General features: G+C 32.7%; 17 protein-coding genes and 1 pseudogene across 19 annotated transcripts in view; 10 read left to right on the forward strand and 8 right to left on the reverse strand.

The window, feature by feature from the left end:
* Positions 1 to 1649: 1649 nt before the first annotated feature.
* On the reverse strand, positions 1650 to 4062 carry LOC125846308 (subtilisin-like protease SBT1.7). Its single transcript, XM_049525692.1, has one exon. The coding sequence runs from the start codon at positions 3949 to 3951 to the stop codon at positions 1654 to 1656; it is 2298 nt and encodes a 765-aa protein (XP_049381649.1). The 5' UTR covers positions 3952 to 4062; the 3' UTR covers positions 1650 to 1653.
* A 4794-nt stretch (positions 4063 to 8856) lies between these two features.
* LOC125848389 (protein CONSERVED IN THE GREEN LINEAGE AND DIATOMS 27, chloroplastic) lies at positions 8857 to 12696 on the reverse strand. The gene is made up of 7 exons (XM_049528246.1): positions 11863 to 12696; positions 11235 to 11387; positions 10957 to 11034; positions 10694 to 10789; positions 9500 to 9535; positions 9203 to 9384; positions 8857 to 9126 (listed from the first exon to the last, which is right to left on the reverse strand). The coding sequence occupies exons 1-7, from the start codon at positions 12088 to 12090 to the stop codon at positions 8964 to 8966; spliced, it is 936 nt and encodes a 311-aa protein (XP_049384203.1). The 5' UTR covers positions 12091 to 12696; the 3' UTR covers positions 8857 to 8963.
* A 5728-nt stretch (positions 12697 to 18424) lies between these two features.
* Positions 18425 to 23370, forward strand: LOC125849109 (probable prolyl 4-hydroxylase 9). 2 transcript variants are annotated; one of them, XR_007444586.1, is made up of 9 exons: positions 18445 to 18721; positions 18793 to 18909; positions 19575 to 19732; positions 20121 to 20223; positions 21380 to 21475; positions 21728 to 21791; positions 22064 to 22163; positions 22252 to 22371; positions 23172 to 23370. XR_007444586.1 is itself a non-coding variant. In XM_049529126.1 (8 exons), the coding sequence occupies exons 1-8, from the start codon at positions 18596 to 18598 to the stop codon at positions 23256 to 23258; spliced, it is 873 nt and encodes a 290-aa protein (XP_049385083.1). In that variant the 5' UTR covers positions 18425 to 18595; the 3' UTR covers positions 23259 to 23370. The 2 variants fall into 2 exon arrangements, 1 of the variants encoding a protein (XP_049385083.1); XM_049529126.1 differs by lacking the exon at positions 21728 to 21791 and having other exon boundaries at positions 18425 to 18721; positions 22098 to 22163.
* A 545-nt stretch (positions 23371 to 23915) lies between these two features.
* Positions 23916 to 24214, forward strand: LOC125848369 (uncharacterized). Its single transcript, XM_049528222.1, has one exon. The coding sequence runs from the start codon at positions 23946 to 23948 to the stop codon at positions 24210 to 24212; it is 267 nt and encodes an 88-aa protein (XP_049384179.1). The 5' UTR covers positions 23916 to 23945; the 3' UTR covers positions 24213 to 24214.
* A 2278-nt stretch (positions 24215 to 26492) lies between these two features.
* Positions 26493 to 28135, forward strand: LOC125849199 (probable membrane-associated kinase regulator 1). The gene has a single exon (XM_049529234.1). The coding sequence runs from the start codon at positions 26832 to 26834 to the stop codon at positions 27750 to 27752; it is 921 nt and encodes a 306-aa protein (XP_049385191.1). The 5' UTR covers positions 26493 to 26831; the 3' UTR covers positions 27753 to 28135.
* A 1641-nt stretch (positions 28136 to 29776) lies between these two features.
* LOC125847937 (succinate dehydrogenase [ubiquinone] iron-sulfur subunit 1, mitochondrial-like) lies at positions 29777 to 32320 on the reverse strand (annotated as a pseudogene).
* A 723-nt stretch (positions 32321 to 33043) lies between these two features.
* Positions 33044 to 36575, forward strand: LOC125848092 (probable protein phosphatase 2C 78). The gene is made up of 4 exons (XM_049527894.1): positions 33044 to 33439; positions 33827 to 34209; positions 35558 to 35794; positions 35998 to 36575. The coding sequence occupies exons 1-4, from the start codon at positions 33193 to 33195 to the stop codon at positions 36247 to 36249; spliced, it is 1119 nt and encodes a 372-aa protein (XP_049383851.1). The 5' UTR covers positions 33044 to 33192; the 3' UTR covers positions 36250 to 36575.
* An 894-nt stretch (positions 36576 to 37469) lies between these two features.
* LOC125848093 (probable esterase KAI2) lies at positions 37470 to 39065 on the forward strand. The gene is made up of 2 exons (XM_049527895.1): positions 37470 to 38028; positions 38534 to 39065. The coding sequence occupies exons 1-2, from the start codon at positions 37634 to 37636 to the stop codon at positions 38997 to 38999; spliced, it is 861 nt and encodes a 286-aa protein (XP_049383852.1). The 5' UTR covers positions 37470 to 37633; the 3' UTR covers positions 39000 to 39065.
* A 2146-nt stretch (positions 39066 to 41211) lies between these two features.
* Positions 41212 to 43217, forward strand: LOC125849305 (probable esterase KAI2). Its single transcript, XM_049529368.1, has 2 exons — positions 41212 to 41677; positions 42575 to 43217. Exons 1-2 carry the CDS (start codon positions 41310 to 41312, stop codon positions 43023 to 43025), a joined length of 819 nt encoding a protein of 272 aa, XP_049385325.1. The 5' UTR covers positions 41212 to 41309; the 3' UTR covers positions 43026 to 43217.
* A 3545-nt stretch (positions 43218 to 46762) lies between these two features.
* LOC125846568 (suppressor of RPS4-RLD 1) lies at positions 46763 to 65703 on the forward strand. The gene is made up of 24 exons (XM_049526091.1): positions 46763 to 47084; positions 47216 to 47325; positions 49270 to 49958; positions 53871 to 53915; positions 54084 to 54185; positions 54268 to 54348; positions 54972 to 55038; positions 55368 to 55468; positions 55602 to 55709; positions 56318 to 56388; positions 56533 to 56589; positions 56723 to 56831; positions 56932 to 57012; positions 57793 to 57879; positions 58990 to 59196; positions 60743 to 61077; positions 62095 to 62181; positions 62447 to 62546; positions 62864 to 62955; positions 63070 to 63108; positions 63237 to 63327; positions 64346 to 64443; positions 64523 to 64831; positions 65455 to 65703. Exons 1-23 carry the CDS (start codon positions 46963 to 46965, stop codon positions 64809 to 64811), a joined length of 3168 nt encoding a protein of 1055 aa, XP_049382048.1. The 5' UTR covers positions 46763 to 46962; the 3' UTR covers positions 64812 to 64831; positions 65455 to 65703.
* Positions 65704 to 66232: 529 nt separating this feature from the next.
* LOC125848461 (uncharacterized) lies at positions 66233 to 68714 on the reverse strand. Its single transcript, XM_049528324.1, has 2 exons — positions 66917 to 68714; positions 66233 to 66633 (listed from the first exon to the last, which is right to left on the reverse strand). The coding sequence occupies exons 1-2, from the start codon at positions 68667 to 68669 to the stop codon at positions 66515 to 66517; spliced, it is 1872 nt and encodes a 623-aa protein (XP_049384281.1). The 5' UTR covers positions 68670 to 68714; the 3' UTR covers positions 66233 to 66514.
* A 7747-nt stretch (positions 68715 to 76461) lies between these two features.
* On the forward strand, positions 76462 to 78537 carry LOC125848584 (lysine-rich arabinogalactan protein 18). Its single transcript, XM_049528465.1, has 2 exons — positions 76462 to 77162; positions 78220 to 78537. Exons 1-2 carry the CDS (start codon positions 76536 to 76538, stop codon positions 78292 to 78294), a joined length of 702 nt encoding a protein of 233 aa, XP_049384422.1. The 5' UTR covers positions 76462 to 76535; the 3' UTR covers positions 78295 to 78537.
* A 2238-nt stretch (positions 78538 to 80775) lies between these two features.
* Positions 80776 to 84526, reverse strand: LOC125847709 (metal transporter Nramp3-like). Its single transcript, XM_049527376.1, has 4 exons — positions 83838 to 84526; positions 83002 to 83138; positions 82230 to 82882; positions 80776 to 81291 (listed from the first exon to the last, which is right to left on the reverse strand). Exons 1-4 carry the CDS (start codon positions 84377 to 84379, stop codon positions 81076 to 81078), a joined length of 1548 nt encoding a protein of 515 aa, XP_049383333.1. The 5' UTR covers positions 84380 to 84526; the 3' UTR covers positions 80776 to 81075.
* A 10071-nt stretch (positions 84527 to 94597) lies between these two features.
* Positions 94598 to 96538, reverse strand: LOC125847981 (E3 ubiquitin-protein ligase APD1-like). Of its 2 annotated transcripts, XM_049527752.1 has the most exons (5): positions 96356 to 96538; positions 95381 to 95511; positions 95223 to 95292; positions 94826 to 95123; positions 94598 to 94746 (listed from the first exon to the last, which is right to left on the reverse strand). In XM_049527752.1, the coding sequence occupies exons 2-5, from the start codon at positions 95459 to 95461 to the stop codon at positions 94668 to 94670; spliced, it is 528 nt and encodes a 175-aa protein (XP_049383709.1). In that variant the 5' UTR covers positions 95462 to 95511; positions 96356 to 96538; the 3' UTR covers positions 94598 to 94667. The 2 variants fall into 2 exon arrangements, with proteins under 2 accessions (XP_049383709.1, XP_049383708.1); XM_049527751.1 differs by lacking the exon at positions 96356 to 96538 and having other exon boundaries at positions 95381 to 95664.
* An 11144-nt stretch (positions 96539 to 107682) lies between these two features.
* On the reverse strand, positions 107683 to 109946 carry LOC125849222 (probable indole-3-acetic acid-amido synthetase GH3.1). Its single transcript, XM_049529260.1, has 3 exons — positions 109607 to 109946; positions 109322 to 109423; positions 107683 to 109070 (listed from the first exon to the last, which is right to left on the reverse strand). Exons 1-3 carry the CDS (start codon positions 109924 to 109926, stop codon positions 107693 to 107695), a joined length of 1800 nt encoding a protein of 599 aa, XP_049385217.1. The 5' UTR covers positions 109927 to 109946; the 3' UTR covers positions 107683 to 107692.
* Positions 109947 to 118823: 8877 nt separating this feature from the next.
* On the reverse strand, positions 118824 to 124503 carry LOC125849442 (protein NONRESPONDING TO OXYLIPINS 2, mitochondrial-like). The gene is made up of 3 exons (XM_049529526.1): positions 124276 to 124503; positions 124063 to 124185; positions 118824 to 119306 (listed from the first exon to the last, which is right to left on the reverse strand). Exons 1-3 carry the CDS (start codon positions 124413 to 124415, stop codon positions 119303 to 119305), a joined length of 267 nt encoding a protein of 88 aa, XP_049385483.1. The 5' UTR covers positions 124416 to 124503; the 3' UTR covers positions 118824 to 119302.
* A 5226-nt stretch (positions 124504 to 129729) lies between these two features.
* LOC125846304 (xyloglucan galactosyltransferase XLT2-like) lies at positions 129730 to 131790 on the forward strand. The gene has a single exon (XM_049525689.1). It carries the CDS (start codon positions 129869 to 129871, stop codon positions 131411 to 131413), a length of 1545 nt encoding a protein of 514 aa, XP_049381646.1. The 5' UTR covers positions 129730 to 129868; the 3' UTR covers positions 131414 to 131790.
* Positions 131791 to 132856: 1066 nt separating this feature from the next.
* The window catches only part of LOC125846307 (cytochrome P450 81Q32-like), a 12208-nt gene continuing 2183 nt past the window's right edge, over positions 132857 to 142881 (forward strand). Inside the window, exons 1-3 of the mRNA XM_049525691.1 lie at positions 132857 to 133481; positions 134274 to 134649; positions 140472 to 141122. Of these exons, the coding sequence (XP_049381648.1) occupies positions 132970 to 133481; positions 134274 to 134649; positions 140472 to 141089 (1506 nt within the window). The 5' untranslated portion in view covers positions 132857 to 132969 and the 3' untranslated portion in view covers positions 141090 to 141122. The remainder of the gene's footprint in view (positions 133482 to 134273; positions 134650 to 140471; positions 141123 to 142881) is intronic.

Raw genomic sequence — 142881 nt, forward strand, 5'->3', positions numbered from 1 at the left:
CATTTGATCTCTCATACATGATTTCTCACATTGGGGCAAAAGCTTCTACAGGTATAGAGTACAAAATTTCTAGTCACTACAAAAAAAAGACATTTAGTGCCAATAACTTTTCTTTATTGCCGCAAAAATATTTAGCGATAATTGAGTTAATGTCGTTGCATTTATTGTCGGTAAAACCTTTAACAACATTTATATAAATTGTTGGTTATAATTAACACCCACCCATATTTACTGTTACCGTTAAATATAGTGATAATTTTTTTTTTAAATTTTAATTAAACATTGGATCATGTCCATTTATTCCTAAAATAAAAAAGGTGTTCAACTAAGGTCCAAGAGTGACCCAAGTCAAAGGCAAATAATAAAAAACAAAAAAAAAAACAAATAAACTATATTTATATTATTACCGTAAAATTCTTTTTTTTGTTGCAGGATGCTTCTATCATCTATGAAACTTAAAACTTTCATTGAATAACTCCTATAATATTTATCAGCAACACGGTATACAGTGTAGAACATTATAAACCATATAGTAGAATATTCGTAGCATTTTAGTTGTAATTTTACAACGTAAAAAACACAGTCATGTGGAATTTCATTTACTATGGTGTTGCCAGATTGGCAACGATCGAGTTAATGACTAGCATATACTTATATATGAATTTATTTTTTGCTGGTCCAACTGTTGATTTTTTTAAGTGGGGATATTTTGAGTTTTTAAATTCAATAATAAATTGCTCATTTATTTGTGTTAAAAATGAGCTCAAATATAGGTAACATGTTTAATCCGTCCAGAATTTTAAAGGTTAGACTCAAGATAATTTGAGTTGAGTTCAATCTCAACTCATTCGGGCCTTAACCTATTTTAAAAGAATTTTCAATTGAACCCAATTTAATCTTCAATTTCAACTCGTTTTATAACTCTTTATTCGCATTGATATAATGTTTGTTCCTATGAATGTATGAATTACTATCTATTTTATATCTTTTATGATTTACCTATCCATTTTAACTTTTTTAAAAAAATAATAATAAATTCTTGAGTTGAAAATCAAATTATGGCTATAAAAGTTAAATAATCTGTTAAAATTATTGAGATTAAACGGGCCAAATTGGAGTTATGACCCAACTCGATTTTTAGACCAAAGTAAACTTTGGCGGGTCAAGACCCATCTCAACTTTTATTTAAACTCATTTAATATCTCCAATTTCAATCAATCCCCCATTTGACACACCTAATTTCTTTTATTTTGGCAATAAAATAGAACATACTTTCCGTTGAATGATAAATTCCTTAACTTGGAACCCATAAGGGATTGTTAGGCTACCGTACCCTTAAAATCTATACGCGCTAGATAGACTCCTAAAATTATGACATATTTGTTTTCTTGAACATAATTTATTATGACGTAAAGAAAGGAAATTGTTTATTCAACAAAATAAAAAGCTTTTTTTACGAGATATCAATAGAGATTTGTAGATATTTGAGTGATCTTTGGTTGAAAATCATGTCAAAAGTATATGAGTTCACAATTAGAATTGCTTGCAATACTTGGTACGAAACATCACTGTACTGTGAGCAAGAAATTGTAGAAGGAATAAATTTCTTTGATTAACTTTAGATTAAATAAATAGCTATTTTGTTCATATAATTCATGTCCAAGAAATTGCAACTGGACTACTGATCACATGCTTCCCATCTGACCACTCAATTCTACCGAATACATTCGTAGATGGGGACTTTGATGGAGCAGTAAAACTCACAGTATACGATTTCTTCTCATTAATCTGAGTGAAACTAACTGCTTCAGGTTCAACTATAATTTCCACGGAACTATCTGGCAAAGAAACAGTAACGTTGTATGTTCCAGACGGTCCAACATTAGTCAGTGTCCGGCTGTATTTGATTGTGTTTGAACCGGTATCGGCAGGGAATGGAACAGCAAATGAAGGGTAATTCAAATCTGTGACGCTGTATTTTTTGCTTGAATCACATGTGAAGTTTCTTCTTGCTATGCTATTGATTTGTGATGGCGTGTATTTCAATGCACACAGGTAATTGAGGTAATCATTGGCGTTTATGTCGTAAACCAGACCTGGGTTCACCGCCGAAATGGGATCCACGTGTCCAGCGCCGTGACCAAAAGGTGTAGATGGTTTTCCGGTGGCGACATCTAGTAGTGCTCCGCCGTTCATGTAGGTGGTGTAAGCGGTGGTCATGAGCGCCGAACGAATGGCGGCGGGGCTCCATTCTGGGTGGACTCCTTTGAGCAAAGCCGCTATGCCACTCACGTGTGGACACGACATGGATGTGCCTGAGATAATGTTGAACTCAACCCGTCTATCGTCCTCAGGCAACCCCGTAGGACCGACTGCACCGGTCCAACCGGCCAGAATATTGATACCGGGCGCGATGATATCCGGCTTAAGTATCTCCGGCGTGATGGAATTTGGGCCTCTGGAACTGAACGCTCCAAGAACCGGTGATGGTTGGATTCCTACCTTTGTTCCTCCAAAAAGAATCGTGGCTGTTGGATTAGGATCTGACGTTAAATACTTCTTGATTGCATCGCCGGCTATTTGACCCACCGTAGCCGCTGGAAGAAAATGGGCGTCAGCCACTAGCTCCTCCCCATTTGCTGCGGTGTTAGCCAAAATCATGCCGGCACCACCGGCTGATTTGACCACATAACCCTTTTCAGCTCTAGCGTTAACCCCTCTATCACACAGCACAATTTTGCCTTTAACTTTCTCCGGAATTAAGGTTCCCATTATACAGAGATTTCCATTGGTTGCGTTGCTGGCATTACCTGCATACACCAAGGGAAGCATCCCACTGGGTAATGGATCACCTGCGTAAAGTGAAACGCCGGAGAAATTTTTACCATTGCCAAGGCTTACATATGCTGGAAAATCACGGTCAATTGTTCCGGCACCCACGGTGGTGATCCAAGGTGCTTGGTTGGCCAAACTGAATTGATTAGGTCCAGCATTTCCAGCAGAGCAAGAAACCAAAATACCCTTCTCCATTGCAGCAAATGCTCCAATTGCAATGTCATCGCTGTAGAAATTAAAATGCCTTCCACCAAGTGATAACGAAAGCACATCAACGTTATCAGCAATGGCTTTGTCCATACCTGCCAATACGTCGGGGCTAAAACATCCCCCAAGCCAGCAAACTTTGTAGACGGCAACTCTGGCACGATAGGCCATTCCACGAGCAGTTCCTGAAGCATAACCTAAAAGGCTAGCACCCTGAACAAGTGAACCAGCTGCTGTAGAAGCAGTGTGTGTTCCATGTCCATCATCATCCCTAGGAGATTTAGACTCCTTGGACTCATCAATTGGTCCAAGAGTAGCTTCATAACCACTAGAAAAATACCTCGCTCCAATAAGCTTTCTGTTACACATGGCAGAACTGAAATTGGTGCCAGACTCGCACTGACCTTTCCATGAATCAGGAACAGGTCCTAATTCAGTATCGTCAAAGCTCCTTCTCTCTGGCCAAACCCCTGAATCGAGTACTCCAATGATGACATTACTCGTAGCATCTGACTCATTAAAGATATCAGGTCTGTTATCAAGACCCAAAAAAAGAGGTGTTCGAGTAGTGTGGAGTTGGTATATCACCTCAGGCAAAACAGAGAGAATCCCAGGTTGGGTCTCCAAGGATTCAGCTTCTTGTGCTGTAAGCCTTGCTGCAAAACCATGGATAACATTGTTATAAACATAGATCATCTCCGCTGATTCAGAGACCGATTTGAGGGACGCGTCATACCAGTGAGTATGATCATCAAAAGTTGCTGGCATTTGTGATTTAGCCATGTGAATGATGTATGTTTTCTTCTCCTCCATTGCCACAGACATATGACATAGGCACACAAGTATAACAACTACAACTATCAACGGGTATGTAGACATTTTGATTATTTTTTGTGTTTTTCCACTCATTAGTTCCCTTGGACTGCTGCATTAATAAAGGGAATTGAATGAACAAGCAATGAGAAACTTTAAGTAATATATATAGAAAATTAAAAGAGTGTTGAGTGTAGTGAAGTGAAGCTACTGTGTGAGGAGATGGGGATGTTGTTTTCTTTTTATGAATTATCGGAAAGATCCAGCCTAGCAGAATAACTGATAAATAGAGATTAAAGAAGGAAAAACGAGTATAAAAAGAAGGATCACATTTCTTAACGCAAGTAATCAAAGAATTTAGAGTTCAAAATGGTAATGCGTATTCTCCTTTCATCATTTTATCTTCCGTCTTTTATTTTTTGTAGTCAGTGCTAACCTCTTTTCACCTTCCACTTAATAGTTTGCTCATTTGCACAAGAAAAGACAGAAAAGAAACAGAAATCCAAAATTCTTCCATCCTACTATTTCATTCCTTTCATTTTTTGCTACTTAGGTTAGTTAATAGCCACTCACTTTTGGTTCAAGTGCGAGAGTGGTAATTAAGTACTCTTTTATTCTTAATCATTGGGAATCACTTTTTCTTAGCTGATATCTGGATAGCTGTTTTGGGACTCGACTAATTCGGAGTCGCGCCAAAAAGTCTCAAGTAAAGCATGGCAATTTCATTCTTAAAGCTTGAACCCAAAACTTTTAATAAAGAATAAAAAGGTTACTTATGATTCTACCACAATTTTGAGTGGCATCTCTAATCCCATTTCTTTACTATTATATCTTTTTACAGATTCACTTGGCAGTGAATTCATTACTCAAGTGACGGTCCACTTTAAATATTCAGATTGATAAATGCTGTAGATTTCACGAAGAGAACTTGAAGATTTCCAACTTCCAGTACTACAACTATAATATAGATAATGGGAGAAAAAAAATCTTTACCATTAGTGAACAATAGTGATTAGTGGTTCACGGGTCCATACAGAAACGGGTAGTGTTAAGTTTTAGGAGTAAACTTTATTTGTCTTGCAAAAAAAGAAGAGAAGGTAGATGGTTGGTGAAACGTCGAAATTCCATCTTTCGAGAATTAATTCAAATGTCCCAATTTCGAATTATGATGATTGTCTACTTTTCGAGTTTAAACTATATATTGCTTAGTATGATTATGTTATTTATTTTGTTATCCCAATTACTAATCATATTTGTTATATATAATAATATGTTATAACAAATTAATTATTGAACTCTGTTTTTTCCAGTTGCTCTATTCAAACAAAAACAAACAAGGCTACGTAGGGGCTAGACAAGGTCTAGTAACTAAACAAATCAACGTTATTTAATGTTAGATACCCCTAACTATCGATGAAAAACGAAAATATTTTACTGTAATTTTGTGTAGGGGGTAAAATAAAATACAATAGAAACACGTGAACCCCCAGTCCCAAAATTAGTATTCTATTAAACATTAGGAGCATGAAATAACAAAACAAATAAAGACGTCAGTTATTGTGTTAATTCTAAAATGTGATTCTTTATCTATTTTTGGATTTTAGCATCGATCGATTTTACTTGTAGTCTTGCAGCATGATAAAATAATTTTGAAAAGAAATATATACCTTTCCCATATGAAATAAGGATATCAGAAGTTTTTAAGTTTTTGTTTTTGGTTAGAAGAAACTTAATCCAAATGATGGCAAGAATTATGCACATTTATAATGATATTAGTTAGTAAACGAACTACAAAATGTACGAGTAATCTTGTTTTTATATTTTCTTCCTTCTTTCTAATTAGGAAAAAAAAAATACGTGCAAGGGATAATATGTATCGACAGTTTTTTCTCTTTGCGGCCTATTGATTGTAGTTACCTTGAAGATTTTGTATAAGGCCCCATTTAGGAATATATTTGCAAATTATCTTATCAGGTTTGTTATACAATTGTGACATTCTCGGGTATAAGTTACATTCGTAGATGATTCCACATTGGAGTGGGACAAGATCTCAGGATTCCTTATATGATTTGGATAATTCTTCTCATTTGATCTTTATTTTGAAGTTAAATATTTAGGATCAAAATTCATTTAACATGATATCAGAGCTAAGCCCATTAGATTCTCTTTTTGAGGTTGAGTTAAGCCAGAGATTGAGGGATGGGGTGATGGAAATGATCTCACGTTGTATCAGGATGAGATCTTAGAGTCCTTGTATCGCTTAATCAATACTATATAGAGAGTAGAGAATTTCTAGCTTCTCAAACTTATAATATTTATCAGCAACAAGGTATATAAAACATTATAAACAATAGTATATTATTATTTTAGTTGTAACTAACACTGTCATTTGTAATTTCATTTACTTATGATGGCTCCAGATTGGCAACGAGTTAATGAACTAGCATATAACTTTATGTGAATTTAATTTTTGCTGGTCCAACTGTTAATTTTTTAAGTGGAGATATTTTGAAATGGCAAATATTTCCTGATATGTTTACACACACCCCCACCCCCCCTAAAATAAGTGTTAGGACCAATATAATTGAGCTGTAACGCATAAGCATACTCTCCTTTAACCAGTATCGTTAAACATATGGATATGCATGTCGGTGGTACCATGAGATAAATAATAAGTATATATTATCTGGTAATTACGTCGTGAGCATTCAATAATCATAACTAATTGATTTTCTTGTTCAGCTAGTTAGTAGAGTACACATTAATAAGATTCTAAATTGCAATTTAGATTTATCAAAATTCAAATAACTTGAAATGAAGAGTTATATAAATCAATATTACCTAATTATTGATATAAAAAAAACCATATGCTAATATCTAAATTCTGATTTATAAAATGCGACACAAAAGCGAGAAAAAAGATGTTTTGACTAAAAATTTGCATGTTCATAAGTTGGACAAGAAAGGTGAGTGAGCCTTTTGTTTCAACTCCCCACATGTTATGCTCTTATACGCCTCTCTTTCCTGCCAACTCACGACCTGTTCCATAACCAACTGACTAAGTAATAAAGTCCGTTTGAATTGACTTAAATAGAAGTATTTTTAAAATTATATATTAAAAAGTTAAATTTAAATAATTTTTAAGTTAAAAATAAAAAGTAAGGAAAGGTCTATTTTTGGTTTTTAAATTTATTTTAAGTTATTTTTAACTTTATCAAACACTCTCAAAAACTAAAAATAGATTTGATCTAACTCTCTACGCTGCCAAAGTATTTATGTCTAATCAAAACAACCCTAAAAAAATAAATAATATTTCCTCGGTTTTAATTTATATAACTTACTTTTCTTTTTAGTTCGTCCCAAAAAGAATGATACATTTTTATATTAAATAATAATTTAACTTTAAAGTACTATTTACCTCTAATAAAATATTTTATAGCAACATAAATATCTATTAATTTATTTTAGATCATAAATTCAAATGGGACAGAAGGAGTAATAATTAACCATGAGTTTAAATTGGACAGAGGGAGTAATAATTAGTGTAACTAATACCACATATCATAACCTTTTCGATAACATTGCAAATTATGATAAAACTAGACTAATAGGGGAATTCTTTCACACTATCAGTGTGTGTAATTTTAAATGTGATTATTATGCAATTATGAAATCGGTTTAAATGTCTTATGATTACACTACTAAAGTGACAATATAAAGACTCTTTATTTTACAATATTCCTATTATTTTAATAATTGATTATAGCATATTATCTCTATCTTTATTGATATGAAGAACAATTTTATCTAGTAGCTTAAAAATATATCCACTATGCAGAAAATTTAAAAGGAAAAGTTATGTAAATATACAAATTTAAGATATCATAATGCCTAAAAATTTCTCAAAACTTTCCTCTCAAAAATATTCTTATCCTCTCTCGGTTACATTTCTATCCCCTTTACATTTCTATCCCCTCACAAATGCATCTCTCCCCTCTTGGATACATTCTTATCCCCTCTCAAATACATCTCTATGACTCTATCCCCTCTCGAATACATCTCTCTCATTAAGTAATGTATCAAACAAAAAAAGAAATGTACGGGAAAAAAATTAAAAAATTATAATTTGAGAAACTTCCAAATGAATGTAATTAGCCTCAAATATATGTGCTCTCTATAAAATCCCCAAATTTAATTTCTCTGATTACGTTTATGCATAAAACCTTTTTTATAAGTATAGGCCCGTTATCATACATGAATAGCAAGACCAGTAGTAGTGTTATAACAAAATTGATTTAAAATTTTGGATCTCTATGAAAGAAAGAGCTTTTGCCAAGTTAATTCTTGTGCCTTTCTCATAATCCCACTCTGTAGTAAGATGTATAAACAAAAACTGGCAATACCTCTGCGAATTGGCAAAGAACAGTAGTAATTAAAAGTTGAAAATAACAACTCTTGGCTTGAATCATGCTAGAATGGTAGTGATTAGATTTTAGGGTTAAAGAAAATGATATCAAGACCCATTTAACTGGTAAATCGTCAAGTTTTTAATCGCTTACAATACTGTCTGTATTATGTAATCTTTTGCTGCTGATCCTAACACTCAAAGAGTGCTGCCGCAATTATAAACTTATAGTAATAGTAATTTTTTATGATCTAGGGTTCCTCAAATAGGGGAAGATTTGAGCACAACTGAATTAAGGTTCATCCCTAAGAAGAAAATTTGCATCTATCCTGTTTGTTTTACTGTGTTTACTTTAATAAATTTTAAAGGTTTGTACTAAGTAGTCTGTTTTCATAGTGAAGGGAGGAATTATTATCGGTTTCTCGAATTGGTTTTGATGATAACAAATATTCACACAGGTGGGCAACTATTATTTTTCCCCAAATTATGGCTTTCAGTTGCAGCACACAGAGGCTTTTTGATCAAATGATGGATGTCAACATTTTGGGTTATGATTCTCTTTCTTTTTCTTCTTTGCATACGCATTATCTAATGCGTAAAACATCAAAATTTCTTCTTTAAAATTATAAGAAGAGGCTCAATTGTACAGATCTTTTGAGCAATTATAGAATTTAACTGTAGCTTTCTTCACTTATATATCCTCTTATTTAACCAAGTCTTCCCATTTGCAGTACTGACCACCGGCCAATGCACGATAATACCTATCTCTGCAGTAAACTGGTCTTCCATCAGCTGCTTCAGCAGCAGCTTTAGCCAGATCATCGTCCTCCTTGACTTCCAGTGGCAAGCGTAACAGTTCTTCTTTCCTTTAATTACATAGCGAAACAACGTAAGCTCATGAAATTTTATAATATTGTACTTCTTAAGTTTTGAATAGAATACCTGATGCCTAGTTTATTTGTGCTGTTTGTTGAGGTGGAACTCAATGAGTTTTCTTTTGTTGTGAAAGTATCGCGGAAAAAATCTTCTACTGGTGTTGCAAATATGAATAATGAGACTGCTGCAACTAGTAAAGCCCCTGTTCCAACTAGCGTTTGCTTCAGCATTTTAATGACTGGTTTCACCTAGATAAATAAATTCCTTCAGCTTTGTCAAGCTCGTAATATTGGAAAGATCTACTCGATTGACAGTTAGAATATGATGTAACAAGCTGATGAATTTTATAGATCAATCTGGTACCTTATAAGAGCCCAACAGCCTATCCCGAGCTAGGATCTGCAAGGAATAACCACATTAAATGTCATATGTGCAAAATGGTTTCTGATAAGTTTTTTAAGAACTGCAGGTATTTATAAACTTTTGGAGCATGAATTACCATAGGAGCGAAACTAATATTAGCTTCATGGTATAGATGTTATTCCATCGTGTGCTGTTGTTGTGGGATCATCCAAAGTAAAAGATAATGCTATTACTTTCTTGAAGATCTGTTGCTCAAAGTTTCAAGGAAAGCTAACTACATTTCTATACCAGGAAGAACCTATTTTTATTGAAATCTTTAGCATAGCTGGTCGTGCTAATAATAAAAAAAATATTGTGCAAGGACTTATGATTCGACCAAGACAAGGAAGTATAGCTTATTGCTTTCACATGTAGCTTCATTTCCCACTTCTTATTTGTGATACCAAATTTTAAGTCCATTTCATGATATATCAGACAAGGAAGTATAGTGTTAGTCATTATGGTTCTGGGCACTTGCTCTAATCTATTATGTGAATCAATTCATGTCAAGCAATATTACAACGTTTCATTGAGAATATCGTCTTGAATTTTCTCTTTTTGATCTTTTGGTTCATTGAAGAAATCATTTTTGTGGGTTAAAATTCAAGGTAGACCTCTCTCCTTATGTGTCAAATGAAGTAAAACTTAGATGTGCAAAATATATGAAGATAGACCTTCAAGAGAATGGGATTGGAGTAAGAATAATGAAAGGCTAAGAAGTTTTATATAATGATGGACACAGCTGAACATTAAGTTGTCTAAAAGTATTGTTACTCTAATTTCCCCTTTTCTGCTAGCTATGTATTCTTCATACACACGAGCATTTTCTAGATTCAGTTTATAAACCTCCTTTTTTTTTTTTTTATAAAGTGTTCAGCTTGACTTAATTTTTTACTTAAATGTGCTTGATGTAAATAGTAGTATAAATGATCTATTTTAGGGAACTGGATTGATGCCTACAACTAGGAGATGATACTGAAGTCAGCCATGTGACAAGTGAAGCAGTGAATAGGGGATGACAATGGCGTCAATCCATGTCACCTAATTTATCCATTTTGAAGCTGGCAATATTTTCTTGCTGTGGGAATGAGGAGGAGCAGAGGAAGCAAAGAGAAAGGACCTGTAAAATATGTATGCAAAGGAAAGACCACTAACCTCAGGGGGCTTCACCCACATCTGTCCATCATACCATCCGGTCTCTTCATAAGGTATAACTGCTGATAAAAGCCTATCTCCAACATAGCTCCATCCCTATTATGGTTATTGTCAGGAATTAGAAAGTTACATAGAATATTAGAAAAGTTAAGTTCTCAAATTATCTTTCTCCAATGTAGCTCTATCCCTGTTATGGTCATTGATTGAATGTGATCCGAATGATTTGACCAAAAAATTGAAGTTCTGCAATTGAAGAACTTTACCAGATAAATTCTTAGGACAATCAGTGCAACAAGAAAAAGAGTCCCTGTACTTGCAGCCAGGAGAAATCTTAAAGGATCCTGCAGGAGGATTGTGAAAATTTGAATGTCAATGATTGTGAAGAGCTGCTATTAGATATTTTAATGACTGAGTGGATTCATTGATTGTGTTTGTGACTTAGAAATAAATAAAGAAAGAAAATTGAAAGCTCCTTGTTTGCTATTGGCACATGAGTACTCACTTTGCGGGAGAATGAACTTGCACAAAGTTAACAATTTACCTTTGAAGGATTGAAGCTTGCAGCAGCAATAGGTACTCCCAAAACTGCAAAAGTAACTAACCAAAGTCCTCCGAGACGTAGGAAGAAGGCCCCTGGACCCAATTCCGCCCAAGAGTATAAAGTTTCATCTTTCAGAGATGAGTACTCATTCACCTGGTAAAAAGCACTAGCTTAGTTAATACTTTAAATTGCTCACCCACCTCCATATCAAGTCCCCCGTCCTTACGGAACTTCAGAAATTTAGTACATGTTAAAGGTAATTTACTGAGTCAGTTTGATCATTTCAATAATCCTATAACCTGCAGTAGAAGCTTATCGTATAATGGCATGTCTCACCTGTGCAGGTCTTGTGGCCCTCTCAAGACTAGTTAAAGTTTTATACACTAAAAATGTAAGAATATTTACAGAACCAGGTCACTAATAGGGTGATTGCAAACTAATCTCTATGATTAAGCTAAAGAAAAGTTACATCACAAGTTGAACAATAAGGATAGCATTAAAAAATCTTTACACTATCAGAGTATTAGTGTATAAATATAAACTAGTATGTGAACTAAGATGAGTCTTTTCTATCGTTTTCTGCAGATTGGATCAAATGAATGAGGCCAGGGATGAATTGAGAACATACCGGCCTTTGTTCAAATGGCACCTCAATTTCCAAGCCAGGGTCCCAACTACGACCACCTAATCCACTGCCGTTGGTGCCACCATTCATCCCATCTTTCAGGGCTTTAACTCTAATGTTCCTCCGACATACAATCGTTGCTTTGTTCGACAAAATGATCCACGAGCGGCTGCTTCTATTGACTTCTATCGGACTAGAAACTATGGAGCCATAAAAATTTAGCCTTAGCATTTGTGAATTTTCTTGCAACCATAGAATTCAGAAGAAAAAGTAGCTAGTTAGAAGTTCTTATTATTTTTATTGAGAAAAAGACCATGCATTATACGTGATGGAAAATTGTCAGTGGTTGAATAATCTCTGTTATCTCCCCCAAAAAATGACGATCTTTATAATTTCTTATTTTTGTCCAATTAGAATCAGCCAACTGAGGGCTGCTCTTTTGGATTGTGTGTGTTCGACCACCAGTTGTAAACGTTGTGGTCCACTTATGTGGCTCCTACATAGGATTATCTTGAATTATAGATTCTAATTAAATGTGAAGCATTTTTTGTGGTATACAAAGCAAATTCGTGGTTAACTTGTGTTGCAACGTGGAAAGATTATCCTTGCACACCACTGTTACGTTCATTTCTCATTGTTCCACGAGTTCTTTTGTGCTCTCTCTGATTCCTATTTGAAAAACAATACACTTTTCTTAATTTTGTTTTGAATTTTTAAATAACAAAAGATTTGAGATAAATATATTTATGATAAAGACGAAAATTATTTTGGGATGAAGGAGAGTATAAAAAGTCTTAAAATTAGGAGGTTAGGTCGGATCAAGCCAAAGCCATACCACAACTCCTTTATGACTCGAAGATTGAAGGTTCTAAGAGGGCCAATACATGATTTATTCAAAAATAGACTTGAACTACTCATAAATATATGAAATCATTAATAATCTATGAAATCACGTGAGAATGAATGTTTAAGTAAACATTTATCAAATTTATTCCATATTTGTTTACTTCATAAAAACATGCAAAGTTATTGACATTTTACTTTAGCGGTAGAGAAAAGGAGATTACTATGAGATAAGAAATTTGAAAAAATATTACGTTAACTTTTGGATGTTTTTAAGACATTTATTAACTTTTTGTGAATAGTAAAATTGTTTGAAGGATGGCTCAATCAGAACTTTATAAAACATATATTTAAATAAAAGCACGTAGATTTTTTTATTATATATATTCAACCTCGTATTAATGATTGGTTTGAAGTTAATAGGTTTTTCGATTTATCCCTAAAAGGAGAACTAGACTATTTAATACTTAACTTTCTATAATATGAATATTAATTGTATAATAAGTTTATGTCTGAAAATAGATCGAAACGAAACTAACGCCACAATTAAAGGTTAAAGATGATTTGTCTTTCTATTTTTTTTTATAAAGTGAATTCTTTTGTTAAAAAGATAATTGTTTTTCTCAGTTATACGATTAAAAAAATAGATATTGAAAAAAAATTATATGCTCTTTGGAATAAAAATTATATCCTAAATGATTGTAAAATTCACGTATAATAATTGTTTTAAACAGGATGAATTCTCAAGCGAAACATATTAAATATATCTGAATGACCCATAAGCTCGAAGCAAGAATGTAAGCCTGATTGATCTTTAGATTACACTCAATTTTATTTATTACATTTTATATATTTAAAAGTTAAATAAAGTACTCGAATAAATAATAGGTATTCTTTTTAACAAATAATACAAAAATATATAAATTAAAATATCATAATATATCTCTAGCTATGATATACATTTGTTGATCATTGTCATGACTCATGAGCCAATATACAAATTCTCCAGCCACGTGATTATGATTTCGCAGAAAGAATTTCATTCCACTTACACAAAATAGTAGATCCCCTATCCTATGCTTGATTTTGCCTATATGAACTATATTATTTGGGACTAATTAATTTAAGGAAACTTTTACTTGTTATTTTTTTACTCATATCTTATTTGTAGTTTGTAGAAGGAACAAGATTATTACACATTAGGATAACAAGGTTTCTTTTCTCTTTAATTATTATAAAACACATTTCATTTATTTCTAATATTGCAAGAAAAGTAGACACTTGTCGATCGACATTATTGTTCCTTTAAGTTTTAACGGTCCTAAATTGAGTAATTCTTGTAGCCATACCAAAAGAGAGATTCCATTTCCTTCAACTTTTTGTCTTTGAAATGAACATATGCCATATGTCCCAATCCCTGGTAAAATGTTTGATAAAGAACATACAACACATCTAGGTGATTTCTTTTCTTACTTTGCAAAATCTAAATAGCAGCAGATCAGATACTATTGAATGAACATTCCCAATAAATGATCTAGGAAAGATTTAGAATGTAAAACAGGGATCCTAGAAGATTTTTTTAGCAACAAAATTGAAGTAAAATTGCCTTGGAAGAAATTAGGAAATTTTGCAAAACTACAGTTTTCTGAAATTAAATGTTACTCCTCTGCTTCTTATTTATGAGGGACGGGTGGTGAATTTATCAAAGTTGAATAGTGGTATATCGGCTTCATTGAACAAATAGACGCATTCGTCCTACGTAGCATCTTACGTGACAATTTTGTGCATATGTGGTGTAAGAATTTATGTTAAGTTTACAATTCAATCCTTATTTAATGTTTTTTTTAAGTCAACTTTTCAATAATTGATAAATAAATAAATTCATCTTTTATTTTTAATTTGTTTGTAGAGATTTCTTTTTCAAAATAAGATTTTATAGAGTATTGCAATGGTGAGAGTAATTAATTAATGTATGAAGTAATTACAATGAACATTAATTACTTATTAGTTATTATAATTTATGCATTAATTTTATGAAATAACAAGTATTATGGATCAACTATTTATAATAAATATGACATATAAAAAGAAACGGAAGAAGTATTTTTCAAAAGGATATATTTTTTTAATCTAAATATAACATTTTTTTTTATAGATTGCCAACCCTTGTTCGATATTGTTCAAAATACATTTACATCGTCGATACAAAAAATCTAAACTTTATAAGAAGACCATAGTAGGCATAACAAAATTGAACTACAGAGTGAAAATACATATTATATTATTTTTGCTTAACACATAATAAATTTTCTTAAATTTGTCATATTTCATTTGAATATTTGAACTAAATCAGATTTAATTGAACACCTCAATTCATAATAAAGTATTTAAATTAGACTCTTTCGATTTAAAATTTGATTTTTTTTTCTAGTCATTCTCATTAGTCTATTACCTATGCTAATTTTTTTAACTATATGCATTCACCTTAATAGGCTATAATATTTCAAATATTTTTTACTTGAGGTTGGTGCCTATAATCAAAGGAAATAACATAGTTTATATGATTAACTTAATTAACTAATATACGAATAAAAATACATATAATTTTTTTTCTTTTCAAAATTTAAATTGAAAGTGTCAAATTAAAAGATCCAATTAAAAATTGCAATGTTCAATTAAAACATAATTAAATTGAGTATCTAAATGAAAACACTCTGGCAAGGAATCGACTATACATTTACCTTATTATTTTTAGACTGGGAGTAATCAATACACATACATTTATTGACTATGTATTTTTTCCCCACATCTATTTAAAAAATTTGGTGAATAAAATTGCTTGTGAAAAGAATTTTTTTCCAAAATAATACTTAATTTGATTCCAATAAATTATCTATTTTTGTAATCTCACAAATACAAATAACTAAATTGGATTGACTTAAAAGTTGGTCAAACCACTTTTAAGTCGATTCAACTTATGTTTGACAAATATAAAATTAACTTAAAATAAGTCAAAAATAACTTAAAATAAGTTAGGAAGTGTTTGACAAATTTAAAAATAACTTTAAATAATTTAAACACCAAAAGTAAATCTCACTCTACTTTTTATTTTTTGACTTCATTTAAATTTGAATTTTTATTTTTGACTTAAAAATTATTTTTTTAAACAAAATCTAAACAGGCTCTTAGTGCTCCACTAAATTAAAAAAAAAACAAGTAAGCTGATATAAATAATTTGTTTACACTGCCCTTTGTTGTTTATATATAGAGGGATTTCCTCTCATTATTTTGATAGTCAAATTTATTTATGTTTCACTAATATTCTTGTAAAATTTATTATAGATGACCAAATTTGTTTCTTCAAATAAAAAAATAAATTACAATATAGACAAAAAAAAAAAGTTTTAAATTATAATATAGCCACAAAAAAATAGTTAAATTTTTTTTTTCTTTACACTAAGGAATGAAAGAAAAAAATAAAATAAGAATAAGAAACTCAAATAATTATAATCAAAGAAGTCAAAAAATAATTTATGTATGAAAAAGATTAAAACATACCTTGAACTTTGCCAGAAGAATCATATATACCCCTAAATAATTTTTAAGAAAATTAAAATCAAAAATATAAATTTAAAACTAATTTTTCACTTCCGTTAAATGAAAGGTATATGTGAGCCGTTTGTATAATGGTAAGGATATATATAAGTCACTTTCATAACATGGGGCATATCAACTTCAAAGAGGAAAGGCTCAAAATAGTCCATCATCTTTGGGTTAAGGCTCAAAGTCATCCTTGAGTTTTCTAATGGAGCACTAATAGTCCCTCATGTTTGCAATATTGGTGCACTTTTGATCCTCCCCTAAATTTTTGCCTATTTTTTAACATTAATTTTGTTCACAATTTGATGTAAGGAATGTCCAATCGTCTTTTTATATATTTAGTAGAAATAATAACTTTATGTGAGAGAACGTGGTAAGAAAAACACCTTGTTCTGTTCAGTAGAAATATTACTGCAGTTAAACTAAGAACATCTTAACATATGACGTTGGAAGAAAAGAAAAAATTTGTACTATTGCACGTGAAATTATCGTGATGAACTTCTCGACTTTACCTGCAATACGATTTCTACTAAACAAAATAAGGTGTTTTTCTTCTCATATTCTCTTACATAGAGGTATTATTTCTACTAAATATATAAAAAGACGATTGGACATTTTTTACATAAAATNAACTTAAAATAAGTCAAAAATAACTTAAAATAAGTTAGGAAGTGTTTGACAAATTTAAAAATAACTTTAAATAATTTAAACACCAAAAGTAAATCTCACTCTACTTTTTATTTTTTGACTTCATTTAAATTTGAATTTTTATTTTTGACTTAAAAATTATTTTTTTAAACAAAATCTAAACAGGCTCTTAGTGCTCCACTAAATTAAAAAAAAAACAAGTAAGCTGATATAAATAATTTGTTTACACTGCCCTTTGTTGTTTATATATAGAGGGATTTCCTCTCATTATTTTGATAGTCAAATTTATTTATGTTTCACTAATATTCTTGTAAAATTTATTATAGATGACCAAATTTGTTTCTTCAAATAAAAAAATAAATTACAATATAGACAAAAAAAAAAAGTTTTAAATTATAATATAGTAAAAAAAATAGTTTTGATTTTTTTTCTTTACACTAAGGAATGAAAGAAAAAAATAAAATAAGAATAAGAAACTCAAATAATTATAATCAAAGAAGTCAAAAAATAATTTATGTATGAAAAAGATTAAAACATACCTTAAACTTTGCTAGAAGAATCATATATACTCCTAAATAATTTTTAAGAAAATTAAAAATCAAAAACATAAATTTAAAACTAATTTTTTCACTTCCGTTAAATGAAGAGTATATGTGAGCTCATTTTGTAACGGTAGGGGTATATGTGAGTCATTTGTATAATGGTAATGATATATATAAGTCACTTCATAACATGAGGCATATCAACTTCAAAGAGGAAAGGCTCAAAATAGTCCATCATCTTTGGGTTAAGGCTCAAAGTCATCGTTGAGTTTTCTAATGAAGCATTAATAGTCCATTATGTTTGCAATATTGGTGCACTTTTGATCCTCCCTTAAATTTTTGCCTATTTTTTAATATTAATTTTGTTCACAATTTTATGTAAGGAATGTCCAATCGTCTTTTTATATATTTAGTAGGAATAATAACTTTATGTGAGAGAATGTGATAAGAAGAACACCTTGTTCTGTTCAGTAGAAATATTACTGCTGTTAAACTAAGAACATCTTAACATATGACGTTGGAAGAAAAGAAAAAATTTGTACTATTGCACGTGAAATTATCATGATGAACTTTTCGACTTTACTTGCAATATGATTTCTACTAAATAAAACAAGGTGTTTTTCTTTTCATATTCTCTCACATAAAGTTATTATTTCTACTAAATATATAAAAAGACGATTGAACATTCTTTACATAAAATTGTGAACAAAATTAATGTTAAAAAATAGGCAAAAATTTAGGGGAGGATCAAAAATGCACTAATATTGCAAATATGAGGGACTATTAATGCTTCATGTGAAAACTCAAGAATGACTTTTAACTTTAACCCAAAGATGAGGGACTATTTTGAGCCTTTCCTCCGGCTTCAAATGACAAAGTTGAAGGATTATACTTTTTAAAAAAAAAATAAAAAAAATCAACTAAACCACTACCCAAAAGAAGAAGATGAAATGACAAATTTCAGCGAAAAGGGGGAAAAAAATTCCCGCCGCGTGCAGAAGTCAAAGAATCGTACACATGCAAACCATCACTCTGTCATTAAATAGTGCACTGAAATTATTTCTCCCAAACTTGAACCAATCGATTTCTCCATCAGGAAGAAGATGAAGAGCAAAGGTAGATTCGTTGGACAAAGATGGTGGAGCATAAGGGGCTTACCTTCAGTATTTCTGCTATGTCTTTTCTTCTTCCTCGCCGGTTTCTTCGGTTCTACTCTCATTTCTCATCAGGTATTTCCCCTATTAACCGATATATGTCTCTGCTATATGCGTTTTCTGATCAAAGTGTTTGGGTGTGATAGGATGTACAACTACTTACTGTACGGCCTAGGTCGAGGGTGCTTGAATCTGTGGAAGAATTTGATGTTTTGCCTAATGGCGACACTGGAGAACATTCCCTCACTTCCATCCCCTTTCAGGTGTGTTTCATTGCATAATTCTCTTTCCTGAATTAGCGCTGGTATGATTTCAGTTCTAACCGTTTTTGTTTGAAAAATTGTTCACTTGAATCAACTTACTGTAGTTGAGCTTACATTAGTCTGCCAAACATTTTAATTATTGTTTGGATGTGTTCTCCTGGATTTGCAACTTTTGGTTGGTTGATATGTGGATTTTCTTCTCATAGCTATTGTATTTTGATTATCAACAGTTGATAATGTTGCCTCTGATGCAATGATTACCACTTTTTGTTACTGTGAAGTAACATAAATTGTTTTTTTTTTGGTAAGTAACACAGATGGATAATTAAGTAAGCTTAAGAACAAATATACATCCTTCAATTTCTGTTATTCTACAACTTCATCTACTCTTTTTGTTTATTTTTCTATGATTCCTGTTTTGCTATGGTCGACTGGGGGAAGGTCTGTGTGTGGAGGAAGCAGTGTAGTAGGCATGTCATTAAGTCTATTGGCAAAATAGCTGGTAGCTGTAAATGGTCATGTTAGCTTCCTAAACTTAAACCTAAGCTGGTAAATTTTTTGTTCATGGAACTCATTGACTATATAGGTCTTGTATCTCTGATTTGCATTAGTATTCATTTGTTTTGGTGTATCTTATTTGACATTGACTTCAATCTTTTGGGTAGGTCTTAAGCTGGTTCCCACGTGCATTATACTTTCCCAATTTCGCAACTATAGAACAATGCCAAGGCATTATTAAGATGGCAAAGGCAGATCTGAAACCATCATCTTTGGCTCTCCGCAAAGGAGAAACAGCAGAGAATACCAAAGGAATTAGAACAAGGTAAACAATACTCTGGTGTTCTATGTGTCTTGACTGAAATTGATGTTTTTGTCATAAATGCCATCTTTTCACTCTTTCCAAGCATTAGTTGAAAATTTCTTAAACTAACTCTTAATCCACTCATACTTTCATAATATCTATTTCTGGTAGACAAGATCAATAGGTCACCATAATTGAGTGTGTTCACATACATTTTCTACTTTTTTGGAAGATAAAGGTGTTCAGGGTGTTTGAACTGGCCATGCGTCTCTGTCCTTTTTCAGGTCTTTTTTTTTTTATGTTTCTTTGATCTGTTGTGAAGACTATTTGATAGAAGTTTGCTACCTCTTTTGGTTTTGACAAGAAGTTACAATTTCAATGACCTTTGCCTTTTCCCCCTTTCCCACAGTTCTGGTATGTTTATCAGTGCATCTGAAGACAAAACTGGAATTCTGGACCTCATTGAGGAGAAAATCGCAAAGGCGACTATGATCCCCAGGACACACGGAGAGGTAAATTTCATTTAAAACACACACCTTAAATATAACGCATGAAGCAGTTCTTACTGTGTGTTAGTTTTATCATTCCATCCACACCTCAGAAATTGGATCTTAATAGAGGACATAATAGTTGTATTATTGGTGGAGAATCATTTTCCAAAGCTTCTTCATTTCCTTCCTCTTCTTCATCTTCTATTTTCTTGAAAACTACGTTGATTCAAGCTCTGGTAGTACTTTTATAAAATGCTGGAGAACTATATTAGTGATTTTAGGTCTCCACTAGCAAATGCATTCTTCCAATTGCTATCAATACTGAAGAAAACAAGTCTTTTGGTGTTGGAGGTAAATATTAACTGGTTGTACAATCACATTTTATACCAGATTCAAGGCAATATATGTCAAACACTAAACATATTTTGGTCTGTGTTCTTTTCACCTCATATCCGAAAATTTAAATGGCTATCTGCTGTGGAAAGATGGAATTTGTCTGCTTTGTTTTTGGACAGATCAGTATGTGTTAGCAATGGCAAGAATAAATGGACACTTCAATGATCATAGACTGGAAATGATATGATTATTTTTTGTCCAAATCATTCACACCATACCAATATAGATTTTTGTCAAAGGTTTCACACGGCAATTTAGCTTGAAATATGTGAAAATCCTATGTATATTTCTATTGGAAATTTTTTTGTTCCAAGTTTACTTATGCGAAAGAGCTCATTTGTTGTAATTGACGGTTTGTTTCCTCTTCTATATGAACTATCCAGCTGTCACATGGTGTAGTCTGTATGTATTCTAACAAGAGACCATGACAAAACCATGAGGCAACAGATCAAGGTGTGCATTTTAACAGGAAAGTTAGAGAAACTGAGCATCTCTTGCTGGTGTTTACTTTAATTTATAGTTGGAGAAATCTGGGTTTTGAGTATTATCTGAAACTGGAGTTCTTTTGAGTCAAATGCGATGATGCAAATAATGCATGCTATGTACCTTATGCATCCGATAATTGATAGCTAGTCAGGCTGTAACCCCTTTGTGTCTGAACTCTCTCTTAATTTCATTTAGTGATTCTGAATGATTTTTCTGTAAATGAAAGCTCCAAGTATGGTGTACAGTGATCATAATTGCTGTTTAACTTGAATCAGTTGAGCTGTGCGTTTTTCAGGCATTTAATGTTTTGCGGTACGAAACCGGCCAGAGTTATCATTCACATTATGATGCGTTTGATCCTTCTCAATATGGTCCTCAGAGGAGCCAAAGGGTATGCACTATCTACTTTGGGTAAATTGTTGCTGTTAACTTTTCCAATTGACTTGTTAATTTTTTTACCAGCTCAATTCTTACACAAACTAGCATAATGAATGGTGCATGGATTTCAGTGTTTGGTTATTGGGATAAGATGGTGTTGTTTTCATATGCATGTTTCTTCCAATCCTTCTTTCCCAAAAATATTTAAAAAGATGGGGAAAAACAGTTTGTTTGAAGCTATGGTTCATACGACACTAGTTTGCAGATTCATTGCAATGACTTCATTTTTACATGGAATCACCATGGTGTGTTATTTGGATCACCACAAGGTGTGTAGAGCATTCCTTCCATTTAGGACTTTGTGGAACTCACATTAGTTTTGTCCTTAATAAGCATATAGTTTTATCCGGTATATCCAATCTCTGTTTCTTTTCTTTTCCCCCTTTTGATGAAAAAAATTCTGATTTTTGTCGTGGATCCTTTCAGAACCGTCAATTGCGGAGTGTTTAGAGCAAGTGTACCGTAGACTCTATAAATATGAACTTTGACATGTAAAATTTAGCTCAAATTGCCGTTAATTTTGAGTAATGATTATTTTCAGGTGTCCAGACTAAAAATAATGTATTTTCATTTAGGTTGCATCCTTTTTGTTGTATTTATCTGATGTGGAAGAAGGTGGAGAAACCATGTTCCCTTTCGAGGTGAGTTTAAAGTTGTTTCTTCTTTCGTGGACTATTGTTATGTTTCTGCCTCTCATGTCGTGTAATAAGTCCTTTGGTTAATTTACAGAGTGCACAGAATATGGATGCTAATTATGACTTCCGCAAGTGTATTGGTCTGAAAGTGAAGCCACGTAGAGGGGATGGACTACTATTTTACTCGCTGTTTCCAAATGGTACAATTGACCCGGTGAGTTTTTCTTGTAGATTTCAGTGTGATCGCCGTGTTTATTTTCATACAAAAAAAGTTTGATCTATGGGGGGCAGGCCCATCATCTACCTGAGCCATGCGGCTAGTCTTGAGGATCTCTGTTATTTTAAAAAGGGTTGGGCATAACAGCTATGCAGCAAGCCAACCATATTGTGAACCATTTTTCACCTTATACTTTATAGCAGATGAATAGTATAAAGTGGATATGATGCAGTTATGAAAATTTGTTACAAATGAGATTATCAGCAATAGGTTTGTTGGAACATTAGACAAACTTTCTGCACTCTGTAGCAGCGCGGTATAACATCCATTGGGAGAGCTGTGATTCTTTTAGCATTTTAAAGTATTAGGAGTCGCCCACAAAATTAAAGATGAAAAAAAGTTAAAGAAATGCCTACATCTTCCCAGTATGTCTTATATGCTTTGGCTTTTGTTCTTTTCGTTTGTTTTGCTGTGTGTTTTTCTATTTCCTTTCTGTGGGAACCGTTCTTGATCAATCTGTCTACCATGATGCTATGAAGATGTTTGTTGAAGAGTGTTGCTGTGGTGCTGCTAAAATGATTTATGTTAAATTGTGATTAATCAATGTGAATGGTTGCCCATATTAGGTACTACCCCATTGCACAGATACTGATGGGAAAGGTTATAATATTGGTTCCCGTATGCCTGTATCACTGTTCCATTTTCTGTTGCTGCTCCATCTTCTCTGGATTACTAACATTATATCATACTGCGCATGTTGGCTTGCAGTTACTGACATTTGTAAATTTCTAATGCAGACATCTATTCACGGGAGCTGTGCAGTAATCCGAGGTGAAAAATGGGTTGCCACAAAGTGGATCAGGGATCAAGAAATGGATGAATAAACGAGTACATGTCTCGAAGTGGTGTTGATATAATTCTTTTGTAATTTAATGTAGTGACTCACTAGGATTTTGAAACGAGTTTTGCAGTAAATATATCTAGTGTTCGTTCATATAGATCTGTGTCAGTTAACCCTTAATATGTTACTTGAGTCTTCGTTGCTCCCATTACCCACAAAGTTCATTCCATCTTGCAGTAAAAAAGAAGTCTAATTGTAATGACTAATGACCGTATCAATGTTTTGTAATAGGATCAGATCAGGTGTTTCAAAAGTCTCATATTAACACAAATATTATGATAAAGTATTTAATAATAATAAAATGTGTCTAGACCAATAGCTTCTCATAAATTGGAAGTACTGTAGAATTTAACTTAAATTTCCATTTTAAAAAGAATATTTTACTAACTAAATTTTTATATTGATAATCATGAAAGTATAAAAATATGAAGTTTAATTCTTGATCAATAAATTTGTGTCGGAAGTATGAGGAGCAGATTTACCAAAGTTTAATTGGTGGAACATGGACGTAGCTTTGCATTCAGGAAATGCTAACACCTCATTCAACTTCCTGACACGAAAACAAACACGCGTCAACACCATATCACTAACAGAAAAACTTATATATATGGGAAAAAGGTCAGTAGATAGAGATAACAACAACAAGTGCAAATTATATAGAGAGAAAGAAATGGAGAAACAAACAGATAGTAATAAGGGATCTATAGATAAGAGTAAATTAGAAGGATTGCCAGTGGATACAAGTCCATATACACAGTATAAGGATTTGGAGGATTACAAGCAACAGGGTTATGGAACACAAGGCCATCAACAGCCCAATCCTGGGCGTGGTGCTGCCAGTTCCACCGACGCCCCAACCCTAGCAGGTGGTGGATCTGCCTCTGCTCAAGCTCAGCTTTCTGCTACTGATAACATCAATCGCCACGGTGTCCCTTAATTTTTAGTCACATCTACAACACTTATTCCTTGTTTTTAGTTTAAACTAGGTAAAATATGTATACGTAGAATAATAATAATAATAACAAGAACGTTTTAGTGATTCTAGATCTTAGATTCGTCCTGTTTGGTGTTGTTTGTATTGTTCCTTTCATCGGCTTGTAACTTAATAAATCTATTTTAAAAAAATATAAGTAGTAACTATAGCAAACAATGCTGTAATTAGATGATTGAATAAACTTCAAGCTATTTCCCTCTTTTCTTTTTTACCAATATGTTCTAGCCATTAATTTCAGCTACGTTTCTTTTTCTTTTTTTTTTTACCTTCGGTAGCTATTCCGAATATAAGTGCAATCCTTTGTAGATTGTGGCTAAACGAAAATACATTTCTTACTAAAATTAGTCTAAACATCATATATTAAGAAACGATCAAAAATGTATTGACATAAAAGAAGTTATCATGGAAAATGACATTCACTAAATAAGATAGTTGTCAATATTAAGCGTTTGTTACCCCAATAACCATGATTCAACGTTGTGTTTGCCATGAATGTTTATAAAATTAAAGAGTGTTACAAACTTACAATTACCCATTTTTTCATTTAAAATGTTTTAAATCTACTCCATCTATGGTCCCATCTTTTTGGCCCCGTGATAGTCATTCTTCACCTAATCTTCAATACGCTGTCTTGTCCGTCGTTTTCCAGAAGGTAGAGAATTAACAAGTTTACTATGTTCTTAATCCTTCTTAAGTTACAAGTGAAAAAATGAGTAGTATTCATCCTAAAATCAACTAAATTCATTTATGAAGACCTTCGGTAGGAAATTTCTTGTAACTCAGTTAGTTGATTATATGAATTTTCATCTCGTCGGTATGACTAAAAGAATTATGTTACATTATTCAATTTGGTTCGATTTCCTACTTTGTTGGTCCTTCCTATTTCACTTTCTTCTACCTCAATTTTTAATTTTTTTAAAAAAGAATACCTTCCCATAATTGCGAGCTACATTCCAAAATTAGAAATTTCCTTTGTTAATCTTGCAATTGGATCAACTGGAATGAAAGCTTTGATGAGCTGACCTTTTGTCAAGTAACAAAAAGCTTCAGCAATACTTAATTAGATTGATGCGACTTAAAAGTAGCTATCTTTAGTAATTTCAAAATTGTTAATTTCCTGTCCACATGAAAATAAGTATTTCAATTTTATAAAAAAAATTAAGTGATAAACTCACGCAATTTCCATTAGAGTAATTTAATCTTTCTGCGCATTAGTCTACGTGATATTGTGCTTTATCCGTAGTAAAAGTAAGAAGAACTATTTTTACATTATTAACAGCTATTTAACCTTAGTTAAAAACACATTGGAGCCTCATCTTTTTCAACCGACACAATATATATGTTAATTGATAAATTTTAATTAGTGGGAAAATAAATATATATAAAATAGTAGTTAAAAGAAAAAAAAGCAAGGGAACCACAATCTCTTTTGTGGTAGGAAGAAGCTTGTGACATTTGGCCATACCTTTCCTTAAGAGTAGGCAAAAAAGACAAGTGAATATTAAGAGACCAAGCAAGATTCACAATTTTGGATCACAAGCTTTCCATGAAAGAACATTCATGTCAATTCACCAAATTAAATACTTTGCCTTAGTTTTATTCACGAAATAGCTACGCCTAAAATCATATTATATTCAATCATTTTTCGTAGAGAATAATCATGTAAGAATTGTTAATGACATTATGATTTTTTTTTTTCATTAGTCACTATGATGCACTACCATACGGAGTTTAGGTAAACCGACAATGATTATTTTCTTATATGATAAACTTAATTTAATCATTATAATTATTCATGCATAATTTTATTAGTAGTAGTACGGCAAAATTAACAATCCTTTATATATAGTAAAACAAAACATTACGAAATATCTTTAAAAAGCTATCCACAACCACCGAACCATATGCCTCTTTACCACTCACAAAGTAACGTTAACACAATTAAAAAACTCACCGAACTTGTTAAAATTCGTCTCAAATATTTTAATTGTCTCCATCAAACATTACAATTTGCCTATATTAATATAGAGGTGGTTGCGTGCCATTGTACCTATATATATCAATTGCTATTTGTGGTGTCACCTTCTTATTAATAACGACAATATCTAATACCAAATATTATGTCTAGAGTAGTTCAATTCTGAATTCATCATTCAAAGTCCAAACAAAAAGGATCTCTTTCAAAATTTCAAAAAATATCGCAGCCAAATCCATAAACATATTTTTTATATATATTAATACCATTCAAATGCATGCATTGTTAAATTAAAGTAGTCCCCACCACCTTCTTCACTCTTCCCAAGTAGTAACTGAGAAGCTCAACTTTATTTTTCTCCGCAATAATCATTTGAAAGGCTTAAAAAAGCTCCACGCTGCTAAAAAAATGCTGGCTTTATTTGCGCCCCAATAGTATTATTGACTTGCAAACAAGAAACGAACAATTTTCTATTGTCGCCTGCAAGCTTATTCCTCTACATCCCATTTGTCTCCCTCTTTATTTAACTGTTCCTCTTTTTAACTATATTTTTCTAGCTATATCGACCACAACAAGAAGAAGAAAAAATGATGAAAATTACGAGGGAAAGCGAAGAAATTGTTCTTCTCAGAGAACAAGACGAGGAAGAAGAAGAAGAAGAAGCATTATCATTGTGTGATCTTCCGAACAATGAAGAGAACGAAAAGAAGGAAGAAGCTTCTAGAAGTACTAGTGAAGAAGCCGCCGGCCAATTAGAAGATTTTGATTTTAGCTCTTCCGGTGGTAATTTGTTGAAAGAGTCAGAGATGTGTACGGCAGATGAAATTTTCTACAAAGGCCAAATATTACCGTTGCGTCATTCAATAAGTTTGCCAAGTGATCGGCGCAATTGTCACGACACAAATTCAAGCAGTAGAAGTAGCAGTATTCGAAGCCAACGTTCATCTAGCAGTGGCAGTTCGTCTAATTTCAACACAAAATACCAGCCTAAGATTCGAAATCAATTTCATTCCCATCCTAGTCCAACACCTCAGGTTCGATTTTCTAAAGTTAATTCTCAATCAAATGCCAACAATTCAACAAGAAAATCAGCATTGTGGAGTCTATTTCGTGTTGGCCTAGTTACACCGCCAGAAATTGCATTACAAGATCTGAAAAACAGAGGAAACAGGGATATTACAGGAAGTCGAAATAGCACCAGCAGTAGCAGCAGCGGCAGCTTCAGCAATAACGATAATAAGATGAGAATTATAGTAAGCAAGAAAACGAAACAGAGGTTTTCTCTAGGCAGCTGTAAATGTTCAGCAAATGTGGCAGAAACAGTTCCAATCGTGAACAGTAGAAGTACAATTAAGAAAATAAGAAAAGCCACCGGGGACCATGAACATGTAGATAAGAAGGATTCATCAGAGAATATCAAAGCGACAAAAAAGCAAGCAATGTCACGTCATCGAACGTTTGAGTGGTTAAAGCAACTTTCACTAGAAGGTCCATCAGATGAAACATAAAAATTTCAATGTATCACGCATGCTTAGCTTCTTGGTTTTTTCTTCTTTTATGTAATGTAACCTTCTTCTTTTTTTGCTTTTTTGAGTAGTGGAATCATGAAGTTGATTAATTGAAGTAATTGAGGACGCAATTATAATGTAACCAAAAAAAAAAAAAAAGAGTTGAGGACGTAATTAAAGCTAAGGTGTACGTTTCATGTGAATTGTGATTAAATAATGACCATTAATTTTTGTCTTTGAGTAAAATTAATAATTGAAGATGGGGAGGCCGTGATGAGTGGAAAGCTGTGAGTGTAGTGAATTTTGTGGCGTGGTTGATGATACTATTGCTCGTCATGATTAAAGTTGTGAACTTTCATGAAATTGTTTTACTACTTTTTCTATGGGGGATTTTAATTTCCAGTCCCATTGGGGGTTGATATTTAAGTAACCATAAATGTGAAGTTTGGTATCCAATGAAAATTGAGATATTTTACTTGCATGTACTCTAATATATCACTGAGGCACCTCAAAGTTTGTGAGTGTCATTTATAGATTTCTATTAAATGTACAACTACCTTAGAGTGGCATTAGAAGGCTTAAAGAGACAACAGAAGAGCAATGGACCATTAGAAATTATTTAGGACCTGGGGATATTTTATACATTCTCCAGAATAAAGACTGATTAAGATTGAACATATATATTCTTGGTTGTCATTGAGTTTAAAATTTCTTTTTTTTTTTGTTATTCAGTATTCTCCGAATCGCTCGTCCTAATCAGTGATGGATACAACGAAAACACAAATTCCCATTTCACTAATTGCTAAAGAGTTGCAGAAAAAATGATACCAACTTCTTGAAATTTAGTTTACGATGTATATAAGAGATTGTTATATAAATTATGATTAATCTTTAGATATTATCTATATCTTCATTGAAGTCTATATCACATATCCTAATACTAATTTTATAAAAAAGTTTTGCAATTTTTAGTGTTTGATTATATTTGTTAGAAAAATTATGACCAAATTCCAAGCAGAATGTTATTTCAAAATTAAATTCCAGTGGAACTTACTGTTCAGCCAGAAGACCAGCTAAATAAATTTGAATTTGAAAAATATAAAGTTGGTATATTTCTCTACCGGTTTCTGTGGACCTTTTCCTTTCGTTCATATTGTCCCTTTCATATTTTGGGAAGTTAGAATAAAAATCGAAAGTAAGGGTAAATTGTTTTTTTTTTTAGTGCTTTGACTTTGGAGGAAAAGAAACAAACTAAAGCATTCAATAAAGTTTAACTTCTACCATCGTTAATAAGAGAGAATGATCCGAAACCCCTCCAATCTATACTCAAAATCTCAACTACACACTCCAATTTTACGAGTGTCCTATCACCCTCCTAGACTATTTAAAAATGAAATAAATAACTCCTTAAAATGCTATAACCACTCATGTGTCNAATAATGAAAAAAAGAAAGAGAAAAAGCCAATGAAAAAGAAAATAAAAAAGAAAAATAGTCAGCTCACTCTCTCAAAGAGAGTGAATACACTCTCTTGTGCCAACTCAACATTTAAAGGTTTTTTTATTTCATTTTTAAATAGTCAAGGGGGTGATAGGACACCCATAAAGTTGGAGTGTATAGTTGAAATTTCGAGTATAGATTGAAGGGATTTCAGACCATTTTCTCATCGATAATATACAAAGTTTTTATGAGGTAATTTCAAGCGAATTTTTATAGAAAGCATTAATTGACAATTCAGGGAAAAAATGATTTGCTATGATAAATTAATTTATAAATATGTATATACTCTTATTATTACATGTTTCCTTCAGCTATCATACTACTAATTGTTAGTGCCACCGATTTTTCCTTTCTTGTTATAATAGGGTCCACTGAATCTACCCTCATAAGGTAAGGGTAAGGGTACATACCGCCCTCCCTAGACCCCACTTATGAAGTTTTACGGGGAGTGTTGTTGTCATATATACAAACCTTAACTGGCCTATTCAAAATGTTCACTTATCAATGCGACCAACACAGAAGCAATTGAAGTATGGAGATGATCATTTAATACTGTATAATATTCAGGAGAGATACACCTTTCATCTCGAATTAAGGCAGCGCGGTGCACAAAGAATCCCACATTCACACAGGGAAGGACAACACCCTAGTATAAAAGAAGATCTCGGAAAGCAAATTACAATCTGTGCATAAATTATTTTGAGAACTATACCTCCTACTGGTCCTCCAAAATCAATATTAGCAGAAGAGACTGGAACACTACACTGCAGAGTGCAGGCTCAAGGCGCCATCTCCAGGCCCTTGATGTTCTGAATATGCTTCCCAGGATTTAATCCCTTTGGGCAAGCACGAGAACATTTCAAAATAGTATGGCAGCGATATAACTTGAATTCATCATTAACTGCGTCCAGGCGCTCCTGAGTATATTCATCACGGCTATCCATGATCCATCTACATTTAAAAGATGAGAGATAACCCCTTTCAGTACAGATAATAATGAGCAAAAAAGATGAGAGATAACCCCTTTCGGTACAGATAATAATGAGCAACATCTGACATAGCAATGGATAGAAGGGTTGCAATGGATAGAAGGGTTAATGGGTAGAGTAACTTATATACAATCCAAACCTCTTAAGAGAATCAAGGCAAGTACAGAAATTTCAGAAATTTAAAACTCTTATCCCCTCATCATGCAAATGACCTAGGTAATCATACAACTCTAAAGACAATTTGGGAAAGATGCCAACCTAAACCATCCCTTGAGTAGTTGAGTTTACCCCCACAGGTATGAACATCTCTCTAATATTCCCTTTGACATAATATATTTCCAAGTTTGTAGAACTGAATAGAAAAGGTCCCTTCATCTGCATTTGGTGTCATTATTTTTGAATGATGACAAACGCAGAACGTGATATGAACATTTTCCATCCACACTGAGAAAGAATAACAGACAATGGGTGCTCAAGCACCCACCAAACATAATGTAGGTAAACCCTGCAGCTAATCTAAGAGTTGAAAAAAGCTGATTGTTCTAGAGAGAAGGGATCAGAACAATAGGTGCAGAGTGCACCAAGAAAAACTGTTAGTTGTGGTGGTGTAGACAGCAGAGGGAATAGAGAGCAGCGCATGATGTTTATGCAAAGGAGGGTAAAACCTAACTTCCCTCTGCAGATTAGTTAGGTTTGGAGAGCACAGAAAAAAAAATTAATCACATGACAGTCAAAAATCTGAAAGATGTATAGATAAAACGAGATGTTGGATGGATATTCTTAAATTTTGAGTCAAATAACAAAGATGCCATAGGTTAGAAACTAGCAACAAAGAAATGAACCAATAAGGGATTAGTAAGTTGAGAAAAGTAATATGTTTCAAAGTTGTCTAGTGATAACTCAGAATAATATCCAAGACCAAGACTTCAATGGAAGTTGCACGGTTTTGCCAAACAATAAGATCCTTCTGCATATGATTCATCAAACTTCTACGAGAAGTTGCACCTCATATAAATGAGATTCATTTCGTATCTAAAAGGAACACAACTTTCTTAATCTGATACAATCAATTCACACAAAATTTATGGGCATCATGTTACATTTAAGCATAAGTACCATACATGTTGTACTTACTAAAATCTTTACTGACCATGGTTACTCGACTAATTTCACGAGATACATACTACCTACCACCAATAAGGAAGGCAACGATAACCCTGCCGACAAATTATAGGTATTTTTAACTTAATATTTTATCCAAACGCAACCAGAATATAACAATCTAAAAAATACAGCACATAGTAAAGTCAAAACAGGAAGAGCTTAACATGAAAAAGAATAAAGTAAATACTACCTATTGGCATGGAGGAGTGCAACAGGACCACGATAAGACTCAGGATTCCATCAGTAACTAGGACATGATGTACTACAACAAGCACAGAGGATACACTCGTACATCCTATCCAACTTACCCCTATCGCTCTTGCTCTGAGGTATCTCCTTCGCAGGCGTTGGTGCAGGTGTTTTCCTCTTCAGCTAAGGCTCAATAGACTTATACTGATTATAAAAATTAGTCATATCAACCACCAAATCCTTAATCACAAACATATGTGGCAGCGGCGTAATCGTCGATTCAGAATCCGATGAGATCTTGGTCAAACATACGAGTCCATTACAGCCGTCGATGTTCATGGCACAGGACCCACAGATCCCTTCTCTGCAAGATCTTCGGAAGGTTAGTGAAGGGTCAGTTTCATTCTTGATTTTGATTAGGGCGTCTAAGACCATAGGGACGTATTCCTTCAGATAAATTTTGTATTATTGGAGCTCGGGTTTCCCTGGGTTATCTGGATTCCATCGGTAAATTTGAAATGACTTGAGGTTGGGCACATGCTGGGGTTTGGCGTCCGAAGCGTGAGCTCGGGCGACGAGTAGCCTCGCCGCCGATGAAGATGACTGAACCCTAGAAATAGCTCGTCGGATTAAACCAGTCGCCATTGATATTACAGCTCTTCATCTTCGAATCACATAAAAGTCACTCTTTTGTCTTTCAGAGAAAATGACAAAAATAGTCCCTTATGTTTAAGGATAATTTAAAATGGTCCTTATGTTCTGGTGTACGTTAAAATAATCTCTTAAATATACGCTTAACAATTTTGATCTTTAAAAATTGTCACAAGTTAACAAAAATGGTCCCTTATGTTTGAGAGTAAGTTTAAAATAATTCCTTAAACGTGCACTTATTAGTTTTGTTCCTTAAAGATTGCCAAAAACGTAACATTTTGAGTCTTCAACAAAATATGTACGAACTTCATATACTCCCTCCGTCCCTTTTTATGAAAAATAGTACTAGAAGAATTTAGTTACAAATATCAAAAAAGTCCCATCCAATTCCAAAATAGGTAACACAAGAAATTACACTGATCACTAAAAAGACAGAAATAGTAAAAATTACATAGTATACAAATGTTAAATTTTAATTTAATAAATATATAAAATGTTGACACTTTTTGATATAAATTAAAAATTTAGTATAGTAATTAAGTAGATAACACAATCACAATATCTTAGAAGTCTCAATCTCAAATAAATCAGAATGAACTAAAATTCTCTTTGGTCAATATTGCTTCACTTAGGTATGTCTTAAATTCAACCATATGTTTCAACTTTCACACAATGGTGTAAATAATGCGGCTGATAATTTCCTTAATTTGTTCATTTTTTCCACACGCGTTAATTTTTGTGGGCCATGTCATTTTCTACTATTTCAGTCTCAAGTCTGGTTTCTCATTTTTCTTCCTTGTGGAAAAAAAGTCGCTAGTCTTGTTCCAACGTAGAGACAATCAGCAAAAAAATAAATTTCCGCTTACCTTATAATATACGTGGTCTTCTTTCTTTTCTTCAAAACCCTCTTTCACTCTACACCCAGCAGTTGCAAAGTAGCAGTCTAAGATGTTAAGCTCCTGGTTTGGGAGCTGCTTTAGTGGGGGCGATGGTGATGATCTTTTATGGCATATGGACTTGAAGCCACATGCCACCGGTGACTATTCTGTTGCTGTAGTTCAGGCCAATTCTTTGCTTGAAGATCAAGGTCAAGTTTTTACAACCCCGGGCGCTACTTATGTGGGTGTTTATGATGGTCATGGTGGCCCTCAAGCTTCTCGCTTCATCAACAACAATCTCTTCCCTCAACTCCAAAGTACTATTTCTTCCTACTATTTTACTACTATGAAAGATTGGGTCTTTTTTGTTGACTCTGTTTCTTGTAAGTGGTCTAATAGCAAAAGTATGCTAGTGCAATTTTTCTAATTTGTCAGGTGAAGAATTCTAATTCTAACCTATAATTTTTTTGACTTCTTGATTGTTGGTTTCTGTGGTGTGTTTAGTTATTATGTTGAAATTATCATGAGATTGATCTCAGGGGAGGTTGGGAGAAAACTAACTTGATCATGTGTGGAGTGGAAGAGGAAAAGGAATTGAGCTTGTTCAAATTGTAGAGATGCTTAATTTTTGAATGTTTGAATTAGAGATATTGGAAATTGCTTGCACTGTGTGTTTGATTTCCTTGTTATTTCGGTTATTATAGAGCTTGCATTGGAAGAAGGAGGATTATCTGAGGACGTGATCAGGAAAGCATTTGATGCCATTGAGGAGGGATTCTTGCGTTTGGTGAAACAGTCTTGGCTGGATAAACCTCAGATTGCATCTGCGGGGTCTTGTTGTCTATTTGGAGCAATTTCAAAAGATGAATTATATGTGGCAAATCTTGGGGACTCCAGGGCAGTGCTTGGCAGGAGAGCAGAGACTGGTCAGACGGGTGATTCAGCAGTAGTAGTGGCAGAACGTTTGTCGATAGATCATAATGTTGGGGTTGAGGAGGTTAGGAAGGAGGTAGAGGCACTGCATCCAGATGATTCTCATGTTGTGGTCTACACTCGAGGGGTTTGGAGAATTAAGGGTATAATTCAGGTATCTGTTCTCAATCCTCTTTTCTTCTGTCCTATTAATGCAGTCGACAGTTTTGATTAGTCATTTAACCATTCAAGGTTATTAAATTTGTTTACTAGCCTTCATGTTATTCTATTTAAGTTATCTAGAATTAATACATCTTTTTAGACCTGCAGCCGTAATGATTCAGACCTCCACTTGATGAAAGCTAATTAGTCCTTTCAGAAATGCGGTTTTGTTACGACTAGGTGGTGTCTCAATATGTTAATAGTTTCTATTCAATCTAAAGTACGTATGGTGGAAGGAGAAAATAGTCAGAGCTCTTTCATTCTCAATTCTGACTTCCGTTAAGTTTACAATGGTCCATCTGCTATTACCTATTAGCGGTCTAGATACGCTAATGTTCTGAAAGTAAGAAAGTTATTGAAGCTAGACAACAAAGAAGACCAAAGTCTTTTTTTTTCTGATCTCTGGTTTGTCGTCATACACAAATACAAAGATTTATATTTATGTAGTTAGAAAACAATTCACCTTTCTGTTACTCGAGCATGTTATGAAGGTGGTCCAAAATCTCCGGGAACTCATAGTTGATGCTTCTAAATAAGTCACTTTATATATGCCAATTATGTGTGTGCACTTATAGCAAGTTGATCATACCTTTTAGACGTGTTGTATGTCAAGCCTTTCTGGGGTGCCTCTTTTGTGTCTTGGCATCAAGTATGCTTTCATCTACTTTTTCTGAGGTTATAGACCGTACGTTAAATTTTCTCCTTTTAGCTTCTAAGCCAATCACATTATAATATATACCCTTATCAAAAAAACATGTCACCTCATATGTTGATTATGTTGATCACTTGTAGCAAGTTGATCATATCCATTAAATGTGTTGTATGTGTAGTTCTTTTGGAGAATAAATATTCTTTTATCTTCTACTTTTTAAGATTTTAGACCTTGTGTATAAGTAATTTCTCCTTTTCAGTCTAGTACAAGACACATCAGTGTCAAGATTGACAAGTTTGCACCTATGGGATTCACATGAAGGCAAAAACATTTTGTTGCATCTGTAGTAATTTTGTTTTATGTATGGACACAAAGGATTCTCCTTTCCCGTTTATCCCTTCACTCTTAACCACTTACTAGCAATCTTTTATCTTTTGGTAACTACAACTTGTAGCAGGGGCTGCATGATACTTATCTTTCCATCTGTATCCTTCATTTTAACTTCAGCAAGGTTCCCTTGTTATTTGAAAAATGCCAAATAAAATCTGAAGCTGACTATTTTCGTTAAAATCTTGCAAACAGCCAATATCAGGGAGTAATCCTATGTTTTGAGAAAATCCATCTCATATTGCCTATTTGTCTGTACCAGGTTTCTAGATCAATTGGTGATGTCTATCTGAAGAAACCTGAGTTTAATAGAGATCCTATGTTCATACAATATGGATATCCTATTCCCTTAAAAAGAGCTGTAATGTCAGCAGAGCCCTCCATATTGATCCGAAAGATAAGACCAGAAGACTTATTTTTGATATTTGCATCGGATGGCCTATGGGATCAACTAAGCGATGACGAAGCTGTGGATATTGTTTTGAAGAATCCTAGAAGTGTGAGTATCGACCCCCTCCTGTTCTATCAGGTTCTTTAATTTCTGGAAACAGTACCCTCATCCACTTTGTTATCTTTAAAGTGGATGCAGGCTCTTATGATAACTAGACTCTCCTTGAAGCAATTTTGTGATCAAACTTCTCTATGTTGGGCATAATTAACTAATGAATAAGATAACTGATAATTTCTTCCCCATTTCTCCAGGGAATAGCAAAACGATTAGTGAGAGCTGCCCTTGAGGGGGCTGCAGAGAAGAAAGAAATGAGATACGAGGACATCAAACGACTAGAGAAGGGGGAAAGGCGGCATGTTCACGATGATATCACAGTTATTGTGATATATTTGGATCGCCCTGGAAGGTCCACAAATTCTGGAATGAATATTGTTAAGGGCACGAACGTCCCTCTTGACATATACTCCTTGAACTCTGGTCATCAGTTAGAGAACACATCTTAAGTTTCTCCATGAAAAGTGTCTAGTACATGTATACATTATATATATCATTTTGTAAATACGTCGTCTTAAACTTGGAGAGTTTCTTTATATACTTCTAGATAACAATCAGAAGGACCAACCATGTACATATACCTTGATGTACATGTACCTTCTGTATTGGTTTTGATAGACTAAGCTGATGACAAAACTAGCTTGTGCTTTTACTTCTGTTTTTGACACTTCTGCTTAAAGCCCCGTTGTTTGTACCTTGTTATACTTTCCTGGCAATTATACTACAACTTCACGGTGAAAGTTTATAGATGAAATGAAATTACAGTTTCTTCTTAGTCAATAAACCATGAGCATTTTACCTATTATGATCCTGGGATGTAATTATCCTTGACCTATTTGAACAATATTCGGTGCTTTATTTGAGAATCCTTTCCGCTAATAGATGAACTTGTTAGAGTTTCACCCTGATTTTCTCAGGGTATATGATTTTGCTTTCTCTCGAAGGAAAAAAGTATTACCATAATTGATTTTACTTCTCCTAAAAATAAAAATAAAAATAAAAAATCTTCCATATTTGGCTAAACTTCTTTCTTGGGGAAAAGTGTTGGACCTCGTAGTCATTTAAAGAGTCTTGTTTAGGGGAGATTATTCTTTCAATAATTTTTTACATTTTCTTTTATATTAATTTTCTCATATAGGTCAATTGGTCAAACCAGATCAAAATATTATGTCTCTTTTAGTAAGATTTCTTCATTGTCTGATTTATCATTGTTCAAGGTTTGCAATTGTTAGCTTCTGCGACACCTTATTATTTTTATCCCAACAAGTAGGATAACTCTTTTAAGATTTCAGAAATTTAACGGATCGTATGGGTAAATAAATTGAACAAGTATTCATAAAAAGGGAAAACAGAATTGGGGATGCTCAAATTTAGAAGTCCCAAAGCTCCTAGCAAGCAGTTTCCAAGATAAAAACAAGAGTTCCCTTAATATTGAGATCATTTGCATGTTTGGTTATATATTATTATGATTGCTCACTTAATTTAACTAGGGACTAAGTTTATTATGGGACGACTTTAGATTTTACTCAACTTTAAAAGGATCATTTATGTTATTTTCTAGTGTTTTTCATGTAGAAGTTATTATGTTTTATAATATTAGGTAAAATATGAGTGACTTTATTTTAGCATAAAACAAATAAAGTAACTTTACTAAAGTATTTCTATAATTTGTAACCATAAAAAACCCTTCCATTAATTAGCACTCTTGCAATACTAATGTTATGATTTGCGAACCTAAAATTAACAGCCACCGGCCAATCCATCTTTCTTCCACCAAAAAGTCGGCTGGTCGTCTCCTCCAATTTCCACACCACGCCTTAATAAAGTCAAAAAATGAAAAACAAAAAATCAGACCAAAAAATGGGAATCGTTGAAGAAGCTCACAACGTAAAAGTTCTGGGTTCAGGCGAGAAGACCATCGTACTCGGTCATGGCTTCGGCACCGATCAATCTGTTTGGAAACAGCTTGTTCCTTACCTCGTTGATGAATATCGTGTTGTACTTTACGATAACATGGGTGCTGGACCGACAAATCCTGATTACTTCAATTTTGATCGATACTCTTCCCTTGAAGGTTATGCCTATGATTTAATTGCCATTTTGGAGGAACTTCAAATCAATCGTTGCATGTACTTAGGTCATTCCTTATCGGCCATGACCGGTGTTGTTGCTTCTATTTTTCGTCCTGATCTCTTCTCCAAACTCATCCTTGTTTCAGCTTCTCCAAGGTAAGATAAATTGATATCTTTTGATTTTAGCTTGGTACAGAGCTTAAAATAAACTTTTGAATCTTTTTTTATTAAACTAAAGATAAGTAAAATGCATTGAAATGCTTGCTAATTTTGTGATAGTATGAAAAATTAGAATTAAAAAGTTATCAATCTTTTTAATAAAAAAGAAAAATATAACACAGATAGATTAAAAAGAAGATGTACGTAGTATTTCTCTCTTAAGCGTATTTACAATCAGATATTTCTAAATCAATCTTCTCCGTTTCTTTTGTTCTTATCTAAAAAAGACCACACAACTTGTTTTTGTGAAAATGCAACTATTTTTGTCAGACACGTGAATTTTCTTTTGATTTTATGAAATTTTAAAGAAGTTTAATTTGCCATACTTACCATTCACCCAGCAGTAACAAAAATTCCTTAAAAGACAGTATAACACACACTATCAAGTCCCTTTTTTCTTCTTTATTCGTGTGATTAGTTTCTCATAAGGTTTCTTTTTTAGGTTCATAAATACGGATGACTATTACGGAGGATTTGAGTTGGAAGACATAGAGCAATTATGTCAAGCGATGGAATCGAACTACAAGGCATGGGTATCTGGATTTGCGCCACTAGCGGTGGGAGGTGATATGAATTCCGTGGCAGTACAAGAATTCAGCAGGACATTATTCAACATGAGACCAGACATAGCACTCAGTGTTTTCCGCACTGTTTTCACGTTCGACCTAAGGCATTATCTGTCCCGTGTTACTGTCCCTTGCCATATCATACAGAGCTCAATGGATGTTGCAATGCCAGTCACTGTTTCCGAATATTTACACAGAAATCTTGGCGGAAAATCGATTGTAGAGATCATCTCAACCGAAGGTCATCTTCCGCATTTGAGCGCACCTGAGGCTACTATTCCCGTGTTGCTTCGACACATTTCTCATGACATTACTGCTCATGCTTCTTCTAGTTTAGGATAATGAGAAAACAACTTCTTCAAAAGTACTCATTATCATCAAAATAAATATACATGCCTACTTCTGTTCTCTTTTTTTTTTTTCATGTCACCATATTGCCTATCTAGATGTCTGGTTACGAATTCACGTGAATCCAATAATTTTTGGTAAAAACATTAAGAAATCTATTACTATATATATATTTAACTGTAAACTTAGCTATTAATTATACTATTAACTTAGAATTGTTATATGAATTCATAAACTTTAAATCTTGAATTTTGCTATAATTAGACTTTTCTTTTCTTTTTCATCCTATTGCCTAGACAAGTATATTTACACGTGATAGCAACAAGAATTACTTGTAAGTGTGGTAACTGAGCCCACACGTCGAACTCAGCTTTCTTCTTGCTACTCTTTCTTTATTCCATGGAAGGCCCTAAAAATTTAGGTCCGTTGATTTATTTTTTTCTTTTCTCCATTAATATTCTGGAGGCAATAGGAGAGTATGGATAAAAAGTGTCTGGAATACTATATTCCACATTTGGATTTGTTTTAGTTTGTGCTTTATTTTTCAGAAGGAAGAAAGAGAAAATAGAGTGTTAATCATTTCACAAACTTAGCCTTTCTGGAGTTTGTACGTTTGGGATGTCTTCCGTTGTAATTTGTAAATGGCATTCAAACTTCGGGTAAGATTCACAAATAGTCATTTTTTAGTTCGTGTAACTGAAATATAGTTATTGTCTTGAAATTTCAAATTTAATATGTGAAATTTCAGGCTGTCATCATGAAGTTTTACATATGAAATTTGGAACTTAATGACAATGAATATTTTTTTAAAGACAAGGTCGAAACTTGATTGATCTCCTCTTCGATCCAATCTCAAGCTAAGTGATCATGACTTAATTAATTACTATTATCTACTCTTTTTCTACTTCCAGATCGAGATACGTACGCCTGTCAATTTAAAGTGGTCCTTACAATCACATGTTGAATCTTTTCTCCAAGTGGAGTACTAAAAATTGGGAGACACAAACTATCCAGTTTGTTACACACAGAGAGGACGGTACTAATTGGGATTTTAATAAATACTATGAATATAGCCGCGACAAATCTGGTTAACAAGTATACCTTCGCGTAGAATATGTATGTTGTAATTTAGATATTTAAATGAAATTTATTGATAAATTTAAAAAGTTATTAGTCATCTAATTGTCACCTTAGTTTCATTACTCACGTCAATAGTCTAGTGGTCACAAAAGTCACGCAATACAAAAACAAATTGATACTCCTAGCGATTTGAATTAATGCTAGCATAAAGGATGATATCAACTAGAAACCGAAATTAGTGACAATATGTATCATTGTCTAATTTAATTTAGATGGGTGGTTGTGAGTTATGTTACAACAATATGCTCTTTTTTTTCATTTGATCGAAATTACTATAATTAAGTTGAAGTCGATATTTTCCTTCTTCCGTTCATCCCATAAGGAAGATTAATAATGACTCACTTATCTTTCAATATGACTCAAAACTGGTTGATGGGAGAGGTGTTCAAACACTTATACAAGTCTTACTTGTCATTTTAAGGGTTGTTTGTTGTGAAAATAACTGTGCACTTTCTATCAGTAAATAATAAATTGTTTGGGTAGAGTTTTATGAATATTATGCATATAAAATAACCGTAAATTAAAAAAAATGTAAAATATCTAATTGAGAAATTAGTTGAAAACTTGTCACTTTAACATTTTTTTTATATAGAAAATATCACTTCAGTACATTTTAAAACAAGTGATGTTTTACATGAATGCTGTTCTTTTAATTTTATTTTTAAAGAAAGATAATTTTACAAACCAAAAAATTACTAAAAAGCTATTACATTTTTTAAAAAGATATTTATGAAATAGAATATACTTTCTTTTCTAGAAATAAATAATTTAAAGGACGTGCTCAAACTAAAAATAAACACATATAATTTTGGAAATTGAGGAAATAGGTGATTAGTTTTGCGATTAACTAATAAATTATTGTCTATTTTGGTCATTTATTTTCTAAAAAAATAAATATAAGCAGCCATCAGATGCCCAAATGTGCAAAGAAATGGGAAATATTGTCCATTTGATTAAAATATTATATAGCCGTCAGATGCCAATGTGCAAAGAAATAAAATAGTATCTCATAAACAAAGAGCAACACGACACCAATGCATGTGGTTAATAGCCATTTTCCAGACGAAGACCCAAACAAAGCATAAAAGAGTTCATAAGTCCACACTTTTTTCTCACCAACGTAAGAGGCAACCACAATTCGATTCAATTTCCACAAATTAAAGGATGGGAATTGTTGAAGAAGCACACAACGTGAAGATTTTAGGAACAGGGGATCGAACCATAGTCCTTGCTCATGGGTTCGGAACAGATCAATCTGTGTGGAAACATTTGGTTCCTCATCTAGTTGACGATTATAAGGTTGTCTTATTTGACAATATGGGAGCTGGAACTACCAACCCAGATTACTTTGACTTTGAAAGGTACTCAACCTTAGAAGGATACGCCTATGATGTGATCGCTATTTTGGAAGAACTCCAAATTCCTTGTTGTATTTATGTCGGTCACTCTGTTTCTGCCATGATTGGTGCCATCGCTTCTGTTGCACGTCCCGATCTCTTCACCAAACTTGTCACAGTTTCTGCTTCTCCAAGGTTAATTTCCTCTTTTCCCTTTGCCTTTTGCTATAATTAACGTTTGACTATTTTTACTTGTTACAAAATTTTATGCCTTAAAAGGAGGACTGTTATTACAACTATTTTACCAACTAATATCACAATCATATTCATCATTTTTAATTAGTCTGTGCATTCCATCATATTACCTAATTTTCCAGGTGACGTTTAAAGGGAAAAAATACTCACTAGTAAACTTTAAATGTAGAGTAGTTATAGAAAGAGACTACTAGCTCTATTTCAATTTATTCTCATACTTCTCCCCGTTTCAAAAGAAGGTAACTCTTTAATTTCAATCTTTTTCGTAATATATTTAAGATCATCATGAGATTAAAAGTTATTTTGATAACATATATTTTTTAATACTATAATATTCAAAAGTCTTTTATACTTTCTCAAACTCCGTATCAAATCAAAATAGATAAACAACTTGAGACGGGAGGGAGTATTTTTTTAGGGCAAGGAAGGATAAAAAGGGAGGGGATGTAATCAAATACGGACTAATAAGTTGAAAAACTATTAAGATTCCTCGAAGATTGATATTAGTACAATAATTTTGAGTTCAATTTTTGGCTTACTATAATAATTTAAACAAATCATTTAGTTGGTAAGTATACGAATCATTAGCCAATATTCTTTTAATTTCTTATTGAACATGTTGGTTGTCACTTGTCTACATTGGCGCGACAGTTGTCTCTTATCTTTCTTTATTACTTACAATTACTATGGTGTGCTGGATCTTTTTTTTATTTGGCTTAGAAGGTAGTTCTATGAAATCATGTTATCTCATTTTTCAACTTGCTTAGAAGAATCTTTTTTACCTTCTGGCAACTTATCTTACTAACAAGAATTAAAAAATATGAAAATTTTAATTAGGTATTTGAATGACGTGGACTATTATGGAGGATTCGAACAAGAAGATCTGGATCAATTATTTGAAGCAATGAGATCAAATTACAAGGCATGGTGTTCAGGTTTTGCACCTTTAGCTATAGGAGGGGACATGGACTCTGTTGCGGTACAGGAATTCAGCAGGACATTGTTCAATATGAGACCAGACATAGCATTAAGTGTGTTACAAATTATATTCCAAAGTGATTTGAGGCATATGTTGCCTCATGTGACTGTTCCTTGTCATATAATTCAGAGCATGAAGGACCTGGCTGTGCCTGTCGTAGTCTCCGAATACCTACACCAGAACCTCGGAGGCGAATCGATTGTGGAGGTGATGTCCACGGATGGACATCTGCCGCAGCTGAGTTCACCTGATGTTGTTTTGCCGGTGTTGCTTAGGCATATTCGCTTTGATATTTCCGTTGATAAATAATTACTAGTATGTGGTGGAATTTATTTGGGATATGTACAAAGTTACTTTCTTGCTTTGCTAAGTGCAATTCATAGCAAAGCAATCCTATGCATGCAACTGCGCAAATCTCAATTGATGATGATGGATACGTGTCAATTAATAAATCAACTAAGTTTCAGTAGTTGTAAATTAATTGAGATCGGTTATATAAATTCTTGTTGGAGTGGTAATGTAGGTCCTGAGTCCATATGAGATTTATGCTGGTCCCATTGGATGTTTAATTTGTCTTGTTTGTTTGAGCTAGGCGAAAGCTCTGTTTTTGTTTGGGAATCTTTTGCTTGACGTGCATACAAACAATATTATGAGCTACTAATATTTGCTTATTCAGAGCACGCTGCTCAGCCCAACAAGAATTTGGCAAACTTCTGAGGCATACATATGTAATTAGGATAAAGATTTAAGTTATATGCATTTGATAATATGTATACAATTAGGTCACTAGATGAAACTCTATTTATTTGTTAGGAGTGGCTCAAATGATGCTTGTAAAACGTTTGCTTTAGTTCCAAAATTTTGAGGGCCTAAATTTTTTTTAATATTACGAATTTTATGATTTGATGTTACTTAAAATTGAAGATGATAAAATAAGTACAAAATTTATATAAAATATTGAATTAAACAACTCATATTTCATAATTGTTAATAAAGTTTTTACAACAATATCCAAGTGAATATTGCAAATAAATGGCTAACATCTTATTAACTAGAATTAATTTTAACTTTTATAAAAAGATATTATTATTATTACGTGAAGTTAAAAACTTTTGTGTATTCTAAATATACGGAACTAAAAATAAGTAATATGTAAGAATAAAAAGAGCAATTTTAAATTATTATTATTTTAGCTTTAAACTAGTAAGGTTATTGAGATGTACTTGTTGTTTATTTCAATGCGAAATAATGAAATAATGAATGATCATATGAGTGGATAATTATATCTAGGTTTGAACGGAATGTTCTTTGCTAAGAAATTCACCAAATTATTAGAATTATTTATCTTTTTTTGCTTTTCATTATCATAAATGTCAAATGTAATATGTAGGATAACTAAAATTTTAATTTATTGATCAGAGAATATTCAATCACTTAAATAGATTTTACTTATTTGTGCATTATTTATCAAAAAACTTTTTTTTTAACATTGCCTAGTAATCAAACATCCAAAAGGGTTAATCGGGGTTATGAATTAGGATTGAATCAAAATATATCATGTGAATTGACAAAATATAAATCCATCATGGACTATATAAAATATTACGTCATATTTGATTGATCATTTTTCAATATAGTAACTTTTAAAGTGATATACATAAAAATGAGTGGCCTTCTTTTTACATGAAAAAATATGACTTTAATACATACTTGTTGAGATTTTTTTTTTATAGTTCAAAATAAGTGAATTTTTTAAAATTCAAGATTATTTTTTTTATGAAGTGGCTAACTACTTTATTTTATATAAGAATAATTTAGAAATAATAAAAAGAGTAATAATAGAAAGTAACCTTTAATTCTTATCCTTAAAAGAAATATATGTCATATCTCAATAATTCACTTAATATGAACGGGATAAAGTAATTCTCAATAATTAGGTGGGTCAGTAATTAACTCTAAACCGTCATGGTAATTGAGTTAAGCTTTTGAATGATCCCCATGTCAGTAGAAAATGAAGACTCATCTTCAATTAAATAAAACTCTGCTAGCTTCTGCTTTAATGAGCGAAAAAATTAAATTACTGAGGTGATTTAATTTTTTTACCTAGCTGGGTAAAAGAAAGTGTTTTTAACTCTCTATGCGTGTGGCAGGGGAAAAGCATCTCAGTAACGTTGTTCAGTATTTCACACAACAAAATTGACATAATGGAATTATTCGTTACGTCTTCATTTCATTTTAATATAACAACTTTAAATTATATAAAAGGGGGGAAAAGTTTATTTATAGTGGAAAATAAAGAGTGAGAACTGAGAAGTATCAGTGGAACGGTCACGTGCTTTCAAGTCTCAAGGTTCTCTCTCTCTTTTTTTTCTTCTTCTTCTATACCCTGCAACGCACTTTCGGTTGCTAATTTTAAACCACATTTATGTAAAAAAAAAATTATGTATGTCTTTCGCAAATAAGCATTTTTCTTGATAGACGAGGTAGGTAGTTACCTAATACAAATAATTTAACATTGGTGCGTGATATAAGTTTTAATGCATGTATTTTTATAGTTAGAGATAAAATATCTCTCAAAATCTTTATTTTAGAAATTATGAAATGCATATTGTTTTTAATACACTAAATCAAACAATGCATAAGAAATGATATCTGCATAATTAATACCTACACTATTAATGTAGACGTTAAAAATACACTTTATTCTACGTTATTCTTACTTTTACTTTCTCCGATCCATTATTTTAGCTGACGTACTTATTAAAAATAGTTAATTTAGAATAATTGGTATTTTAGAAAAATTATGATATAAAAATTAATTAATTATTTCTACCTTTATCATTATTCAATTAATCGGGAGAAAGATTAATAACGATGAAAAGGAAAATGGTATTAAAGTAAGATTAACTGGTTTATCATTATTAGCATAGTATTTAAGAGGGAAAAAATGACAAAATAGATAGAAAATGGTGTATTATTATTAGCGTCAGACTTAGGAATTAGGATGTTAAAAAACTGAAAGTGGTCAAATAGTTTATATTTAAATGGAGATAACTCCCTCGAAGTTATCAAAAATCCCAAGTCACCCGCTGTAATATAATGGCATAAAATCATCGCAGCTTCCTTGAAACTGAAGCAAATATAAATAATAATAAGCTAAATTTATTTTATATATATAATTTTCTTGTTTGATTGCACAAAATAAGCAAATTCAAAAAGTAGGAAATTCTTTTCTACTGTGCTCACTCTATTCACTCCATTAAACGTGAAAAAATTAATGTTATTTCTCTCCTCTGCAAATGTAACACAACCTTGATTGACATGAACCAATGGAAAGATTTAATTTTCATTAATATGTAGGAATGCATTTATTGTTTTAATAATATGTATTTAATATTTCTGCTAATAGTATGTAGGAACGCATTTATTGTCTTATAATCTAGATTTATTTTTTCTAGTTCATTTAAGAAAATAATAAAATTTCATTATATTTTACTATTGTAATTGAATTGTTGAGACATTTTTTATTTTTTAAATTAACTTAATTGTTCAAGTTTCAAGACTACTTTTAGAATGTTTTTCTAATTAAGGAAAAATCTTTTTGGCCAGAAAATTTAAGTCAAAATGATATTTTATCTATGTTATTTTACCTTTTTAAATATTTTTACCCTTTGAACTTTAATACCTTTTAACTAAAAAATAGAAAAAAGATCAATTTATTTTATAATAAAATAAAAATTATAATTTTTTTATTTTTCTGACCAAATTTTCTGATCATTTAACACTTCTCTTCAATTAATATGAAATGGAGGGAGTACATGTTATTTGTCTCACACATTATGTTTTCAAAATTCACTAAATTTTTAAAAAATTCACTGAATCTCAAGGATCTTGAGTAGTGGTCAAATTTTGGGGAGAAACTGTGTGTGAGACAAAAGAGCATTGGAGCCAATAGCTAACGCGGTCAATTAAACACGTGTCATCCATAATTAATCTCTTTATTATCACTTCCCTCAAAGTCCTTAAGCCTCTCTCTTTCCTCTCAGTTTCCTCTTTCAGATTCTTTTTTTCTCCTTTCTACCCCTCCCTTCACTACCACCACATCGTAAAACACCCACAAAAAAAAAAAAAAACAGTTTTACAGCCGCAAGATCAGAAATTGAGAAGCTCACAACACAACTGAAAGGAAAAAATAAAAATCAATCGCATCAATTGAGCTGCTTCCGATCCATTTGAGCCGCCGGCGATGGCGTCAACAGTTACTGATAGGATTGAACTAGCGAAGCTTTGTAGCTCTAAGGAGTGGTCCAAAGCAATTCGAATTCTCGATTCACTTCTTGCTCAAACTTGCGTCATTCAAGATATTTGGTACGTTACGTTTTTCACTGTTTCATCTTCTTTTTTTCCTCTTTGTATATAGATTTTTGGAGATATATGAATGAACTGATTTATTTTTCTGAATTTATAATGTGGTCAATTCTTATTTTGTTTTGTTTCAGTAACCGAGCGTTTTGCTATAGCCAATTGGAGCTTCACAAGCATGTAATTAAGGATTGTGATAAGGCACTTGAGCTCGATCCTAAGCTTCTTCAAGCTTATATATTTAAAGGTTCGGTTCATTTTATCCTTGCATTTCCAATTAACTGTTTTTACCGTGTGTAAGAAATGCGAAAGAGAATTTAGACGTTTTCAATTGCATTTGGAATGTCAATTTTGAATATGGATGTGTTGTGGTCAGGCATCCTAATCCCTATAGGCCTGTGAAGTCAACTGTGCTACTCTGAATTTACAATCTTAGGGTTCTTGTTCCAATTTAGGTGATTGGCTATAATTGAGTAAATTTTTCTGGTTTTCAACAAACATGCACCATTGGCAATTTCAAGGAGTAGAATGAAGCTCTTGTAAAGCTAGTGAACGGTCACACCTCTCCATTGATGTGCTACAATTTACGACCATTGTCAAGTATGCGCCAAAATAAGGGTTAGCTTTAAATGAAGTGTGTATGTGAGAAGCCATTTTAAGCTTGATAAAGGTCATATTGGACTTGCTTTCTGTATCCTATAGTGGTCTTAGATTATATTTTTGAAATGACTTTAACTTTAAAATACACTATGTTTGGTTGGGGTATAAAGGGAAGGGATGGAAAATAAAGGAGGGAATAAGATGATTATTCCATCACCCTGGTAGGATTAGAGGAGATATTCACATAATCATTCAAGATTTGGTGGAAGGGGAGAAAATTTATTTAATTGTCGACCTTACTTTTTGTTCCATCAAATTTGCTTCCTTTGATAGTGTGATGTCGTGAGATGTCTAATAAACCTTATCAATTAGGAGAAGGAAAGTCATAATAAAGTTTGTGGTGTCATAATATGGTTTCCGTAGGTGATCTTACTGAGTTTCTGTTGAATAATTGACAAAATTTACAAAGCAAATGACAAATGAACTCGACTAATCTCAGGGAGAGGCGCATCCAGGATGCTTTGGCCCCTCGATGCCAATAACATACAAGCTAAAGACAACGATAAGTAGTTTCAGGTGAAGAGTAAATTGATGTGTTTCCCTTCCCCTCCTTTCCTTGGACCAAACATAGTTTTGAGACACCTATGTTCTTATAGGAAGTCACTTATATTAATGGAAAAGTGTTCTACGGTTATCCTTTCTAGGGATGTACTTCAGTTCAGTTCATACAATGATACAAAAATATGATGAATTTGGTACGCTAGTATCACTCGCTGAATGGTTAAGGTTGTTCTTTGTGTTCTGGAGGACTACCCTGCTTGGATTGACTACTGAAGAAGTTCAATGCATGAATAGGCTGTCCAAAACACTTCATAATAGTTTGTATAGTTTTCTAGTTTGAACTGTGGCATTGTCATCGCGTTGGTAGTTGATTCCCCAATTTTCTCAGTGAGTGGACCTATTAGACAGGATAAAATAAAGTAGATTTGTGGATGTGTTATCAGCGTTGGTCTTTATGAGTTAACACCGCTGTATGCATATGTAGAAAAACTTAGTTACACAAATGAATCATATGTTAAGCTGATAAAGTAAATAACTTCCAACAGGTCACCGAGAAATAGAATAATTGGGATGGAAGTGTCATTTGCTACTTCTATTACGGATCTTACTGCTTCAAGATTTACATTCAGAGGCAGATGGTTGAATTCTATGCTCGCGGGGTACAGGGAAGGGTTTGACCATATTGTGTCTATTGAACGCAGCCTTAGTGCCTTAAGTACCTTTTCTCTAAAAGGCTATTTCCACGGCAGGAACATGTGACATCCTTGTATCATGGCAACAACTTTGATCAGATAAAAAGATCAAATACATTTTTGTCTCTTGTGTGTAGCATAGCCCTTGAAATAATGATATAAGAATTTGTATTGACAATATTCTTGTGTGGATACTGTGGATTTTCCCTAGATGTGGTTCTAGAATATGCTGCAGAAATTTCAATATTCTTAAAGCTTTAAAAACTGGCAGTTTTGTGCTAAACCGATTTTGAGTTTGAAGCATTATGTAACAAAGTTACTTGATACTTGTTGTTTAGGACGTGCATTATCTGCTCTTGGTAAGAAAGAGGAAGCTCTTCTAATTTGGGAGCAAGGGTATGAACATGCAGTTCATCAGTCTGCAGACTTAAAGCAACTGTTAGAGCTTGAAGAGCTGCTCAAAATTGCAAAGCAGAACACCGCAGTTGCCAGCAACAATCATTCGGTGCAGTCATCTGGCCCTGAGTCCAACACTGGGCCTCTACTTTCTACCAAATCTGGTGAAACTTGTGATATTAGTAAGGCCTCAGATAGGAAACTTAAAACATGCAGCAGTGGGATGTTGGAAAGCTCTGAGAAATCAAATAATAGCTCTGTTCTACAAAATTCCTCAAGTAATAATGCCAAAAAGCATAAGAAGATTGAGTGTGAACCAAAGGAATTGCATGAGAGACAAGCAAATAGAACCAACAACAATTGCAAAAAATTGGGTTATCCATCTCTGGTTTGCAGTGAGTTAAGTGATATATCTGAAGACAGTGGGAAATCATCTGCAGTAACTAGTGAATCAAGTGAACAGTCAGAACCAAATGAGTTGCAGGAAATTCTCAGTCAGTTGAATAATAAATGTGATGTTCGCGTTGAATTGAGTGATGAAGGCAAGAGAAACAAAAAATTCTGTGTTACCAGGGTTAACAAAACCAAGTCCATTAATGTTGATTTCCGATTATCAAGGGGAATAGCACAGGTACACTGCCTATCTTGTGATATTACAATGAAGACAGGAAGAATTAGTCCATCTATTGATAATTCCTGTTAGTGCGGTTGATCATTAATATGCTATTCGTCTTTATTGAAATACAACTAACAATCATTTGTAACTTCAAATATATGTGAAAGATCAGCTTCATGACTCAATTTGTGAGATTATTTTCTCTCAAATTAAGTAGAGAGATGAATTTTTTCTTGATATGTCTGCTAGGTACTGGGATATCATGCTCATGCATAGCAGGAAAAGCTTTCTACTGCAGTCTTCATGTCTTTTGTGTTCACTTTGCTTATTTCAGTTGTGATTTGCTGATTACACTCCACTTTTAATTTTGTGAACTTAACTGGAAGATACTGCATCTGTTCAAAGCTTGGGTCAACTAAGCTCTATGATTAGAACTTGTTTTCTTCAGTTACTAGATTTTAATCTCTAACTCTTACGTGTTAAATTTATGGAGTTAAGTATCATATTTGCAGTGTGCTTGATTGCATGTTTTGCTTTGTTTAAACTTAAGATGCCAAAAAAGGTTTGTGATTACCAGTCATAGTCATTCTTTCTCTCTCTAGTCGCACAACTCCGCACTACAGTGACATTAAAAACAAAAAAGAAGAAGAGAATTGTGGGAATGTTTAGCTTGATTATTTCTTCAATCTAGTAGGGTGTATTTTCTTTCCTATGCCCCCTAAGCTGTGGTGGACAGAGTTATTCGGTATTTGCACCGATAGGAGGATGTAGATACCCACTAGACTACTTGAGATGCCTGTAGGTTGGTTCTGACACCATTGTTATTCAAAAGAATGATGTAAATTGACAATCTAGCTCTGTGTGCATGTTTTTTTGTCAAACGCAAGATTTGAAACAGTAAGTAGTGCGGCTTGATGTGGTTGAGATCATGGCTTGATATTCTGCTTTGCAATTGATCTGACTATCACGTCTCGTTGCTTACTTTTCCAAGAGATTAGATTATCACCTTAGTTGCGTGGACTCTTCACTTTGATGCCGCACCCGTGTCGGACTTTCCAAAAATGCACTACTTTTGGCGAATCCGACATGCACCCGTCGAAATTTTTGAAGAGTCCGAGCAACATAGATTATCATGATTTAAAATGTTGTGTTTCTAAATTGGATCATTTATCTGAGGAACTTCTTGCCCATTTTACATTAGAATATCCAGAACTTGTATGTGTATGCTGTCGTAATGCAATAGTAGTTGTCTCGAAAATCCCTTGATGTAGGTAGAATGCAGATTATGGCATTTCACAAGGAGCCTGGAGAGACTGGTTAATCACACTAGCAACCAATTAGATGTTGTGTCATGCAATTGTGAAATACTTGAGTTTGCCAGCATTTCTTCAATATTGATCCAGACCTTCTAGAGATATCCATCCAAAACAAGTCTTAACACTTGGATCCATAGAGGTATCAATAAGTTTGCAATCTAGTATACCTTGTTTCTTTCAATATATCAGGTGGATACTTCCCTTATGGTATTGGACGTGGAAACTTGATGGTTAGGATGCATTTTATGTTTCTACAAGTGCCTAGTCTTAAAATGGCTGGTGTGATATTGTTTAAGTAGTATAATACCTTGAAGCCTATAAGGTTGTAAGGAAATAGAGTAAAACAGATCAAACTATGCTTTATGAGACTGCTTAAGACCATAAATGATCGGCCTTGTCGAAACACTACTTTAGACTCTTCTTTGTTGATGTCTAACTGATGACTGATGAAGGAACTAGTGGAGCGCGGTCGCCATAGAAATGGAAAGACCAACACGTGCAATTTTAGTTGCTGAGTGAGAGTATCAACCATTGCCATATATCTGAATGTATTTGTTGACAATTATTTGAGCTTTAAGACAATCTATAACCATCTTGATTATAAATACTCAATGAAATCCAACTGTAGTTTTATTCCTGTGGTAAAGGGTCTATCTCTCAAGTGCCATTGTTTTTTTTGTAAGGCCTTTCCTTAGTTGTACGCATGCAATTGGTTTTACCAGTCTAAGATATTGAATTTGTGCATAATTTGTAATGCAAGTATGATATGAATGTGAAAAACAATGTGAAACACCTACTAGATTAGTTGGTAGATGATATGCTCAAAGTTGTCTTCAGTAGAACCGAAGAGGAGAAGAAAATTGTTGGAGAACTGTCATAGGGGAAGGAAGTTTGTATCACAAGAAAGCAAGGATGAGAATTGTAAAAAATGTTCAGTTTGCTATTCTCTCAAGCTAATGAAGTTTAAATAGTGTTTACTTATGATATAATATAGGAAGATTGAATTTCCCGGATTAATATTTGTTGGTAGTGGAAAGGGGGATGTGAGGCTGTGATGGTTCGGATACGTGAAGAGGAGATGCACATATGTTCCAGTGAGAGAGGTTGTCTAAGGTGGGTCTGAGGAGAGGTAGGTGTAGGTTTAAGAAGTATTGGGTAGAAATGATTAGTCGAGCATTGTCTCGCTGTCATGTAGGAGAGGCATGATGATAAGTTTGGAACAAATTACCTGTTGGCTGCCCTTTCTTTTCCATATTAGTATTATTGTTATTACTCTTCTATTATATTATTCTTCGATTTTTATTACTACATATCGTTTCCTTTGCTTCAATTATCGTTTTATTTTTTTGTTGTTGTTATTGTTCTTTTCTCCATTATTTCCGACATGAATTCTTCAAAACTGTATCTCCTTTTCAAACCTGCTTTGAAATTGAAATGCTTTACTTGAGCCAAGGGTCTATTGGAAACAACCACTCTACCTTCACAAGGCAGGGGTAAGGACTGCTTACACACCACCCTTCCCAAACCTACTTGTGGAATTACACTGGATATGTTGTTGTTATGTAATATTCCCTGATCTCCTATACATATTTCTTTATCTAAGTCCTTAATTACAGAATATTCTTAACAAGATCAATCATCTCTGTGATAATAAATACAATTCGAAATATTAAGGTTAATCCATATATTTTTATCTTGCAACAACAGTTTCCTTTTTTTTTTCTTTTTTCTTAAACAAGAAATATTTTAACTTTGTAAGTTGAGCAGCAACGCCATTTTTAGTGAAAATTGTGCCTAATTAGTATGTTGGATGGAAACTAGCAAAGCGAACACATGACTTACCTGAAAGCTAAGTTGCTCAGACTCTACACTTGGGTGTGGGATCCGTACCCGATATGGTCAACCAGTTTTGGATACTCTGAACAAATTCGAGGGAGAAATTCTGGACAGATTCAATGATTTCTGTAATCAAAACAAAAACTAATGTGAAATTGAAGAAAATGGAATACCTTGTATATATAAATTTCTATTGTCACCCCCTTTCCTTTTATCTCCTTCCAAGATTCTCCTCTTGGTCAGATATTTTCTCCTCAAGTTTTCTACATAATATCTCATAATTTTAGGTTTTATAACTCTATTTTAGATATTTTGAATTATCTTTAGCCAAATCCCCACATCCGTTTCAATACATGGATCCTTATCCCTAAATCTTAAAATTTAGATCATAGAGGATCCGACCTCTAAATCTGCACCCGAGTCCGAGCAACTTATCCCGAAAGAAGTTTCAAAAGAGATTGCACCCATTTGGAGATTCAGTGGATGTAATTAACCAGGAATTGAGTTAAACTGTTTCTTTCTATTCCCATGTCTTGACTAGCAATATTCACTTCCTCTTCGTAAGTATATATTTGTAGGTAATGATATTTTTTCCTCGATCTTCCTGTTAAGACACTATATTTACATGTATTCATCGTATTTAATTGAGAAATATGGTCAACGAGGATTCATCTAGTCGGCTCTGACTTGCTTGGTATTGAAGCGTAGTAATAGTTGTTATTACTCGTCATCCTGTACAAACATAGAAGTGAAACAATATTTTTGGTGATTTCAGGTTAACGAAGGAAAATATGGTAATGCTGTATCCATCTTTGACCAGGTTAGCATTAGCCTTACCACTCTTCGATATTTTACTAGTTTTGTTTGCTAGATGTACCTTGTGCTTTATTTTGCCCTTTTTCATGTTTGATTATGGATTCAACGGAAGACTTGTGTGTGGCATGCTGAACTTACTTACGGAGCTTCTTCTCTTCTATCTATAACACAGATACTAGAACAAGATCCAACGTACCCGGAGGCACTTATCGGCAGGGGAACAGCATTGGCATTTCAAAGAGAACTTGATGCAGCTATCTCTGATTTTACAAAGGTTTGCATTGATTTGGCCATTTAAGTACCAATTGAGGTAATACTTCAACCCCTGTTGTAAATATTTACCATCTGCCTTTCAGGCTATACAATCAAATCCATCTGCTGGTGAGGCCTGGAAACGCAGAGGGCAAGCCCGTGCTGCTTTAGGTGAATCTGTTGAGGTATGAAATTCGTATTTGTCTATTTATTGAGCTATCTTTTGGGTTTTGTCTTCAGGGTATTCTTTTCTGCAATATTTTTTTTTCAAAGTCAACTTTCAATGATCTCTTCCGTGGATGTGATGTGCACTGTAAATGATGTGGAATTACTGAATTTTATCACTTGTGCTATCAGATTCTGAAACTAAATTTTTCATTAATAGCAATCAGACTCCATTTAGACCACTAGGGATATTATCAAGATGCACTTGGTTATTTTCCTTCAGATTGTGGTAGCTTACAGAGTTGATGATGGAAGATGAAATGTCTTTGGATGGTCTAACTAAGGCTTGAGCTATATCACAACTTATGACCATCTTCCCATGAAAGTTAAATTCTAAAATGGAATCAGGACCATAAAATTATTCAGCTGCATGCTTTTGATCATGGGAGTTTCTTGGTAGTCTAGTCTAGAACATAATTTTAACACTCTGATGAGTTAGTTTTAGTTTTGTTTTGCTCCAATTATCCCATGGAGAGTGATAGTAGTTACGGTTAAACGTTTTTTACGCCCTAAAATGTTTGGTTTCACAGTAATAGTAGTATGATTGATATTGGTGTATCTAAACAAAATGATTTTACACCAGGCAATTACAGACTTGACCAAAGCGTTGGAGTTTGAGCCAGACTCTGCCGATATATTACATGAAAGAGGTGACGAGACTGAACTCTTCCATTTACTATGAACAATTGGATTTATGCTGTTAAAGTAGTTTGACATAAAATAGCAACATACATTTTATGACTGATAGATTTTTTGCATGTAATTTGAAACTTCCAATGTATTAAGGTTTACTTTCATCTTTACAAGACTGAGATTAGTTAGTGAGGCCCATAGGTGGTTTCATCTTGTAACTATTTTGCAATGAATGACCTCTAGCGGAATGTTCCATAATTTCTTGAGATTTCATAAAAGATCATTTGATTGGACAAAGTCTGTTCAATCTAACATGGGAGTCACTAACTCTCCTTAATTAGTGCAGGAATTGTCAATTTTAAGTTTAAAGATTTCAAAGGTGCTGTTGAAGACCTCTCTACATGTGTAAAGTTCGATAAGGATAACAAATCTGCGTATACGTATTTGGTGAGTCTATGACCTTGAGTCGACTAATTGTTGTAGAATGAGCTAACAATGTTTATCCGCATGAGTTTGAGAAATTTTTTGTTGGATAAATACTGATATAATGCTGGTCGAAAAAAAATTGTAAAATTATCAGGGCTTGGCCTTATCCTCTCTAGGAGAATATAGAAAGGCTGAGGAGGCACATAAGAAAGCAATCCAAATTGAAAGGAATTTCCTCGAGGCTTGGGCTCATCTAGCACAGGTATCTCTGAATATATGCTGAATACTATGCTATTTTTCCTGCCAAGTGGAATCCTAATACTTCTATTGGTAGTGCTGATGATATAGAGTCTCTTGATGATGAAGTTGCCTTTTGACTTCGAGAATTTTCTTTTACCAAGTTCTTGTTTTTGTTTGTCTCTTTTTTCACCGGTATCTGGAACTCAAGGTTGAGGTAAATATATACTTCTCCATGTAAGTTAAGAAATTCAAGAATCATGATTTAAATGGCAAGCAGACATTCTACTGCTTAACCAGTGATGGGAACCTAGCTCTCTGTTTTCAGATATTGTGTGAGCGTTCATCTTCTGGGTGCAATGCACATTTATTGTAATAGCTTTTGTTGCATTTTCAGATAGGGTCTCCTGATTAGCTGGTAGATATTATTAATTTACATAATCAAATTAGATGTTTACGGAATATCTATTGCCATAAGTTTAAAATTTCTAAGACTCAGGAGCTGCTCTAAACTAGTTCTTGATTGGTTGAGTTTCTTCACTTATCTTAAATGTGGGCAAAACAATGAGATCTCTTTGAAGATATTATTCTAACGATGTATTGATTATTGAAGAATCTTTATCTTTGGTGCAGTTTTATCAAGACCTAGCAAATTCAGAGAAGGCCTTGGAATGCCTTCATCAGATTTTGCAAATAGATGGGAGGTGATTACTGAGGATCTCAATAGTTACAACTTTTTCACCGATAAATATCTAGTCTTGAGTATTTGAATGGTGAAGTACAAAACCTATCCTCAAATAGGAATATAGCTGATAATCCATCCTCTATTTACCCTTTTTCGATGGAAGGTACGCGAAAGCATATCACCTGCGCGGGCTGCTACTTCATGGAATGGGAGAGCATAGGTACATACTTCTGAACTATTTTGCTGTCTTGAGTTCTCCCCTCCCCCCTCTCTTTTTTGTCAAATTTGCTATATATAATCCTCTTTTTACGAAAAATGTAGCGGGACTTAACTGCCTATATTTGCTGTTACAGGAATGCTATAAAAGATTTATCAATGGGGTTGGCTATTGATAGCGCAAACATTGAATGCTTGTATCTACGAGCTTCTTGCTATCATGCTATTGGATTATATAAAGAAGCAGTATGGGCTTTTTCAAACTTCCTGTGACTTTGAGTATTCTTAAATATTTTAAGGTGGTTGTCTTCAATTTCAGATTATTGATTCTGAATTTATGCTGTAGGTGAAGGACTATGATGCTGCTTTAGATCTTGAATTAGATTCTATGGAAAAGTTTGTGCTTCAATGCTTGGCGTTCTATCAGGTAAATAAGTATATGCCAGATTTCCGTCCATCAAGCTGGTTCGATGTTATGCCTGTACTAAATATTGTTTTCTTTTGTGTTGCACTATTTTCTTTTTGAAACTGTCTAGCTTTTTAGCTTTTACCTTGCTGGAATGTGTCTCGATTCTCAATTGGACAGCTCAGATTTCAAATTTTAGATTTGTCATTTTGGGGTAGTTAGCCATTTTAGTAGTTGCAATTTTCCATTTACTTAAGTTAGTAGTCAGAAATTTAGCAATTTTACATTTTCCCACAAATTGTCCAAACATTGGCTAAATTTCTGATCGTCTTTTTGTTCCGTTAAGCCACTGTTGGACAGTGTGGGTCGAAGTGGCAGATGATTAACAAAGCCAAGCTTGGCTTGGTTTAAGCTTGATTATGATTGGGTTTTAGGCGTCTAGCAAATTCAAACCTAGCACAAATGTCCCTACCAAAAGCTCGAGCTGACAGATGCTAGCTTGTGAGCCCAGTTGAGTTGGCTAGTGTTTTTTTCACTTTACCATTACACATCCGGTAAAGTAAGCTTTTCCTTCCCGTACCATTTAATAGTCATGTGGCAACTCTTTTCATCCTAGTTGTGTGCTCCTCCTCCTTCCTCATTCTTGTGAACAACCTTCTGCTTCCTGCCTGCGACAATATGGCTTTCAGGTGCAGCCATTATCATGAGACACCAATTGATCTCTCTATCTCTGTAATTTTTTGTGCAATTTCTATTTCAGTTTGAATAGCTTATGTTTTGCTTTTCAATTTTCTCTTGCAGAAAGAAATTGCATTATACACAGCGTCAAAGATCAACAGCGAATTTTCTTGGTTTGATATTGATGGAGATATCGATCCCCTTTTCAAGGTAATGTCTAAAAAGAGAATATATTGCTTGGTTATTTTTTGATAGCACCACTCATTAAAAACAAAACGGAATATTCTGGTAGCCTCTGTTCCACCTCTTTCTGAGAGAATTGGGAAAAGGAATGAAGTTTGAAGTTATAGCAAAAAGTACTATCTGGTGGGAATTACGCAGAACTTTGAAGGTTAGCAGAGAATTTGGAGAATGAAAGAAGTTTAAATTCGATTATAAGCTTACCTGAAGGATTTGACCCTGAAATCACTACAGCTCTGTCAAAGTAATTGGACATTTTACCATATCATTTAACATGCTCATACTCTATTATGTAGAGTTATCCCTTTTAGGCTTCAAACCCTTTTTTAGACCCCCCATCATTTCCTTAACCCCCGCTAAATGGTTGGAAAGTGATATTTAGTATCTTCTCAACCATTAGTCTCATAAGATTGCTACAACAGCTTCATTGCGCAATTACTTTATCATGAGTAGAGTGACAATGGGTACAAGGACAATCTAGAAACATAAAGGTTGCTTTCACTGAGTTGCTACTGCGGACATTGCTTGCACTTTAACTATGTGCTTTATTTGGTGCATAGTGTTCCTTCATAGTTAGTTGCCAATGTTCTTTTGCTGATCCATGTCGAATGGGTGTGGTTACCTTGTGCTGAGTCTGGAAAATACTAAAAGTTCTGCAAAAAGTCACGGGTACCCATATGGATAGAACAAAGTTATTGATTCCAGTCAGGAAAAATAATCAATGAAGGGACAACATGCAAATATCAGTGACAGTTTTCTTGAATGATGTGTAGTCTCCAGTTCATAAACCTAACAGTGCTTTAATCACTTTTATACACCTGGAGGGTCCAGGGTGATACCTTTACAAAGTGAACTGTCATGGGAAAACCTTTGATTTGAAATGATGGTTTCTTGACAGATATGTGGGATCATTTCATTAATCTTAGGGGCTAATAATCAGTTTTTGTAAATCTCGGATCTAAAGTGGTAGATACCTCTATGAAGTGAACTGTCATCTGAAAAGTGCTTTTGTTGGCAGTGAATTTCTTGTCTCAAATGCTTAGTTCTCAATTCTTATCTTTTCTTTCCTTCTGTTCTCAGGAGTATTGGTGCAAAAGGCTGCACCCAAAAAATGTTTGCGAAAAGGTCTACAGGCAACCTCCTTTAAAAGAATCTTTGAAAAAGGGAAAGCAAAGAAAGCAAGAATTTACTTTCACCAAGCAAAAAACTGCCCTTCTACAGGCTGCAGATTCTATCGGTAGGAATATCCAGTATCATTGCCCTGGTTTCTTGCATAATAGGCGCCAGGTAATTCTAAAAAGAGTTAAATATTAAGTTAACTGTGATCTTTTTAAAAAAAATCCAGAGCTCTACATTTTCCTTGAGAAACCTGATTGTGATTTCCTGTTGCTTTCTTAGATGCCTTTTTATGCTTTGCTTTCACATTTCCTCTGGAGTTATATTAATATAGATGATGAGATAATTGAAGGAAAAGAATATGAAAATGTTACCAGAACCTTTTGTTTGTATTGGTTGCCTTGTAATTGAGGGATTTGAACTGATATGCCAATAATAAGAGAAAGTTCTTGTACAAGAATGTTACCTTCATTTTCACACTCGACGTTTCCTCTCCAGCTTTCACTGTACACACTCTTTGTTTTCCATCAATAGTTAGTTACATTGCATGAAAGATAAAAATTAAGGAATTCATCTCAAATTAGGTTATCGGAAAAAAAAGAAAAAAAAAAAAAAGAAGAGAATTCATCACAAATGAGATAATGCTCTATGGTTATCTGTCAACAGAATATTTTCACTATTTGTGGACTAGTGTTCTATCTTCTCTTAGCACAGAAAGGGAGATTTGGATCTTAAAGACAACAACAACAATAACAACAACAAACCCAGTGAAATCCCACTACATGGGCTCTGGGGATCTTAAAGACTGTTTAGCATTTTATATTCCACAGTTATGAATGATAACTTTCTACACACTCTGTCAAATAAGATTGAGGTGACTGTCAAGTCTACATTTCTAGTGAAAATGTCTAAAATGAATAGCATGCAACTAATAATAATACTTATAGATGTGAATATTTTCCACTAAATGATGTTAGACTAAAAATGTCAAGTTTTGATGTTCATCTAGTGCAAAAAGGGATGAAGACAAGTTATTGAGTCAAAGTGGATATCTGTGACATCTCTTTGGCAATTCTCACTGTTGCTGTAAAGCGTCTACCTAGTCATCCCGAGGAAAAGAGAGAATTTGGCAACTTCTTTTCTTTGTCTTTTATACTTTAGGCTGTAAGTTTAATTGATAAATGATGCCGTGGGAAATGGTTAAACATTTAGAGGTTCATATTGTGCTGTAGTCCATATTTATGATTGGCTGTCTTTAGTTTTGGGGAGACACTTATAGGAAGCAGTTGGCTTTCGCCCTTCAGCCTCTAATTCTGTAATCTGTATGTTGTGGAGCAATTTCCGATGTTAACTGTGATGCTTTTTGTATTTATTTAGTTGAGGTAGTTTGTGCAATGGTTGTAAACTGTAGTATTAGATTTGTGCCTTTCTAACTTGTGTTGCTTTTTCATGATCAAAATTTCTCTTTACTTATCTAGTGAAGAGGATCTATTGTTCCTAGTGTATCTCTTAGACCTTATGATGATATTCTTTTCTTTTTGCAATTTAAAGATGATATAATATCTTTACTGCAGATGGCCAGTTCATAATTTTTTGTGAAGTCAACTCTCTTTTTTAATTTGATATGTATTTATACGCTGCTCTTTAGCTACAAACATGCTTGCCACAATGTTGTTATTCTTTCACCCAAATCTGAGAATATTTTTGCAATTATCAGCACCGCATGGCAGGATTAGCTGCTATTGAGATAGCACAAAAAGTCTCAAAAGCTTGGCGTGCCTTACAAGCTGAATGGAGAAACTCAACTAAAGGCACAGGAAAGTCTGGGAAGAGACTCAGGAGAAGGGAAAAACTAAATTCTGTTAGTTTAAACAGAGGTGGAGCTGGTTGTAGCACTAGCAGTTCCTCAGACACATCTACTACATACAGTTTGATTGATGATAGGTCAACTGGACGTTCCATGATGTCATGGAACCACTTGTATTCATTGGCTGTCAAATGGAGACAAATATCTGAACCATGTGATCCAGTGGTGTGGATTAACAAGCTAAGGTACTCCACCTGCTATTAATGTAGTGAAGTTTAGTTAGTTATTAAAGTTCATTGAAATCTATACTTGGTCTCAGCATTTTAACAAATATCTACTACATTTTCCTAAAGTCTTTCCGATTTGAATTGAGTACACAATGATATTCTCTTCTTTTATTTTTGATAAAGAGCTCTTATTTCTTAATATCAACAATGATATTCTCTTATACATAAAGATAATAAGAATCACTATCTTCACCTCAAGCATGAAAAAAAACCTCCCTCAATTTGCTTAACTTGCTTCATTTGATCCTTTAGTTCTATGGAGTTATTTCCCAGCTTCTGTGTTGGTGTACTTCACTCTCATTTGGAGCACTCACGAAAAGAAGGATTCTAGCATATATGACTTTTGAAGTTTGGGTGAAGATTTTGGAGGACTAAAGACCTATTTCACTTTGGCTCGTCTAAGAGACTAAGACTAAAATCATTAATTCGTATTTAAACCAGGATAACCAGAATATAGCATACTACTTACCACGTTGACGAGATGCTAGTGTATGAAGAGATCCCCCTCTAGAAGTCGTAGAGAAATTCAAGAAATGCTACAGGATCAATAAGTTTGATGGACATGTGTCACATCCCAAAATACACCCAGACATGACTGGCACCCGCTAACACCACCTGTCGGACGAACCAAATATCCATACACTTACCCAATTATCTAGCAGTTAGAGCATTACGCGCAAGTCTAAATACATTAGTTGATAAAAGGAGAATAATAAATCCAACGAAATCTATAATCATTCCATTGATTCAACGATCACCAAATCCCACAATACGACCGTGAAGCATCTAATAGAGTAAATGAGTTTAGCTGTCAGGCATGCAAATCCCAAGAAAGAAGATATATGCTATAAAATAGATAGAGCTGAAACAACGGCCTCCACGAAAGGTCTTTAGCTTTACTATAATGAAGATATTGATTCTAATGTGCCGCTTTAGCTTTACTTTTTGCTGAGAATTCTTGTTTTTTTTGCATAGTGAGGAATTCAATACTGGATTTGGGTCTCACACTCCTCTTGTTCTCGGTCAAGCCAAAGTTGTTCGCTACCATCCCAATTCTCAGAGGTAAGAGCTTTACCTTTCTGATTAAGTGCAAATGTATTTCTTTACTATTATTTTTTGTGTAACATGGATACTGCAAATGATACCGATGCTATGATTGACCTTTAGAGCTCGTTATAGGATGTGTAATTGATGCTACCCTTGTAAAAAACTTTACAACAGCTTGCTGCTGGCCATGAATAAAATTTCCTTTTAACAGTCAAAAGGCATAACCTTTCTTATTTGTATTAGCTCTTTCTCAAGGCTCTTATTGTCTGTCAATGTTCAGAACCTTGACTGTTGCCAAGGCTGTTATCAAGGAGAATAAATCAGTGTGCAACAAGGAAGACAGGATAATTGATCTTTCTGAACAACAGAAGTTGCAAGAAGTGAGTTTGTTTGCTTATGACCTTAGTTCATCTTTTGCACTGGTGTGCCTTTTTGACAGTGTATAGTTTTTGGTTGTTGATAATTGGCTTTCTGGTTCATGTCAAAATACCAACTTTATAGCATTTCCCATGGCAATAAAACCGTCAAATTGAGAAATCTTTATTAGGCTGATTTTATATTGGTCACATTTCTTCCTTAGATGTTATCTGATGGCTCTCTGAAATCGAACTAGGTGTCCACTTGCTAGGCTTACTACTTTTGTGCCATGCCTTTTTTCTCTTCTGGTGGTAATCAACACCTGAACTGTACTTTGCAGATAATGGCTGCAGAATCCAGCTCTGATCTTTACAGAGTTGTTGGTCAAGACTTTTGGTTGGCCACCTGGTGTAACAGTACGGCACTTGAAGGGTACTTTTTTATATATAGTCCTCTTTATACTGTATAACAGTATGTTACTCATGAATATTTTCTCTCATCAGGGTCTTTTTTCTAATTTTCCCTCCTTTCTTATTGCCTGATCAGGAAGCGTCTTGAAGGAACAAGGATCACTGTAGTGAAAATGTAGAACACCATCTAACCTATTTGGAATTCAACCTTTTGTGTGTGGAAAGGAGGGTGACTTGAGTAAACTATCACTTAAACTAGTTCTGATTTTTCTTATTCCTGTCAACTTTTGTTGTTCCTTCCAGGGGTGAGATTGGTTACGACTTTGCAATTAGAACACCTTGTACACCTGCTAGATGGGACGACTTTGATGTGGAGATGACATCAGCCTGGGAGGTATCCTCTTGATTTATTATCTAGAAAGTCATTTTCTACTTCCATGACATAGTTTTTGGATATTTGAAAGCAATATAACATCAATGTAAAACAGTAGACAAAAAAATTCTTTAGAGGTCGTTTGGTAGGGTGTATTAGGTAGAATAATGCTAGTACTAAATTTTAGTACAATGTTTGGTTTCAAATCTCACCTATGTACTACTAATACCAGTATTACTTATACACCCTATTTAATACTATTCTTATACATAGTAAACCATGGCATTAACTATATCAGTACCATTCCTATACTTATAAGTCATACACCCTATTCAGTACTATTCTTGATAATGCAATGCATGTTAGATTGCTAGTTTTAATACAACAAACCAAACAATCAATAAGAAATGATGTCAGCATAAAAAATCCCAGTACTACTTGTCTTCGAACCAAACAGCCCCTTATAGTACAGTTTTTCATGGTTTATTCATCTTGTGCCTGCTCGGAGATGATCAGTGAAGTCTTGCAATAGGCCTATATTAGTCAGATTGGGAGTCTGTTCATCAGACTATTCTCTCACTTTTATAAATAGATTTTGCTAAGCATTTGAACAAGCAGAAGTAATGAGCCTTTTCCTGTCTGGACATAGAAGTAAGCATTATACCTGAGATGATCTGGGTTTTTGTGCAGTATAATCTTTCTGAAATGATTTGGCATATATTTCTTACTTGAACTTGTTTGTAGACCTACTATTTAGTTCCTAACTGAAGCTTTATCTATGCCCATTAATTTCCTATTGTTGCTTACTTCTGTTTGTGTTGCTCCCTTTTTTCCCCTCCTTTCTTCTGTTTATTTGTTCTTGAGACACACATGTATTTTCTGTTTGGTATTTAAATAATAGTGTTCTAATTAAGTTAACTAACTAGTGCGCGAAAACTGGCCTGGACACCACGGTCATCAAAAAAAAAAATTAACTAAGTTGAGACTTAAATGATAGTGTTCTAGTTAAGACTAAGTTGAACACAAAACTGTTATGCAGGCTCTTTGCGATGCTTACTGTGGTGAGAATTATGGGTCAACAGATTTTGATGTGCTTGAAAATGTGAGAGATGCAATCTTAAGGATGACATATTACTGGTAAGATATATTAACTTCTATTTGGTTGATGTCAAGGGAAGCATATGGTTCTCTTTAATTTGGCAGATAATTTTTGCAGGTATAATTTCATGCCGCTTTCCAGAGGAACTGCTGTTGTTGGATTCATAGTTTTGCTTGGATTACTGCTCGCTGCTAATATGGAGTTCACAGGAAGCATTCCAAAAGGTCTGCAGGTGGATTGGGAAGCCATCCTGGAGTTTGACTCGAGTTCCTTTGTAGATTCCGTAAAGAAATGGTTGTACCCATCTCTCAAAGTCAGCACATCATGGAAAAGCTACCCAGATGTCACGTCAACATTTGAGACGACTGGATCAGTTGTTGCTGCTCTGAGCACCTATTCAGACTAAGGGAGATACGTCATTTATTGGTAAGTTGCTGTACATACGAAGGAAACAAATTTCTCTACTCTATTCTGCTGGATATTTTGGGCATGCTGTTTGTAGTTCAACAAAATTTGGAGCACGTCCTTGTGTCTATAGTTTCCCTCACCTCTCCAATTTTAATAGGAGTATTCAATTATACTAAGACCATGCACTTGACAAAGGGCAACTTCTTAATCTACTCAACAACGAGGTGCGGGCACAATAGTATTGAAATGAGATTCTTCTAATCTTTTAAACCACCAGCACGATAGGATTGAATTGTCGGTGGCTAAAAAGACTAGAACCATCATTTGGGCTGTGGTGCTACACACGAGGATTGTTCAGTCAACTGTAGCATCATTGGAATTAAAATCAAAGGAATTACATAAATTTTAAGTGGTGGAAGTATGGGATACAGTACTAGCACGTTAACTCACAAGGACACGAATGCAATTTTTCTTTGGTAGTTCCTGTTCATAAGCCCTAAAGCTTCTCTGAACTTGTTAATATATTTCAGCAGTTCTAAGTTTTGCAATGCTTTTTATTTGTGAGAACTATGTGAAATGTGAGGGTGCAGCTATATTTGAGTGGATTTCTCTTAACTTTCCCATATATTCGTTGCATATAGGTTTCATCTGGGATCATTTATCTGGAGAAATTTCGCTGGTGCATTATCTGACTTGATCCTGCTGCGGATGAATTGAGGCGAGATGTTTTACATTATTAACATTCTCCTAGTGTACCATTACTTGTGAATTATTGTATTTTAGTTGTATTGTGTATGATCTGCCCTCTCATTGTTTCCTTTCTTTTAGATTACCATGTTAGATTTCAGGATAGTTATTTGAAAAGAAATGAATAAATGGGTTTTCTAGTCTTTGTTGTCCTTGTATTTTGTGTTTCTTTATGCAGTTAGACGGACCCGTTTCTTCTATAGTTTGCAGGGTGGTGATGAATGAATTAAGAAGTGGGGGTGAAAAGTCTCACTTTTTAGCCCATGTAATGAAAAATGGTGGTTCTGAACCTCTGAGGGACTTTGCAAACTTTCCTCCATTTCATTCTGAACGGAGGCTAGTAATCATTTTCAAAGAGGCAAGGCAAATACAGAAACGAGTCGATATCAAACGCATAGTGAGAAGCAATAATTGCCAGTGGACTAAACTATATTCTCCCAACAAGTGAAAAGGAGAAAAATAATAATAATAAACATAGTCAAATGCTCACCAGTTTTCAGCATTTGGAACCAACAAAATCTACCGGGTTAGGTACGATACGATACGATACCTCAGCAGATCTATTCTAAAAAACTTGTCTGTTTGGTATCCACTTATGGTGTATTTGTTGAGTTGTCTTGTCCAGGAGGACCATATCAAACCAAAAAGTACATTGTCTGAAAAGGATTGATAAGATAAACAAAATCACATATTTCCTTCCCTCTTTAATAGGATTAACTTCCAAAAGTGTTTTTTGTTTCCACAGAGAAACAAAATCTTATCTAGAAAACGCAAGAGTATGTCGGTTGTAAGAATTGACAGGAAAGGGGAACGAACAGGTGGAATATCACTCACACGGTTAATTCTGCATTTGAACAAAAGATATGAATATCTTACTCCGCATGAAAGAAAGACCCGTTTATGAACCTTAATGTTCCTCAACTGGTAACGAGCTATCACATTTTTCTTGTACTTTTACATTTTCCCCTCCTGTGATACGCTTTCAATAACGCCTTTGCTTCTCCGACTTGTTCTCCAAAGCCGTCCTTTTTTCAAGAGCCGATGCTCCTTGTCTTTCCACTGGGTTGGCATGCCTGTTAGAGGACACCGAGATCACTAATTTTGCTCATTTTGAGTGAAATTGAACTTCATAATACAATCTGTGCTAAAGCACAACATAAAAGAAGGATTTAAAACTCATACATTGCTAGTAACGGGCATTTGCCTTAAGCTCTTATACGTTGTTAGCTGCAGTTATCTTTTACATGATCTAATAGTACAATTTAACATGTCAAAACTTGTGCTATCTTGTAAACTTTGGAGCACTAAAATAGGTAAAATACGAAATAAGAACAACAAAAATAATTCACTACTTACTTTTTAATAGTGCCTCTTCTATCTTCCCTTTCATTTTTCCACCTTCAAGGCGATGCTGGACCCTGGATTTATGAGTTCCATTGTCATCAATGTCATCTTCCATGGACTTTGCGGCATCTGCAAAAATCCACGTGGCTGTCATCTGCTTGTTCAACATGCGCAATGCATAGTATGGGATTTTCCTTGTGCTGCTTTTGTTTCCATTCAACTTGCTTCGTTCATTGATGAACATTAAACAATCCATTAAACTTAGTCTAGCCAATCCTTTCATGTGATAAGCCTGCGATCTTCGCCACAGGCTCTTTATATGTGGCCTCATTTCACCTGATAAGCATAAGGCTCGTGTTGTATCACTAATAGCTAACTCTGCTTCTCCTAAAATTAAATGACATTGAGCTCTATTGCTATAAAGAACAATCCTTTCTTTTCTTAAGTTTAGTGGACATAAATCTAAAGCCTTTGAGTACTTGTTTACAGCTGCTTCAATCTCACTTGACCAAAATTTCTTGTTTCCTTCACGTTTTAAAACGGAAACCAAAAGCTCTGTTTCCTTCACTTCTTGTTCCGACATGATTTTATCCCTTTTCTTTTTTTCAACTTTCAAGTCCCAAATCTCTTTAATTGCCTTTTGTGATCCTTTTTCATAGAACCCCACTTGACCATATTTGATTTTAGCATAATCTTGCAAGAGTAGTTGCGTTATCATGTCACCGATTTTTCGTCTTCCTTTGATAGTTCTAAGCTCTACTAAATCAGCAAGAAAAGGAGCTGCAATGTTGGTTACTCTGTTTCTTGTTTTTGGATCCTTGAGAAGTACCAAAAGACTTTCAATTGCCATGAATTGCCATTCGTCCGATGATCTAGAGAGGTTGCAGATGTTTTCTACAACTTGTTCTAATTGAGCAATGTTTTTTCTACCATCTTCGCTGTCACATAGACTTCTGATTAGGCCAATGCCAGAGAAAGAATTCTGGTTCTGTAATCCACCCCATATATCACATAAATTCTTGAGAAAATCTTCTTTGCATACTAAATTGATGCTTCTTTTCTTTGTAATGAAGCAGTTGAGAAGGTATAGAGACCAGCATTGCATTTGGCAAGCCCAAGACTCTGCTTTTTTATTCTCCATTTCAAATTCTCCGAGACCTTTTGTCATCAAATAGCGATGATATTCGACTCTGTTTTCACTTTTCTTGCCTACAAACTCGCTATAGATTGTAAAAATGCATTTGGAAGCTATGTCCATAGCTAGCTTTATAATCTCTACTTCATGGACCTTAATGTCTTCAAATGTTCTTCTATGTCGCGCAATGTGACCAAGTGCTCTAACAGCCACTCTTTGCTCAACCCAAGTTATCTTACCTCTTAAGAGGTCTATTAATGGCGAAATTACGCCTGATTTAACAGCCAAAACAGAGAATCTAGCTTTGTTCATGGTGTAGGAGCCAATGATATGAGCTGCATAATAAGGAACATACACGTTATGGCCTCTTGAAAGCCATTTTTGGTCACGGGTGCACCTGTTGAGAAGTCTAGCCATGCAATTAAAGACACCGAGGAACGGGAATTCAGTGTCATCAGGTCGAGCAAGAGCAATATTCCAGAGGCATCTTAAGGTGAGAACAAGCTCCATATCTTCAATTAGATGCAAATCTTTGAAGCATTGAACTATTAAAGTTTTTCGTATCGATGGATCTTTTTCTTCCATTGTACCACACAACAAACAACTACGACGTGTACTGTTGCATTTCATGTTCAAATGCAGGGCAAAGTCTGTTTTGTTTTTTGCTGTTTGAGTAGTCAGAGAATGTTTCTATGGCAGGTTGTTAGAGGTATTAGTTTTAGTGCACCGACTGGTGGGCAGGTAAGGGTTCATTTTCAGAACTAACTCTTAGTCAAAGTGTTTTGTCGTTATTCATATATGTCCATCTTACATAAATATAACAAGTTGCAAACTCCCCCACCCACCCACACCTAAAAACAGAAAATAAACAAAAAAAAAAAGAAGAGAGAGAAAGTGTTTTGACAAACATGTGGGCTGAATCATGAGACTACTTGGTCCGACTCTGACCAGAAATTTTGAGTTGTGAGAGTTGTAGATAGACAAAAAGAGGGGAGAAACGAATAAATAGGAATGATTTTGTACCATTAGAAAGAAGTACCTACTAAGATATCTCTACTGACGAACCATTTCAATAGTATCGGTGTTGCCTTGCCATGACGCACGCGGCACAACCATGAGCAACCTTTTTTTCTCTAGGTATAACACATTCCTTTTCTAACTGAACTTTCCCATCAGGATCTTTAATTCTTTGGTATGCTCTATTTATTATTCCTTTGGACTTTCTTCTTTCCAATGCGCGATATGGGTAGTGGAATTTATGATATCAAGGAGTTGTTTGATGTAAAGTATAAAGTATAATATTCTCATGATAAAATGTAGGATTATTTTATCCCAAGTTTGGTTGAAGATATTAGATAGTTTTTGAATTATTATCCCACTATTTTTGCCAAGTAATGAAAGAGATAGATTATTTTATACACAAAATAGAATAACTTACTCCGAATAACTTATTTCCAACGGAACGACCCCAAGGCCTAAAAGAGCCTCCAAGGCAGTCCCTTTTTTTGACCTCATTGTAGTATCCTCGTGGAGTCTAGATTTAACTTGAAAAGCAAACAAAGCAATTGTTTACATTATTTAATGAACCACAAGTACAAATGGGGTTGGTCTCAAGAAAATGCGGCTAACCTATGAAAGAGTTAATTAAAGTATCTTTTTGAGTTGAAGCAGAATTTGCAACTCACTTCAGCATTGCTTTTGATGCCAAAAATAATCATTACAAATCTGGGATATAATAATACAAACATGCTTAGTTCAGATTTTAACATGTGTCTTTACGTCGATATTAAGCACTCCCTTGTTTTCTTTATTTATTTTAATAATTACTATTTGAACACTTAAATGATTTAAAAAACATATTTAAGTGATAATTTTAAATCATAATTTTTTTTCTTTTTGTTTTTAATATTTTAAATTATTAAATATCAGAATTTAAGTATTTTTATATAGTTTCTAAATGTATATCATCATATATAAGAAATGGGAATAAACACACACGTTATTATAAAAAGTATAACCACACACAACTCTACCTTCATAAATTCAAATAAAATGAAAATATATGGGAGAAAAAGTAGGTCATTGAATTGAATAAATGAAAGCATAATTAATTATTTTTAAAATTAGTCTATTATTATTTATAGAGTATTACTACCCTTGATCGATTATACATACAACTTAAATAAATTATAAATATACAATTAATATTTCTTGGGCCCGTGCACCGCACAGGCTATCGATTAGTAGTATAAAAATAAAAGGAAAAACTACATAACACACATACATCACTACCAGATATACTATACTTACCTCTAGTTTAATATAATTACACATATTACCACTTTTAATATTTATACCATATGTTTTAAAAGATTTAATTAGATACACAAATTTCTTAAATATAGTATTGGATAATTATCTTAAATTTAAACTCCTTAATTAATGGTCATTTACAAGTCAATTTTTTTCTATTCCCATCTGCCGCCGTTTCCCCACCCCATGTCCCGCCGCCCACTTTCTTTCTTCATTTTCTCCCTCTTTATTCCTTCATTCTCTCAATGTATGTTTGCATGTTCAAATCAATATTTTGCATATAGGTTTGTTTTTATTGTTTTATTATTCTCATGTGGTTTTGTATCAGATTAAAATTCATAATGTTCTTAAGTTCAATTTTAAAAAGTTTTACAAATTAGGTTTTATATTTTTTGATTTTGTTGTTTCTCAAACACTTTAATGGCTGACCATTCTCAAAATCGGATGATTCTTGTTAAATGTACTACACATTAATAATATTATACTAAATCAGACAAGTTTTATTTGTTTATTTTTGCTCAAGAATTTCTCATTGTAGGGACTGACTCTTCATCCATCAACATTCAAGTCGAGAATAGATCTAAGTATAGGAACGACTCAATCAAGATGGAAGAATTACGTAAAGTTTTAATAAACAGAATAAATACACCATTAGATATGGAACAATGTTGGATACACATTATGTATCTAGTTAAGAGTTCATGTATCTGACTTAAGATTATATGTATCTATGAGGAAAAAATTCAGATGCTAAAAAGGGAAGAATTTTGAAATATTTTACTTTTTTTTTTGGATTAATGTTAACAAATAGTCTACCATTGTGATTTGTTCCTATATTTGTGTGTTTCAGATACACATAATTTTATGTATTGTGCTTATTATGTATCCGAGATATATGTTTTTGAATATAATGTATGAAACTAATACTTGATACATCAAATTAATAATAGATACATATAAAAAATACATGAAATTAAAATTAGATTATATAAATAGATACAATTACACTAAATAAATCTAGATACTTCTATGTTACATATGGATGTACATGTATGATGCTCATGTATCTAAGTGTTTAGTTGGTTGGATACATCATATATTGACAATAGATACATCAAATTAAGATATTTATTAATTTAAGAGAAATAAAATGAAATTAATCGAATTACATGACTAAGATATGCATTTTTTTTTTGTCTTTTATTATCAATATTAATGAATTTATTATTTCAAAAAATAATAAAATGAAATTAATTAAACATATATTCACTCCTTGATTTTGGCATTATATTAAGGGATTTGATTAATTTAAATTTTCAAAATTAATTTTCCATGTATTATGAAAATCCTCAATTACTTCTCTCAGTTACAACCAATTAATTTAAACAAATAACATATGTATCTCAGTTTTAAAATTCGACAGATACATGTATCTCACAGATTCCAACTCGCGTATCCTAAACATGAAATATGGTAGAGGAAGTAATATTTGAAACTATCAAAAATTTTAGTAATTGGACCTAAACTAGTGGAATTTATGTAGTTTGCCCTAAGAAGATTCACTCTTCCAATATAAATGGATTGAAAGCCCAACTTTAAATGATTTAACTTTGAAACTCTCTCTTTTATTATTGGTCTTTATCATTGGGCTCAAGCCCAAGTAGTCTATGGGCCTGAACAACCAAAGATGAGGAACAACCGAACAAGTATATCATTGAAATTTTTTGGAAATCCTTTCACAATCAACGAGAGTCGTGTGTATCATCTCTAACAACATATAAGGTAAGTTGTTAAATCTCTCTGTTAAAGAAATTCAATAATAACTCGTACGTAATATTTGAACATAAGATATTTAACAAACTTTTTATTTATTGGTATACGTCATTTTAAATCTAACATTGATATTATATTTTCTATTTCAATTTGTTACTTTCTTGATGGAATAGTATAAACATTTCATCCTTTGGTCTAATCTCAACATAAATAATTAAAAGAATCAAGTCCATATATAGAGAAAAAGAATTGTGAGATTATCAGAGTATCTAAGATTGCATCATATTGAATTCCAAATGAAGCAAAGTTTTTTTTTTTTCTAGTTTTACAACACCCAATCGCATTACACTTTTTTTATTTATTTAAAGAAAACAAAAGGAGAAACTTTTTTGCATAAATATACTTGGTATAGTTGATTTCAGGTGGAAGCAAAGGAAATTAAAGGCAAGTCTATGATTGGAAAAATTAGAATAATTGCTCTTGAGTGAGACATAAGGGATATGGTTATTCTATCCCTATTTACTTTCTTCTTCAACAAGTTCTAGCAACTTATACTATTAACGTGCCACGTCTCTTATAAAAAAATAATCCAAAGATTGCAGAAGCAGCTACTTTAGACAAAGAGGAATAATGGAATTAAGGCCCTTTATATTTTTTTAAATTTCATTCTGCGAGTTAAATGAAATAGGATTAGTATTAGTATAGACTATAGTGCTTTACCACCAAAGTTAGTATATATATATAAAATACCCTTAATTCGTTTCACATTCGAGTTTTATGTTTACAAAATAATATTCTAGGGGGCAATAAACTTTTCATTAACGGACTATAGTCAATACGAATTCAAATTTATTATATCAATAAACTACGAATATTGGATGAATATATAAGAAAAAATTTCTTATGATTTTTTTTTCCAACGTAACCTTTTACGTTAAGCCTCTTTAGTTGCGACATGCTCGGGCAAAAAAAAGCATGAGTTCGCCGGGAAGGAAAGAAACATAGTAGAATATTTTTTTTGTTTTAATTTATTTGTCCTATTCTTTTTAATATATTTTAAAAAGAATGTTTTTTTAGCAACTATTTAATTTCAACTTTCTACATATAATATCACAAGATTAAAGAATATTTTGATATATTTGACATATATTTAATTAAAGACCTCAAGATTTAAAAATCGGTGCCAAATCAAAATATGGAACAAATTTAAATAAAAGACACAGAGGCGGACCCACACTATAGAAAGGGGGTGCACGTGCAACCGCTAACTTTCGAAAGAATCATATGTATATATGTATATCTATTTTGAAAAGCTGGTAGAAATTAGGATATAGTTAACAGTACACTCATGGAAAACATAGAAGTGCCCTTGTGCTACTGGTACAAACTTTTAAAACTTGTGGTCCAAAATGAATGATAGAAATTTGTGTGACTGTAAATCATTTCATTATGGGTAAAATAGACATTTTATAGTTAAATTGTTAATTTATATAGAAATGTGTCATTTTTTTTTAGACTGACTAAAAAGAAAAGTAAGTCACATAAATTGGGACTTAAAGAATAATAGTCTAGGCTAGTTACTTTTCAGCAACAACAAATAATAATAACAACAATAACATACTAAAAATGCAATCTCGTAAGGGGACTTAAAAATAATAGAATGAACATAAACTTCATTTCTACCTTTATGAAGTAAGAAAAATATTTCTAATAGACCCTCGGCTCCAAAAAGTCTAGCCTAGTTATCAACCATGTAATCAAAACATAATTGTTATCGTAAAATTTGAAAATTCTAAAATTTCATGTGCAGTATTAATTATCTTCGTTATAACGGTTAGAAAATCGAGATCGGGTTCTGTCTTATTAAAACTTTAATTTAAAAAAAAAAAAACATAGTGCAGGTTTCTTTCATACAAGACGCCGTGTTTTATTCCTTTTTTCTCCCAATATAGTAAAAGATTAAACAGAGTTGGGGAATGGTCACTGTCCCTTCTCACTTCTGCCAAATCTTGTAAATGGATATAAACAAAGCAGCTGCTTCTTACAGCAACCATTGGGATTCACGCGTATACTATTTAGAGTTTCTTGAATCCCAAACAGATCAATCATCATTCATCATTCGCCATAAATATATGCCTCATATTTCTACTATAGTCCAATCTTTTTATAATAACGTGATTTGTCTAATTTTTTTTAATTGTATGAAACATTTCCATGTATAAACAACATGTAGAGAGTAATAAACAAACAAACAAAAGTCTAGTGAAATTTCATGACTTAAAATTGAAAATAGTAGAATATATACAAATTTTACTTCTATCTAATAAAAATTAAAAAACTATTTCGAAAGACCTTCAGTTCAATCAAGGTGAGGTGAAAGAAACGAAAACAAAAAGCTAATAGAGAATATATAGTATAAAATAATAGCGTTATAGCATATCAGATGGTTGTTGTACATAAATTTGATTGTACCTTTTTTTGCCCACTTGTATATCATCCAATTATTTTACTATTGGGTGAGTTGTCTATCTCTTTCCTTGTATCTGTCTTTAGCTACTTTTTTGCTCAATTACAATATATTAATTCAAAGGATTTAGCTAGGCCAACTGTAAAATTAATAATTCTGTGGTTCTCTAGTATAATATGCCAAGCAAAAAATGGGACATAAACAAATTGTCATGGACCCATGTCCGCCAATCATCAAATACTACCGTTACCCCCATCATATCATCCAGAACACGGGCACCTATGATTAAGTGAATATATAGATATAGGAAAAAAAATTGACTATTTATTTTTTAAATAAGATAATTTTGTCCTTTGTTTTATTTTTAGAACAAAGATGCATTTATTAGTAGCTCAAACATACTACAGTCACAGTTAGTCAAATAGTTCAAATTTCTGTTTTGATTAACAATTGCTTCAGCTCGAAAGAAATATGGTCAATTTTTCTTATGAATAAGTCATAATACAAACAATTTTGTCATCTATTGCCTGTAACTCAAAAGCAAAACTGGCCATTGGTTTATTCTAGATGGAGCAACAGTACAAAAAGATAACAGTACAAAAAATGTCTCCTATTTTAATTTTAATTATCTTTTGCAAAAAATATCAAATGACTAAATCTGCTGTTATTTTTCATTCCCAAAATTTGCCCTCCCTTTGATTGTTATCGATCTTAGCTTTGACATTTGTCATAGTAGATCGAGTCACATATGTAAATAAATGATCCAAATAATCGAGAAGGCTCAAATTAATATACTTATGAATAATGTTTAAACACTATGTAGCTTCCACCATATCAGCCAAATCTAACCCATGTTCTCCAAAGCCATTAATGGAAGGAGTATATTTGAAACAAAAGAAAATGACTTAATTTCATGCATCGATAGATGAACATAGGGAAAATATAAAATAAATCACTTATATTAGGTGTATATTTGGGTTTTTTTTTCTCTATCTATTTTGGGTATAAGTGATGAGTTCAATTTAATATTGTGTTTTCTCTCTTATAGGCGCGACCAATAAGGCAAGGTCAATGTTGCTGTCTTTCAGTACTTCCTTGGTCACTAACACTAATTAAGTGGGCAATATTAAGAAAGCATATACACCCACCCTAGCTCAGTCTCGCCAATAATGGTGGCCTTTAAAATTCAATGCTCAAACCTCAGTACATCTAAATTTTAATATTATGACATTTTTTAAATCTATATTATGGATTTACCTGTATAACTGAAAAATAGTAATTTTCAAGGAAAAAAGAAATATTACGATCTAAATAAATTGAAGAGCCTAAATACTTTGTGAGATGGTGACAAAAACTTTTCGATAAGTATTTTTGTTAGAAAATTTCGATAAAAAATGGTTAACTATAAGAAATTTTAATTTCGTTTTCAAAAAGATTTTGTAGAAGAATGTTACGTGACTCGAAAATAGTTGGAAAACACCGTTAGGGTCCTACCATTGTCGGTGCAAATTACTTGTTAATCTTCTCCACAATCATCGCTTACGCGTATGGACTTGATTTACTCGTGACCCTAACGGGTCCTACATCTAGCCATGTTCCAGCTGTAACCTTTGCATTCCATCGAAGACAACAAATCAAACCTCCAGCTGCAGAAATCACCTAGACTCTGCATAACCCAAAACACCTGACGTGGTTAGCCCATTACCTAATCACATGGCCTATTGGGCCCATTTTTTCCTTCTAAATCCAGCCTGTTAAGAGGTTCATTTTGTATGTTTTTGCATGGACCCACCCAGATGACGACCCTCCTCTAGCCGTTATGCCTTTTAACTTGCCTACTTATATGCACTTAACTTCACACTCTTTAGACACAATCAATCATCCTCTCTTTTTCTCTTCCTACTACTGTCTTTCTATATTTTCTTTGATTAATATTAGCCACCATGGATAGGAAATTTGTATTTTTAGTTTCAATTTTGTGCATTGTAGTAGCAAGTGTCACGGGTCAGACACCCGCTGCAGCACCAGCCAAAGCACCCGTAGGTGCTAAGGTTGGTACTACTCCACCCGCTGCTGCACCAACTAAGCCCAAATCACCTGCTCCCGCTACAGCACCAGCCTCGGCTCCACCTACAGCTGTTCCTGTTGCTCCAGTAACCGCTCCAGCCACTGCTCCCACTACCCCTGTTGTTACTGCACCCGTATCAGCACCAGCAAGTTCTCCACCAGTTAAAGCACCAGTACAATCTCCTCCAGTGGCTGCACCAGTACAATCTCCACCAGCAGCTGCACCTGTACAATCTCCACCAGCTCCAGCTCCAGAGGTAGCTACACCACCAGCTGTTTCTACTCCACCGGCTGCAGCTCCAGTTGCTGCACCTGTTGCTTCGGAGACAACTCCAGCTCCGGCTCCCAGCAAAGGAAAAGGAAAGGGAAAGAAAAAGGGAAAGAAACACAATGCATCACCAGCACCTTCTCCCGATATGATGAGCCCACCTGCACCTCCTTCCGAAGCTCCTGGACCTAACATGGACTCCGATTCAGCTCCCAGCCCATCTCTTAACGATGAGGTACGATCTCTTCCTAATTTTTCTTAAAAGTTTTAATCTTCTATTCCTGTCTGGATCATTAATTAGTGCCAATCCAGATCCAGTTAGTAATACATACAACCAGTAACTGCTCATAATATAGTACTACAAGTTTTAGCTTATCTGCATTCTCGTAATTCCAAATGAATATGATTTACGCTAATTGCATACAGAGGATCTAAAGTTCATTTGCCAGAACTCGATAGCTTTGATCAAATCCTAAATTTATTTTTAGAAATATATAACAATTCTAAGATCCATAAGTTCAAATTTCGGGCAATAATTGTATATGCATATATGCCTGCAATTGAGAACATTTACATTTTATTGATTCATACTAATTGGTATGAATATGGTGTCGTAGTGTATGTTAGCTTCGTCGGTGGGGAGTGACGTAAGTCAACCTAAAGACATTTACGTTTTACAGCTTTCATAATTTGGTTATTTTAAGGGCAGGTCTATCAGTTGTTCATGATGACTTATGAAGATGAGACTTTAATTTTTACTTTGACTTACCTTCAAATGGTATTTCTGTGTTGGGTAACCCGGATTACTCACTAAAAATCATTTTTTATTGTTTAATCATTATTTATATTTTTTTAGGCAATTAACATTTTTAGTAAATATTTCTAAAGCAGATAGCGATACTATAGTTAACTAACGCTGATTTTTTTTCAACAATTCTTTATCAATATAGAGCTATTTTTGTTATATTGAATGGCATATGGTGTCGGTGGAAGATCATTAATTAATGGCGTAGATATATATATTAGCTCGCTGCACGGTGACAGAAAAGATTCTTGCAATCTTCAGTAGTTGTAGTGTTCACTTCAAAACCCAACAGTAATAAGTTGGACAAAGAAACATTAAAGGTCACTAAGCACGAGGCAACACAATAATGTAGGATCAATCAATGCACATGCACGGCTTGTACTGTGTATTTGCATTATTTTTATCACTACAATACATATTGTGGATCTGAATTAATATTTAAAAATTAATAACAAAGATATTAATATATTGTGGGGATCTAATGCAGAGTGGAGCAGAGAAATTGAAGATGCTGGGAAGTTTGGTAGCTGGATGGGCTATGATGAGCTGGCTCTTGTTCTAAAGAGCTTAATTATTTTGTCAAAAACATATTTTGTCCAGTATTTTGATATTTGACATGTATAATTTATCTTTTGGTTATTTATGGTGCTTTATGGTCAAGGGGTCCTCATTTGGATCTGCTTAGAGATTTGGCCACATTGGCTCCTTTCTTTATATTCTTTCGTGGAGTGTAAGGGTCGAAGATTTGTCCTAGTCTTCACTACTTTACTCCTTTTGGACTCGCACTTTCCTCTATTTATATAGAAGATTTCATTTGTTTATTTGTCGATTTCTCATCTCACAACTTACTCTGCACTCTGCTTTTAATGCACTTTATTTATTTATTACCTTCCCCATTTTAATTTGTTTGTAAAATTTAAGAAAATAAAAAACTATTAATATCAACGTTATTTAATAACAATATTACTAATACACTATATTTAATAACTTTCTTATGCATACTATCAAACGACTGCTTAGTGATTTTCCAAATTTCAACTTCGATTATTAAAATTTTGTGAAGGGGTATCTGTATAAAAATAGTTTATTATATGAAGTAGGAAGCTCTTAGCCTTTGTAGCAATCATTTAAGTTGGTCGAGTTTACTAGTGAGTAGTGACAACTCTTAAACTTGTGAACGAGTCAAAAGAAATTCTAAACTTTATCTGTATATTAAACTTTGAATCAGTCTTGGGAAAAAGTAAATTAAAGTAACTTATTGATTTCTTAATGCAGAAGAAAGGAAACCATAATAATTTAACAATAAATGTCTCTTGTACGTATCATCCAACTTTATGGATCCAGCTCCTCTCCATTATCCCTTCCCTCCATTTCGTCAAGTGCACGTCTAAATTAGAGACATGTATCATATTTAAAGTTTAAAGATCAAGATTATATTATATTAAATTAACAAACATCATAATCATAGTTAAGTCAATTAATTTTAGAAAACTACTCTCCAAATTTAATAAGAATTACAATATATTCCATACAAATTTGATATTTATTAATATCATTAATTTCATCTTATATTTTTCATTTAAATTTAAATATTAAAATTGTAGAACATGAAACGTTTATATTTAATGTGATATATAATAATCTTCAAAAATATTTGCATTTAAAACAATGTTTTCTTCTATTTCACAAAAAAAAGAAAAAAATAAAAGAATACATTTATTAAAAAAAAACATATTATATTTTTTCCCCTTCAAACACAATAGCCACATTTTCTCCTTGGAATAATCTTAGTATTTACGTTTAATTCTAAAAACCTTTCATCTTGTTATTTTTATTTTTATTTCGTGTCTTTTACTTTATGATTTTTTTCCACACTGATAATTCTTAACTTTTTTGTTTTGTTTCTCAATATAGTATATATAATATTTCAAGAGCAAAGTTTACTAGTACATAAATTGTTTAGTTGATTCTCACCTTAAATATTATACAATTTAATAATTAATTACAAAAATATAATATGAAATTAATGATAATAATAAATGTCAAATTTTGTTTAGAATATATTGTAATTCTTATCAAATTTGAAGAGTAGTTTTTTAAAATTAGTTGACTTAACTATGATTATGATATTTGTTAATATAATATAATCTTGACCTTTAAACTTTAAATATGACACACGTCTCTAATCTAGACATGCACTTGACGAAATGGAGGGAAGGGATGATGGAGGGGAGCCATTGCGGGAAGGGGCTCCTCTCCAGTACATAATTTCTCCAGTTGATCCAGTGCATATTCAATTTAATGACATCTGTCAATTTTAAAATCTAATGGTCTATATTTATTTAAATAAAGCAGCCTTTAAACACGAGGCTTCAAACAAAAACCTTTTATACTCCTTCTGTTTAGGAAAGAAAATCAAGCACAACTCTTATCATGTTTCTTGATTTCAACAATACGTTTTCCCTTTTGTTATATCTATTTTTATACATTACTCTTCCTCATCACTCACTCACCAGTTCTTTCGATTTACGTGTCTTCCGAAAGAGAACACAGAACAACAAAAGAATTCACAACTGACGAAAATAAAACTCAACTGATAAGGTAATTCGATTTTTAATCGAAAGCAGAGATTTTTTAAATGGGAATTACGTAAATATACACTTCGGTCATCTAGTCATACCAACATGGCTGAAGTATTACATTACCTCACGTCGACAGTTTATGTTGTGTATAGTATATATGAAATATACAGTATTTAAATGTTGTGTATGTATTTTGTAAACTAGATAGCCCAAATACGTCGGGTTGTAATTTACTACACAGCCACAATTGATACTTGGCCCAATTGAAGGAATTACAGTTTTGTAGACTGAATTTGACACCCCAAAACTCAAAACTGATCAAGAGCCCCACCAGTTATGCATTTTTAAAGGCCAGAAGTCTGTGGACTTTAGCCTAATATAAGCAGATTTGAATGCAAGAAAATAACGAAATCCCTAACAAGTAAGACTCCTAAACAGAATTCCAAAGACAAAACTTGAGATTAGCAGAGAACAGTGTGTGTTTATTTTCCATCAAAATCTAAAACTGCCGGATCAATATTACAAGCTCTAACTAATTTCCCTAATGCAGGTGCTAAAGTCACTGTCTCAATTAGGCATACCCAAAAACATGTGATGTAATCACAGCAAACCCACTCTTAATGCTTCATAGAGCAAACCCAACAATCCAACACTTCTTAACGGAAAGAAGTGGGGAAGGCTATAGCTTGTATAAAGGCTAAATATTTAAGCTCCGACTAAAAGGATACAACATGATCTCAGCTTTCTGCTGATAACATATATCAATTATCTATGCTTGAGCTACTTCTGTTTTTTACAAACCAATTGGGGAAGGTAACTCCCCGTGAAATGAGGTATACAATGAAGGCAATGTATGCACCCGTTAATGCAACTACAACAGATGTAAACAACATCCCACTGACAGCAGAAGATAAAGAGTCCATCAAAAGATAGCCATTAATCAACATAACCAGCACAGCCACTAGCCATGATATCACCTAAAAGGAACAGAAGAAATATTAGATGTAAGCAGTATCAGAACCACTAAGCATGCAAAGTTGGATCACATAGAAATTACATTCCCGACACAAATATTCATTCTAAGAGACGATGAAAATCCCAGACGATTGTGTCTAACAAAACATGTGACAGTATGTTTTGCCAAGCATAATTAATATTTATCTATTATTATGAAAGCTGATAAAATTAACAAGCAAGGCTCTCAATCTGCATAACTATGCATCTACGCCTATAGCAGCTCCGTGGAAACTATTCAGTCAATTGAATCAAGTGATCAAGATTAAATAAAATGTAGGAGATTCTATCTCCCAGACAAGTAAAAATCTAAAATGATGTTGAACCAGACAATTCCCACATCTTAATGTACTTTGCTGATACTCTATAAACGTTAGCAAAAAGACAGGACACAATCGGACAAATAACAGAAAGAAGAAGGTGCTCCAAGTCCTAAGATCTAACAATGACACCTAATTCTCAACAAATATACCAGCAGATTCTGTCTAGGTCCAAGAGTATTTAGATTTCATACAAACTGGAAAAAAGTTTGGGCATGTCGCAACTTCAGTGGAGAAATGCACCATTTAAAGAACACAAATCAAAGAGTGGGACAAAAGGCACCTCTAACTTCAGCCCATTGTCCACATCCAAATTAAAAGTTAAACTTAATTAGGTATTCCTTTTCTTTTAAGAAAATCCTGTATAAATAACTATACTATATGGTGGTATCGAAATAAGTTAAAGATCTTGATAATTTAAAGGTAAAGATATTCTGATCCCCCAACCTGTTGTCAAATGATGAATGTTATTTTCGTGGATAAATTCCAAATTCAATAGGAGAAGAATTAAGTAATACATCAATTCTGACTTGTGAAAAAATCAGTTCACTCGAGCAGAACGTTTGAAGATACGAACATACCTTCATAGAAGAGCCAATCTTGAAAACACCCATGATTTCTTCTCTGGATACAAGACAAAGAAGGGGGATCAGTGCAAAAGGTATTTGGACGCACTGAAGAACGTTAAGCCACTCGTTGAGAACATCTAATGATTTCTCAGAGGTGTCAAAAGCAAGAGCAACGATCAGAGTTGGGACGATAGCACAACTTCTTGTTATTAATGCTCTCTGCCATTTTTTCAACCTCATGTGCAGAAAACCTCCCATGATAAATTGTCCAGCATAAGTCCCAGTAATAGTACTACTCTGTCCAGCAGCCAACAATCCAATAGCCCAGATATAAAGGATGGGGAACGATCCCCCACCATACTTATCCTGAAGATATTGACCAGCATTTTCTAGGCCAATGCTATTGGCTATTTCACTACCATAAAATGACTTCGCGAACACTGTCGTAACAAACAGATTGATCATGAATGAAATTGCCAAGGCAATTGTCGACTCTATGGAGTAGTACTTAAGTGCTTCTCGAACTCTGCCAATCTTACGGTTGTCAATGTCTCTGGACTGCACTAAGGCAGAATGTAGAAACACATTGTGAGGCATGATAACACACCCTACAATTCCCACCGCCTGCTTTATTGTCTTGGAGCTCAGTTTTGGAACCACCACACCTGCAGTTACAATTGATCAGGAGAATTTAAGGCCATGCATAAAAATGGTTTATGATTTGGACACTTGAAAAATGGCAGATATTAATATTGCAGTTATATTTTGTGCTGCATTTTCTCACCAACAAGAAGTTCAACTCCATTAGGTTTCGTCTCTCCAAAGATCCACGCAAATGAGACCGCCATAACTGCAATAAGGACGGCAAAGAGTGCTTCCAGCTTCCGCACTCCATAATTCTCAAGAAATAAGAATACAAAGCTGCATAAGAAAAAGATTGGAAAGGCGGTTCTTGAGCTCAATAGGCAATTAAACAGTCGACTAAATCATTATTGTGCTTCATTATTCAAAGGAAAAGCGAAAACTGTTTTATAATAAAAGAAAAAGAAATGAAGGAACCACATATGGTTCCAAAGTCTTGATAATATACAATGCAACATTTGATGGAGACAATTATTTAAAAAAAGTCAATCATTCAACTATACTTCAATCCAAAACTAATTGGGCCAGCTACATGAATCATCTTCATCCATTTCACAGATCATTATAAAATAATTAAACACTATACTATAGTGCGTCACTATTTAACTATTTAACCTAGCAAAAGTATAACCATTTCTTCTCCTCTATCCTCCACTTCTCCATTAGTTATATTTAAGTACATAGAAGAGAAGTTACGGAATCAAAAGGAGGCAACAAGCAAAGGCCTTTCGTGAGTCAAAGCTCAAATGAATTACAACCTGTGTCTCAATTTAAGCGTCTTTTTTAGTCTGTCACATAAAGATTGTCTCTTTACACATCAATTCCAACATTGTAACAGATAAGTTTAAGACCACGGGATTTCTTAAACTCTGTGCCGAGTGGCTAAATTGGGACAGAGCGAGTAGTATTATTTAACAATCAAAGCTTTCAAATGCATGAAAAAACAGAGCGAACAAGAGAGAAGAAAAAAGAAAATACCAATCAAGAGCAGTGATAACAACACCAGACCATAGAGGCAAGAACCCTCGACTCAAAATCTTTATCGCAATGGCACTTCCAATAACCTCTTGAATATCAGCCCCAATTAGAGCCAATTCCGTCATGACCCACAAAAGCAATCTAGCCCATTTAGGATACTCATCCCTACACAGCTCAGCCAAATGTCTAGAAGTAGCGACACCCAAACGAGCCGCTAAAAGCTGAACAAGTAATCCCATAGCCGTAGCCCAAAAGAGTAGCCATAACAGAGAATACCCAGCGATAGCCCCTGCCTGAAGATCTCCTTCAAGATTTCCCGGATCCAAAAAGGCTATACTCATCAAGAAACCCGGCCCAGTAAAAGCCCATAGCTTTTTCCAGGAAAAAGGAGGAGTTTTGGTAAAATCATCATCGTCGTGTTCTTCGTCGACTCCGATAATATGGACTTTATCGGAGTAATCATAGGCAGATTCTTCCTCGTTGGAATCGAGTAGTCGGTCGGCCAACAATTGGTGGTGTTCTTCTTCATCGTGTAGAGGCATTTATTTATTTAATTTATATTAATTAATATTACAGAGAAGGTAAACGGGTGAAGAAGATTTTGCGGTTAGAAGTTACAGATGGGTTCGGTTCTTTATAGTGGGAGTCTTTGGATCTTTTCTGGTTTTTCTTTTTAGACGATAAGACCCATTATGCTTTGAAAAATACCATCACGCTACTCTTTTATATTGAACCTATTTTTCTTTTGCTTTTTTGTCCCTTTAATGTGAATGTGAAGTTAGCTAAGAATAAGTAGGCGTTTGGTCATGTGATATCATATCACACTATGATATCGTGAAATGAAATCAGCATTTGGACATGTGATTTTACGTTGATTTTATCTCATAATTCCATATCATGAGGTGTGATTCCATATTCTCCAAAAATCATGATATGGTAATTCCATATCATGATTTGAGATATTTTTAATATAAAAATTAATTCACAAGTTTATATTTTATTAAAACAATCTCACATTTATATCTATTAACCATTTATTTTATATGTAAATAAAATTTATAATCACATCATTATTTTTTAAAATTTATTACTTACCGACATAAAATTTATTATTCTCACCAACATTTAGTCACTTTAACTCACACCAACCGATTGTTTAAGTGATGAAATATTTATGGTCTATGAGCATGAAAATATAGTTGTGGATGATATTGACCAACAAATGGCTCAAAGTAACAATGTTGATTCGTCTTCTCGGTCACATGATCGAGAAATGCAAGTTTAATGTGAGAAAATTGTATGTTTTATGTGGGAGGATTATATTAAAGACTAGTACACTACAATTTATGTTCAATTTTTTTTTAATTAAATTAAAGTTAGATGAAACAATTACTTAAGTGGAGAACAAATAGCTTTGTAATAATTTATTATGCGATTTTATAAATTTTTGTTTATTTGATAAGATTGAATAAACAATTGGGGCTATTTTAATAGTTTTACAACTTATGAGATTTTTATGTTTATAAGAAAATATACAACACAAAAATTTTATATCACATGTCCAAACAAAACTTCAATTTCATCTCATGATACCATATCGCATGGCCAAACGGGCCCTAAATAAAAATTCTCTCTCCGTCACAATTCATCTGTTCAGTAGTCAGGTTCCAAACCAACATATTAATCAAAATTTTATAGTTTGACTTTTAAAAAGGAAATCATGATAATTAAAAAAAAAAGGATAAAGTATCATTTATTTTACTCGTCTATTTTAATTAAAAAAATTAGTAAAAGAATGTTAGTATTTTTTTCCAGTTTTATCCTTATAACTAAGTAATCACTTCTCAAATTACTTGAATTCTACTAGTCTTACTAAAATTTAGAGTATTATAATTAATAAAAGCAACTTACTATAAAATTATTCTTACTCAATCTATGTTATCTTTCCTCATGACAATTGACAAATATATAGTTTTGATGTTTTCTCTAAGATTGTGCTGGTCATTTTTTTTGGTTTAAATTTTCCTTGCATATCATGTTATGATGCTAGTGGATTTGGGCATTTGGCATGATGTTTTTGTTGATATTGTAGTTACTTAGTAGTAGATAGTTTTGAATTTGGATAACTAGCAGTGTTTGCTCTGCTATTATTTTGTAGTGTTGCTCTTGGTAATTAATTAAATGAATGGTTAGTTACCAAAAAAAATAGATTAGGGGTTTACAAAAGAGAACCTTATTGCTGAAATCCGTTCATCTACCTTCGGAATAAGCCATTTTATTTGTCCACGAAAAAAAAAGAAGCATGATGCAAGATTATATTGAAGTTACTCTCATCAAGATTATGGTGTTACATGACACATCTCTACATTATCAAGATAAATCTAGTATAAGCATGTTTAGCGTATAAAAATTAATTTATATCCAAGTATATAATTTAACAATTTCAATCTAATTAATAGTATAGTTAGTGAAAACCATATGAAATCAAGGCGCAAATTCTTAGTAAAAACAAAAATATTACTCGCTGATTTCTTCATAATAGTCTAAGCTTAGTATAAACTATACATTTATTATAGTTAAAATTTAGTAAATCAAAAAGAATATATTACTTAAAATTTATAAACTTAAAATGTTTGAACCCGCGTAACGATAGACTAATTGTACTCCCTCTGTCCCTAATTACTTGTTCACTTTTGAATTGACACATTTATTAAGAAATCAATTAATGACATAGTGAGTTTACCATTTTACTCTTATTAATTATGGAGTGGATGAAAAGTTCTGCATTTTTCAAAGTAATTAGTTATTTAATTGAGAGTATAATAGGTAAAAAAAATTATCTTTTTTTAATTTGTCAAAAGTGATAAGTAATTAAGGTTAACTATAAATAGAAAAGTGATCAAGTAATTAAGAACAGAGGGAATACTTTTTTAGGGAGAGGCAAATAGGATACATTCTACCCCACTCTTTAAATGCAACATAGTGTTGTTGTCTTCATCATCCTCCAGTAATATGTGCTGTCTCATTCCAAAAGTCCAAACTGGATTTGATTTGCCAAAACAAGAAATTAAGGTGTCATTAATAAAGATAGCATAAATAGATGAGTTTTGAGTAGGTATGGACAAGAAAGGAAACTACGGGGAAGCTGAGTCTGGCGTCGCGAAGTGCTGTTGTGTGCCGCAATAAGGCAAGCGTGTGTCACTATCGTGGCTGCTCAAGCTTCTCAGCATCCGTTACGCGACAAAAATCCCACACTCACCCATCAGACTTTTCTTTTTTAAAAAAAAAATAAAAAATATTGCAGTGCCCTGTTTAATTTAAGATTAAAAAAGAATTGGGTTTCACGTTGTAAATTGTTTTTATTTAAGATTCTCTGAGCACAATAAAAGAGATTACGACAAATTGAAGTGTTCACCAACGAGAAAATGACACAAGTGTTCCTTAACGTTTGAGGATATGTTTAAAATACTACTTTTATGTATGAACTATTAAGGAATTTGGTCGTTTAAGTTTTGCTAAAAACCGCTCTCTCCGTCTTACTAGGAAGTTGTTATTATTCGAGTCTTCTTCTTTTAAGATTAAATTATTTTTATCTTTATTAATATTTTAAATTATTAGTTAATTAGTTTGACTTGTAGTAAGTAATATTTTTCGTATAACTTTTAAATATATAAATTTTATCTTTTTAAAGTTGAATATATATCCAAATTGATGGTTATAATAAAATGTTTGATCCTGATAGTTTAAACACTTTTGGCATAAATTGATACGGAAGGAGTAACACTTTTAGTGTCAGTAAAAAACTTTTGAAAGAATTTTCGGAAACTCACATTTAGAAGTATGATTTTTGTAATTTGTGTTATTTTTTATTTATTTCTAGAGTATGCAACTTTTTAAAGTGTAATTTCTTCAAAAAAAAAAGTTAGCATCTTTTAGTGTTTAGTGTAGTTTTTTTGTTGTTCAATATTTTACTGGTTGACTTAATTCCCTTTGATGTTTATATCAATTTTGTTTTCCTATAAAGTTTAGTAAATATTTGACGGAACTAAAATTATTGAATGATTATTTAAGGAACTCTTTTAAACCTACTCTCAAACATAAATGGTCATTTTCTGGCGCACCAACGCCGAATATTTTGCTAAAGAATTGAAGAAACAATTGTCAACTGTAGTGCAAAGGCATGAAAAGCACTGCAGCATTTACATCGTGATTCTAATTTGTAGCTAGTGCTTGTCCATGCTGCTTTTCACAACCATAAGTCACTATCATGTCCACACTATGACACAGCACCTCTGCATTTCACTACCTAAATGAGGTTAAAGTTCTTCTTCTTTATTTTTTTGCTTTTTCGTATGATTATTTTCAATTATCTGGATTTATTTAGGGATGTCAAGAAATTTATCTGTACAATATTCAAGACTTCTTTCCCCCACAAATAGTGCCTGAATCTTTTGCACGCGGTGACAAGATTTAAAAGAAAAAAAGGACTAAATTGTTGCATAAACTATTTGTCCTTTCAGCTGGCTGGCTACTTGAGCATTTGTGTGTCTGTTAGGAATATTATGGAGTGATGAGACTGCTTCACTTTTAATCATAAATTTCAACTTCGAGCTACGGAGAAAATTCCATTAAGAGTGCCAACTACAATGCACAATATGAACTTAGTCAGCCGTCAATAGAACACCAAAAAAAGATATAATATGGGGTGGAGGGAGAGTTTTAAAGACACATGAAAACAAAGCACTCTCTTATGCCCACTAGCGAGTTACTCCACTTTTTTTCTTTGTTACGGTGTATTTTTTTATTTTGTTATAGATGCTAATTACTTGCCTACATATGATATATTATTTCACAAGATAACCCATTTATACAGCACGCAAGACGCAGCATATGCTTGGATGGGATAAAAATTGCTTCTGATTAACTTCTTTTCATCTTTTTTGGAGTATTTGATAAAATTTAGAGTGCACTGCTTTTAATTCAAAAACAATAAGTTGGGGATTTTAATTTAACAACTGTTTTGCTTTTACAAATAAATTGTTTTTATTTAATATAAATGAAATTTCAACACTTGAAATTATTTAAAAGCTACTTAAGTTGATTCAAAGGGGCTCTTAGGCATAGCTTAGCTTAGCCCCTCTTTTGTGGGTAATATACAAACAGTGGCTCTACCATTAAAGAAGAATCCTAATTCCGCTAACGTAATTATATATATTTCATCTATTTATTTTTACTTGTCTATTTGAACTTTGTAAATCTTTTTAAAAATTATACTAATTGAAATGAGTATTTTATTATAATACTCATATATATTAATTAATGTTTAGTACTATTAAACTTAGAAAAATGATTTGTAAGATAAAATGCTAAGAGTAAAATATGAATTTTTTAAAAATATTTTCTTGATATATTAAAAGTAATAAAAAGAAAAAGGAAAAAATTATTTTTGCATAAATAAAAGAAAATGGAGGGAGTATGAAATAAACTATGTAAAAAGTGTCAATGGTCCATCGATATATATTCTTTTATCACTACGCTTCACGTACGAATCATGCTTGCTTCTTCAATACTATTCTAATTTGGTGGCGGCTACCACTGAAAGGTATTTTTCCTCAATTTCCTGATTTTACTTAGACATGAAATTTATAAAAATAATAAACTTTTGAATTTTGCGGCTTTAAATTAAGATTATATATTTTTTAAAAAATTTGTGATCTTAAATTCAAAAGTTGTTGAAAGAAAAATTATTCTTTAAATGGCACCCAAGTGTGTGGCCTAGTGGTTAGGGAAATGATTGAGAACTTTGAGGTCTTGGATTCAAAAACTCAGTGGAGACTAAAAAAATACTTGGTGATTCTTTTCATCTGTCCTATCTTGGTGGATCGAGTTATCTAGTAGTACTTGTTGCTGGTGGGAAATGGTAGGTAAGTAGGACATTGAGTTATATATCTAATAGTACTTCTTGTTGGTGGAGATGACAGATATGTTGTGAAATTTATCGAGATGCGGAGAAGCTTGGCCTAACCAGAGTAACTAAGATATTATTAAAGGTAGAAATGAACGTTGATAATCCACTAGTTAACACGTACCACTGAGTTAAAGTGTATGTGAGCATCTCTCTTTATTCTCTTTTTTACTCTTTTGCATCGATGCGTGCTAAAGCATTTCTATCTACTTTTAGACCAGTACAGACAAATGCTTGGTCAGCAGCTTTCTTCTCGTGGGATGTTTAACTTCTCAATTGAAACTTCAACAACATGCTCTATAAAGTTTCAAATATTCCACCTATGTTCACTTTTACTTATTTACCGTGGTAAATAAATTATATATTTTATTATAATACTACTGTATTAGTTGGTGTATATATAATCTTTTTGATACTATATTAGTTGGTGTATATATAATCTTTAATGAATTTGAGAAATAATTTAGAATTAGTCACTAATGTGAAGAATAAAAATTTTAAAAGTATTTTTAATAGTATCAACAAGACAATTAGGCACTGCTTACCAACTAAGAATCCAATTTGGCATGTTGTAGTTCAATATTTAGAAATTGGCATCAATTAGTCATATTAACGTTTTCGCCCAAAAGTTAATAGGCCACAAACATTTCCTTTTTCATCCTAAAAAAATTAGATTCAATTTTTTGTGAATTAATAGATATACATATTATATAGTAAAACTAGATAAACTTTTTGGATACACATATGGTAGTAAATCGATGCTAATATAATTGTCTTTATTTATGTTTACATGTGACAAGAATGTATACAGTCTAGTACATACATATTACATCGACTAAGTCAGTTTTAGATATAGACAATTTTGTGATATACTTTTAAAAATACTTCTGAAATGTTGTTGATGTATGCAATAAGTGTATGTATACGTTCAATTTAATGGAGGTGATTTTGTGCTATATATACATAGTTCATGTATACATAAATATAATAAATTTGTAATTTAATAAAAAGTATTTTACATTCGGTTCAAATATATATTTTTAGTGATAACTTCAATAAAATGTAGACAAAATATGCGGTAACCATTTGCTTCATGTATTTTATAAATTATTATACATTTATTTGCATTTAAAAAAGAAATAAAAGAAAGGGACAATTGGCTAAGAGAGACGGAAAGTTAAAGAGAAAGGAAGGAGGTTACCTAATTGGCTAAGTTATACCTAATTTTAGGCCTACAAATTGGATAAAAAGTATTTATGCTATGTAAATCACTACTATATAGCAGTGTCTTTATTTGATTGATTAAGTTATGCCTAGATTTTTAGATGTATAATTTACTGATTTTATTTTGGTTATGCCTATATGCATATTATTAGTTGATGTTGAAATGTTCAGGTAAAATCTTCATCTTTAAATTGGAATTTTTTTCCCAGTAATATTTGGCCCATAAGATTAAAAATCATTACGGGCTTAAATAGCCAACATTCAGGCCCACATTGACAGTTTGTATGCCAATAAAGGCAAGTTCAACATTTCAATAGAGCAAATGTAGTGTGTTGTGGGAAGGAGAGGCATAGTATACTAGATATCGAAAACTTTTAAGGAAAAATTATAGAAATCTCACCTTTTAGTTTACTTATTACCATTATCCCTATTAGTTTTACAAATTTTCAAAATCTCTCATTTTCGCGCATTAGATTGGTGTATCTCGCGCATCAGATTATTGTATCTCGCGCATCAAATTAGTGTATCATATATAAAATATACATCAGATTAGTGTATCATGTATAAAATGTAATGTATCTTACTTAACGATTAATGTATCTCGCGCATCAGATTAATGTATCAACACTTATATTATTGTATCCGTTTGAGGGATTTCTGTAATTATAAACTTTAAAGAGATAAATTTTAATTTTGCCTTAAAAGTATGTGATTTCTGTAATTTGCCCAACTTTTAATATCACGATTTCAATAATATGATCTTCATTCTTCGGTATTTATTTAATTTTTTTAGTGTTCTATATTTATAAATATTTATTTCATAAATGACAAATACTATATCAAAAAATATATAATTATACATACAATTTATATGTATTAATATAGTACTAATAAATTTGTAAATTAGTATTAGTGCAAAATTAATTGATCGTTAACTACTTAATCTTGATGCAAATGTCAATTTTAGGTAGCTAATTAATGAAAGGAACTAATTATATTTTCTTTTAAATATTTGAGTATTTTTGAAAAGCTAAAATCATAATTATCTATTAGTACGTTATTACAAGTTGATATTTAACAAACGGAAAAATCTTTTTGGCCAAAAAATTTAGCCAGAATTGTATTTTACATATGTTATTTTTATGTTTTTGAACATTTTTACCCTTTTAACTTTAATACCTTTTAATTAAAAATGAAAAAAGATCAATTTATTTTAAAATAAAAATTTAATATGATAATGATATACTTAATACTTTTTAAAAACGAAAAACTGGAATTTCTGACTCGAAATTTTCAATAATGAACCGTGCCCCTTGTTACGTTGTGGGAATTACTTTTTCCCATTTTACTACCATCAATAGCTTTCTCAAAAAGCTTAAGTTATATGCAGTCCCTTAAAGTTATTCTCATATTTCACTTGAACACCTCAACTAAGTATTGTACCTATTGAACACCTCTAGTACTTTGAATTGATACCTATTTGACATTTTTTGGACAATCAACCAAATTATTAAGTGTGTGAGATACACTCGCTATGACATGACACTATGACGAATTAAATAATGACATGTGTCAGTTGAATCCAAAAAAATTATTTCAAAATATAATTCAATATGAGTGAAGAAAAATATTTTAAATAATAAAAAATAAAATAAAATTTTGTAATCCATGCACAATTTCCTCACCCCACCAAACCTTTCCCTGCTACCCATGACCAGCCCCCCACCGGCTCTTTCTCTTTTTTATTATCTACTCTTTACCATAGATTAACAATGGCAAATCGTTTAGATTAAAAAAAAAAACTTTAATAGTTACCATTGTTACCAACCACCCAAGTTCTTCCCTGCTACCTATCAGAACACTACTCTCCTTTTTTTTTTTTTCTAATCTTCTAAATCAACAATGGCAAATATAAATTCTGTTTTTCCCTTCCACCGGAGCCGGTGTCGGCACCGACGACTCCAACAAACCATTGCTCTACCTCTTTCTGCTCTTTCATTGCCGAAGTACAAAATACACCATTGCTATCCACTCAAGCTAAATATTCATTCTCTTTCATTTTGATAGCATGAAAATCTTTTACTCATTGTCTTCATCATCTATCCATTAGTAACTACTTATTAGAATTGGAACAAATAATAACAAACTTTTGCCAAAAAAATCAAGTCATATTTTTTTCATGTAATAAATTGAGCTTCATCGAGATATTTGAGACGTAAATTAACATAAAAAAAAAGGAAAATAAGAAGAAGAATGGCAGAGGGTGAGAGAAAGAGAGAGGTGGAGGGGGTGGGGTGGTGTGGGGTGTGGTGTGCGCATGTGTGTAAGAAAATTGATGAAAATGGTGGAATAATAGATGTAGGAATGGGAAAGAAGACGACTGCTCCTTTTTTTGTTAATTATTCTTTTTCTTTTTTATTAATTTAGGTGCACAAGTTAAGGGGAAAAAATACATATTATTTTTTAATAACTCAACGTGCTCAAAGAAAGTGAACCATACTTTTTTTGTCATGTCATCATTTTGTGTCTAATAGGAATGACTTTTGAACAAATAAGATGTTCAANCCAAACCACTAGTCGGGTTTTTTTTTCGGGTTGACTCGGTTTGCGGTTTGGTTCGGTTTTCGGTTCGGTTTTGTACACCCCTACCTGCTACCTATCAGAACACTACTCTCCTTTTTTTTTTTTTCCTTCTAATCTTCTAAATCAACAATGGCAAATACAATGGCAAATATAAATTCTGTTTTTTCCTTCCACCGGAGCCGGTGTCGGCATCGGCGATGCCAACAAACCATTGCTCTACCTCTTTCTGCTCTTTCATTGGCATCGGCAGTACAAAATACATCATTGCTATCCACTCAAGCTAAATATTCATTTTCTTTCATTTTGATATCATGAAAATCTTTTACTCATTGTCTTCATCATCTATCCATTAGTAACTACTTACTAGAATTGGAACAAATAATAACAAACTTTTGCCAAAAAAAATCAATTCATATTTTTTTCATGTAATAAATTGAGCTTCATCGAGATATTTGAGACGTAAATTAACATAAAAAAAATGGAAAATAAGAAGAAGAATGACAGATGGTGAGAGAAAGAGAGAGGTGGAGGGGGTGGGGTGTGGTGTGCGCATGTGTGTAAGAAAAATGATGAAAATAGTGGAATAATAGATGTAGGGACGGGGAAGAAGAAGACTGCTCCTGTTTTTTTGTTAATTATTTTTTTTCTTTTTTATTAATTTAGGTGCATAAGTCAAGGGGAAAAAATATATATTATTTTTTAATAACTCAATGCGCTCAAAGAAAGTGAACCATACGTTTTTTGCCATGTCATCATTTTGTGTCTAATAGGAATGACTTTTGAACAAATAAGATGTTCAATTGACACAGAAATAAATTAAAGTGTCTAAGTGAATTATGCAGATAACTTTAGATGCCGGAGATTCAAAAAGGGACCCAAGTAATTAGTACCAATAAGTGTACACATAAACAAACATGTTATGTTACATCATTTTCACCTGCTCCTGTCAAATTGCAAGTCAGCAACTTGCAGTAAAAATTAAGAAGTACTATACTAATATTACCATTGTTGAATTAGAAAGAGTCAATTGCATCATTTACATAAGGGAAATACTGAGTTTATGCAAGAAGCACTCTTCTAACTCTCCGAATTACTCTTCGACAAATTGGGCAATTCTTGTTTTCTTCTTCTGTAATCCTGCATATCAACAAAATCAATTCCCGTATAAGTTTTTATACTAACGATGCATATAACTTAAATGTTCTGTATACATTACCTCTTAGCACATGAGTGACAAGTAGCACAATGGCCACAAGGAATAAAGAAGCAATTTCGTTTATTGTCATAGCAAACTATGCATATATTTTCATCATACAGATCCTCTGAGGAACTAGAACGACTGGAATTTCCCGATTCCAAATCATCTTCATCACATGTTCCGTATGTCAAAGAAGCACTTGCTTTCGATATCAATCTGTCTGTTTCTCTTCTTATAGTATCATCATTTCTTGCCATTTCGCCATCACAAACTCCAAGTAATTTAATTAACAACGCCGCAACCATCAGCAACACCACTGATAAGCAAAAAAGAAGAAGAAATAATTCAAATCAGAATTGTTAATTTCATAGAGTAACATCAATTTCACACATGATTTTTGTGTATAGAAACTTACGGATAACAGAGGAGTAAACAATCACATTAAGAACGTACTCTAACGCAGCCTGTCGTTGATCTTGATCTTCCTGTATTATTTCAACAAATTCGATGAACGGATGTTCTCTCTCAATTAAAGTTTTTAGATGAAATAATCGACAATTAAAAGGGGCTTACCTGATTTAAGGAGACCAGGGTGTGGTACTGACTGAAATTGAGTTGAATTGGACTTAGTCTTAGTACTTGATTTGAAGACATGTTCTTTAGATTCTGATTTTGCCTGGGTGAACTGCAATTTTGCCTCCTACCTGGATGTATTAATTGAGGTGTAACTCAAGGGGCATTATTTGGAAAAGAAAAGACTTGAAGTACTGTTGAAGCTTTCGTAGAGATTACGCATATATTTATTCTTTGATGACATTTATGAAAGTTTGTAATTTATCGAATTCTGTGCCTTCTTAATGCTCACTTCACAGTTTAAGGCTGGCACTATTTAAAGTGATATTCCTTCGTAAAGAAAAAGAATGTGAGCCCATTTGGATGGCTTAGGCCTTAGAGCCTGTTTAGATTGATTTTAAAGTTAGTTAAATTTATTTTTTAATTCATTTTTGGCCTTTAAAGGTGTTTGGACAAGTTTAAAAATTATTTTTAAAAGTTAAAAATAATAAAGTAATTCTGTGTCATTTAAGGACATAATTTAAATTATTAGTATATCTTTTACTATTATTTTTTTCTGTCTTAATTAAAGAAAATGACAAATATAAAAATAAATTAAATATTTATTTTGAGCAATGACAAAAAATACAAAAAAACCACTTTAATATGAAATAGAGAGAGTAACAAGCAACATGTACTCCTTTTCATTCTACTTTACCATGTTTAGTGGGATCAAGCAAAAACTTTTATTAGAGATATATTTTACTAAATTACGTTATATAGCTTTTCAATAGAAAAATATAGGAATAAGTAAAATGAAACTAAGGAGCAAGTAGGAAACTTGCTTACTTATGAATGTGTATTTTACTAAATTACTGAGTAACTAAATTCACATAAAGAAAAAAATATCCAAGGAAAGGGATTGTATCGCCCAAAAATTCTCCTATTACAAGAAAAAGACATAAACTTAAGTTAAAAGTAGGAAACTTCGCTTACTTGGAATAAAGCAGATCAAGTTAATCGCATATATAGAACCAAGAAGAGAAACAAACAACTTCACTTCCCAATATTATAAAGAATCCAAACCAGAATAGCTTTCTTCTGAATTGGGAATTTTTTTCACTAAAATTCGATCCAGAAAGAAAAACAAAAGTAGCAAAACGGCAAATTTGCAAGCATATATTGCTTCGCAGAGGAACCTTTATAATTAGGAATGGTAGATAATATGTCCCTGTCAACAGACCGTTATAAGGTAGAAGTAGAATCAATTCGAGTTATGGTGGAGTAGTAATTAATTTTTAAATAGAAATCTTGAATTCGAACATATCGAATATGGAGTTACTTTTTTTTTTTTTAACAGAATGCTTGGAGCAGTTAACATATTTTTAATTTGAGACCTTGACTGTATCAAATACAAAGTTACTTTTTTAATGGAGTGTTTTACTCCTAATTAAGACATTTCATAAATTCAAGTTTAAAAGGCTCCTATTCAAATATCGAACGAAATAAAAAAGCAAAAAGAATTTAAAAGGCTGGAGAAAATACAAGCTTGCTTTTCTTTGGGATTATTCCTTTACATCAGCTTCGAAGAAAAAAAAGGCAGTCCTCTTCTAAACAGAGCAATTATTTAATCAAAATAATATTCCGATAATTTCTCTATTTTAGGTGGAAACTTAATTTAATATTTTTGACTTTTGAGTCGTAACCGCTACATGTCCTTCCTTTTCTTACTTATTGATCTGAGTTGCTTATCAAACGGATAATTATGATTAATCTATTAGTTATTGATTTAAATATATTAATTAATTAGCCAATTCATAAGATATTGATTTTTGTTATTGATTAACAATTTTTTTCATTATTATTATTTGTAATCAGCACGTCTGCCTAAAATAATTCTCCGTGATAATATTTAGATTAGTCCAATCAATAATTTCTAAGCAACAATAGAATGGCAGACAGGTACCATTCTCCTTTTTGTCCAACAACAACACCACACAACTTTTTTTATAATAATTTAGAAATGGTCCTACTCCACCACCGGTGTTCAATTATGATATTTACTAGACACAAGCGATCGTGTTAATACAGATTCAATATCTGTTATTTTTTTGTCTCACATTATGTGATATAGATAGAATTTAAAGAGTCAATTAAAATTTAATATAATTTTTAAATATTTTAAATTGCTAATGATTATAATTCATAATGCTTTTTACTTAATTTTTAAATGATACATATTGCTTCTCTTGTCTCAATGTATGTAACACAAATAGAATTTCAAGAGTCAATCAAATGTTGTTAATTATTGAAATTTATAATACTTTTTATGTAATTTCCAAATTAAATAATACATGTTCCTTATTTTATCCTATTTTATGTGACACAAATATATTAATTTTATGAATCAATCAATTCCTTTATAAGCAATTAAATTATTTATATGTTTTTTTTAAAATAATTTAAGTTGTCAATTATCGTGATTTATAGTATTTTATTACACAATTTTCAAAAATAAAATAAACAAATTAAAACGAAAAAAAAATTAAATATAGAAAAAGGTATCAGGCAGGAATGTCGGCCATGACCTGTCTGGTCATCCCGTCTTATATATTAGTAGGGGATATGGAGGGCCGAGGCCTTGGTTTTTTTGTGTCATCAATAAAAATATTTGAGAAAAAAAAGGTTAATTACTTGATCGATTTAAATATAAACATAAATTGGGCTGTTATGTTCTCTTCTTTCTTTTCATTTGGTCAATAAGTTTGCGGTTAGAATAGTGTAAGAAAGAATTTACCCGCACTCGTTGTCTACACCTGATGATACTAATCGAACATGGCCATGCTTTATTTTGATCCTTAATATATTTTACTTAATTAAAATAGTTTTTAATATATAACAAATGTGTTCATTTTGATCCTTAAGATATTTCCCTTGATTGAAATGACCCTTAGTGCATGACAAAAAGTGTTCATTTTGTTTTTTTTTCTCTAAATCTAACAAACTTATCTTTTAAAAATCTGTTAAATTTTACTATTGACCTTGCGTGGCTAACAAAATTTACCTTTGTTGTCTTTTTTTATACTCATTTTTGTTTTAAGCAAGAAAAAATAATAAATTTTGTTAGAGAAAGTAAAGAAAATAGTATTAGATTTCATGATATTTTTCTTTGGAGCTAAAAGGAGATATCAATGGTGAATTTTGTTAGCCACGTGGGATTCATAATTAAATTTAATATTTTTTTGATAAATTTGTTAAGTTTAGGATAATGACCAAAATGAACACATTTGTTATATATTAAAGATCATTTCAATTAAGTCTAATATGTTAAGGACCAAAATGAACTCATCTATTATACATTAAAACCATTTTAATCAAGTGAAATTTATTAAAGGAAAATGCATAGATTTCCCTCCGAATTTGTAGCGAAAAATCAGTTACACGCTTAAACTACCATGGTGACCTATTACACACCTCTACTATTTAAAAGTGAATTTATTTACCCCCTAAAGCTGACATGACAAAATAATAATACTTAAAAAAAAACATCCGCGTCAGATAATTATTAAAGTAAAAAAAAAATAAAAAATCAAAATATTTCTTAAACCCCACCCCCACATCTCTTCTTCTTCACACCCCACCCTCCTCTTCTTCTTCACACACCATTAAGCTTAAAATAAACCAATAACAATGAAAGCTTAGTTTCCATGGCCAATCAATGGAAGAAACTGAACCAACCTTCTTGTGAGTACATTTTGGAATGGAAGAATTCTTCCACTCCACGACTCAACTCCAGATTGCGGGCAATTTTCCTTGATGGTCATTGCTAAAAGTTTCTTCTTTACCATTTTGCAACGAAGAAGATATAATTATTAGAGAATTTTAATAACTGATTAGGAATTAATTAGTGTAAAATATAATTAATAAAATAAAAGTTAAGTAATAAAGAAAATAAAGTAAAAAAGATATTAAAAAATACAATTTTTGACATGGCGCTGACGTAGCGCTGATGTGGCAACGAGTGTAATACACCACATACTATGAGAGTGATGTTGCACATAACAAGGTGGTATTAAATTCACTTTTAAATAACAAAGGTGTGTAATAGATCGTCATAGTAGTTTAAATGTATAATTAACTTTTCGATATAAGTTCAAGAAAAAATCTATGCCTTTTTCTATTTATTAATGACCAAAATAAAATATTACTCACACATTAAGGACCATTTTGTGATAGTAATGTATACGAAGAAATGTGTCATGTATATACTACTAAATTGCTACATTTTCAATTATTTCATACTTTTTTCTTTGTACAAACTATGGTTTGGATTGATGTAACGATTTTAGTAAATAAAAATTATTTTTTACGACTTTAATGTCTGTTTAATTTATTGATAGTTGAAAAGTATATCTAACTTCTCCGACAGAAATTAATTAAGGCACTTTACTAATGATGCTACCCATCATGATTAGCTGATCAATTTAGCTTTCACGCAAAGCAATCTCCAACTATTTAGACAACAATTTATTAATGTAAAGGTAAAATCTAGGTCCCAAGCAAACTTAATTCATACTACCTCCGTCCTTAATTACTTGTCCATTTTTAAATTGACATATTTATTAAGTAAAAGTATTGACATAGTGAGTTTACCATTTTACACTTATTAATTATGAAATGAATGGATTAAAAATTTAAGATTTTCAAGAAACTGTACCTTTTTCAAAGTAATTAATTAAGGGTATAATAGGTAAAATTATTTTGTCATTTCTTGATTTGTCAAAATGGATAAGTAATTAGGAACAATTATATAAGGAAAAGTGGACAAGTAATTAGGGACAAAGGAAGTAGAACAATGTCTTTAGTTGTTGTGTTTTTTTTCTAAATATAAGTGGTTTAAAATATTTCTTTCATCTTATATTAATGGTTCATATTATTAAAATTAGTTGTCTCAAATTACTTATCAGTTTACAAAATCAATAGAGAATTAATTATTATTTTTATTTTATTCTTGATTTTTTTGAAAAGTGTAAACAATTTGAAAACTTCCAAAAGAATTTTTTAAAGAAAAAATTAGTAAAACTATCCTTCTTGTGGGATATGTAAAAGAAAAAGTGAACAATTAATATAAGACGAAAATAGTAGTTATCATTTCAAAAAAATCTAAATATAATTACATTCTTTTATAGTAAGTGGTGTATTTAATCGTAATATTCACTAAAGAAAACTACTTACTCATTGAAAGTAAGCTCATTATTTTAACTAAAATAACTTAGCCTAATAAATGCCTTTTTTTTTTTTTTTGCAACTTTGATAGTTTTTTGGTTATGTAAAACTCTCTTTGACTTAATAAGGCTAAAATTCAAAGGAAAAATTTCAGAATTTTATTTATTATTTCCTCCGTCTACTATTGTTTGTCAGGGTAAGATCATACACAATTCTTAAGAAAAATTTAATATAATGTGCAATTTGACTAATATAACTCTACTATCAATCACTATTAAAATGGTTTGTACTTTTTGAAAATCGTAAAAACAATTTTTTTCACATTAAAGTAGTCTTGTCACTTATGACTACTTTTGAAACTAGTAGTTAGATATAATTATTAAGGACAAAANTTTTTTTTTTTTTGCAACTTTGATAGTTTTTTGGTTATGTAAAACTCTCTTTGACTTAATAAGGCTAAAATTCAAAGGAAAAATTTCAGAATTTTATTTATTATTCCCTCCGTCCACTATTGTTTGTCAGGGTAAGATCATATACAATTCTTAAGAAAAATTTAATATAATGTGCAATTTGACTAATATAACCCTACTATCAATCATTATTAAAATGGTTTGTACTTTTTGAAAATCGTAAAAACAATTTTTTTTCACATTAAAATAGTCTTGTAACTTTAAAATTACTACTTTTTGAAACTAGTAGTTAGATATAATTATTAAGGGCAGAATTGGAAAAAAGTGACTAATTATTTCTTGATTGTTTAAATTGACAATTAATTTTAAACAACTATTTTTAGTATATCTGACAAATAATAGTGGACGGAGGGAGTATGTGAGATATCACATATTTTGAAAATAGATGATGTAATTATTAGTTTTCACCTTTATCCGTAGTCAATTAATTTGGAAAGATTAATGAAGTGAAATTAGGATGATTTATTAAAATTATTTTTATTTATAAATATTTTCTTTAAAATAACTAAAATACTCCCTCCATACCAGTTATATCATATTAATTGTCTTTCTTACTATAAATAATTACTGCAATTTACTGGTTAATTTCCAACATCAATACATATATATTTAATTTCACCCTTATTAACTCTTTTTTAAAAAGTGTAAATAAATTTGTAAAATTTAAAAGAAAATATTAAGGAGTAAATTGACAAGATTATCAATTAAAATTATGATTTTTAAGAGTGTGTAAAGAAAAAAAAAAATAAAAATATGCTAAGAGATATTTGTTCAAGTTGCTTATCCACTAGTCAACAAATTAAAAGCGACATATTTAAATGGATGGGTAAGAGCGTACGTGCCACCCCCTATCATTGACTTCAATTGAGCCTAGAGGTATTAAAATTGTTTTAAAGATTAATCTAAGTTTTTCCCTTTTTTTAATGTCATTTGACATATTGCAATTTGCAATTTTCGCTAACATTACAAAGATATTATATTTTCATTTGAGACGACATTCGTTAATAAGTCAACGACTTAAACCTTAGATGCTTGTGGCTTGTGGGAGTTACGTTGCTAAAATTTTTTTTTAGTGTATCGAGGAAACATGATAGATTAAATTGATCGAATAATTTTTTACGAGTTATTTTAAGTTAGTAATTTAAAATACTTAATTTAGAAAATTAATCAAATTGACTATATCAGACATGGTAAGTATTTTGCGATAGAGGGTGTACATTTTGCAATTTTATGGTTCTTATTGTAACGATTCTTTTAATTGCAATTAAAATTAAATTTACTACTTGACCAAAATTTTGATAACCAAATCTTGCTACAGTTACCTGTGACAAAACACGCCAGTAAACTTCATTTGTGTCAAGATTCGAAAACAATATAACGCTCCTTATTTATTTCTAAATGAAAAAACTTGCTTTAACCAAAGTCAAGCGAAGCGTCTAAATAAAGTGATTTTTTTTATTGGATTAATAAATGACCTTTTAACTTGATTAACATAAATACCAGCCTCTTTCATATTTTTTTTTTGGAAAAAACAAATAAATACACAAATTAAGATATCATATTCTCTAAAAGTTTCTACCATTACAAAAATCCCTTTTGGATACATCTCTATCTCCTCTCGGATACATTCTTATCCCCTCTCGGATACAACCATATCCCTCTGAGATACATCCCTTCCATTAAGTAATGTATCATTTGTAATGTACCAGACTACCAAGTACACGAGAGCAATGAAAATCCGAGATTTTTGTAATCAGAAAAACTTCTAAAATAAGATGTAATTAGCCCCGAAGTTTATTAAATTTCTGGAAGTTAAAGTAATACTTTCATAGTTAGGACTTTGAAGTAGATGCCATATGGCCCATACAAGTTGACAGCCCATTAGTCATCATCCTTTCAAAATTATAGGGTCAGAGCCTCGGCCCACTATGAATGGATGCTCTTGGTGTCAATTGGGCCTGCAATTATGAACTTTATTTATACTTCTAAGCCTATCTCTATGGAGTATAAAAAGAGAGAGGAGCAAATGTTTACTCGTGCCAAAGTTTGTGTCCTATTAATTAGTTGAATATAATTGGAGCGATCGTTTATTTTTATATGTTCATTATATTAAAATATATTTACTTTGGTTTGCTCATGTCGAAGTTTGTGCCGTATTAATTAGTTGAATATAATTAGCGTGATCGTTTATTTTTATATGTTTACAATATTAAAAATATATATTCACTTTTATTTACTCAGATCGTAAAGTCAAGAATTAATTCATCAAAGATTAGTATTGAGTGTGTGCTGTGTGCAAGTTGTTTCTAGGAGTGTCTTGTACAAAGTATTCAATTATCCTTTGAAAATAGAGTTAATATCTCAAAAGGCCATTCAATTTTAAGAATTTATCTAGCGAAGTGACTAAACTTAATTTTGTATCAACAAAATCACTCAACTTAAACCTTTGTATCAATAAAATCACTCAATCAAATTTATCATTAAAAAAACAAAATATTTTTTCTAAATATCTGATCACAATTAAAATAATAAATAAATAGCTTAAAATTACTACTTTATTATATATTATAAAATAAAATAATAAAAGATAATTTTATCAATTTTATTTGGTAGATTACTACTGCTTCATTGCGATGTCGACTGTCAAACTTGCTCTGGTAGTTTAATCAATTTCGATAATTTATTAATTTCATTTGATTAATTACTGTTGCTTCATTTGACTGTAACCACACTTGTTGTGATGGTTTAATCAATTTCTTGTGTGAATCTCTTTTTTCATTTTAAAAAAAATTAAAATACAAGTGAGGCTCCATGTACCATGACGCTATTTGGAGAATTTTAGGTTCAAAGTTTGATAAATTTATCTTTTATTTTGAATTTTTATTATTTTATAATGAAATAGTAATTTTGAGTCATGTATTTAGTAGTTTAATCATGAACATAATATGAAAAATAATTTATTTGTGGTGTGAATTGTTTTTAATAAGGAATTGATTGAGTGATTTTATTGATATAAAGGCCTAAGTTGAGTGATTTTATTGATACCAAATAAAGTTTAGTGACTTTGCTAGAGNGTGGAAGTTAGTCCTACCTTGAATGTAAGTGTTGTGTTAGTAGCCAAGTATGATCGAAGTAGAAGGTATATATTGTATGCATATATATAAAATCCCTACCTTGAATGTAACTGCCAAGTTAATTCTATATATATATATATATATATATATACTAGTTTTCGACACGTGCGTTGCATGTAATTATTAATTCAGAAAATATATGTTATAGTAAATAGCATTGCTTATTTAAGCATAGACTTGAATAATAAGGTTTGCATAAAATAATATTGTAGATTCTTTTGTGAATGGTCAATGTGGATCATCATATATATTTCTTATTCACGCGGACCTATGAAGATGGTCAATGAAAAATTTTATTAGTTAAATGCAATAATGCATATATTTATTTCAATTTGATAAGGTTCAATCATGTTATTAGTCGTATATTTGTAATATAACCTTATAGATGATAGTTTTGTGTATTTTTCTTATCATCCAATCAGATGTGTTTTGCATGTGTATTCCATGTTAAATTGTTTAGATGTCATATGAATATGTGAAGAGAACAACTACATATTATTTTTTAGAACTAATTTCTGTATATTAATTTTTATTTTATAAGTTATAACATAATAGATGACGTTTTTGTTGTTGACTCTCATATTTGACTTCTCAATTGACTGTTACATAAATCAAAGATAGTTATCTGACTGTCAATAGATAACTGAGAAAGGTTTCTTCTTTTTTTTTACCGGTAAAACTAAAACTTAAAATTTAAAAATATATTCTATATGTGAAATCATTTATACAATCACTTGTTTATCTTACCCACAACAAAGATATAGTTCATACACTTGTGAATGATATTTAATTTATTCAACCAAACATGATTCGTCAAGGAAAAATAACAACATCGTGTTATCACATATATAGGAGCGGTATAATATTATGAAAAATTATTGGTCAAAAGTTAATGTAAGAAAAGATAAAAGATAGAAATAATTAATGTAATAACTATGAGAATTCATAATATTATAACTAAAGAATGTTAAAGTGTGTGAATAACGTTTGCAATAATTAGTAATAACTAATAGAATTTATAATGTTATAACTAAAGAATTAATGTGCAATAGTTGTATTTCGAAAAAATAATTATACTTACATAAATAAATAGGACTTTGAATTAATGTTACTTTTTTTTTTTTTGTAGTTATTAGATTTTAATTTAGTGTATGGACAAAATGAAAATATATATTCTATATTACTAAATATTTTTTTTTCCATAAATGATACATTTTAAATAATTCATACATATTCACATATTTTCACATTTGTTGTGAGTTTTTTTTTTTAAAAAAACGAACTCGGAACAATTTAAAATAATATATTTTGAAGTTAGAAGATCTTGTTAACTTGATAATACATTTGTGACATATATAATACTTTAATTTAAATAAAATATATATGACGTTATTACAAGTCATATGAGCTTTTCTTCGTCTAAAATACTGAAATATCAAGAAATAGTAAATAAGTAAAACAAAACGGCAATGTTTATATAGTAATAACTATTTTGAAGCAAACTTCCTAACATTTTGAATCACATAAGTAACATTGATAAATAAAGTCATTTTTTTTTATCTTGAACATCAAAAAAACAAATTGTGACAATTTTGTAGGCCTTTAAAAGTTTAATAATTTTGGAAAAAGATGTTCAGAAGCATATATTGACATCACAAGATAAATTGTTAACAAAAATAAATAAATTTAGACTACATTATATTAACTTCATATATTGGAACATTACATACTAATGTATATATTAAGCAAAAAAATAATTATTATGTCATCAAAATTATTTACCTCAAGTACTCGAGGTTATGGAATATACCATCTTAGGATAGAACGATTTACTTCATCAGAATAGTGGTACCTCATATTGCTAAACTTCGAACTCACTCAACGATAATCAATCACACGAAATATTTTTAAATGCAAGAAGAAGAAGAGTAGAAGATTAAAAAAAATTGTGGTGGAAAATGAGAGGAAACCCCTCTATTTATAGTCAATAAAGGGCAGTATGAACAAGTGTTTTTTGTGTCTTATCTGAAAAGTCATGACCTTTCCGAGAAATCACAACCCTTTGGAAAAGTCACAACTTATTGAAAAAGTCACAACTCTTTGGAAAAGTCACAACTCATCAAAAAGTCACAATCCTTCGAAAAAAGTCACAATTCATCTGAGAAGTCACAACTCATCGAAAAGTCACAACCTAAGTTAGGAATATTATAGTAATTTAACATTCAAGTTAGGAGTTCATATGTTTAAGGTAATATAGATTAAATACACTTTATAACGCGATTTCAACTAACTTAATGATTATATTTGGTAGAATCAGAAATAAAACAAACATAATATATGCAAAGACACTTCAAAAAGTAAAAAATTATTGAATGCTTAAAGTAGTAAAATCAACATGTTGAGCAAAACGACCATTCTCAGATCTCTAACTTCTTAATTGACTAATAATTTAAGATATTATTATTACTCGCAGCCATCTTTTTTTGACTGAATTTCATCCACGGTGAAGTTTGAACAGAAGACACAAAGAGGGAAGAAAAGAAGAAGGGAAATAGAACAAGAGAAAAAAAGAAGCACAAAAAGTTAATTCTCCTCCCTTTGTTGCAATGTATGTGAAAAGATTTTATTTGATATAAAATTTAAGAAATAAAGATTTTAAAAAATATATATTTATGTTCTAAGACAAATATTTATATATTTATATTTAATTATTTTAAATTATAAAAAAGTCACATTTTTTAAAACAGAAATATAACACATAAATTGAAACATACTACAATAATAGAGTAGTAAGTAATTAATGATGAATTTCAAATTATGTAGTACTACATGTTGCTGATGTTATGCTTGCAGTTGCCAGCCTTAAAAAAAATGTATTGGTACAAGCAGAGACATCCATAAACTAAAAGTTCCATGATGTACTGCCAAAGCCTGTTAGAATATTTGTTACCTAACATGATTCAAGTATCAATTAAACTAATTAATCTTCACTAGCCTCCATTCTAATTTAAGAAGAAGTAATCCCAATCTGGACTGACAATTTGCAAATTAAAGACTAGCAAAGTTTCTTAATTTTTTTCTTTTTGGTCAGAAAAAGGGATTGTTTTTTTCTATTTTAAAGAAAGAAGCGGAAGAGAATATACACCAGGTGCAATAAAATCCATGCACGCAAAGACCTGCTGCCTATTGGCAAGCCATAAATTTTTAAAATAAAAAAAAAGAAAAGCATAATTAGGATTCAAATCAAAACAAGCAAAACATCCATAGATAACATAATTAATTACATATAGTACTAACTAACGACTCTTTACATCAACAAAGACCATAATCAACTTTAAACAATATTCAACATCCAACAACAGATCAGATACAAAAAAAAAAAAAAGCAAATTAAAGTGATCAGACAGAGACGAAGAATTATAGTACTAATTCTTTTTTTTTTCTTTGGTTCACTGTCTGAACATTATTTATTTCCCACACTAACAACACTACTTGACTTATCTTCAACGTCGTCGTTCTGGGGTCCAGTGAGGAGCTTTTGGACTAAAATTCACAGAAATCACCCTGGAGTCCAAAAGTTCCACAATAGGAGTAAAATTAACACACCTTGGTGCCTTATACTGATTAATCGATGCACCTCTCGAAATTGCATAATCCATAAGTTCTTCAAATGTTCCGTTTTTCACAACTCTAATCTCCAGTGGCCCGATTGAATTATCCGCGACGCGACACTGCCTGTACACCGAGTTCAACGATTCTTCCATCGCAAGGCAGCATTGGCTCAACACGTCATCACTCGGCGGGTTAGACGGGTCCTTAACAAGTAACTCCCAGTAAATAACGTAATGCCCCGGAATTGTTTTAGTATCCGCAAAACTCGTGTACTCAACCAAAGTAGTATCATACTGGCGCAAAAGTGCGGTCGCATTTTCAATCGCGGTCTGTAATTCGGACTCATCGGTTTTATCAGAATCAATACTCAACAGCACGTTTTTTCGCCTTACGAATTTGAACTGAGGGGCCGAGTTGTGGAACCCGGTGACCTGGAGTATGTCACCAACTCGGTAACGGCATAGTCCGGCGTAAGTTGTGATTACGAGCTCGTATTCTTTTCCGATTTCCACGTCAGCAAGGTCTACTAGATGTGGGGGTGAGTCACGAGAGATTTGAACCGGGTTGACCTGGTCATGAGGGATGAATTCAAAGTAACCCATATTTGGCATGATGGTGTAACAAACTTCAGAAGGCTTACACATTGGATTTAAATTGAGTCCAAAATAACATTCGGATGATGCGTACATTGTACACACCTTTGGTAGACCCCCACTATAATAATCTAAAGTAGGGATATATTGAGCCATTGCACCTGTGACTATCACATCAAGGTACTTTGTGTTTGGCCAAATTCTAGTAATGATTCCTTCCCAATTTTCGCCTTCACATTCCTTAGAAACAAACTCAGCAAGTTGGGGATTTGGTTTGAGTATTTCGGAAATGCAATTTCGGATAGACGGGTCTGAAACTCTAGGGTTTAGAGTTCCAGATGCGATATCCTGAGACAATTGCTTCCAATTGAGTTGAAGAAAACGGATGGCACGGAGTAAGCCAGAGGCAAAAACAGCGCCAACCCGGAGAACTTCTTCTCTCATGAGAAGGCCACAAAGCATTTGGGAATACATGCTTTGGAAAGAATCGACACAGAGAATGGTCTCGTTGGGGCTTGTATACACATTGTATGGATCGTATGGCCTTGTCTTGAATTGTTCACTTTTGTAGTAACTTGTTAGGACTGGACGTGCAACAAGGCCACTAGGCGTCTTGGTTTCTGCCTTGATAAACAGAAAGTACAATCCCTTCCCCTTGTCTAGACCAGGCACATACCTGTTTAAAAGTCCATGAAAAACCCAAAATCAGTTTTCTAGTTACAATTTTTTCAGTACTTTTCGCCATAAGGCTAATGTTACTTTCAGAAAGAAAAAAAATTGCTTTAAGACTGGTTAGTTAGTTTACAAAATGTTTCTACATCGAATTTAGTCTGTATTATACTAGACCAAATTCGATATATGAAACATTTAATAAATTAAAGATTCATGCATGTTATAGTATACTAACCCTAGGGGAAAATCACTTACAGATTCATCACGGGCTGTAGAAGGTTGTACAGTTTCTGTCTGCGTTCTAGCTCATCCGCAACTGTGGGCATCAGTTTTCTCTCTCCGGCAGACGTCCCCGAACTATATATGATCAAAACAGTATTTCATCAATACAATATTATACTTTGTACTAATTAGTACTCCTAGTAACTTAGAAACTACTGTAGTAATAATTACGTACTTCAGATTAAAAGACTGTAAAGCATATTTTTACAGATAATTATAACAAGCTGTATATATGCAAGACATATTGTGAAATCGTACCTGGTAAGGAATTCGGAGATAGGGTGAGATGAGAAAATTGGAGAACGATCACCATTAGCAATACGATCAATATCAGGTTTAAGATCCTCGTATGTGACAACGGGGACCTTAGACTTGAAAGTTTCACGGTCAATAGCACCACTAATGTTGAATCTCTGGAGGTACTCAGTATTGGCATTTCGGGTTAGTATTTCAGCCAATACTCTCACTTGTTCTGGATCTATATTTTTAGTCATGTCATCTATAAACTGAAGGACCTTAGCATCTTTTTCACATGCCGGAGGACCAAGAGGAGATGAAAGACCAGAAACAATAGCCATAATTAAAAAAAAGAAGTAGAATAACTCTCAAAAGTTTGTTGATTATTTCAATTGTATGGTTTGGTTACTGAAGAAGGGAACCTATTTATAGTAAAAAGGAAGGTTTTAATCTTCCATGTTTACCACGTCACTTTCCACGTAAGCATATACACATGGAAACCATAGTCATAAAAATATTTGGTAATTTTAGGCATGGACTTGGACGAAGCATTGCCGTGCATCGACTTTGTAATATTTTTTGTCGGGTTTACGGTCGACGGAAGAGGGACATGTGGACCCCATAAAACGTCATTTGTCTGCTCAAGTCAGAACCTTTGGGGCCCATTATGTTTGACAGGTCAGCAAAGTCCAGCTAGGGTTTTTTTGTCCTTTCTTGTGAGTTTGTTGGTCACGGACAAATATTAGGCTGCCGGCGAAGGGGCAAATTTCACTGTTTAACTGAAATTAAAGAAAGCCTATTTCTTAGGAGCAAATATTAATTAAGTCATTAGCACTTAATTAACCGTTAAATTGTTTATTTATTGTTAGAATTGTCAGGAGATTAAAGAACTTGATGAGGTTATCATGATAATATAATATGTAAAGATAATTAATGAGTGCGCCAAAGAATATATTTGTGCAGCAATCACATGAACATCCTCGGGCTTATCACTAGAATTCTTGCATTGTTCTTTTGTTAATTGTCTACTAGTAGCCTTCTACCAGGATGCCCCTGCCATAGTTTTCATCGCCTTGTCAATTCCTTGTCTGCTAAGAATGACAAAATCAGTCCATAATCATGATCTGTTAACTCGTTAAAATTTCAGTGATTAATGACTTACTTATTTATTACGTAATTCAATTCATTTTGATTCGTTTAATTTAAATATTCAATTGATATACAATCAAGATTGACTCATTACAAATTTTATCTTATTATTTTGAAAAGACATTTTCTATTTGATATATTATATATGGTCATAACACAAAGGAAAAAAATGATTATTAGATACTCAAACAAAGTATTTTAAACTTAATAAGAATTGGGTGGATTAAATTACGATGTGATTTTTAACCATTTCAGTGTAAGTAACTTTTGGATGGATGGATGGATGACTTATTTATTTATTAACTCAATCTATTTTGACATGTTGAGTTTCGATCCAACACACTCATCTGATACTCTAAGCTATAACTACAGTGTTCTTTATTTATTTATTTTCTCGTCATATTGCTGATTTAATTACTAAAATTTATTTACTTATTTTTACAATATGATTTGCTGGCTACGTTGAACTTTTTCATATTCTAACGTAGGTTGTGTATCATATTTCAATTCCTATCATCAGTTGCGGCGATTTTAACACGGTTCATGAAATAATTTCTGATACCTAACCCGCTAACCCATTTGGTGAGTTTTTTATGTTCCACAGTTGAAGTGAAAGGTTTAGTAATGTAGCAATAATTTTCTCTTTCCCCAATCCCAAAGTAATGATAAAAAATTATTCCATTTTTATTACTCCATAGTATAGCACTAATTTCACTTTATGCGTCTTATAATTCTTTTTCATTCTTTTACATAATCGATAGTGTGCGACTTGAATCTATGTTGTTGAAGATGAGTGGTTTTTTTTTAATATGAATTTGGGCAATTCTTCGATCACAAGTTAGTTTTTGACGTTAAGTTAGGTTTTAGATTCACTACTTTACGTAGTATCATACACTAATTCTAATTATTGTGTATGTAGATGAGCCTCACGTATTAAATTGTCCAAGCACTAAACGTTCAGTTGAAGTGTCCCGAATAAAATAAAAAAAGGATGAGTTGTCGGTCTCCTTATATAGACTTATGAGAATTTTCCCTAACTTTTAGAGTTGAGTTAGATCCAAATTCCATTTTTTCGTCAAGATCATTTCTAGAAAACAAATTGTTTTAAGCATAAACCAAAATTCTTAGACATCAAGAGAGGACCCATACAAATATATTCGTAAAAGAATGCAATATAAAGAATCAGTTTGTTTTCAGATAAGAACAAATCAGGTAGGGGATGATCACACATTTTTTCAAATCAGGCAGTTAACCTTTTTTCAATCTTTTTCTTTTTGTGTGTGTGCACGCGTGCGAATATGTCATGTTTCTCAGTGTTTATGTTACACGATTTTGGTAGAATCCTTTCTACTCACGATATTAATAATTAAAGTGTGTATTTCGTACCGTGAAATCAAGTCCAATTTAGGATTTATGGGCGCAATTCAATCAAGAGTTTAAATTTTATACGTTATTGTCAATATAAGGTTATTGTTACGTTGAGCTATTGAATATTTAACGTTATAAATCCTATATTTTGAGAGACTAACATATAAATATTTATTGAGTAATTTGATAATGTTTATGAAAAAACTGATGGTGTATATAACTTAAATACGTCAATTATTGGTGGTAAAGGCAAACTCGTCTTTCATAATGTTTCGAACGGTCAAATCAACATAAAGATGAGAATCTTGTGTGTGTTAAGAATTTCTGAAATGGGAGAAACCAACTTTATGAATAATGTTTATGTTTCTTCAGTTATAGTTTTGTATCGTGGTGGCCACTAAGACTAAATGGACCTTGGCTTTGCAAATTGCAATTATAAATCTCATGATAATGAGGGAACAATTGATGATGAAAACACAGTACGGTGGACCTAAAATCTTGTACTTTTCATGTCCTTTTGCCTGCCCTCATATAGACAATTGTAATTTTGTTAATTGAATTTTTAACTAATTAACTCAACGTTATTAGGATTCTTTACAAGTGTAGCTAATGTAAAACCCGATTGGTTTTTTTCATTTTACATGTTGGGTTGCATATATTTAATATGGTTGTTCATTTTATATTTTTTAGAAATATAGTTTTTGAGTGGAAGGTCTATCGAAAACGATTATGTATCTTCGTAAATAGAGATAAGATTATGTATACTTCACCCTATTCAGACTCCACGTGGTGTGTAATTTCACCGAGTAAGTTATTGTTGTATTAGTGACATGATCTTGAGGGAAACAGTAAGTCAATTATGGTTTCTACTTTCTAGCTATCTATATTTAATGAATTAATTTTGCTTTTCAATGTTATCCTTAATTGTTTGGTTGTCTAGGCATGGAACAATGTATTAGAAAATTTGATTTGTGGATAAAATAGAATTAAATATATTTGCAGCCTTATATAGCTAGTTAATTAATAAGGTAGATGATTTAATATGCTTTGTAATTACAAATTATATTCAAATACCATTATACAAATATAGTAGTGAATAATTGAATATATTACTTTTATGTGATAATAAGAAATCATAAGATTCGTATAATATTTATATCCAAATCAATTTGTTTGACTAAGGGATAGCGAATAGAAACCATGCATGCATTATTTTATTGTTTTGTGCAAGTCTTGGGACATAGTATTTTTGCCCCTCCTGTGGGATACAATCATTAGCTTATGTTATATAATTTATTGTAAATTACCATTTCTTTGAATCAAGATATTTGATTTACTTGTACGATCACATATACTTGGTGAATGTGTTTTTGGGCTTATAATGCCTCGTGTAGGTAATTGGAGCAAATTAACTTGGAAGTTGGACCTCGTAAAACTACGTACTACAAAAAAAATAAATTATTGTACGTTTAGACTTGATCATGATTCATGTTTACTTTCTCCAAAAAAAGATAGCGTCTAAACCTGGTTGATTATGCATATATTTTGTAATTTTTCAACACGTTTCATGGGTGATTAATCTTATCTGTTAAGTGTTATAATATTATATAAACAATATAATACTGAAATTATATTTCATGAAACTAATATATTTCAATTTTGTCAATAAATTTAAATTCTTAAAATTCATCAAAATTGGTATGAAAATACTTATAGTAAAACAATAACGTTTTCAATTGCTTCAAAAAAAAAAACTTAAAAAACATAGTAGACATTAGTTTAAGAGTGGTGTTGTTAATTCATAATTATCACGAATATTAAAACAAGTTTAATGTCTAGTGACGTTTGTTGAACACCATGAAGTCACAGGTCTAATTCTAAACATAGATAAATCCACTAGGTAATTTCTTCCTTTCTATTCTGGGCTTGGTGATTAGAATTACCGAATATATGTTGCTAATGAAAGGTGGCAACTACCAAGTATCTCATAAAGTTAATCAAGGTGCACAATAACTGACCCGGACACCAAGTTAGTCAAGGTGCACAATAATTGACTTTTTAGAGTCTTGCCGTGTACAAAACATTCTTGGACTGGAAATTGAGAGACTATACATACATAGTTACAGTTGAAGAGATTGTAACAATAATAATAATAATAATATTGACTAATGATACACACGTTCATGCACTTATTTCCTTATGCAGTGTCGTGGTCGTATTTTCTTTCCCAAAGAACGACTAGACAAATTCTAAATGCTTCTGTATCATTGAACTAAGATACAAGTATATATTATCAAATCAATAGTAGTGTCAAAAATTCAAAATATGTATAGTATAATTTTTTGACGAGAGTATCCGTTGTCCCTTTGCTCCTCCATGAGTATGACTAAACATAAATTTAAACGTGTTTTAAATGTTCATTTTAAAACAGATAGATGTGAAATTTTCTTTGTTGAAAAATAAAGTTTCTGGATTCCTATGATAATATCCGATATGTGTAAGTCAACTCTGTACCCACGCTGGAAACTTCTACTTAGCTAATTAATGCGTTTTGGTTGTCATCTTATATCGGTAATTAGGCACAATTATTTTCTGTAAGACTTTTACAAGTCTTAATTAAGACCAATCTTTCTTTGATTATCCCAAATATACGACAAATCTAGAAACAAAAAAGTCTGAGTTAAGATTTGAAAAAAGGAAGTGTTTTACCATAGACTTTTCGTTGAGCAGTTCAACAGATATAAGGCAATGAAACAATGATTACCTATCTCTCTGTTACAATCTTTTTAATTAAAAAAATGTCACTCCCTAAATTATAATATTTTGCTATATTATACATATATTTAATTCAAAATTACAAAATCCATTGATCAAACTAAGACATACAAAATTAAATGAATCCATCGAAGTGGTTCTAGTAACTTATCATATTTTTACCTTTTTTAAAAAGATATTTTTCACTGCTGTCTTTAACTTTTTGTCTCAAGTTATATGGTCAACATATGTTAATTTCTCCGTAGTTGATATTAGGTTGTTCCTTCAGTGGTAGACAATAAAATCCACTACAATACGTAATAGAATCTCGTTTTAAATGCATGCATGGTAAAATGAACATCGCGTTCAAACATAAGGGTAGATTCTAATATTATAGGAACCTCTTAAGTTTGGCAGAACCTACGACCGCCATCTACTGGAACTTTCAAGGAAAAGCATTTCAAAGCAGATTTGAAAATAATAATAATATGAAAGTAAAGAAATTATGACAGATAGTAATAGAGAGAAGGAATAGTAACAACTAGCTAAATAATACAATAATTGAAATATTGGAAATAACAGAAATTGAAGAAAAAAAATATGAGAATAGTGCTAAAACAACCAGTAAGAAATGAGAAGCAGATACGGCCCTCCAACCAAGCTTATTTTAAAGCGAGATAATTGCTCAATTATCTACTAACCGTTTACCCTAATTCCCGACCTCCATATTCTCCCGTCTAAGGTCATGTCCTATTTAATCATCTCCCCCCAATAGTTCTTCAGCCTCATCTACCTCTCCTTAAATCCACCATTCTTAAGTTCTCGCACCTCCTCACTTAGCATCTCCCTTTCACATGTATGAACCATTTCAGCCTCACTGCTCTCATCTTGTTCATCACGGGAGTCACTATAACCATGTCCCCGAATATCATCATATCTAATCCTATATGCTCACCTTTTCTAAATCATAGTTGATTTAATAATTACTGCTAATACAGACATTAAAGCACCAAGAGGGACAAAAAGAACTTCACAAGTGACAGGAAAATCAAAAAGGGGTTTTCATCAACATTTGATTAGATTAATTAATCGTTCAAAGATTATGATAACGGTGCTTAAGATATCTATAGCTAAAAGGCGATATATATTGCCCTTTGAATTATTTTTCACTTTAAGCAGAATGCATGTTTCTAGACTAGAAACGAAGCACATGAGTGATGGAAGCTAAAAGGAAAACAGTAAATAATAGTAGTTCACTTTTCATAAAGCTTGAAGGGATGGAACATCTTTTTGGTCGTAACATATATACCATCACTTTGATTAGATTCCACTCTTCAAGGTTGTCGACTGGAATATTTAACTACATAATATGTTAAGGATGTGACTTACTATGGGAATCAGAAGCAAAATGTTTCCTTTTAGGAAATGGCAAAGCGCGATCAACGGTGTCTAAAGTCGATTGGATATGTTAAAATCATACAAGGATGAATAATTGAACCTTCAGAAGGTTCAACTCCAGGGTGTAGGTTATAATCATCCAACTGTCTATCATACATGCTATTAACAATGTATGGAAGTTCTAAAGTTCGAATTAAATTAGCCTAAAAAAGAAATCCTTATCTCTTGTAACAAGAAAACATGTTGAGCTGACAACTTTTCTGATCCTTTTGGAACTTGCTGTAAAATGCATAGCTTATTGTTATGCTATTTCTGGTCATATATATCCACTAGACATATATGAGATGTTTGTTTTTTTGCTTCTTTACTTCCATTAATTGCAATATAATGTTTTGGCGTTGGTCATCCTTTTGTTGGGAACTAAACTGTACATATTGTCTTAAATAGTGATGAGGTGGGTAAAAGAATCAAGCAGACTGTCTCCCTTCCCAACCTTTTGCTTTCTGCTCATCCTTCTGATGTGTTTTAGCTTTTCTTGGCAATGTTTGATCACACATATCTTTTCTGTTTGCCAATTACTACCTCCTTTCCCATCATCACCCTACCCCCTTGATAAATTCTTCCGAGTTTAACTTTTATACACTAACAAGTATAAAACATTTTTCTAACCCTAATTTTTAGAAAGCAAACCAAATGACACTAATAGTTTCAAAAAAGTTATATTGCCAGTGTATACAAGTTAAATACTGGAATCCTTGATGGTTTAGTGTAGATTGGGATGAACAAGTACAGAGAGAAAAAGAAAGTGATGGGTTCTGGTATATACGAGGCAAAGCACATGGGAAATGACTGTGTCTGCAAAAAAAGCAGATTGATTTATCCTTAAAGTGTCTGTTAAGTGGAGTAACTACTACTTTGTCTTTTAAAGTATAAAAAATGGATCTGCTTTGGCGTTTGAATTTATTTCCCCATCCTTGCTTGTTTATTTGCCGATCATGACACTAATTCTAGGGCTTATTCTTTTTTTAAAATATTGAAAGACTGCTTTTATTTCTTTACAAACAAAAGCACCAAGTGCTGGTAAGTTTTTACGTAGACTGTAGCTCTTTTCATACAGAAAGAGACAACTATCTGCAAAAATCATTTTTATTAAGTAGGCAAATAAATAGTTTAAAAGAACAAAAATGACAACTCATCTCTGGGTGAAATCACTAAAGAAAATAAATTTATATCAGTGATCCTTAGGGCCCATAGCTATGTGTATATGGTCAACTAATGCTAATTTGTATGCAGGATATACCCCACTCCGAGTAGAAACAAAATTGAAGTAAAGGCGCCTAGGTAGGTGACTACAAATTTGGGGTATCACAAACAAAAAATAAACAAATACTAGATGATTTCTCTGTACGTTGTGATGGTGGAAGGTAGTAGATATCTGATGAAAAAATCCGAGTTTCAAATTAAGATTTAGGTATAGCTCCGCTCCGGAGGTTCGAAAATATGGGAAATATTGTTCAAAGACAACGTGTGCTTTGCAATAATTAACGAGTCAAACGTTTGAATCAAATGTCACCTGAAATTGAAACACTTGACCAGACATTATGGAAAACGGATACTCTGCTAATGGGTGATACTGAAAACAATTAGAGGCCCTAATACTTTGAACTTTGTAGCACCCCAATTTGGTCGGAGACTAAACAACCCATCGACTGGTGACCAAGAAAACATGTAAGATCAATTTCAGCATCTTAGAATTAGGTAGCTAAACAGGTTAGACTTCAACTCTTGAATCCACCCAAATACCAAAATCCTCATTCCAGAACGACTTTCATTTATTTTTTTTAAATGTATAAAGAAAAATGTTTTCCATCTAAGTGGAGCAGGCAAGCATTTGACCATCAACTTTTTTTATGGCCAACCTTAGGCCAAACCATGGCTTTCGAAACTCAAGGATAACAGATCAGGCCCCTCTACCTTTCTCCACTTAATTACCAGATTAGTTCACTTGTAGCAAGGCTAAGTCACAACTCCCTCAGCCTCTGTCGATTGAACTAAGCCATGGGGAGCAAGCATTTGAGGGTGAATTTACAAGCTACCAGGTAGAAAACGGCTCATACCCAGCCCACGGCTCAATGTCAGGTGGATCACAATTGCATGTATTAAAAGTGCTAACATTGTCACATTGTGCTTTCAGATATAAGACATTATGTTTCAAGTAGAATGGTCCAGTGCATAATGACAAAAATTGCAATCATGAACCTATGATATATGCGAAGATGTTGGCAACGCCATGCACAAAATTAAAGGCATCCATCGGCAACTTATCCCAACTCTTTTAGTAGGTTGGACTGCACTGGAATGCATGTTTTATACTTCCCTGGAACTCCTAGTGCTATCTAAAGCTTGCATGAAAAAAAAGGAACTAGACCTACATAGAAACTTCAGTTGATGCATGGAAATATACAAATAGGTATGCTTTCAATACGACAAAGGGTTGAACTGCCCCGAGCTTCTCCTAGCCACAACATAAACATATTCTTCATAATGCCTAAAACCAAATAATTGAATGTTGAGAAATAGTTACATTTTAATAAATACAAATAAACATTATTTTCATATACATCACAGAAATAACTGTCTAGTGCACTTGTCACTAGTTCTGCATCAAATGGTAACTAAAGAAGACTATAACATATGCTTTTATGGCTTTAATCAAATTAGAAAATCAGAAAGATGTAAATTTGGTTTATTTGGTAAAGTAGAACATTAGTAATCAACTAGTGATAGCCAATCAAAAAATTTAAATACTTCAAATGAAGAGATGATCTCTATCAACATAAAACTGTAAGGACTGCTATAAGTTTCTCCTATAGAATTATCATTTTCAGGGCTTTCAAGAATTCTGGAATTTCCAACATCAACCCAAAAATAACTAGGAAAGCAAATTGAATTTAGAGCTTACAGCTTTGTACTTCCACGGAAAAGTTCACAGAAAACTCTCCAAAATGTTTGGTACAGCAGGTTTTCCAGCTAATACGTAATGCATCCTTAAGTACCTATGGAAGATAATAATAGTGATCAGGCCTGTATTGAATAGAAACCCAGTACATATAGTAAGCTCATTAAATCTAATTAAATCCTCTTCTTGTTCAGACATATTTTCCCGGCCCCTCAATCAGCTGCTAATAGAAAGGATAAAGAAAAACGAAATTAAACCACAAAGAGGGTGATGTTGCTAGAAGCAGTATGAGTTATGACAGAAGTGAAAATCTCATGAATCTTAAGTTACTAATGATTGTCGAATATCACTCGATGAAGACCACACTAGTATTAGTTCGAATAAAACAATGACTTGCTGATGAAAAACTTTCAAGAATACAAACAGTCACAGTTTCACAGACTATAAGCTACTCAGACAACTAATGATCCACATTAACAGATACATGGTTAAAAGATGGATTGTCACTTCTTGCATCTTATCAATTTCTTAAACGCACCCGAGTTGTTTCATCTACCTTCATTCAAAAATGAAACTTGAATTTTTATAGAATCAAAATAGAAATGATTTTCTAATTTGATCATTTCTTAGATTTTGGTGAATTGGATTGAATCCATTTTCAATTTTAAAGCAAACAGTTTGACATAAACCCAAGTGTTTTGTATTGATATTTTTTATAAGATAACTCTGGTGTCCAAGCAAGCTTTCGCGCACCTCAACTAATTCCACGGGCACCTGCCACCTCCCACCAACAATAGGTACCAGTAACTATGTTCATCAAGGCTAGGACATATGGGAAGTAATCACCTAGTGATTTTTTTTGTCTTTGCTGGAATTTGAACCACAGACCTCATGGTTCATAATCCACTTCATTGACCACTAGATAACACCCTTAGGTGCTTCTGCATTTTCCAAAAAAAATAAAATAGAGCAAATACATACAATGACTCTATCCTAAAGAATTCCTATAAGAATAAAAAAACTCCAGATCAATCAACTGTCTAGAAAGGAGAATTTTCAGAGAAAACATTCTTCATTTTGTTATAAAGGGAGAAACTTTTTCATGTACTTCAATCAGAGATTTTCATTTTCTATACCATCAGTTGATTTTCCCTCTCTGTCAAGGGTTTCTCACTGTCACTCAGTTCTTTTTTCTTCCCTTCAAAGTAAGCTAGTAAGAAATCCTACTCCAACCTCTCCAAGATACTTCCAATCCTCTATGGGGATATCATCTGAACAACAGGCTTTTCTAATCCCAATATTCTCCATTTTACATTTGCCAGTCCAATTCTGTGAGTGTTGCTAAAGTTTTTATCTCAGACCGATGTTTGGAGATCTAAAACTGGTGGTTCAAGTTGAACAATTGATCAATATAGCTTCCCCATCTCACCTTGATCTCATTATCTCCCATCAACGGTGGTTGAGAATTGTCTTTAACACACTTCACCTGATTTAAGTCCTTACATCTCTTCTCCCTCAGGCGTGCTAATTTTAACCTTTCTTTCTACCCTACTGGTGTCCCCAATTTTTCGTACAAACATCAAGTGCTTCCCATCAAAATTGACTAATAGCCTTCTTAGGTTCCTTTTCACTTCTCTCTTGTACTCTTCAAAGGCTTCTCCATCCTGTGTTTTATAATTATAGATCTGAAAATCCTAGGATGTTCGGAATTAGGCATTTGGGTTCTATGTGGGATGATGATCCATACTCACCTGGACAACTCATCCTTGCACTATAGCTAGTATTTTGACTATTGACGTAAACTTATAGGCCTTAAGTGTCATGTCTTTGGGTGCATCAGTGAGTTGCTACTGCAAAAATGTATGATTAGTTTAGATGGAATAAAAATTTAAGTGAAAGACAGAATACTTTATGAGAAGTTAAAATTACCATGGTAATCATTAGTTAGTGCCAGTGTTGAACCCATTTATACCTTAAATTATGTTCAAGTCCTGCCTGAACTACCCAGTAAACAATTGCTAAAGTATATAAACATCTTTCTTGGACCTGCTACCACATTTGCGTTTAACATCAGAATCCGAATGAAATGCTACATTCTAGCACTGAATATCCATATACAAAGCAAGATCTCCAAATTCTGCCTCAGCTCCTAGTCCGAACTCATTACAGTACTAAAACTAAAAGACATTTAATACTATATTTCCACTACATAAACTCAATCCTATAATACATAATATTCAAAACAGTAAAATCCAGTGACTGGGGAAAGAGAACATACTGACATTACTCTTAGACTCTCACACTGTAGTAATTAGTCGAGTGTATGTGAAAATACCTACAAAAGTTCAATACCATTTGACCAAAAAAGTTCAACACCACTAACATGTGCACTTTCGCACCTTAATATGTGTAAAGCGCATCTAATATACTAATACCTTGAAGTCATGTAGTTTTACAATGAAATGCATCATGTTATGGTTATGAGAAACATTAGGGCCGTCTTATATTCAGTGGTATTACATGATGGTTAGGCCAATGTATTTAGTGATTCAAAAGAGAAGAGAAGACAAGTTGTTCCTCATTAGTAGAATAGTGAAGGAAAGAAGTGTTTTTAAGCACTTCTAATACCACTTGAAATAAAATACTAAAGAGAGATTTGGAGAAATCAAATTTAATATATCTGGTAAGATATATTATATTCTACCAATGAGGGACATCTTGTCTTATCTTTTCTTCCCAATCACTAACTACACTAAAAAATCATCCATTCAATGATTGGTGTAATATATAATTTATGCATATAGTAGGTGTCTTTCAACTTGAACCTAACTACTTGTATAAGCTTTTTAAGAGCCTGTCAAAATTGATGGTAAGATAATTTTCTACTAATCCATCATTCCGTTACTGACAAGACGAAAAGTTCTATACATAAATCATGACAACATATGTGCACCATGAGCTTTGCACTAATGAGCCAAAAAGTACGCTTATTTGACCTGTTTTAAGCCCATCTAAACACACTCTATATTATGGTGTTCTTCTACCTCGCTAAATTCATACACTTGCAAATTTTGTCTTCCAAATTTTGATTAATTTGGTGAAGACTTAATCAACCTTAACTTGACTTGGTTAGTTCTTAATCAGATTTATGTTTCTAGGTAAATAGAAACTTTGTACTTAGTACTCATCCTTTCGTTCTTTCAAGTACTATAATTTCCCAGTACTTACAAACTGTCACAACTATGTTCTTAACCAATTTATTTAAAGCACAAATAGAGTATTATATCTTTAACACCCATAAAATTGAACTTGGAAATACCTTGTTAATGAAGTGAGATTGATATAAGCAAACACTTCCGTTCTTTTAAGTACTATAATTTCCCAGTACTTACAAACTGTCACAACCATGTTCTTAACCAATTTATTAAAAACACAAATGGAGTATTATATCTTTAACACCCATATGTAATTGAACTTGGAAATACCTTGTTAATGAAGTGAGATTGACATAAGCAAAACAACAAGTAGATTATATATTCTAAGTTTGATACCTAAGGTAGTTTGATACTTTTTATCTTTTTTACTTCTTAGTTCATCAATGCTTAGTTCCTAGTTAGCATGTCATCAACCTAAAGACATACTATCACTCTACAACCCTTTCTTTGATTAAATGAATTTATCAACTCCATTATGTCTAAAACTACTTGATAATATAAGGGGGCATTTGGCCATGAAAATTGTGAGCAGTTGAAAAAAGTAGTTTTTGTTTTCAAAGTGAAAATGATATTTGAAAACTGGAGTTGTGTTTAACTATGAACACAAATTGCAGTTATTTTTTTGAATTTGTGTGATTATTTGAAGTGAAAATAGCTTTATAGTGTTTTTCAAATTCCTAAAAATTTCGGTATACAAATCCAAGTTCTTAATCTGTGTATACAGCTTTATTTTAATACAATTTCAAGTTCAAACGAATCCTGAATACAACTTAGAGGTAGAGAGGTTGTTTTCGATAGACCCTCATCTCAATAAAAAACAATTATGGCAAAACACAATAGACAACCTGATAAATTATCCTAAACAGCAGCCATGCGAAAATAAAACTATAATCAAATGGTAAAAAACTCACAGATAATAACCAAACTCAAAGGACAATAAACTACATGAGTAATACTATAACTAATAGCACAGCTAATAGTATAGGAGAATAAGCAAAACAACGCCCAACTGTGTACCTAAACTCCTACCCTAATCAATATCCTCCATAACCTCCTATCTAATCTCTTATCTAAGGTCATGACTTCAATAAGCTAAAGTTGCCTAATTTCTTGTCTAATCAACTCTCCAAAATACTTATTTGGTCTACCTCTACCTCTCATGAAATTATTTCTAGCCAACCTCTCACAACTCCGCACTGGGACATCCATTCCTCTCCATTGCACATGCACAAACCATCTCAACTTTGTTTTCCGCATCTTGTCGTCAATCGAGGTCACGCCTAACTTGTCCCAAATATCTTAATTCCTAATCTTGTTTACATCCATCGCAGCATTTTCATCTCCTCAACGTTCATCTCCATGAAAATTCTTGATTAGTCAATACTCCATTCCTACAACATAGCATGTCTAACCACCTCATTCTCTATTTCAATTCCAAAATCAACCTTAAAGCTTAAGTGGAAGTGATCTTCTAAAGGATAGAATTGGGCAATTATATAAGGAGAACAGAACTCAAAATGTTTTGATCCTCCTGAATAACTACTTTGCAAAAATGCGACTTTTATCAGCATTAGGTGCGGAAATTAGGACTCACAATTGAAAACTACCGATCAGGGCAAGTGCGACAGAAAAAGGTACCCTGAGACAACTGGCAACAAGTGCGCGCCTCCATTTGAATGTGTGATGTCAGACGGGTGGCTGCCACAGCGCTGTGAAGCGGTAAGAGCGATTGGACGCATCCCAGTACTCCGTTAGTCCTGAAAGAAATACATTTAACAAATTTAAAAAGTCAGGTTTAGCCTAAATTAAGTGAAATATATAGGAGAAACCGAGATATGGAAAGGAACCTGGTGAGAATGGTGGAAAGAGAACGGCGAGACTGAAGGCGCTGGCCGAGAAGGGATTGTACACTTGTAGAGGAACCTACTGTTGATGGTCTACTGCTGGATAGAAGTGTCCGAGAAAACGACATGCAACGCCTCGCCATGATTTTTGCTTCACTACTACTGTATCCCACTGGGAACGGTGAGATTCAGATTTCAGGGTTTAAGGGACGTGACGAGCTTATAAAATCTCGGTTCGGGCTGTGGGCCTGTTAAGAAAAGGGTACGTACTTAGAATTTGGGCTTCTTACGAAAGAAGGTGAAGCAAGTGAAAGATCATGAAAATTTAAGAGGAAGTGAGAAAATTAAATTAAAAATTTTTCTAGCATTTGAATTAATTACAAAAATTCATTTTTCTCTCTCTTAACATCTGAATACATCACTCCATTTCTATCGAATACATTACAACTTTGTTTGTGTGCAATGTATCTGATACAAATGCTATTATTGATACATAACCCCAATTATTTAAAATCTAAATCACTATGTATCTATACATAACTCATGTAGCATTTGTTATATATCAAGCGAAGGAGCAATGTATCTGTGAGTTATGAAAAATTCAAAATTATTGTAAATTGGAAAACTTTCAAGATAGGATATAACTAACTCTCAAATTACTGAGGTTTCTATACTTTATATACAATTAATATAGCAACTTAACTTTACCACTCCTTCTATTTGAAATTATGATAGTCCTTTAATTTGCTTGAGAAGTAAGAATCCATATCTAAAATCATATAAAAGTATTATCAATTACAATTGTTATGATTATAAAATTAAAAAAAATATTGAAAAGATTCTTCTCTGTAAAATGAGAAAAAAAAGTGTATATGTTTGTTATATACCTTACGCAACAAGTATGGATTTTATCAGCTAGAGTAAAACACACATCAAATATCATCTAATGTCAATATTTTTCATTCACCAACCAAACATTAAAAAATATTTTTTAGAAAATATTTTCTACTTACCAACCAAACATGAGAAAATAAGTTATAAATCTACTTGTTTTCCAAGAAAACATTTTTAACCGTACCAAACACACACTAGATGATGATGATGAAATAATTAGTGCGTAAATAATAAATATACTTTGAATGCTTTCGTTATCAAACATAGCGATGGGTCACGACAAGATCCATAACCCGTCCCTCTTGCCAGTTAACACTTGGCCCATGTCATGTGTAAATGAGCCAATCGAATCAATTACTCTACTGCTTAAAAACAGTCTAATACAGCTTCCAAATTTATATGAGTTTCAATTATGTCTCATGTATATCTCCCTTACATGGCACAAATTCACTATTTTGTCTTTCAAGATTGATTCTTTTTATTTGTACAGCTCTATTTTCTTACAATATCTTTGCTAATACATTAAAATGGAGTGATACACGAGTCTTCTTTCATGATAATAAAAAATAATGAGGAATTCATACGTTAAAGTCTACTTCTACTTTTGTCTTTTGTTATTAAAGTTTGTATTTATATTCGTAATCAAGTTAAACTGACAAGTTTATTCCATCGATGGAAGATTAAATTTTAAGTCCTTTAATATTCAAATTCAATTTATCAAGTTCAAACTCTTGAATAGAAATTTAAAAGAAAAAAAAAACTAAAGAAAACTTTCTTAAGATTTAAATTATTCTTAAAATTACAACTCTTAGTAGGAAAAATTATGAACATTATTGTGACTTTGTTTATCAAGGACTACTCACTACAAGACAAGGCTATATCTAATCCAACCTAACGAAGCCATGAAGTTGAAACTTAATAAACAAGTCAATTTTCTCAATATTTGAAGATTGAAAAACTTGTTCAAGATCAGTATTTCAAAGGAATTAATGATTGTTATTAATAACACCTTGATTTTTCCTAAATAAAATTATTAACATAATTTAAACTTTGACATTTTTTTTTAAATCTTCAACTTTAAATATTTATGTTTTTTTTCCTTTAACCAAATAGCATCAAATCAGCTACTTATCTTTCACGGCTTGAAGGAATATTTTTAACACAATGTGGTAACTTAAATCAAAATATATATAGAAAACGTTTTTTCTTTTGGTAAAGAATTTTGCACCTGCTATTATTCAGATGCGCACAAGGTAAACTTCGCTTCAATATAATTGCCTACAAATCACAAAAAAAGAAAGATATATCGTACTAAGCAACCCTCATGTGACAAGCTTGACCAAAAAAATATATAGAAGATTCCAAACCTAAAACTCTCATTTAAGAGATCACTTACACAACCGGTCACATATTTACATATTTGTTTCTTAAAAAGTTTGTATATACTCACTTGAACAGTCGAGTGTAACTTTATTCTCGCATAAAGAGTCATATATAATGTCAACGTCATGCCATTATTGTACTAAAAACTCAGCAGGTTGCCAATCTCTATCTAATGAAATGTTTTAGTCAAACGAGTGTAACAACAGATTGACGTTTATTTGTTCTTTGAATTTGTCTTAATTCCATCAAAAGAGTAGTAGTTGATAAATCTTTTTTTTTGTGACAAAGCGTTGCAAATTAGCGGGTGTGGGTGGCGTTCCGTATTCAATTTGAGATACTCAAATTTGAGTTTAGTAATTCAGTAATTAGTAGTTAAAAGTAGATATCGAATATTAAAATTTTACATGGGGTAAACAACACAAATTTTACTAATTTAGGAGCTAATTACATTTTTTTCCGTGAGTGCAATATTACTAATCCTACCATGATTTGCACATTGGATACATGTATCTAGGCCATTTAGATACATATAACTCAGATATATGTTAATTAGGTATATATAATTAAATAAATTTAAATAAGGAATGTAACTGGAAGACATAAATTAAGGAGAAAATCATGTGTTTAAAAACTTCAGAAAATTTCAAAAAATCATTTTTATGTGTATCTGATATGTTCATTTTATGTATCTAAATTGTTTTTTTGTGTATCTGATATATAGTTAATGATTAAATGTATCTAATTTGTTCATTCTATATATCTGAACTATTCTTCTACGAATCTGATATAGTCTCTTTTGTGTATCTCTCGTACTTCGTACTTTTGCTTGTTCACGATTGTGTATCATAATAATGTATGTCTAGTTAGATAGTTTTTCCTTTCAAATTTTGATTTGGTAGTGTATTCGGTAATACCGTATTGAAGTTATAACCAATTGTATTATTACAAAGTTAATACTATTTCTTAAATTATTTATATTTTTTTATGTGGAGGAGCATATATTAGAAGTTCGACAAGTAAGAAGACATCCATAGTGGCAAATTGATACAACTAAAAGACATATATATTTGAGTTATTTTAAGTTTATTCTTTAACTTTCTCTTTGCACTTGCACTAATGAGTAATTGACATGTTGATACATGACATTTATAAGTAAATAATTTGGTATTCAGGAAATAGCGATTACAAAATGTTACTAACGTCTCACACCAAACCCAAATCTGAATACCATAATTCTAAAATTTTGCTCCCAAATATCGAATTGCTAAAAAAATCAATTTGATTTTCGGTATTTTATTCCCTGTAAAACATTTGTAGTAATTTTTTATTTTTAAATATTACTGGACAATTATGTTCTCGCCTTCCTTTATAGTCGTTACTAGAAAGCGAGCTAAGAAATTAAATTAATTTCATAATTTGTTGTATAATTGTTAAAAATTAAATTAGATCAAATATGTCATTAATGGACGTGTGTAGGTTCAAATACGTTCTTATTAGTCTTTTAATTATGTTTGACTAAGTTGTGTGTGAAGTAAAGATATTTTTAGAGTTTGTTTGAATGAACTTATTATTTATGGCTTATAAGTTAAAAATTATAAATTAAAATTAGTATAAATTATAGGAACCACATATTATAAGTACTAAATAACATTCTATCCCTTCTAGTTTTCTATTTACCAAAAATCCCTTAAAAATGATGTTTGCGGGATACATAGCGTTGTGCGCGGAATACATTAGGTTTGATACATTCCATATAGCGGGATACATAGCGTTGTACATGGGATACATTAGGTTTGATACATTCCACATAGCGGGATACATAGTGTTGTGCACGGGATACATAGCGTTTGATACATTCCACATAGCGGGATACATAACGTTGTGCACGGGATACATAGCGTTTGATACATTCCACATAGCGGGATACATAGCGTTTGATACATTCCACATAGCGGGATACATAGCTTTGTGCACGGGATACATGCGGGATACATAGGTAAATAAGGGATTTTTGAAAATTTTGAAATAAGTAGGGATAAATGGATATTAAGGTAAGTAAAGGAGTGTAGTTAAGTAATTTATCCTTAAAATTATTGACTTATGATTTTTAATTTAGTTTTATTTATTTTTACTTTAAAACAAGTGTTTTTTTTTAATTAGATATTCAATAAAAATAATAATTACTCATTTTATTAAATTTGAATAGGTCACAAACTCACAATTACTCAAGAGTAATATTGATCTTTTCTCTATTAAAAATAGAATAGCCGACAAGCATTACTTTCTCATGCCGTAGAACATGCATCGCATTTATTGACTTTGTATAATATAAAGTTAAAGTTACAATTAATTTTCTAGTATAAAGACGCAACACGTAGATTTTAGTCGCATTGGAATTTTAAAACGGTAACGAATTGCCTACCATTCCACCAAAGCGGGGCACACTCGCGCCTTAATTTGTGGCAGTTACCCCGGCGTCTAAATTGCCCCTCTTCCTCTTTCTACGCTCTCAACTTATCAAACAAAATTATCAAAAAAAAAAAAAAAAACTTGTCAAACAAAACACATAATAAATTACCACAATTGTCACAGTGTTAAATGGTAAGAAATCCTTCATTAAAGAATCTTTATTTCCTCAATTGGAAATAATACTATAAGGAATTTGATGAGAATTTTCCGTGTATTAATTGAACCATCAACGAATTAAAATTTCAATAATTGCATCAAGTTAAAGGATGACAAATTGACAATCATATTAAAGATGGTAGGTGTACCTTCACTACATTATTTATTCTGTCCCTTTTCAGAATGCTCGGAGGGTGAGGGTAAGGGTAATTGCAAGCTCAAATCCTTAGCTTTCTTAAAAGAAAAAAAAGCAAGAAAATTGTACAAACTCCTATTTCACAGGTCCTCCGTTGAAGTCTTTGATTTGGTAGTTGATAAAGTTAGATCCGAATGACTAATAAATCCCTAAACTTTGTCGTATATTAGCTCTATATTCTTTGCGTGATTACTCATGGATCTACTTTCCTATTTATAATACTCCTATTATATTTTGGAATCAATAATTTTGTATTGATTTTTCTAAAATTGTTGAATCAATAAATGTTATGCCCATGATGTCAGGAGTAGTAAAAGCTGGATGTGTCGGTGGTAATAGTAAAGAAACAACCTAACTTTTTTATTTTTACACTCAAAACTTCAGTTACACCAAGCGAGGCAACCACTCTGCTAAACAAGAATTTTCTAATACACTCTCACTTTCTTCTCTGTTCTCTGCAATTCTTCCGATTACTTGTTTCAGTCCATTTTTCATCAAATGCTTCCACCTTACTCCGACGAGTCGCCAGACGCCGATGAAGCTATGCGCAAACCTCCTAAATCCAACAACAATGATTTTCTAAGGAATACTGTGAGTAATTTCCAGTATCAGATTTCTACTCACCCTCGTTTCTGGCTATTTACCTTCTTCCTTTTTTTCCAACTTGTGGTGCTTATCTTTACTCGCAATTCCCCTTTCCCTTTCTCAGTTCACTCCCAACCCAGTCCTCTTCCCCAATTCCCTTCAGAAATCGCCGTATTTCCCGATATACAGACACCCCATCACGATAGAAATGTAATTTATCCCTTCGGCGATTCTGAATGCGAGTATGGTCGGGTCTATGTCTATAATTTACCATCCAAATTTAACAAAGATTTAGCCTTGTTGACCTGCGACGATCTAGACCCATGGAAGTGGCAGTGTGGCCTTGTGACCAATGACGGATATGGAAAGAGATCGACGGAGCTCGCCGGAATCTTGCCGGGAAATCTCTCCGCAGCGTGGTATCGTACAAATCAGTTCTCATCGGAGGTAATATTTCATTACCGGCTTTTAAACTATAGATGTAGAACCAACGACCCAGAATCTGCTACAGCTTTCTACATTCCGTTCTACGCCGGACAGGCTGTTGGAAAATACCTTTGGACTGATGAAATCGAAAATCGTGATTTGCTTAGCAACAAATTACTGAAATGGGTTCAGAGGCAAAAGTATTGGAAAAAATATAAGGGTTTGGATCATTTCCTAACTCTTGGTCGGATAACATGGGATTTCCGGCGATTAGGTGACCCGGAAAAACTCTGGGGATCCTCTTTTCTAAATCGTCCACAGATGCAGAATGTAACGCGATTCACAATCGAGAAGGCTCCATGGGATGCAAACGATATCAGTGTACCTTACCCTACCGGATTCCACCCTCACTCCGAGAAAGAACTCCGGGAATGGCAAAACTTTGCGCTTTCATATAACCGCACCAGTCTTTTCACCTTCATAGGGGCGGCGCGTGGGGATATCGATAGTGATTTCAGATCAAGGTTAATGAGTTACTGTAGGAACGAGTCAGACTCGTGCCGAGTCGTGGACTGTGCCGTGATTCCCTGCTCTAACGGTTCATCAGAAATCCAAAAAGCACTTCTGAGCTCAGACTTCTGTTTACAGCCCAAAGGGGACAGCTTAACTCGGCGGTCGGTTTTCGATTGCATGGTAGCCGGTTCAGTACCAGTTTTCTTCTGGAGGCGAACGGCTTACACTCAGTACCAGTGGTTTTTGCCGGAAGACCCGGGGAGTTATTCTGTGTTTATAGACCCGGAAGCAGTGAGAAACGGGACAACTTCCATTAAGGAAATTTTGAAGAGTTACAGTAAAGATCAAGTGAGGAAAATGAGGGAAAAAGTTATAGAGACAATTCCAAGAATAGTGTATGCAAGGCCAAGTGGAGGTCTTGGGAGTGTCAAGGATGCATTTGAAATTGCAATCGAAGGAGTATTGAAGAGGGTCAAGGACGAAAACGAATGGAAGGAATACGTGGATATGGGCAGTTGAAGATGATATTGGGAGATTTGATGAATGTTGTAAAGTATATAAATCTTTCCCTTAATATTCAGCTATACATACTGTTATAAATACAGGGACAAGTTTGAAGCCAGACGGGTAATTCTATATGGCTGGTGATATGATTCTTTGTTTTCAGAATCAGCTTAGGTTACTGGATGATGGAGAGCTTGAATTTTATACATGTATTTTTAGAAATTTGTGTTAAGACCAGAGGAAAAAAGTGAGGTCAATTGTTGTTATTTGCAGGTAAGAGATATATTGATCAGATTTTGGCGATTCTTGTTTCAGTTCCATGTACTAAAATAAGGTTTCATATAGATCAACATTTCAGCTTGTTACTTTCTATCTAATGCAAACAAGTTGTTTGGTAGATAGTGAGGAGCTAAGTTATTGCTGCATTTTGTTCTTTTCCGTTGTTGCATTAATGTAATGTTGTGCACTATCTGCTTGCTTAGAGTGTGATTATTGCTTTGGTATAACATATTAGAAGGCAAAGAGGCTCTTTTCAATCAAAGTGTTTGGTTGCAAACTCAAGCATGAGGTTTGTGCTCTGTTTTAAACCATAGAACTGTTTGTATGCTGGGTTGGATGGTTCAATGCCCTCTGTTTATACAACATTCTACACTTGATATGTTATACATAAGAAGATGTTTTATTTGAGAACTTAATTGATATTGTAAGCATTTCTGCAATGATCATTGTGGTCACTAGGTTCAAGGACTTGATTGTATTAGTAAATGCTCCGCAACATTCTTCTAGTGAGATGAACTCTTTGACCTCAATATGCTAGACTGTAGTATGTGATTACGTTTGTTATGTTTGTACTTTTAATAATTGTTAGGGAGAATTATGAAGAGCCCGTAGAAGTACACTCATTGTCATTGTTCAGATCAAACAGATGTTTGAAGGAGAGTTTGCTTTGCTTGGTTATCACTCCAAGGTGTAGAAATCTTGGTGTGCAAGCTGCTAAATCCAATATAGAAACTGCCTGGAGAGTACTTGGGAATATATTATGCTAATATCAACTATCAAGCCTAGCAATTTTTGACCCAGTTATTATATTATACTCCCTCCGTCCCTATTTACTTGTCCATTTTCCTTTTTTAGTTGTCCCTATTTAGTTGTCCATTTTGATAAATCAAGAAAGGACAACAAATTTTTCCCTATTATACCCTTATTTACACTTCTTGAAAATTGTAAAAGTGTATGTTGTTTCCCTCCAATTTATTTCACTTGAATTCAAATAAGTGGTTGTAATTTTGAAGTGAAAAGTTGTCATAAGGGTAAAATTGTAACTTCACTGTGCTAATCATTGTTGCCTTAATCTGTGTGCCATTTCTAAAGTGGACAACTAAAAAGGGACGGAGGGAGTACTGTGGTTGCAGAATAAATCCTATTTATAAAAGCTAAAAGAACCTAAACTTTGATAGGCTAATTAAAACAAGTTGGAGCAGCATAATATTTAAAAACTCTGTTGACTCAACAACCCCATCATATATAAACCAAACAAGTGCAACAAATTGAGATATGTCACAAGGCAAAACATGGAAGCAACTTTGCTGCTCTCTATATGTTTACTAGTACTAACTCTGTACTTTGTTTGTTTGAGACGAAGAAAACTCAATCTCCCGCTAAGCCCCCTACTTAAACTTCCAATTATAGGGTATCTTTATCTCCTAAAACCTCCTCTATATCGCACTCTTGCTAAGCTCTCAACAAAATATGGCCCGGTTTTCTCTCTTCAATTAGGTACCCGTCTTGTTGTGGCAGTTTCCTCGGCATCTGCTGCCGAAGAATGTTTCACCAAAAATGATATCGTTTTTGCCAATCGCCCTCGTTTAACTATTAGCAAATACATAGGTTATAACTATACTACTGTCGGTGATTCCCCTTATGGTGATCACTGGCGTAACCTTCGTCGCCTCTGTGCACTTGAAATTTTCTCCAATAATCGTCTCAACAATTTTCAGCCCATTCGACAACATGAAATCAATAATCTTGTTCACAGAGTGTTTCATAACTCTGGCGACAATTTTGGGACTCCTGTTGACCTTAAGTCCAAGCTTTTTCAGATGTCATACAATATCATCATGAGAATGGTAGCTGGAAAGTGATATTATGGTGAAGAGGAAGACAACGAGCTAGGAGCCAAATCATTTTGGTTATCCAATTATGTACTCTATATATTTTGGACCAATGAATTGAAAAGTCTATATTGGGTCAGCAACCACATGAGATAAATTTCGTTATCCAATTATGTAGTATATATATTTTGGACCAATGAATTGAAAAGTCTATATTGCCTCATGAGATATAAACCAAGCAAGTGCAACAAGTTGAGAAATGTCCAAGGCAAAAAAATGGAAGCAACTTTGCTGCTCCCTATTTGCTTACTAGTACTAGTTCTAAAACATGTTTTGTCAAGACGAAGAAAACTCAATCTCCCACCAAGTCCATTACTTAAACTTCCAATTATAGGCCATCTCTATCTCCTAAAACCTCCTCTACATTGAACCCTGGCTAACCTCTCAACTAAATATGGCCCTGTTTTCTCCCTTCAATTGGGTACCCGTTTTGTTGTGGTGGTTTCCTCCTCATCTACTGTCGAAGAATGCTTCACCATAAACGATGTCGTTTTTGCTAATCGCCCTTGTTTAATGATTGGAAAATACATAGGTTATAACTATACTACTGTCGCGGGTTCCCCTTATGGTGGTCACTGGCGCAACCTTCGCCGCATCTGCGGACTTGAAATTTTATCCACAAATTGTCTCAACAATTTTCAGCCCATTAGACAACATGAAATCAAGCTTCTAGTTCATAGAGTGTTTCACAACTCTGGTGACAGTCCTTTTGAACTTAAGTCCAAGTTATTTCAGATGTCGTACAATATTATCATGAGAATGGTAGCTGGAAAGAGATATTACGGTGAAGAGGTAGATAGCGAGGAGGCAAATCATTTTCGGAAGCTTATGGAAGAGGTTAATTCATATGGAGGTGCATCAAATCCCGCAGATTTCATGCCTGCAATATTTCTGTTGTTTTTCAGGAGCACGGAGAACAAATTAGCCAAGCTTGGTAAAAAGATGGACGCTCTCTTGCAAGGTTTGGTTGATGAACATCGTCGCGATAAAAGCAGGAGTACCATGATTGATCATTTGCTTTGTTTGCAAGAATCAGAACCAGAGTATTACACTGATCAGATAATCAAAGGGATTGTTTTGGTAAGCTTCCTTCTAGTCTCTATGTTAACTGAGAATCTCTGTCACTTAGAAGGCCCCATCTTCTCTCTATATATCGTTTCTGTGCCTCATCTATTCTCTCTTTCACGCTTCCTTTCTTACTGCTTACTGTTCTTAGATCTTTGTGCTACCTTCAATTGCAGAGATATAACAACCAATTCCCAGTTGTTTCCTACTTCTCTTGCATTACTTCTCCAACCCCACTGGACCCGACTCCTCTCCATTTCCCACAATGGGGTCTTGAATTTCTTATACGTGTCCCTCGTACAATCTAAGGGATAATATTTATTTAGTTAACCTGAGTTGAAACTTTTAGTTAACTAATCTAAATAAATATTGCCCCTTAGATTGTACAAGGGTCTGGGATAAGAAATTCAAGACCCTGCGGTGGGAAATTGAGAGATTAACCACCGGAGAGGACCCGGGTTCAGAGTGGGGTTGGAGAAGTAATGCAAGAGAAGCAGGACACAACTGGTATTTTTTCTCTCTAAACTCTATATATGAAGAGGAAAAAGTAGAGATGACCATCTCCATTTACACTCTAAACTTCACTATTTCACTTTTCTATATTTTATTATTATTTATATTATATATCAATTTGTAATTAAACATAGTATAAATTATATACCATTAATGAAGTCTCTAATTATTTTCTAATGTAATATCTTTTTTATATTAATTTTAAATTTATACTTTTAGTTTATAAATTAGTTTCCGTAAAAATAATTTTTATTTAAGATATAAGTTAGTTTTATTATAATTTATAATTGTATTAAACAAATAAATGAAAAGCACATGTAAAACTAGTAATTAAATTAAAAACATACAAATCTATTATTGAAAAATATACTATTTTCATCCCGAATTAACAATCTTTTTAACTTTAGAAAATATTTTAAATATTTATCACTTTAAATATGTGAATTAAAATTATAATTATGTTTCAGTTCTTACAAAATTTAAAATAAGTGAAACAATCTACTTTTATTATAGTGATAAATTATTCAATCACACTATTTGATGAGCATAAGATCAAATAGATGATGCAATAGTTAAAAATGGAATAGGGAAAGAAACACTTGATGCATGATATTGTTAAAAATACAATACAAGATACTTGAGAAGTTCGGACTTCAAATCCAACGGCAGAAATGGTGGTAGATGTTTCTCAGGGTAATAACTGTTAGGATATACTATTAACCATGCGTTTTGATATAGTATTATTATTGAACAATTGTTTATTCATTTATTCAATTCAATAAAGTGTTACATTAAATTGATCAATTGTCATATATGTGTCCTTAACTTATATAGTAGATGATTTGGTGTATAGAGTTTAAGCTTATACACAGAAGATTAAATCATCGGTTCTTATAAGTGATGGAAATTTGGACAAAATCATTAGAAAGATTATAGCACGAGATTAAATGTAATTTATCTTGATTATGAGAATGGTATAGTTCTAACTTGTCGTGCTAGTGCATTTTGTATGTATTGAATGGGACCGAGCAAAGATAGATGTTTTAGACTGACTGATAAAAACATATTCTCTAAACTATTAAATGTACTTATATTCTTAATCTTGATATAACGATTATGATCTGTATATATTAATTATCGTTTTGATTTATTAAAAGGTGAGATTCTGAGATGGGTCAATATGCCTGGTAGATTGGATGATGTTAATATATATTGGTGAATAATTAGTTAGTTGATGGAATCCATGTCTCAATATAGAGATTGATGATACACTTTTTTATGAGAAACTTATAAGTTTTCATGTGTAAACCCGGCCGGTAGATTTATGAATCTGGCACATGAAGTAAGTTAAGTATTGCTCTAAAGGATATTAATCATTGAATTGAATTCGTCAGTAATTTAATTTATTGATTAGTATCTGTAATTTTAACATGAGGAATTACATAAGTGTTTAATGGTGAATTTCGAAATATAAATAGAGGAGTGCAATTATGAATTTCTAGTGGAATAATTTGTAATTTATTATGGTAAGAATAATTCAAATTAATTATTTGGAATTATTTCCATAATAGAAAGCCTCATTAATAAATTATGTGGTCCCTTCAATGCCCAATTTAACTAAAACTCAGAATCTTATTTTCTGGTAAAACGAAAAAAGAAGCGTGTTTCTCTTGGAAATGGAAACGTGCGTTTCTTGATTTTTTTGAAAGAAAAGGAATCCTCTTTGGACAAGGAGGAAATCTATATGAGTAAGGATTCTTATGATCTAGAAAGAGAATACAATATTCTATAGAATACTTGCACATCCAAGTATTGAGAGAGTTCAATTGTTAATTGGGATCACTGTAGACTGTAGAGCTGGAGTCGGATTTACTTTAAGATATCAGCGCACGCTATTAGCACACGCTTCAAGAGGTAATCCTGAGTTAATTTTCAGCATATTTTATATGTGATGCATATTTGTGATTGTTGTCTATACTCATGCGCTTCAAGAGGTAATCATGAGTTAATTTTCAGCATACTTTGTATGTGATGCGTATTTGTAATTGTTGTCTATACTCATGCAAGATGTATGATTCTGGAATGCTTCCGCTGTGTATGCTATTTTCCAACAATAATGGCAGGTCATGCTAAATGCGGGAACTGATACATCATCGGTGACAACAGAGTGGGCAATATCTCTTCTACTTAACCATCCAGAGGTGTTGGAGAAGGCTAGAACTGAAACCATGTGGGTAAGGATCGTTTAGTTGATGAAGCGGATTTACCCAAGCTGAAGTACCTTCAAAGTATCATCTCCGAGACACTCCGGTTGTTCCCAGCAGCATCAATGCTATTGCCTCATGAACCATCTGAGGATTGCAAGGTCGCTGGCTTCCACCTTCCACGAGNCAGTCCTTTTGAACTTAAGTCCAAGTTACTTCAGATGTCGTACAATATTATCATGAGAATGGTAGCTGGAAAGAGATATTACGGTGAAGAGGTAGATAGCGAGGAGGCAAATCATTTTCGGAAGCTTATGGAAGAGGTTAGTTCATATGGAGGTGCATCAAATCCCGCAGATTTCATGCCTGCAATATTTCTGTTGTTTTTCAGGAGCACGGAGAACAAATTAGCCAAGCTTGGTAAAAAGATGGACGCTCTCTTGCAAGGTTTGGTTGATGAACATCGTCGCGATAAAAGCAGGAGTACCATGATTGATCATTTGCTTTGTTTGCAAGAATCAGAACCAGAGTATTACACTGATCAGATAATCAAAGGGATTGTTTTGGTAAGCTTCCTTCTAGTCTCTATGTTAATTGAGAATCTCTGTCACTTAGAAGGCCCCATCTTCTCTCTCTATATCGTTTATGTGCCTCATCTATTCTCTCTTTCACACTTCCTTTCTTACTGCTTACTGTTCTCAAATCTTTGTGCTACCTTCAATTGCAGAAATATAACAACCAATTCCCAGTTGTTTCCCACTTCTCTTGCATTACTTCTCCAACCCCAATGGACCCGACTCCTCTCCATTTCCCACAATGGGGTCTTGAATTTCTTATACGTGTCCCTCGTACAATCTAAGGGATAATATTTATTTAGTTAACCTGAGTTGAAACTTTTAGTTAACTAATCTAAATAAATATTGCCCCTTAGATTGTACAAGGGTCTGGGATAAGAAATTCAAGACCCTGCGGTGGGAAATTGAGAGATTAACCACCGGAGAGGACCCGGGTTCAGAGTGGGGTTGGAGAAGTAATGCAAGAGAAGCAGGACACAACTGGTATTTTTTCTCTCTAAACTCTATATATGAAGAGGAAAAAGTAGAGATGACCATCTCCATTTACACTCTAAACTTCACTATTTCACTTTTCTATATTTTATTATTATTTATATTATATATCATTTGTAATTAAACATAGTATAAATTATATACCATTAATGAAGTCTCTAATTATTTTCTAATGTAATATCTTTTTTATATTAATTTTAAATTTATACTTTTAGTTTATAAATTAGTTTCCGTAAAAATAATTTTTATTTAAGATATAAGTTAGTTTTATTATAATTTATAATTGTATTAAACAAATAAATGAAAAGCACATGTAAAACTAGTAATTAAATTAAAAACATACAAATCTATTATTGAAAAATATACTATTTTCATCCCGAATTAACAATCTTTTTAACTTTAGAAAATATTTTAAATATTTATCACTTTAAATATGTGAATTAAAATTATAATTATGTTTCAGTTCTTACAAAATTTAAAATAAGTGAAACAATCTACTTTTATTATAGTGATAAATTATTCAATCACACTATTTGATGAGCATAAGATCAAATAGATGATGCAATAGTTAAAAATGGAATAGGGCAAGAAACACTTGATACATGATATTGTTAAAAATACAATACAAGATACTTGAGAAGTTCGGACTCCAAATCCAACGGCAGAAATGGTGGTAGATGTTTTTCATTGGGTAATAATTGTTAGGATATACTATTAATCATGTGTTTTGATATAGTATTATTATTGAACAATTGTTTATTCATTTATTCAATTCAATAAAGTGTTACATTAAATAGATCAATTGTCATATATGTGTCCTTAACTTATATAGTAGATGATTTGGTGTATAGAGTTTAAGTTTATACACAGAAGATTAAATCATCGGTTCTTATAAGTTAAAAGTTATAGTTCACAATCGTAGATGGAAATTTGGACAAAATCATCAAAAAGATTGTAGCACGAGATTAAATGTAATTTATCTTGATTATGAGAATGGTATAGTTCTAGCTTGTCGTGCTAGTGCATTTTGTATGTACTGAACGGGATCGAGCAGAGATAGATGTTTTAGACTGACTGATATAAACATATTCTCTAAATTGTTAAATGTACTTATATTCTTAATCTTGATATAACAATTATGATCTGTATATATTAATTATCGTTTTGATTTATTAAAAGATGAGATTCTGAGATGGGTCAATATGCCTGGTAGATTGGATGATGATAATATATATTGGTGAAATAATTAGTTAGTTGATGGAATCCATGTCTCAATATAGAGATTGATGATATACTTTTTTATGAGAAACTTATAAGTTTTCATTTGTAAATCCGGCCGGTAGATTTATGAATCTGGCACATGAAATAAATTAAGTATTGCTCTAAAGAAAATTAATCATTGAATTGAATTCGTCAGTAATTTAATTTATTGATTAGTATCTGTAATCTTAACATGAGGAATTACGTAAGTGTTTAATGGTGAATTTTGAAATATAAATAGAGAAGTGTAATTACGAATTTCTAGTGAAATGATTTGTAATTTATTATGGTAAGAATAATTCAAATTAATTATTTGGAATTATTTCCATAATAGAAAGCCTCAGTAATAAATTATGTGGTCCCTCCCGTGCCCAAATTAACTACAACTCAGAATCTTATTTTTTGGTAAAAAGAAAAAAGAAGCGTGTTTCTCTTGGAAAAAGAAAAGTGTGCTTCTTGGTTTTCTTGAAAGAAAAGGAATCCTCTTTGTACTAGGAAGAAATCTCTATGAGTAGGGATTCTTTTGATCTAGAAAGAGAATACAATATTCTATAAGGTACTTGTCCACCCAAGTATTGAGAGAGTTCAATTGTTAATTGGGATCATTGTAGACCGTAGAGCTGGAGTCGAATTTACTTCAAGATATCTACCCACGCTTCGAAAGGTAATCCTGAGTTACTTTTCAGCATACTTTGTATGTGATGCGTATTTGTGGTTGTTGTCTATACTCATGCAAGATGTATGATTCTGGAATGCTTCCGCTGTGTATGCTATTTTCTAACAATAACTGCAGGTCATGATAAATGCGGGAACTGATACATCATCGGTGACAACAGAGTGGGCAATGTCTCTTCTACTTAACCATCCAGAGGTGTTGGAGAAGGCTAGAACTGAAATAGACAACCATGTGGGTAAGGATCGTTTAGTTGATGAAGCGGATTTACCCAAGCTGAAGTACCTTCAAAGTATCATCTCCGAGACACTCCGGTTGTTCCCAGCAGCACCAATGCTATTGCCTCATGAACCATCTGAGGATTGCAAGGTCGCTGGCTTCCACATTCCACGAGGCACGATGCTATTGGTGAATGCTTGGGCCATTCATAGGGACCCGTTACTTTGGGAGGATCCGGATAGCTTCAAGCCAGAAAGGTTTGAAGGTGTGGAAGTGGAATCATGGAAGTTGTTGCCATTTGGAATGGGAAGGAGAGCATGCCCTGGCTCCGGACTTGCTCAACGTGTGGTTGGTTTAGCTTTAGGAACTTTAGTGCAGTGTTTTGAATGGAAAAGGGTAAGCGATGAGAGGGTCGATTTGACAGAAGGAAAAGGTCTCACTATGCTAAAAGCTGAGCCACTCATGGCTAGATGCAAAGCTCGTGAAATTGTTCTCAAACTTCTTTCAGAAATATCCTGATGTGTCTTTCTTGCATGTTGTTAGTTTTGAAAGGTTTGAACAAGTAATAAATCATTGTCTCATATACTATGCACTACCTGAGTTTCTAATTTGTCATTCAGATACTTTGGAATAATATACATATGAGGTGCTACTTCATTTGAATGGTGAAATCATAGGCCGTGGACTACAGATTTGATGATTTTAATTGGAACTATCATCTTGAAACGAAGCAACAACATAAATATGAAAGATTACTAAAATGTCAACAGATATTAATTCAGAACCCATAATTTTTAATGAACAATTGATCAGTGGTCATTTCGCGGTTGAACCCATGCATCAATTTAAATCCTCCTGGCGTAAAAGTATAGTAGAAACAAGGCTATAAGCCTTTGGACTCAGTTACAACTCCCAATTGCAGTAAGTAATTGGAATTTTTGTAAAGAAGACATCATTTCTTCTCAGGAACTGCTCAAATTTCATATATCTAAACTTGCTGGTGTCCTCACGCACGGTGGAACCTGTTTCCATGCTTCACGGAGAAGCTTGTATCTAACAACATTCCTTGCAGGTTTCGCTAAATTCAGATAATCCTTGAACCTATCAGCAAGGAACGAAGTAAACGGTGAGTCTAGTTCATCAAGCTCAGCACAGATGATCCAGTACTTTTTAGAACTTGATTTCCAACCTTCTCCATGAAAGTGGTGAGAGACAATTGTTGCAAAAAAATTTGAACACGCGAGCACCGACTCATTAAAGATATCTAAACGCACATTCAAGACACCTTAAATCACTAGGCTATAACAACCTATTATGTTAAGGGTGTCCAAAATATCTAATTTAATCACTTCGTGTATTATTTTACTTGTATATGCGACATTTTTTCCGACGAATTGGACACCCTCTCATACATGTGCCTACGCCCCTGGGTGTATAGGCCGTCCAGGTTGCAGTACACGGGAAGCTAGTGTGATGCTCTCCAGATACATAATTATTCAGGGAAAAACGAGTATGTAAGAAAGGGTAAATTGCAACTAATCTTTATGGATGATCAGTAGCAAGCGGACCCAAAATTGTTATTATTATATTAGAACGTGAACACATAACTTTGAAATTTTCCTAAGACCTTAATCACTAGTGACTAGACTAAACCTTTAACTTGTATCAAAAGGTGTCAATACTTATATATATATTATTAAACTAAAATTTAACCTATATATACGACCAAGGGGTGTCGCTTGACACCCCTCGGCTAAGGGTGGATCCTCCCCTGTCAGGATGATAAATATGCTGGAAATAAACAAATGTTAGGGATATTAACCCATAAAATACGCTAGCACATATCTTCTATTTTTAATACGCTTGGCATAGATATAAATATTTGTAGGATTTTTTGTGTAACTACAATTAGTCCATTACTATGATATATTGTGAAAAGAGGACTAGAAGAATGATGTTTACAAAAGAATCTCTTAATAAAATTTATTGATTATTATTTATTTTTAGGTGAGGAAAATATGTAGTTTGATAAATATTTTTTAAGAATTCGTGATTTTTAATTGTTTGAAAGTTAAAACCTTATAGCTAGCTTACATCTCATATATTAGCTTTACCACTATTGCAATATTTTTTACATCTAAAATATGCTAGATATTCTGTTTTCTATGAATTTCTTTAATTCTTTTCAATTTTCTTAAAATTTTAATATATTTTCTACATATTTTGTATTATTATGCTATTATATTATAAATTAACAATTTAAAAATATAGGTGCATCATGGCTTACGTTGCTTTTCTTGGTTATCACTCG

Source organism: Solanum stenotomum, chromosome 12, assembly GCF_019186545.1.
Source record: "Solanum stenotomum isolate F172 chromosome 12, ASM1918654v1, whole genome shotgun sequence".
NCBI lineage: Eukaryota > Viridiplantae > Streptophyta > Magnoliopsida > Solanales > Solanaceae > Solanum > Solanum stenotomum.

Bases quoted from the DNA above. Each gene is read 5' to 3' on its own strand.
- LOC125846308 (XM_049525692.1), bottom strand. From the start codon at position 3,951: ATGAGTGGAAAAACACAAAAAATAATCAAAATGTCTACATACCCGTTG.
- LOC125848389 (XM_049528246.1), bottom strand. From the start codon at position 12,090: ATGCTAAGGCTAAATTTTTATGGCTCCATAGTTTCTAGTCCGATAGAA. The intron at 11,388-11,862 runs GTATGTTCTCAA...GCTTTTTACCAG, and splicing joins TGCCATTTGAACAAAGGCCG to GTGAATGAGTACTCATCTCT. The intron at 9,385-9,499 runs GTACCAGATTGA...TTATTTATCTAG, and splicing joins GGCTGTTGGGCTCTTATAAG to GTGAAACCAGTCATTAAAAT.
- LOC125849109 (XM_049529126.1), top strand. From the start codon at position 18,596: ATGAAGAGCAAAGGTAGATTCGTTGGACAAAGATGGTGGAGCATAAGG. The intron at 21,476-22,097 runs GTATGCACTATC...ATTTTCATTTAG, and splicing joins GTCCTCAGAGGAGCCAAAGG to GTTGCATCCTTTTTGTTGTA. The intron at 22,372-23,171 runs GTGAGTTTTTCT...TTTCTAATGCAG, and splicing joins CAAATGGTACAATTGACCCG to ACATCTATTCACGGGAGCTG.
- LOC125848369 (XM_049528222.1), top strand. From the start codon at position 23,946: ATGGAGAAACAAACAGATAGTAATAAGGGATCTATAGATAAGAGTAAA.
- LOC125849199 (XM_049529234.1), top strand. From the start codon at position 26,832: ATGATGAAAATTACGAGGGAAAGCGAAGAAATTGTTCTTCTCAGAGAA.
- LOC125848092 (XM_049527894.1), top strand. From the start codon at position 33,193: ATGTTAAGCTCCTGGTTTGGGAGCTGCTTTAGTGGGGGCGATGGTGAT. The intron at 34,210-35,557 runs GTATCTGTTCTC...TGTCTGTACCAG, and splicing joins GAATTAAGGGTATAATTCAG to GTTTCTAGATCAATTGGTGA. The intron at 35,795-35,997 runs GTGAGTATCGAC...CCATTTCTCCAG, and splicing joins TTTTGAAGAATCCTAGAAGT to GGAATAGCAAAACGATTAGT.
- LOC125848093 (XM_049527895.1), top strand. From the start codon at position 37,634: ATGAAAAACAAAAAATCAGACCAAAAAATGGGAATCGTTGAAGAAGCT. The intron at 38,029-38,533 runs GTAAGATAAATT...TTTCTTTTTTAG, and splicing joins CTTGTTTCAGCTTCTCCAAG to GTTCATAAATACGGATGACT.
- LOC125849305 (XM_049529368.1), top strand. From the start codon at position 41,310: ATGGGAATTGTTGAAGAAGCACACAACGTGAAGATTTTAGGAACAGGG. The intron at 41,678-42,574 runs GTTAATTTCCTC...AATTTTAATTAG, and splicing joins ACAGTTTCTGCTTCTCCAAG to GTATTTGAATGACGTGGACT.
- LOC125846568 (XM_049526091.1), top strand. From the start codon at position 46,963: ATGGCGTCAACAGTTACTGATAGGATTGAACTAGCGAAGCTTTGTAGC. The intron at 53,916-54,083 runs GTTAGCATTAGC...TCTATAACACAG, and splicing joins CTGTATCCATCTTTGACCAG to ATACTAGAACAAGATCCAAC. The intron at 62,547-62,863 runs GTGAGTTTGTTT...TGTACTTTGCAG, and splicing joins AACAACAGAAGTTGCAAGAA to ATAATGGCTGCAGAATCCAG.
- LOC125848461 (XM_049528324.1), bottom strand. From the start codon at position 68,669: ATGAAATGCAACAGTACACGTCGTAGTTGTTTGTTGTGTGGTACAATG. The intron at 66,634-66,916 runs GTAAGTAGTGAA...GTCCTCTAACAG, and splicing joins AGAAGAGGCACTATTAAAAA to GCATGCCAACCCAGTGGAAA.
- LOC125848584 (XM_049528465.1), top strand. From the start codon at position 76,536: ATGGATAGGAAATTTGTATTTTTAGTTTCAATTTTGTGCATTGTAGTA. The intron at 77,163-78,219 runs GTACGATCTCTT...GATCTAATGCAG, and splicing joins GCCCATCTCTTAACGATGAG to AGTGGAGCAGAGAAATTGAA.
- LOC125847709 (XM_049527376.1), bottom strand. From the start codon at position 84,379: ATGCCTCTACACGATGAAGAAGAACACCACCAATTGTTGGCCGACCGA. The intron at 83,139-83,837 runs GTATTTTCTTTT...TTTCTTATGCAG, and splicing joins GTTATCACTGCTCTTGATTG to CTTTGTATTCTTATTTCTTG. The intron at 81,292-82,229 runs GTATGTTCGTAT...TGTTCCTTTTAG, and splicing joins AGATTGGCTCTTCTATGAAG to GTGATATCATGGCTAGTGGC.
- LOC125847981 (XM_049527752.1), bottom strand. From the start codon at position 95,461: ATGTCTTCAAATCAAGTACTAAGACTAAGTCCAATTCAACTCAATTTC. The intron at 95,124-95,222 runs GTAAGTTTCTAT...TTTGCTTATCAG, and splicing joins TGTTTACTCCTCTGTTATCC to TGGTGTTGCTGATGGTTGCG. The intron at 94,747-94,825 runs GTAATGTATACA...GTTGATATGCAG, and splicing joins TGTCACTCATGTGCTAAGAG to GATTACAGAAGAAGAAAACA.
- LOC125849222 (XM_049529260.1), bottom strand. From the start codon at position 109,926: ATGGCTATTGTTTCTGGTCTTTCATCTCCTCTTGGTCCTCCGGCATGT. The intron at 109,424-109,606 runs GTACGATTTCAC...GATCATATATAG, and splicing joins ATCTCCGAATTCCTTACCAG to TTCGGGGACGTCTGCCGGAG. The intron at 109,071-109,321 runs GTAAGTGATTTT...ACTTTTAAACAG, and splicing joins CTACAGCCCGTGATGAATCT to GTATGTGCCTGGTCTAGACA.
- LOC125849442 (XM_049529526.1), bottom strand. From the start codon at position 124,415: ATGGCGAGGCGTTGCATGTCGTTTTCTCGGACACTTCTATCCAGCAGT. The intron at 124,186-124,275 runs GTTCCTTTCCAT...TATTTCTTTCAG, and splicing joins CTTTCCACCATTCTCACCAG to GACTAACGGAGTACTGGGAT.
- LOC125846304 (XM_049525689.1), top strand. From the start codon at position 129,869: ATGCTTCCACCTTACTCCGACGAGTCGCCAGACGCCGATGAAGCTATG.